At 45.6% G+C, this 144,179-nt stretch overlaps 2 protein-coding genes across 5 annotated transcripts; one reads left to right on the top strand and one right to left on the bottom strand.

The window, feature by feature from the left end:
* Positions 1–29,844: 29,844 nt before the first annotated feature.
* fkbp1b (FKBP prolyl isomerase 1B) lies at positions 29,845–90,211 on the bottom strand. Its single transcript, XM_038800203.1, has 5 exons — positions 90,025–90,211; positions 89,383–89,430; positions 35,665–35,777; positions 32,586–32,744; positions 29,845–30,352 (listed from the first exon to the last, which is right to left on the bottom strand). Exons 1-4 carry the CDS (start codon positions 90,059–90,061, stop codon positions 32,616–32,618), a joined length of 327 nt encoding a protein of 108 aa, XP_038656131.1. The 5' UTR covers positions 90,062–90,211; the 3' UTR covers positions 29,845–30,352; positions 32,586–32,615.
* Positions 90,212–113,471: 23,260 nt separating this feature from the next.
* On the top strand, positions 113,472–143,698 carry LOC119967528 (WD repeat and coiled coil containing). Of its 4 annotated transcripts, XM_038800200.1 has the most exons (5): positions 113,554–113,945; positions 118,435–118,503; positions 118,660–120,565; positions 124,186–124,306; positions 142,677–143,698. In XM_038800200.1, the coding sequence occupies exons 3-5, from the start codon at positions 118,679–118,681 to the stop codon at positions 142,844–142,846; spliced, it is 2,178 nt and encodes a 725-aa protein (XP_038656128.1). In that variant the 5' UTR covers positions 113,554–113,945; positions 118,435–118,503; positions 118,660–118,678; the 3' UTR covers positions 142,847–143,698. The 4 variants fall into 4 exon arrangements, with proteins under 4 accessions (XP_038656130.1, XP_038656128.1, XP_038656129.1 ...); XM_038800202.1 differs by lacking the exons at positions 113,554–113,945; positions 118,435–118,503 and adding an exon at positions 113,472–113,543; XM_038800201.1 differs by lacking the exon at positions 118,435–118,503.
* The last annotated feature ends 481 nt before the right edge of the window (positions 143,699–144,179 follow it).

Raw genomic sequence — 144,179 nt, 5'->3', positions numbered from 1 at the left:
CAGTGTTTGCATCATTAGATGGCATTGAAAGCTCGAGCCTTGTCTTATATTTCTGTTGTTTCTCAGTGGACTTAAAGTCCACAAAGTGAGCGCATTAGTTAAGATCTTGTCCTAGTGAGTCATGAGTTCAGAACGTGCCAGTCAAAAGACAGGACTTGTCTCTCAGTGATGATTTGACTATCCCCTGCAATGGCAGGGAAGCACTTGGAGGGCTAGAGCAGATGTGACCAGATGACCTATCTCACTTAACTTTACTCTTTCTGGAACCTGTCAGCTATTTAAATGTCAAGGGTACATCTCTCATGTCTTCCTTCCCAAAGGCATCAGCATGCTCATACTGTCCTTTAGCAGCCCCTTGAGTCTCCTGGACTTCCACATCTTCTGATAAGTTCTCATCCTCCTCCAGTTCACCCTCTGGCAAGGGCTCACCTCTTTGCACAGCCAGATTGTGAAGGGCCTAGCACACTACGGCAAACCCTCTCTAGTGTGTATTGCAGTGAGCCACCTGAGTGGTCCAGGCATCGGAAGCGCATCTTCAGAAGCCTTATGGTCTGCTCTATAAGGGAGTGTGTTGGGCTGTGAGTAGCGTTACTCCTCTCCTCGGCACATGTTTGAGGGTGACGGACCAGTGTTTAACAGAGCAGCCATTATCTCCCAGCAATAATCCCTGCAGACGTTCCGAACATTCGAACGTTCCAGGCATTTGAGAATGACTGAGGGGAGTCAGGGGTTGGCGAAGGGGTTTAGAGGAGGGACTATTTGGCAGGCCGGGTCCACGTGCGGCTGATGCCATGTGGTACGGCACGGCCGTCGCAGGTCGCCGCGATGCGCATGCGCGGCCATGGACCTGGCAATTCTCTATCTGTATCTGCAGGTAAAGCCATTACATGGCGTGGCTGCTAGCCGTCCACCGGCGGAGCATTGGTGCGGGGTCGGCACCGACTTTTTCATTGTAAAACTGGACACTTCCTCCAGACATAGCCTCAAAATTGGAGAATCCAGCCCTACGAATTGATGCTGGGACTGAATCGGTGGACTTCAGCAAAATTGGTGCTGCTCCCGGAGCAATTCATTAACCGTCAATGGGCTAGCACAGACGCCACATGGAACACAATCGATTCCAATGAAAAACAGTGTCCGATTCGCTGGACTCTGGATTAACATTCAGGAGGCTAACAAGCTGCAATCACATGTAAGCACTCCACACCGCCCCCCCCCCCCCCCCCGCCCCCCCCCCCCCCCCCCCCCCCCCCCCACACACACACACACACACTCATCCCAGCCACCAAGATGGCAGTAAGAAGAGAGGCACCCCTGTTCACATGCTGAACTCGGGACACTTTTGGACGCTGTGGAGGTGATGTGGTCCACCCTGTACTCCAGGCTGGGAAGGGGGTTGCCACCCCCCACTGTTTACAGGGCCTGGGCACAGGTGGCAGAGGCCATAAGTGCTATGGGCTACACCGGCCAGCAGTGCAGGAAAAAAACTGCATGACCTCCTCAGCGCAGCCAGGTTGAGTAGGCAGCACTGTGCCCCTAGCACTAACCCCCGACAAAAAATTCATACCACCACCACCCCACTGGAGATCCACCAAACCCCAACCTTGCATCACAGCACCCATACCTGACACCTTGACCGGGTGCCCTTGCCACGAAGGCCACCAGCTACCAACCCCGACCCTCCGCTCGCATGCATCCAACTAACACTGTGCATTTTCTGTCTCCCCCTTCCCTGGGGAAAGCAGCCCATAGCCGCCAGAAGAGGGAAAAGACTGGAGTGGAACCGCCAGACCTACGGCACCACACCGCAGCAGAGCAGCAGACAGTCGATCTGATCGGTGGGCCTGGAGAGAGGGCAGTCACCGAGGCGGAGGTCAGCATTGGGCGAGCAAGTGAGACCACCCTGAGTTGCGGCTCCCCATTGCACGTGTGTCACCATCACCCCCGAGGGGGAAATTGGTCGACCTGACTCCAAGAACTAGCTGTCGTCCAGACAATTTCGGGCTTCTGGAAAGGACGGTCCCATCTATAGTGGAGATGCAGTTCCAGAGCCAGGAAATGCATGAAGGGGCCATCCAGTGCCTGCAGGTGCAGTTGGAGGTCCAAACAGCTGCAGGAGCAGAAGGTGGGTTTGACCATGCCTGCTACACTGCACAACACATCATGGGTGTCTGCGTGGATGGCTTGGGGGGCTAAGGTTTCAGCCATGGGTCAGGATGCCCTCTGTGCGGGCGGTGATCGAGGCCCAGGACAGGGCTGCCCTATCAGGGCGGCCTGTAGCATTGTGGATAGCACAATGGCTTCACAGCTCCAGGGTCTCAGGTTCGATTCCGGCTTGGGTCACTGTCTGTGCGGAGTCTGCACATCCTCCCCTTGTGGGCGTGGGTTTCCTCCAGGTGCTCCGGTTTCCTCCCACAGTCCAAAGATGTGCAGGTTAGGTGGATTGACCATGATAAATTGCCCTTAGTGTTGGATGGGGTTACTGGGTTATTGGGATGGGGGGAAGTGTTGGCCTTGGGCGGGGTGCTCTTTCCAAGAGCCGGTGCAGACTCGATGGGCCGAATGGCCTCCTTCTGCACTGTAGATTCTATGATTCTATGATCACAGCCAGCCATGTACTAGGGGCACCTGGGCATTGCAGAGGCACTCCAGAGTGTGGCCCAGTCATAGTGGGCCATGGCTGAGGAAGTGGGCGGCATTGCCCAGGTGCTTGCTGACGTGGTGAAGATCCAGAAGGTTGTGGTACAGTCCCAGCGTGAAATGGCGCAGCCCCAGAGGCTGTACTCCATGGCTGCAAGTTGCAACTATTGAGACCCTGGTCGAGACCAGAGCGTGCTTCCAGAGCTTCATGGGTAATCTCCGCTCACACCTCTTTCTAACAGAGTAGCCCGGGAGCCATTGGGCACCCTGAGAGCGGAGGAGGTGATGGGGCCCGTGCTGGTGATACCCGTAGGGGAGGTGCTGGAACAGCACATCGACATGGACACTCCACCCACCCCCCATCCCCGTCCCTGCCGCATCTGATGGGCAGCAGGCAGAACAGGGCGGCACAATGCTACCTGGGACACCCGAGAAACAGCTGGGACCATCCAGGCCCGGTTGCCCCAGAAGATGACCTCCAAAGAGGACCCAGGTCACAGGGCTGGAATCACAAGAGGCTGCCTGCAGTCCTGATGTACTACCTGGGGATCCACATAGGCATAGTGTTAGGGCCCGTAAGGCCAGAAAAGTAGACACCAGTTTTTGGCACCGAAAGCAATAGGGGCTAGGGCACAAATCTGTATATATATATATATATATATATATATATATTCAGTTGCTTGATAAACAGAAGGGTGTGAGTTGTGGGCTGGGCTGGCTGCATAGGCGGCACTGGGCACGGGGGTGGGGGGGGTGTGGGGGGTGAGAGATGGGCAGACGTTGGGGTGAGCATGAGCCAGGGACCCCGGTTCAGCCAGAACCAACTGCTCTGTTGCCCCCCCCCCCCCCCCCCCCCCCCCCGCCGCCCCATCGAACCCACCGCCACCCCAAGGGAGAGCTGAGACGAGCAAGGAGGGGACATGAGAAGTCTTTGGCAGGTAGGATCAAGGAAAACCCAAAAGCTTTCTATAGGTATGTCAGGAATAAAAGAATGACTAGGGTAAGAGTAGGGCCAGTCAAGGACAGTGGTGGGAAGTTGTGTGTGGAGGCTGAGGAGATAAGCGAGATACTAAATTAATACTTTTTGTCAGTATTCACTCAAGAAAAAGATAATATTGTGGAGGAGAATGCTGAGACCCAGGCTATTAGAATAGATGGCATTGAGGTGCGTAGGGAAGAAGTGTTGGCAATTCTGGACAAGGTGAAAATAGATAAGTCCCCGGGGCCGGATGGGATTTATCCTAGGATTCTCTGGGAAGCCAGGGAAGAGATTGCTGAGCCTTTGGCTTTGATTTTTAGGTCATCATTGGCTACAGGAATAGTGCCAGAGGACTGGAGGATAGCAAATGTGGTCCCTTTGTTCAAGAAGGGGAGTAGAGATAACCCCGGTAACTATAGGCCGGTGAGCCTAACGTCTGTGGTGGGTAAAGTCTTGGAGAGGATTATAAAAGATACGATTTATAATCATCTAGATAGGAATAATATGATTAGGGACAGTCAGCATGGTTTTGTGAAGGGTAGGTCATGCCTCACAAACCTTATCGAGTTCTTTGAGAAGGTGACTGAACAGGTAGACGAGGGTAGAGCAGTTGATGTGGTGTATATGGATTTCAGTAAAGCGTTTGATAAGGTTCCCCACGGTCGGCTATTGCAGAAAATACGGAGGCTGGGGATTGAGGGTGATTTAGAGATGTGGATCAGAAATTGGCTAGTTGAAAGAAGACAGAGCGTGGTAGTTGATGGGAAATGTTCAGAATGGAGTTCAGTTACGAGTGGCGTACCACAAGGATCTGTTCTGGGGCCGTTGCTGTTTGTCATTTTTATAAATGACCTAGAGGAGGGCGCAGAAGGATGGGTGAGTAAATTTGCAGACGACACTAAAGTCGGTGGAGTTGTAGACAGTGCGGAAGGATGTTGCAGGTTACAGAGGGACATAGATAAGCTGCAGAGCTGGGCTGAGAGGTGGCAAATGGAGTTTAATGTGGAGAAGTGTGAGGTGATTCACTTTGGAAAGAATAACAGAAATGCGGAATATTTGGCTAATGGTAAAATTCTTGGTAGTGTGGATGAGCAGAGGGATCTCGGTGTCCATGTACATAGATCCCTGAAAGTTGCAACCAAGGTTGATAGGGTTGTGAAGCAGGCCTATGGTGTGTTGGCCTTTATTGGTAGAGGGATTGAGTTCCGGAGCCATGAGGTCATGTTGCAGTTGTACAAAACTCTAGTACGGCCGCATTTGGAGTATTGCGTACAGTTCTGGTCGCCTCATTATAGGAAGGACGTGGAAGCGTTGGAACGGGTGCAGAGGAGATTTACCAGGATGTTGCCTGGTATGGAGGGAAAATCTTATGAGGAAAGGCTGATGGACTTGAGGTTGTTTTCGTTAGAGAGAAGAAGGTTAAGAGGTGACTTAATAGAGGCATACAAAATGATCAGAGGGTTAGATAGGGTGGACAGCGAGAGCCTTCTCCCGCGGATGGAGGTGGCTAGCACGAGGGGACATAGCCTTAAATTGAGGGGTAATAGATATAGGACAGACGTCAGAGGTGGGTTTTTTACGCAAAGAGTGGTGAGGCCGTGGAATGCCCTACCTGCAACAGTAGTGAACACGCTAACATTGAGGGCATTAAAAAATTTATTGGATAAGCATATGGATGATAAGGGCATAGTGTAGGTTAGATGGCCTTTAGATTTTTTCCATGTCGGTGCAACATCGAGGGCCGAAGGGCCTGTACTGCGCTGTATCGTTCTATGTTCTATGTTCTAAGGGTTCGGTGAGATCGTGTGATGGAATGGCTAGCTCGCATGAAGGGATCACCCAGGTGGATGGTGGAAAGTGCTAACGTGGACAGGAGGCAAACAGCACCAGAGCTCATCCAGAGTGTGTCATCATCATCCTCCATTCCGTGCACCAGACCCGCTGTTTCTGCCAACTCACGGACCGTTCCCCGTAAAGACGCAGGTAGGAATCACTGCGGGGTTTGCAAGGGGGGAGGCGCAGAGAGGGTGTTCATAGGAGGAGGTGAGGGAGGGGGGGATGTTTATGCCACCGTCGGCCAGGCCCCCTATTCACTGAACCGGGAGGCGATTAGAGCGTCCCTTGCACGTCAGCCCTGGCGCATGTGTTGTGCAGCATCCTGTGCCTGCTCGGGTCCCTGCTCATGCTGGCCCTCCTCCGTATCCTCCTTGTCAGACGAGGCTGGGCGTTCATCCTCCTCCTCCAGCATGTTTCCTCTTTGCTGCGCGATTTTGTGGAGGAAGCCACCACAATGTGGGACACTCTCCTAGAGCTATACTGGAGAGTCCCTCCAGAGCAGTCCAGACACCTGAACCGCATCATCAGGATGCCAATGCACTGCTCGATCATGCCCCTGGTCATGGCATGGGCATTGTTGCAACACTAAGCGTCATCAGCCACGACCTGTCACCCAGGGGCCAATCTCTCAACCATAGGCTGCATCTCATAGAGGTCCAGAGCAGTGAAGTGTGCCAGGATGAAGGCGTTGTGCACACAGCCTGGAGATTGGGCGCAAACGTGCATGATGTGCATATGATGGTCACATATCAGTTGCGTGTTCGTCGAGTGGAATCCCTTTCAGTTTGTGACGACCGACCTGTCATGGGCCGGTGCTCATCAGGCAACATGCATCCCATCGATCACCCATTGGACCTGGGCCATCTCGGCGATGACGGTGAACCCCGCTGCCCAGGCATCCAGGTGGCTTTGTTCCACATTGAATTTGATATACTCTGCCCACTGGGCATATAGGACCTCCATCATGGCGCAGATACACCTATACACCGAGGTCTGTGAGATTCCGAACAGGTCCCCACAGGCTGCCTTGAACGACTTTGTGACATAAAAGTTTAGGGCGACTGTCACCTTGACGGCCACTGAGAGCGGGTGTCCTCCCCCATATACCCGCGGTGCCAGGTGCGCCATGATCAGGCAAATATGTCACACTCTCCCCCTGGTGAGCCAAAGTCTTCGACGGCATATCCGGTCCGGCAGATCCTCTAATGACGATGTCGATATACTCGAGGCCTCATGGGATGCGTCCTTCCCACTTACTCCTCCTCAGCCTGTTGGGTGGTAGGTTCTCCATCCTCACTGGCTGCCTCCTGTTCCTCTTGGGCAGGCTGCTGCAGGGTGCCCCTCAAGCAGCTCCAGCTCATATAGCCTCACAGTCGATCGCCCTGGCACTCAGCCCTCTGCACCCCTGGCCCCATCAGTGCTCTACAGCGTGGGGAACTCTAGCCCTGGTGCTCATCCCTGCTGCCAGGGGTACCAGTGACTGGCGCTAGCCATGCCAGCAGTATGCTCCATGGTGCAGGAAGTACTGGGAGTGCTCCCCTTGGGTGGGCCATGTGCTGCCGAGGCTGCGGGTGGCAACCGTTTGGTGGGGGGCAAGGAGTTGGTGGGGTGGAAGGTGGAGGCTGGTGTGTGGCAGTGGGGGCATCTATACAGCCAGTGTCATTCTGCACAACCACAGGCCACGATGGGCAGCACGGTAGCATTGTGGATAGCACAAATGCTTCACAGCTCCAGGGTCCCAGGTTCGAATCCCGGCTTGGGTCACTGTCTGTGTGGAGTCTGCACGTTTCCCCGTGTGTGCCTGGGTTTCCTCCGGGTGCTCCGGTTTCCTTCCACAGTCCAAAGATGTGCAGGTTAGGTGGATTGGCCATGATAAATTGCCGTTAGGGTCCAAATTGCCCTTAGTGTTAGGTGGGGTTACTGGGTTATGGGGATAGGGTGGAGGTATGGGCTTGGGTAGGGTGCTCGTTCCAAGAGCTGGTGCAGACTCGATGGGCCGAATGGCCTCCTTCTGCACTGTAAATTCTATGAATTCTATGTAAGTGGGGTGCGCATCAAAATGGCTGCCTTACGACCGGTCCCATGGCTCATCCTCTGCTCACCATCCATCACCCTTGCAGCTCCCCTGGGCCTGACAGAGGACTCCCCCCAGCCAGCCCTGCCAATGGCAGGACCGGCAGCCCACGGTCTTACCTCTGCATGTCCTACCTCCTCGCTCCCTCATCGGCCACGGCACCTGTTTCTTGATATTTGAAACCACAAGTAAAACACACCATCGGCAATTCCTCCAGGCAGAGGCGGAGCATTGTGGAGGCCCCGGAGAATACCTGCTCAGGCCCATCAATGATATGCAGACGGTGTTTACTGCGGAATTGATGCCGCTGTCGAGGCACCGGAAATTGGCATGGGCACCTGCAATGATTTTGGCTTCACAAATTGCCTTTCCTAAAAAGGTGTCAGCCGGTGAAGAATCCACCCATTGAGTGCTGCCATCAATTTTGAGGCCACTGGTAGGTGGACGCCTCCAATCCCATGTGGCATCACGTCTTCATGAGGTATGTGGCACATGTAATCAATGAGGACCATGGGCAATCGCAGCTGTGCCCAGCACTGCCTCTCAGTCATTGTACATGAGATACTCGTCAACAATAATCCCTCGGTCTGGTGATGCCTCCATTGTCTGGGTCTCTCATTCTCAACCTAACCCTCCTGTTCATGCTAAATCTCCCATTGGCCATGTCCAGCAGGCAGTGCCTCCTGCTGGGACTGGGCTTGGTGATGCCTATCCCTCCATCAACTCCTCCATTGAATAAGAACTTTGAGATATGCATAACTGAGACCTAGATCCATTATTCCTTATGCCTTCATTCTGAAATTAAACATTGAAGGCAACAATGGTTAAAGGGTGCAGAAAGGGAAGCTCTGAATCAGAGACCTATGGGATACATCCTTTGGGTAGCTTGATTACATTGTACCTGGTACAGCCTCAGCCCTGGGGGGTGTGATGTGAGAGTATCTTTAAGAAATGGGTGTTTAATAAATGTACCTTTAAGAAATGGGTGTTTATCAGTGATGTCAGAGAGTGGGTGGAGCTGGGCTGTTGGTCAGCTTTTTACTTTCGTTTTAGGCTGTTTGCTGCAGGGTGTATTTTAGTTTCTTTTTCAGAGCTGGATAGCTGCAGGCACAGCCAGAAGGTGTCTTAGTCTCTCTCTCTCTGTAATCTAAAGACTGTAAAACAATCCATTGGTGATTTAAAACTACTGCTCTCAGTAGTGACTTTAACCTGATGTGCTTCTGCTAAACGTTTTTTTAAGTCTTATATATGTTAAAAGGACAGCTTAAGGATTACTTAGTGTTGTATTCTTTGGGGGTTATATTTGAATTGATGGCTGCTAAGATGTTCACTGTGTGTTTTAAAAAGGTTAACTTGACTTCATAGAATAAACATTGTTTTGCTTTAAAAAATACTTTTCCATTTCTGCTGCACTACACCTGTAGAGTGGGTCGTGTGCTCCCCATTAGCACAATCTATTAAAAGTTGTGGATCAGGTGAACTCCATGATACACTTTGGGGTTTTCTAAACCCTGGCCCATAACAGGGGTAGGCACACACATCAAGGTGAGCAACATTCCATTCCACAGATGTGACATCTGAAGACCTCTGGGATGATAAGTGTGAATTAAATAATTAAGTCAAAGTAGCTCTGCGCTCCATTCTTTGAAGTGGCTTACCAATGAACTTTCAGTTGCTCATGGTTAATGAGTGGAATTCGTTTGGTCACTGAAGAATGGCATTAATTTGTAACCCGTGACTGCCCTTCACTGATGGGATAGCAGATATGATGCACCTGTTCCACCTTGATTATTGCCTTCATTCTCCAAGGCTTCATTCCCATGTATACTCTGATGCTGAGACCTTGATGTGAGACTACTGAGTTCTATCTATCCTTTTCTTGGCTTTCTGTTGCTTCCTGGGCAACGTGATCTCTCGCCTTTGTAACCGACCTGGATCATGTCTATTGCAGCAGCACCAACATGTGAGTGTGTACCAAGAAGGTGCGTCATAGCAGCTTAGCGGTCTTCCCACATTTCTGCATACCCCTCCCAGAAAAAACTGATTTTAATTAAGATTTTGCACGACGCTATGGTTCTGGGTCCTCGAGATGGTGTTGCTACACCTGTACTTCAGGATCAAGTTCAACCCTCCCTCCTTCTCTCATTGTCCGCAGGCTTCTGATTTACCCGGAGCCTCACTGTGTGCAGGTAGAGCAGCCTATTATTCTCCAGCCTCCCCACTAAAAATGGATCCCACATTGTTGTGGTGGGCATTTCAACCCTCCCCTCCCACCTCTGGAGCCTATCACCTGTAAGGCCCTCTCTCCCACCCGCCCACCCAGAGCCCATCAGGCTCTCATGCCCCATGAGGACATCTACCACACCATTTAGAGGTTGTATGCACCGATACATAGAGAGGTGAAAGCCCACCTTCATCCTGAGAGCTTCACATTGCCCTCCCCGTCCTGTATTATGTCTTTCCTATCTATAGGCTCCAGATACTCCCAATGGCCATCACCTTTCTCTCTGCATTCCAGAGGCAACCACTCTAGGTCAGCGCTGCTGTGCTTTCTTCCTTTGAAGCACATAGGCCGTACCTCTCCCTGCAGCTGAGATACACCATGCTTCCAATGATTGCTCCTGCTGCATGGCCACTGTACTTCTGCACCATCTCCTATCTCTGACCTCTGAAACTGAGGTTCACATACAACCTGGACTGCTTGTCATCTGTGCCTCTTTGCCATTTCACACGAGGAATCTCTGCATTCGGTGACTGCCAGCCCCATAACTAAAACTGGAACCTTGACATAGTTCCCCTTTCCAAAGAGGACTAGGGAAAACAGTGACCCTCCCAAACCACATCAATTATAATCATAATCTTTATTGTCACAAGTCGGCTTACATTAACACTGCAATTAAGTTACTATGAAAAGCGTTCCGGTGGCGGCGATGATGTAGGAAGCCGCATATTTGGGAGCTCCCGTTTCAAACGGACTTTTCGGCTCTTTTTAGAGCCCAAAACGGAAATTTTTCGACGTCTCCCAGTGGGAGAAGGTGTGCTGATCGACTTTCCCCGCAGTTCATGACTCGAACTCGGAGTGAAAAGGGGGAAAAAGCGGCAGCAGCTCCCCAGACAAAACAGGGGAAGGAATCCAAGATGGCGGCCGGCAGAGCTCCAGAGGAGTGGAAGCAGTGGGCCCTGGAGCAACAAGCTGCTCTCCTGCGCTGTTTTGCAGACTTCAAGGCTGAGGTACTGAGCTCTCTGCAGGAAACGAACAAAAGGCTCTCGGAGATTCAGACGACCCAGGGTGCTGCCATCAAGGAGCTGCAGACGCAGGCCACTGAACGAGAGGAAGAGGCCGGGATCCTCGTGAGTAAGGTGGAGGGACACGAGGCGCTCCACAAGAAGTGGCAGGACCGCTTCGAGGAGCTTGATCACTGCATGAGGCGGAAAAATCTGCGGATCTTAGGCCTTGCGGAGGGGCTGGAGGGGTCGGACCTGACAACCTACGTGGCTGCGATGCTGAACTCGCTAGTGGGGGCCGGGTCTTTCCATCTGCCCTTGGAGCTGGAGGGGGCACACAGAGTACTGGCCAGGAGGCCTAAGGAGAATGAACCCCCGCGTGCGGGGCTGGTGAGGTTCCACTGGTTCAGTGATCGGGAGTGTGTGCTGCGCTGGGCCAAGAAGGTGAAGAGCAGCAACTGGGAGAATGGGGTAGTACAGATCTACCAGGATTGGAGTGCGGAGGTGGCTAAGCGGCGGTCCGGGTTTAATCGGACGAAAGCGGTGCTTTACAAGAAGAAGATTAAGTTTGGAATGTGCGCCTGTGCGTAACTTATTCGGACCGGCATTATTATTTCGATTCCCCGGAGGAGGCGTGGGCCTTCGTGCGGACGGAGAAACTGGATTTGAACTAGGGGTTGGGGGTTGCGGGGTCGGTTGTAATACTTTATTGCTGGATTCTGCTGTTGCTGTGTTCTCTTTTTCTGTACTTTTACAATTTTGATATAGTTATTTATGGGGGTGTTGTTCTGTTATGTTTTTTGCTGTGGGGCATTGTTTGAGTTTTGTATCTTGCGGGGAGGGTTGGGGGGGGTTTGTTGTATTCTATGTCGGGTTGGGGGTATGGAGTGGGGCTGGTATTTGGGAGCTGCGTCAGAAGGGTGTGGTGGGGCAGTGCGAAAGCGTGCGCTTTCCTCCGATTTCCCGCCCTGCGGGGCTGGGGGGAGGAGACGATGATGGGGGGGGAGGCGGGGCCTTAACTGGTTCTTCCCCGCACTGGAGCGGTGCCTGGAGGACGGATAGGATGGGGGATGATCCCACTTTGGGAGGGGTCGGGTTATTGGCGGGAGTTTCCGGGGTCAGCAGAAGTTAGCTGACACATGGAAGTACAATGGAGGATGGTTCGCGGCTAGGAGGGTTCCTAGCCTTTTGGGGGGGGGGGGGGGGGGGGGATACCGGGTTGCTGCTGGCAGGGTCAGGAAGGAGCTGGTGGGGGCCGGGGGGACAGAGGTGAGGTGTTGTCGCCGTGGGGACTGGGGCGGGCAGGGGTGCTGGCCTGGGGCGGGCAGTCGACGGGCTATGGCTAGTCGACGGGGGAGGGGGGGCAGGACGCCCTCTGATCCGGTTGGTCACCTGGAATGCGAGAGGATTGAATGGGCCGGTGAAGCGGTCGAGGGTACTTACTCATCTGAGGGGGCTAAAGGCAGATGTGGCAATGCTTCAGGAGACCCACCTGACGGTGGCGGACCAGGTCCGTCTGAGGAAGGGATGGGTGGGCCAGGTTTTCCATTCTGGGTTGGATGTGAAGAACTGGGGAGTGGCGATTCTGGTGGGGAAAAATGTGTTGTTTGAGGCATCTGAGGTGGTGGCGGATGAGGGGGGGGTAGGTATGTTATGGTTAGGGGCAGGCTACAAGGAGAGAAGGTGGTACTTGCTAGTGTGTATGGCCCAAATTGGGACGACGCGGGCTTTATGAGGCGTATGTTGGGACGGGTCCTGGATCTGCAGGCGGGAGGTCTGATCATGCGGGGGGGGGGGACTTCAATACGGTGTTGGATCCTTCACTGGATTGGTCCAGCTCTAGGACGGGTAGGAGGCCGGCGGCGGCCAAGGTACTGAGAGGGTTTATGGACCAGATGGGTGGGGTGGATCGAGGGAGGTTTGTGAGGCCGAGGGCACGGGAGTACTCTTTCTTCTCCCACGTACATGGGGTCTACTCTCGGATAGACTTCTTCGTGGTGAGTAGGGGACTGATTCCGAGAGTGGAGGAGGCCAAGTATTCGGCCATTGCAATCTCCGACCACACTCCGCATTGGATGGTGTTGGAGATGGGGGAGGTGCGGGACCAGCGCCCGTTGTGGCGGTTGGATGTGGGTTGTTGGCGGAGGAGGAGGTGTGTAGGAGGGTCCGGGCAAGTATTGAGGGGAATGATATGGGGGAGGTTCAGGTGGTGGTGGTCTGGGAAGCCCTGAAAGCAGTGATTCGTGGGGAGCTGATATCCATCCTGGCACACAGGGAGAGGAGCGAGAAGAGTGAGAGGGATAGACTGGTGGGAAGGATGCTGGAGGTAGACAGGAGTTACGCAGAGCACCAGAGGAGGGACTGTTGGGGGAGAGGCGCAGCCTGCAGGCTAAATTTGATTTGCTGACCACTAGAAAGGCAGAGGCACAGTGGAGGAAGGCACAAGGGGCAGTGTACGAACATGGTGAAAAGGCGAGTAGGATGCTGGCTCATCAGCTCCGCAAGCGGGATGCGGCAAAGGAAATTGCTGGAGTGAGAGACAAGAGTGGGAATGTGGTGCGGAAGGGGGTAGAGGTGAATGAGGTCTTCATGGACTTTTACGGAGAACTGTACCGGTCGGAGCCAACGGGGGAGAGGAGGGGAATGAAGAGGTTCCTCAATGGGCTTTCTTTCCCGAAGGTGCAGGAGGAGCAGGTGGAGGGGTTGGGTGCGCCGATTGAGCTGGAGGAGCTAGTTAAGGGGATCGGGCAGATGCAGTCAGGGAAGGCACCCGGGCCGGATGGGTTCCCGGTGGAATTTTATAAGAAGTTTGTGGACCTAGTGGGCCTCTTACTGGTGCGGACACTTAATGAAGCGTGGGAAGGGGGGACTTTGCCCCCGACGATGTCGCGGGCGCTGATCTCGTTAATCTTAAAGAGGGACAAGGACCCCCAGCAGTGCGGTTCATACAGGCCCATATCTCACCTCAACGTAGATGCCAAGGTGCTGGCAAAAATCCTGGCCACCAGGATAGAGGACTGTGTGCCAGGGGTTGTACACGAGGACCAGACAGGTTTTGTGAAGGGAAGGCAGCTGAACACGAATGTGCGGAGATTGTTGAATGTCATCATGATGCCGGCGATTGAGGGGGAGGCAGAGATAGTGGTGGTGCTGGATGCGGAGAAGGCCTTCGATAGAGTGGAGTGGGGGTACTTATGGTAGGTGTTGGGGAGGTTTGGATTTGGTGAAGGGTTTATTAGATGGGTGAGGCTGCTATATGAGGCCCCGATGGCGTGCGTGGCCACGAATGGGAGGAGGTCGGAATACTTACGGCTTTACCGAGGGACCAGGCAGGGTTGCCCCCTGTCCCCCTTGTTGTTTGCATTGGCAATCGAGACGCTGGCGATAGCGTTGAGGGATTCAGAGAGGTGGAGAGGTTTAGTGCGAGGCGGGGAGGAACATAAGGTGTAGTTGTATGGCGATGACCTGTTACTGTATGTGGCGGACACAGTGGGAAGGATGCTTGGGGTGATGGAGCTGCTCGCTGAGTTTGGGACCTTTTCAGTTTATAAACTAAATTTAGGCAAGAGTGAGGTGTTTGTGGTGCACCCTGCAGACCAGGAGGAAGGAATTGGTAGGCTCCCGCATAGGCGGGCAGGGGAGAGTTTTAGGTACCTGGGGGTGCAGGTGGCCAGGGACTGGGGGACTCTTCACAAGCATAATTTCACCAGACTTGTAAATCAAATGGAGGAGGAATTGAAGAGGTGGGACATGTTGCCATTGTCATTGGCGGGGAGGGTGCAGTCCGTCAAAATGATGGTGCTTCCAAGGTTCTTGTTCCTCTTTCAGTGCCTGCCCATCTTTATCCCCAGGGCCTTCTTTAGGAGAGTGACTAGCAGTATCTTGAGCTTTGTGTGGGCACATGGGACTCCGAGGGTTTTCCTGGAGCGAGGGAGGGATTGAGGCGGGCTGGCGCTGCCCAACCTTTTGGGGTACTATTGGGCCCCAAAATGTGTCAATGATGTGTAAATGGGTGATGGAGGAGGGTGAGGCGGCGTGGAAAAGAATGGAGATGGCGTCATGTAGAGGTACGAGCCTGGGTGCCATGGTAACGGCACCGTTGCCACTCTCCCCTAAGAGGTATACCACGAGCCCGGTGGTGGCGGAGACCCTAAGAATCTGGGGACAGTGGAGACGGCATAGGGGGGAAACAGGGGGCTCGATGGAGGCTCCATTAGGTGGAAATCATCGGTTCATCCCGGGGAACACTGATGGGGGATTTAGGGGGTGGCAAAGGGTGGGCATCAGTAAATTGAGGGACCTGTTTATTGACGGGAGGTTTGTGGGCCTGGGGGAACTGGAAGATAAATTTGAGCTCCCCCAAGGGAACATGTTCAGATACTTGCAGGTAAAGGCGTTTGCTAGGCGACAGGTAGAGGGATTCCCTTTGCTGCCCTCGCGGGGGACGATGGACAGAGTGCTTTCGGGGGTGTGGGTCGGAGAGGGGAAGGTGTCTGACATTTATAAGGTAATGCAGGAGGTGGAGGAGTCATCAGTGGAGGAGCTGAAGGCTAAATGGGAGGGGGAACTTGGGGAGCAGATAGAGGACGGGACTTGGGCGGATGCCTTGGAGAGAGTCAACTTTTCCTCTTCATGTGCGAGGCTTAGCCTCATTCAATTTAAGGTGCTGCACCGGGCCCACATGTCCGGGACTAGGATGAGTAGGTTCTTTGGGGGTGAGGACAGGTGCACCAGGTGTTCGGGGAGCCCAGCGAATCATGCCCATATGTTCTGGGCATGTCCGGCACTGGAAGAATTCTGGAAGTGGGTGGCGGGGACGGTGTCGAGGGTGGTTGGATCCAGGGTCAAACCAGGGTGGGGACTCGCGATTTTTGGAGTTGCGGTGGAGCCGGGAGTGCAGGAGGCGAAAGAGGCCGGTGTTCTGGCCTTTGCGTCCCTAGTAGCCCGGCGGAGGATCTTGCTACAGTGGAAAGATGCGAGGCCCTCAAGTGTGGAGACCTGGGTCAATGACCTGGCGGGATTTATAAAGTTGGAAAGGGTTAAATTTGCCATGAGAGGATCAGTACAAGGGTTCTATAAACGGTGGCAGCCTTTTCTGGACTTCCTGGCTCAAAGATAGGTATCTTGGTCAATAGCAGCAGCAACCCGGGGGGGGGGGGGGGGGGGTGTGTGTGTGTGTGTGTGTGTGTGTGTGTGTTCCTAACTATAGTTTCTATATTGTTTTTTTTGCTCCGGTTGTGTAACTTTACACTGGGTTAACTTAAGTTGTTGTTAATATGTTGGGTTGTTCATGGAGGAGGGGCGAAGGTTTATGATTGTTGTTATTACTGTTATCGTTGATATTTTAGTGTGGTTTGATGTTGTTGTATAAATTTAAAAATTTTCAATAAAAATTATTTTAAAAAAAAAGTTACTATGAAAAGCCCCTAGTCGTCACATTCCAGTGCCAGAGGGAAAATGCAGAACGTCCAATTCACCTAACAGCATGTCTTTCTGAACTTGTGAGAGGAAACCGAAGCACCCTGAGGAAACCCACGCAGACATGGGGAGAACGTGCAGACTCCGCACAGACAGTGACCCAAGCCGGGAATCGAACCTGGGAACCTGGCGCTGTGAAGCAACAATGCTAACCACTGTGCTACCGTGCCGCCCAACCTTTTTTAACTCCCATGTGGGGAACTTTTTTCTTATCTCAGAATGGTCATTCTGGTGGAGTTGGAAACACATCCTGGGACCCAGGTGCTGTGAAGCCATAGTGCTAACTACTATGCGACCGTGCTGCCCCAATTCTGAGTGCTAGTACAAACCGTCCCTAATGTGCCATACTAACGAGCCGCCACTCCCTATCCTGGAGTCCGTATGATGTAGCATTCCTTTGACCCCCTTGTTTGTCAGAGTCCAGATTCCTTGCCCTCAGTCTTCCCTCTGATTTCCTTAATTTGACAATTTAATCCACCTCCTTTTCCCTCTTCCTGCCATCATGCCCCCTCATTCTTCCCCTCCAGTCATACACAGCCCTTCTTCCCTGTTGTCCCCCCCCCCCCCCCTTGTGTTTGCCCTTCTACCTTTCCTTTCACAGCCCTCATTCTCATTGCTCCTCTTGCCTTTGTCAACCCTACCCTCACCTCACAATCTACTTCAGTAGGTCGAAATGGAGGCTGCATGAGTCCCACAGCACTGCGCTTCCATACAGACAAGAATGTCAGGCACCAGGAGCAGACGACTCCTGCACTCCCCAACCCTGAGAACAGCACTGATGCGAGTCAGGAAGAGGGATGGTCCATGAGTTCAGCAGCACATTGCTGACCATAAAGGCAAGCTCAGCATAGAGCTGAAAGTCATGAACCAGTCTGCACCAGCAGAATGGCATTCAGTGCAAAAGGAGCAGCACAATGCTATGACAGATATGTTACGTACTTCTAAAAATTAATTTCTGGGATGTTGACATCACAGCCTAGGCCAGCATTACTGTCCATTCATAGTTATCCTTGAGATGGTGGTGGTGAGCTGCCTTCTTGAAATGCTGCAATCCCTGAGGTGTAGGTACACCCACAGTGCTGTTAAGGAGGAAAATCCAGGATTTTTGTCCCAGTGACAGTAAAGGAACAGTGTTACAATTCCAAGTCAGGATGGTGAGTGACTTGGAGGGGAACATCCAGGTGGTGGGGTTCCCAAATATATGCTGCCCTTTTCCTTTAGTGGTCATGAGTTTGGAAGGTGCTGCCTAAGGAACCTTAGTCAGTTTCTTCAGTGCATGTGGATGGTACACACGGCTGCCAGTGTTCATCGGTGGTGGAGGGATTGAATGTTTCTGGAAGGGGTAGTAATCAAACGGCTACTTTGTCCTGGATGGTGATGAGTATCTTGAGTGTTGTTGGAGCTGCACTCACACAGGCAAGTGGAAAGTATTCCATTATACTCCTGAGTTGTGCTTTGCAGATGATGGACAGGCTTTGGGGAGTCAGGAAGTCAGTTACTTGTAACAGGGCTCCTCGCCTTTGACATGCTCTTGTATTGCACTCACCTCAAAGTCTCGAGTGAACAGAGGTCCATCTTGTGCACATCACTTATTTTCAAATGTGTTTGAGGCAGACGTAATTTCCCCGTGGCGAGATGCAAGATTGGAAGTCATGGGGTGATTCCGGTGAGCGGCTGTTTTAATGAGCATTCACGAGATGCAAATGAATGCAAATGGGGTTTAACCTTCTCGGGCAGAACAGGGTCCCGAAGTCTTTGAGTACTTGGGCAATTATCCAGTTGGTAGGTAAGCACGAGAGTCAGAAGCGCGACCCTGGCAATCAAGCAGGAAATTTAGCCCATTACAGGGCCTAAGCAACTCTGTGTGGCCCATCTGCTTTTAGCATTGGCAGGCAGATCGATTGGCCTGGTGTTCTTTATGCTTTAGCTGAAACCTCGGGCGGGATTCTCCGTCCCGCCAGCCCCAATGTTTGTCACAGCATCCCCCCTGCCGGCAGCGGGATTCTCTGGCTGGGATTCTCCGAAATCACGCTGGGTCGGAGTATCGGCGGTGACGCCGGAATTGCCCCCCACGCCACTCTGAAGGCAGGGCGTGATTCTCAGTTGACTGCGAGTTCTCGCCGAGTTCTGACGGCGTGGTTCCAACCTGGTACCACCCGGCGGGAGCTCAGAACCGCGACCACGGTGGCCATCCTGGTCGGTGTGGGGGGGGGGGGGGGGTCAGACTTCGTGGGGGGCCTGCACAATGGCCAGGCCCACGATTGGGGGCTAGCGATCGGCGAGCGCATGCGATTTGGAGGGGGCCTACCTCCATCCACGCAGGCCTGCTGTGTGGCTCTGCCATGTTACGCGACACCGGCGCATGTGCCGGTGGGGAAACGACCACCACGCACATGCGCGGACCCACACCGATAGTGCAGGGCTGCGTATCAGCGCCGAAGCAGCATACAGCACTCCGGCACCATGCTGGCCCCCTGTGGCCCAATGAATCAATCGCTGGGCCAAGAGGACTGTTGATGCCGGTATGGAACACTCCGGTGTTTACACCGGTGTCAATACTGGGCTGAGAGTTTGGAGAATCCCAGCCTCTGTTTCCACAGCCTGCCAATGGGATTTTCCATTGTGGCCACCCTACGCCGTCGGGAAACCCCTGTGATGCAGTGCCGGAGAATCCCATTGCTGGTCTGGGTTGATAATGTTTGTAAAAAGATGTTTGGTTACTGAGACCTATGTTTGATTTTGCTGCTTAGATACCCCTTGCACAGTTTTACTATCACAATATATTTTCACAGGTTTGCAATTCCCTGAAACAGCTTCACAGCGGCTGTCCTGAAGGAACACATTAGAAGCTCAGAGCCACCCTCCATTTTCTTGGAGCCCACCTTCTTCCCACCCTCTCCGGCAATGGTGAACCGTTCCCTGCACGCATTTTACTCAGTCTACCCATTAATTGGCTGGCCATTTTGAAATCATGTTATGGGGCCAATCGCAGCCTTTGCACTGCTTCCAGGCCCGCCAAGTGCATGCGCACAACGGCTGAAAAATTCCAGCCAATATGTTTTTACACCGGTGGACTTCTGACTTTTTTGAGGGAGGAACGGGAACATTCTTCCCTTAACCTCTAATTATCAGATCTGCGCCTTTACTGCCTTCCTTCTAAACTTATAAAACGTATCCATTTTCACACTTGACACCAACCTTGTTACTAAGTTGTGCACCTTTTTTTAACTAGTTCCTATTGCTTAAGGTTTGTTCATTTACACTTTTGTTCCCTAAATCTGCACTCTCAACCCATGTTAAATAACTACCTTGTGTAGGTAAGTATATAAAACTGAACATTGTATGTTATCATGGGCGGGAGAAAAAGCATAATGACCCCTTAAATGAATGAATTCCCACATACACCAGTTACACACACAAACACAGACACACATACACATATTAAAAATGAGTCATTTTTCAACTTCATGCTAGCAATGAGGATCTTCGCCGGTTGCTGGTGGTGGGCTGCACAAATCAGAAATGTGGTCAGTCGCAGGGCACAATTTAATGACAATAAATGGTTCGTAAATTGTTCAACCATGCACCGATTTTCGAATAAGGTCTGCTGATAAACAAGACTTCCCAAATGCAACAGAACATCAGAAAATCACTCTCCATATTGTAGATGTGCTCAATTTGCCAGCTTTGACAATATTAGCATAATTGTTTAAACATTAAAATCTGTGCCTTTTCACACTAATGCAGTACTGATGAATGTTCTCAAAGTTATATTTATAGGACTGTGAATACATAGCTTTGAGTTTATGATCGACACTTTATAAATGTCAACTATCTCTTCCTTGAATTATGTGTCTTTGAACAGCAATTTAACATAATTCAGATCTGGGTAAGAGTTGGATGGAGCAGCACAGTCACTCCTTGCCACAGAGAGCTGTAGGGGCTGAGTCCTTGTGTATAATTAAGGCTGAGATAGATACATTCTTGATCAGTAAGGGACTCAAGGGTTATGAGGAAAGGGCAGGAAAGTGGACGTGAGGAATGTTGGATCAGCCATGATTCTATTGAATGGCGGAAGAGCCTCATGAGGCTGAACGGCCTACTTCTGTTCCTCTTTCTTATGGTCTTAAGAGACACACAAGGTTTATTCCATCTCTATAAGATGGTTTTTACCTGGGGGTTAATATTTTCTCTCTAATACCAGCTTGCGCCCCCATCTGCAGAGCTGCATTGTCCAGTTTGTGAAGCAAAAGCTAATGTAGTTTTCCATTAACGAGGTCAAAACTGCTCAGTATTCTTACCCAGATTATTTATGCTTATATGTTTAACGCTTTTCGCTATGTTCTGACCAGTTTATGTATTATTTGATCTAAGTTTTGATTCAGTCCTTATGCAAGTGCATTAATGTGAATATTTAGTAATAAAAGTGTGTTTTGTCACCTCCATCAACCGACTGAGCATCTTATTTTTGGGAGAAAAATAAGAGATCCTACACATCTGTGCAGAGGCTTTTTGATACAAATATGCAACAGGTACTGCGACTGGGAGCACTGGTCTATACTAATCGCGATGGGCAGATATTGCAACCAGAAGCTCAAATTAATATCCAAAATAGGATCTAACTGGCGACTGTCTGACTGAGAAATATGGGCAGGACTGCATGATATATAGCAGTGAACCCAGAGACTGGGACACAATGATAAGTTCAGCGCATGAGCTGACTTGAAAGGCAGTGACTGGGACTGGGGCCAGGTCATGATATGTGATCACCCTACTACCCATCAGCTAAATAGAAAATAGCTCACGATATTTCATATCTGTGCTGCCAATTCCCCCCATGTATTTCCATGGGCTTCAACTTAGCTAAGAACACTCTGGAAAAGGTAATATTCCAGCTTGCAGGATTTATGACACTTAGCATTAAAGCAGAAATATCACATCTTAATCTGCACGCAAGTAATTTAGTTCACAAACTGTCCTTCATGGCCTGCTCTATCCCAATTATAATAGAAACAGTAAAGAAAGAAATGGAATTCAGCATCAGACAATGCAAAATTTTGCGAAATACAAATTATTTCAAACAGTTCACAAAGTGCTGTCCCTGCCTTTGATATACAGCCAGCCCTAATCACTCCACAATGTCACAGATGGATCATAATCTTGAAAGGACAATAGCCGACACTAACCCTGACCTACACTAAATTTAATGAAGGTGATTGATCTGGAAAATAACATGCAATAATCTTAAAATTATGACGTGAACTGGTCAGTTTCAATGCTCAATATCCAAAGCACCCCAAAGTGGCTTATTGGCTCATAAGAACATAAGAGGTAGGAGCAGGATCAAATTCAATTGGATCCTGGCTGTTCTTGATCCTTCCCAGAGTTATATCAAGAGTAAGTGGCCTCAATTCATATTTTCCCCAATCAAAATGGTTCAAAACAATAAGAAATGAGAGTTGCAGAACCAGGACAAAGTGACAGTGTATTCAGCTGCTGATAAGGTTTAGTACAAATGCGAGCACCAGAGGTTAGCACCTAAATCCAGATTTACACTGAGTGCATAAAGCAAATGTGGGTTACATTCCTAGAGGAAAGTGACTGGGTGAGTGGAAGAAATGCTTCACTGGAACAGTATTAAAACAGCAGTGTTTATTTTTAAAAATTGCCTAAAATATGACATTCTTTTATTTAATGGTTTCGCATTAATTCTCTCAGGCAACATCTAAAAATAGATTAATTATTTTCTTTTCTTTTGATTTTTTTTGTTCAATAAAAGTAGTTACCTCACTGAAGTCCATTACAGGATAGGACAAGAGGTCAAGGCTTATAAACAATTCTTGGCAGTTGCTAATGGCGAGACTAGCCAATCGTAAGAAAGAAATCCTGTTCTGGGACATAATGTCCCCCCCAAAAAATATAAGTATATTTAAATACTTCATTGTTTCTTAGGGGTCGATTTGCAGGACTGAAGGAGCTGGAAGCGAAGTATGGGCTGGAGCACGGGGTTTTAATGTGTGTTTTAATGGTGACTATGGGTTGTTGATCTGTTTACTTGCTATAAATTTAGCAGTCAATATGGTCACCTTCCTCAATCCTAATTATGTTTACACTTAGAGTCGCCATGTATCTCTCGAATACTGATCAAAGAGCCAATATACCAGTTAGTAAGTTCAAAATCAATACTATTTATTTACACACAGTAATATCTACTCATGCACAAGTACTACAAACTAAACTATCTCTAACGCTATCGCCTATACTTAGCTTCGGGTGCCCACTCAGTCAGAGGAACAATAGCTATTGTTCGGATCTGAGGTTGTTGGGTTCGAAGAGGTACAGGAGAACAGCTAAGGTCACCCGTCTGGTAGCGAGCGTTGACTTTGAACTTACTTGCTTCTGGTGATGCCGGTGGACAGGTCTCTCCGCTTTGAGAGCCAAGTCCAAGAGAGCGAATCTCTCGTGGGGGGTTCCTTCTTATACCTGGAGCGGCTTTGTGCGCTTTTAGGCGGGCCTTAAACTTGGCCCCAATTAATTGGGCTGCTTCTCGATCACTGGTATTGATCTTGACCAATAAAGGGGTGGGTGCCCTGATGGCTGGGCATGTCTTAGGTGGCCGTTGGCCTTGCTTTATTTGTGTCTTTCTGGCACCGGGATGTCTGCAACAGTATCAACTACCCGAGTGTTAGTCCTTTGTTTCCCGGAGATGGACCATCAATATGCTAATCGACCCAAAAGTTTCGATTCTGTCTGGTAACTGCTTCCCGAATATACATTCAGGCACTGTGCCTGCTTGTTTTCCGAACACTGTCCACAGTTCCCTACATTCTTTGCGAGCGTCCATTTTGTTTTCTGGAAGTGGCCATCCCAGATGGCTACAGGGTGATTCCTGATTCCTTTTTGTCATTTGTTTATGGGAACATGCGGGCTAATGTTTGGGGTTTGGTGGGAGAATGGGATCGTTGTTATTGATATGGGGATTGACATATTTGTTACTAATTATTGTTTATTGTTGGTGGGTGTAAATTTGGGAGAAAATGTGAAAAAGGAGAATAAAAAATATATTTTTTTAAATGCAAATACTTCATTAGGCTCAGGATGGTGATCATCTGCATTCCAAAACCAAAACGAGGAGGCAAGAATCTTAAAATGATTACAATAGATTTCAAGCAACCTAAACATTTGCAGAAGAGGTTGGAAAAATTGAAGACAATATCCAAGCTCCAGTTAAGAACTCCAAGGTCCAGTTAAGAACTCCTCACACGGTGGCTCTCTCTGAGAAAATGTCTTTCAGTTATTTATAGGGACATATTGGAAATGAATGTCTTATAGATTTGTGTGTTATTCCGCTTGGGATGAGGAACTAGTTGACCTTAAACGCCTCGAGGCCTGTTCCACCTTTCAATTAGAGCTAATCGGTTTCTCTACTCAATTTGATTTCCTCCCACAGTCCAAAGATGTACGGGTTAGGTGGACTGGCCATGCTAAATTGCCCTTAGTGTCCAAAATTGCCCTTAGTGTTGGGTGGGGTTGTGGGCTTGGGTAGGGTGCTCTTTTCAAGAGCCAGTGCAGACTCGATGGGCCAAATAGCCTCCTTCTGCACTGTAAATTCTATGAATTGTATGAATTTATTTTATAGCCTTTAGATACTCTTCCGCAATAAAAAATTTATGTGGTCCCAAATTTAGTCTCTTTTGGGGGGGGGGGGGGCATTCAGATTACTGCTATCTTGTGTACGTGAACAGATGCCGGAAGGTGGGGACGAGGGGCTTTTCACAGTAACTTCATTGCAGTGCTAATGTAAGCCTACTTGTGACAATAAAGATTATTAAAATTAAATTTAAAAGTGCTCCTTGATTTTCTCCGATATGTACTAACTTTAATTTTAATACTATGGAATGATGGAGCGTAGTCTCTCTGAATCAGTTTAAAAGAAATGGACAATTTTATACACAGTGCTTCAGCATGGATAGGGCAGGGATTTCCTTAGAGCAGAGTAGGCTGAGGGAGAACCTGATTGACGTGTAAAAAATTATGAGGGTACAGATAGAAGACAGTTTTTCCCTTAATAGAGGTGGTCAATAACCATGGGGCATAGAATTAACGCAAGGGACAGGAGATTGAGAAGGGATTTGAGGAAAAACTTTTAAACCCAGAGGATGAAAAAAAAAATGGTGGGAATCTGGAACCCCCTATCTGAAAGGATGGTAGAGGCAGGGACTCTCACATTTAAGAAGCATTTAGGTGAACACTTAAAATGCCACAGCACAAAAGGCGACTGACCAAGTGTGGGAAAATGGGATTAGAATAGCTAAGTGCTTGATGGCCGACACAGACACTGAAGGGCAGCTAGTCCACCTGGGAGGTCTGTGCAGTCGAAGTTCATGGGCGCGATCTAATGGAAATGTTTCTAGGTGTCCTTTCAGGTGGTTTTGGCAGGACGTTTCGGTCTTTTTTCGGGCCCTGGAGAGCTTCTCCCCAGGCTAGTCAAACTTAGGGATAGTCCGTTGGAGTGTGGGAGAGGCCAAAATGAAGAACTGCGCCGGACACCGATCAGTTTGCGGTCTAACTGGTCTGCCCGTTGCCGAAATAAAGATCCTACCGTGGCGGGAAACCAATAATCACTAATTAAGGCCAATCTCAGGAACTATCCCCTTTCTAACGGCCTCTCTTGATCGAACCCCAGCAAGTGGTCACTGATTAATACACCTTTTTAAAAACATGAAGCTGGCAGAATGGCTGCTGTGGGGATCAGAGGAGGGGAATAGCCAACTTCACCCAGGCAATGAACCCAGGGCACTGGAGAGGGAGTCAAGGGGAGTATGGGGGGGGGGGGGGGGGGGGTGCGCGGCATGGGCAGCACTGCTGCTGGACATAGGGTGGGCAAAGGTACGGTGTGGTGCGGAGGTGGTGCCAGGTGCATGATCGGGGAGGGGGGCGGTGCTAACCCACCCGTGCAGCTTGATGGACGTCGATGGAGATCTTCCTACGGCACTAGGTGCCAGTCCTCCTCGTGAAGGTCCCCGAGCTGACAGCCACTGCCACTTCCTCCCAAGTAGATTGGCTGCCCTGTGGCTGACCCTCTGAGCTCCTCTGGCATCCAATCTAGACTCGATTGTGTCCAACAATCTGGACACATTGGCATCCCCAAATCGTGGTGCTGGTCTCCTAGGTTGCATGACTGTGTTCTGTGTGGGGTTTGCTTTGCGCCTTGTTGGTAGCCATCTAAGATAGCTGCCTACAAAGGACAATGGGAATTATGGCCAACCCAGGACTCAGACAGATACAGAGCCTATGTGCATCTGAAACACTGGTAACCAGGCCAATCAAAACCCCCGCTCGTTTACATTTTAATGGCCCATTTTCCCAGGACAATAGAACTTCAATCAAGCAACCGGTACAGCCACAGTCTGATCAGCACCACTCCACTTACTCAGAAACTGCCAAGGTCAATGACCACTAAGGACCCACCCAGCTACCAAGGCACCCATCCCTTTATTGGCCGAAATCCAAGACAGTGATCAGAGCCCTGTCGAACTATTGGGTCCAAGGTTAAGGACCGCCCCAAAGAGCACGAAATCCCAGAGGGATAAAAGAGAGCACAGCTATGTGCTCTGTCTCTTTTGGATCCGGCCTGTGCCAATCCAATCATAGCAGGAACAGCCAGCCAAGTTCAAGACCAAGGATCGCTACCTGATGGATGAGTCTAGCAGAGACACAGCCACTTTCTTCAAACCAGCCAAGTGAAATGTGCGCTGAACATATACACAAAAAATGCATGTAAATACACAAGAAAGTACATTAGTTACAATTTTTAAAAAAGAAGAGTTTGAGAGCATCTGTCTCACTTTGTATAAAATCTCAATAAATCAGCAATGAACAATCTTTAAAAAAAATACCAAAGAGCAAGTTGTTTCCTGCTGTGTTTTGAGAGTTTTGGATTACCAGGGCAGCAGCAGGGGGGCAGTAGTCAATCCAGAAGTACGTTGAACAATAATTAGCCTTCAACTAATCTCACGATTGATTTAGAAAGCTTCCCTGTAGTGTACCTGAGATGTTGCCTTAAACAAGCAAGGCAAGATTTTTAGAGCTGTGCTTTATATCCAAGACTGCTCCTGAATAGTGTCACAGAAAATCAGCAAGTGTAGTAGATTAGCTTCCATTATATAGAGACTGTTGTAGATTAAAGCCTGCTCAAAATGGGTCTCAACTAAACTCAGGCATACCATAGCCTTAGTTTCACTGTAAAATAATAATCTAATCTGCTACTCTTGTTGCTTTAATGCCATATCCACAAAGAAATACAAAGCAAATCAGACTTTGAAAACAGCTGTAAATACTACCCAAACATAACCTAATACCGGGCTGATCACCACGACTGAACCTTTACCTCTAGGTGGGAAGTGACCTCATGCTCACCAGAATATTATTTTAGCAGTTCCATCAATTGCACAGCCGTCATGAAACTATCCAAAATTTCATGTATTAATTTAAAGGGATATGAAATAATTTGCTCCATTCCTAACTTGACATCGGCTTCAACAGATTTTCCACTTTGTGCTACATTCATGCAGTCGATTACACCCAGGCATAGAAACAGAAACATCTGCCCCATAGTTTTATTTCAATTTCTTTCTTTCTGATTTCCTGACCTGTCTCCTCCTCAACTGCCAGGTTAATTCACTTCCTACTTAACATACGTCTTTCCCTTCAAGGAACCTCCTATGTCATTTCCCTCCTATTTCCTTCTACATCAGCAATGTTATGTAAATTATGTTATAGAATCATAGACTTTACAGTGCAGAAGGTCATTGGGCCCATTAGGTTTGCAGCGGTCCTTGGAATGAGCACCCTCCACCTTATCCTCATAACCAGAGCACCAAGTGGAAACCCGCACAGACACGGGGAGAACGCGCAGGCTCCGCACAGACAGTGACCCAAGTCAGGAATCGAACCAGGGACCATGGAGCTGTGAAGCAACCGTGCTAACCACGGTGCTACCATGCTGTATACAAACTCCTATTTATTAAGCTGAAGGTCATTAGTAAACCATTCTTTTTTGGAAATTAATTGATAAAGCATGGGAGTGAAGAATTAAACATTAGCAAATTCGGTAAATATTTCTGATGGGTAGCGACTTAATGTACATGTTGAAAAATTGGGACCAGAGGCAGATTGTTCATTGAAAATAAACCTGTGCCCTTCTATGTGCCAGGAGTGAGAGAGTAACAATAATCTTTTACTAATTGAATATCTCACCTGATACCATAAGGAATGCTCTCCATATTTTGCTGTCACTCTGAAAAGTGGTGCATTTCACACTATTGGAGCACGACATTTCGGCTAAAACTAATATTCAGATGTTTTTATTGCAAGAGATATACAGAAACAATAAGATACATAAGTTACTGATGGCACAAATGTTTAGGAAACAAAGATAAAATCAACCCATAAAACATTACTATATCTTTACTAGAATTTATTTTTTTAATACAGCTTTATAGGCAAAGCAATTAAAGATCTTTATTTCGTGATGATTATAAAAACTCCCATCAACAAGAGTCCAGCAGTCCATTAGCTCAAATTAGCATTAGAAATAAGATAAAATCTTCAGCAATTTTTCTAGTCTGGGAGCTTATGCATAAAGGATTTTCAATTGAATTAATACGTAGAATTATTGATAGGAATACACTCAGAACTTCAACAGGTCTCACATATCTATAAATGTAATTCTTAAGAATTCTTTACCCCAAAGAGCTGTGGATACTGTGGTTGAGTACATTGAAGATAGTGGTCGATATGTAGGCAGTGCAGGAAGGTGGAGTTTGAAATAGATCATCAGTCATGGACTTATTAAATGGTGGAGCAGGCCCAAAAGGGCCAAATAGCCTTCTCCAGCTCCTACTTCATAGAAACACAAACAGAAAATGCAGGAAAAACTCAGCAGATTTTGTAGCATCTGTAGAGAGAGACAGAGTTGATGACTCTTCTTTAGAGCCTTAAGTTCTTGTGGAATCCTTTGACAGTGCCTAATTTGATTAGCTTAGAGGGTCAAGTTTCTGATCGGTCATATAACCGAAAGGCAATCAACATGGCTTGTTAAAACAAACCGTAGAAAATTCAACTCAATTCACAGATTATTTCCTAAAGTCCAGAGAGCGACATCAGTTCAGCTTTCTGCCTTTTCTATTCCTTGACGGAGGAAATGGGTCTCTGTTTCAACTCAAGCTAACTAGAACCAGCTATAAAATCACATTTATCTAGTTCATATAAAGCCATTAGAAACAAAAAAATTAAGTGTCTTAAGAAAAGTGCTACTGACCAATCAAAGTGACTGTTTGATTCAGGTGATAATACTCTTATCTCAGTTTGAATGCATGTGGCTCAACCCAAACCCCAACAGTTAATAACCAAAGCTTTCATTCCAGTGCAGTGCTAGGAAGTGCAGCATTATCAGTGGTGTTTTTTTTTTAAGTGTGATGTTAAGGGTGTCTATGTGTTTGACAGGTTGAAGACAAATCCTAAACCAGCATTCAAAGAGCAGGGATGGTTTCCTGACCAACATTGCCAAAGATAAATTAATTTATTTTGTCGTTTTTGAGATTTTGCAACGTGCAACTTTGCATTAGCTTTAATTGCAACTCTGTAATTAGGTTGTGAAGGACATTGGGATTTCCTGAGGAGATGATACACTGGTAATCAAGTATTTTCTTATTTGACTAGACTGAAGCAACCCTACTTCCATTACAAAATGGGAATTTCCATTAAGTTTTATTTGTCCACATATTAACATCCAAAGTCAATAATTCAAAGTTAATAAAATAGTTTATTTTTCAAGGAACATTTGATTATGCTGTCTTGTGGCATCAAATATTTTCAGTCACTATTCTCTAAGGTTTTGGTGAATGTCATTTGATATATGTATTTAATGTTTCAAAATAATTCACTCATTATCACATTTAAAACATATTTTGCAAACACCAAACTGCTGAAATTGTTAATCATTTTCATTATTTACATGCTTTGAAATATTAGAAGTATAATCCAGTTATTGTTTATCTGTAACATAATTTAAAACATGTAAAACTGCAAAGTGATACAAACTACCTTAAGTAACATTTGTTTCCCCACTTCTCGTGTTCCTCTCCACCTTCCGATGTGTTACCATGCAATTCCCTTGGGTCAGGAGAGTGAATTGGTTGAGGGTATCAATTGCTCTGGTTTCCAGAGATACAGGTCCTACTATAAACTTTGCTTATACGAAGTAGAGCAAGTCTTTGCCTGCATTTCAGACTCGTCACAGTGTGATACATCAGTATCACATGGCATTCCAGTCAACTGCCTAAATGAGAACACACAATACACTAAAGCGCAAGATTCTGGGCCGTATGTTTCTCGCACGTTTAAACTTACCCAGATCTGGTTGATAGTGGTGTACTTGATTATTTGAGTTTTTCAGAATCAGTTTGAAATGCTACATATTTCTGTTTTGTCCTGAGGTGGTTGTGCATCACAAAGCTGACAGCTCATGGAGTTTTGCCAGAATTCAAGATTTAAATCAGTAATAACGATAACAGACCCAACAGATAAAAAAGAAAACCATACAATTAGCTGGGACTATTTTTTTTTTTTTTTTTAAAAGGTGAACTTATTTTTTATTTCAACAAGCAATTAAGTTTTACATCAGTTCTTGCTTCAGTGTAAGACTGGCAAATACACGTCCTGCAGTTTCTTATGAAAGCCCATTTATTTCAATTCCATAAAATCTTTGTATGCCTTTAAGGTCTTTGCTATTTAAAAATTAGGACCCCAGTCAGGTTAACTTTATCAAATGATCTGAGAAATTATTTAAATTCATTAAATATTGCATGCAATCAAAACAGACCAGAAATGAAAAAGAATGAAATATGAATCCTATTAGCACAGGATATACAAATTAACAACACTGGTAGTCAAAACTAACAATTCCAAGTATCAAGAGCAAAATAAACAGGATGTAGGTAGCTAGGTAGGATTGTTTTTTTAAAAAATCAATATCACAAAAGGTCTTCTAACTGGCTTCTGTGAGCCACTGAAGATCTATTCCACTGTATTGAAACCCAGGACTCCCTATGTCATCCCTTTAAAAAGAGAAAAATAAAATTACAATTTAATTACATATCAATGAACTCCTGTTCTTTTTTTTAAAAACAAGATTTTTAGCATCAGGATACCAATGTTTCATTCAAAGTGGAATCATTGCTATCTAACAGATAAACAATTGGTTAAATGAGCAACCAAGATCGAATAGCATGCTATCTAGTGCCTATGCACTTCCACCTGAAAAAAATCAGGGATTTTATGTGCTCATTAATCAGAACGTGCAATTTTTTTCCTCCAAAAGCTTTTCCTGTAAACTCCAAATCCTCAATGAAATGTGCCAAGTGTTCTCTTTTGCTAATGAAGCCAAATATCCATGATTGCATGGGAGAGTAGGCCAGCAATGACCATCATCTCAGTATGATGCACAATGAAAGTGGACAGGGGAAGTAATGTAGCTATTAATTAAGACAACAGATTAAAGAATGAACTACAGGCCAGTATTAAATTCCTCATTAGTTTGAGGCTTTAGTGTGCATTTTTAGCCTCACCAAATATGCTCACAATGGTCAACAGTCGACGTGGATTGAATTTATTGGGACATTAATAAGTAATAGAGCAAAGTATTCATTACACTTTACTCATTTATTTTACGAGTCTATAATATTGCTTGCCTAAAGGGCAAGAACAGATTTGTACCAACATTTTTACCCAAACCAATAGGTGTGAATCATTGTGCACAAATTGTACATTTTACACTTATCGTGAAACTTTGTTCTGGTTCTGTATTACTACAATGAAACTTTGATCTAGGCAAGATCCTCTTTCAAACAATGCACTAATTTTTTGCAGAAATTCAGCAGGCTAATAGTGCATGTTTTATCACAGAAATGATGTAATAGGATTTCATCCATGAGGCGTATTCTATCCCGAGCAGCTGCTGTTACTCAAGATAAGGAAAAAAAGCGAAAAATAGGAAACTTTAAGCATATGGGATCCACCGATAGCTCTAATGGTATCTTTGAGGGCCATGAAATTAATTACAACATCAAAATTACCTTAGTTCCCAAGCCAGGTTCAGATGAAGTTGACTCTTCAGCCTACTTGACCTCTTCCTCCCAAAGTACCAATCTTAATCCTTTCCCATTAAAGAAGCTAACTGCAGCATAAACAAATCCAATACCCTAACTACCAGTGTTCTTCCTAGCAAGTTATCGTAGCTTTTGATTAGTCTTGGTTTAAATGCTTACTGGCACTTGTACTAAATCTGTGCTTTGTCACAATGATCCTATCCTTTAAGTTTTTGCCTCAGAATATGTTTTAAAGTTCATTCACGGGACGGGGACATTGCTGACCAGGCCAGCAATTAATGCCCATGATAATTGCCCTCGATAAGATGGTGGTGAGCTGCCTTCTTGAACCGCTGACGTCCATGAGCGTAGCTACACCCACAGAGCTGTTAGGGAGGGAGTTCCAGGATTTTGACCCAGCAACAGTGAAGGAACAGTTCCAAGTCACAATGGTGTGTGGCTTAGAGGGGAACCTCTAGTTAGTGATGCTTCCTGTCTTTCTAGATGGTAGCGAACATGGGTTTGGAAGATGCTGTCTAAGGAGGATTGGCGAGTTCCTGCAGTACATCTTGTAGATGGTGCACACGGCTGCCACTGTTCTCGTCAGTGGTGAATGGAATGAATGTTTGTGGATGAGATGTCAATCAAGTGGGCTGCTTTGTGCTGGATGGTTATCAAGCTTCTTGGAACTGCACTCATCCAGGCAAGTGCCTTGTAGTTGGTAAACAGGCTTCAAGCAGTCAGGAGTTAAGGAGTTGAATTTCTCGCTGCAGGTTTCCCAGTCATTGACCTGCTCTTGTAGCCACAGTATTTATACAGCTGTTACAGTTCAGTTTCTGTCAATGATAACCCACAGGATGTTGATGGTGAGAGATTGAGCAATGGTAATGCCATTGAATGTATGGTCTGATGGATAGATTCTCTCTTGTTGATGGTCATTGCCTGGCACTTATGGCAGCAATGTTACTTGCTATTTGTTAGCCCAAGCCTGGATATCGTCCAGATCTTGCTACTTTTCGACATGGGTTTCTTCAGTATCTGAGGAATCTTGAATAGTGCTGAATATTGTACAATCAACATTTAAAGTATTGAAGTATTCTGATGCTGGATTGAGATTATAACTCCTTAGAAGTTTCAGATGAAATCTTTCAAAGACAACTCTTAACAATAAAAAATTGCAGTGATCTTAAGCAAGCTTCTGTACCTTGCAACCAAATTTGAATTAAGGACTTCATCACTCCAACTTCAGCAGCTCTACATCAAAGATAAGGGTGGCATTGGCTGGGATGACTCCGGGATGGCCTGTTGCACCATATGCCATGTCAGGGGTACAGGTCAGTTTTGCCCTTTGCCCCAAACTCATCTGTTATTGGAAAAAAATTCACTTTTTGGTTATGATTGTATTAGTTTCCATTCATTTTAAATAAAATGTTTTCCTTCTACTTTATATTAATGGTAAAATATAGTAACACATTTTCCACAGAAATAGAAAATTTGATTCTGTCATTGCACTGTACAGCTACTAAAGTTAGACACCTTGACATTTAATTTTTCAGTTCATTATTCCGTACCGTCAACACTTTTATTGCCCACAGAAAACTGCATCTACTATTTCATCATCCTCTGAAAGAACAAGATCAAACCACACTTTTAACTGTGCTGGTCACTCACAAAAAGCCCCTTTGACTAGTAAACCTTCTGACTACACACTTGGCCTCACTGCGCCATTAAATGTTTTAAAAATAAATTTAGAGTATCCAATTTTTTTCCCCTATTGAGAGGCAATTTATAATAATAATCTTCATTGTCACAAGTCGGCTTACATTAACATAATGACGTTACTGTGAAAAGCCCCTAATGTCCAAATTACCGAACAGCACATCTTTCGGGACTTGTGGGAAGAAACTGGAGCACCCAGAGGAAACCCATGTTAGACACGGGAGAAAATGCAGACTCCGCACAGACAGTAACACAAGACGGGAAACGAACTTGGGACCCTGGAGCTGTGACGCAACAGTACTAACCACTGTGCTACCGTGCCGCCCACATTTAGCATGGCCAATTCACCTAACCTGCACATCTTTTTGGGTTTTGAGGGTACCCACACAGACACGGGGAAAATGTGTAAATTCCACATAGACAGTGACCCAGGGTTAGAATCGAACCCGGGTCCTCGGCACCGTGAAACAGCAGTGCTAACCACTGTGTCAATGCGCTGCCCCCAACTGTTCCCTTAAATGAGATGTTTATGTTTAAGACTATTATTTGATAGCTAGCAATATACATAATCATAACTGTTGCCATGTGAAGTTGAACTTGTATCACACAAATGGCATAATTGATTTTTTAAAATTTGCTTTAATTTACCGAATTTACCAATGGGCTTGTTGAGTACGTATGCCAACGAAAGGAGTAGATGGAGGGAACAATGAAACATCGAACCCAACCATCATCAGCAAGCAAAAACAAAATACATGGCGTCACGCCAATCACACAAGAACAGAAAATAGGAGCTGAAGAGGAAAGTGGGCATGCCGGATGACCAGAAGGGATCCATGGGAGGCCTAGGCCTCTCAAATCTGCAATATTACTACTCGGCAGCAATCGCAGAGAGGGTAAAGGGGCGGATAAAAGAGCCAGTAGCCAACTGGGTACTTATGGAGTATGGCTCCTGCAGGGGGACCTCCCTCCAGGCCCTAACCACGGCAGCACGCCCATCCTCACCAACAAATACTCAACAGGCCCAGTGGTGATAGCAACACTACAATTGTGGAACCAACTGCGACAACATTTTGGGCTAACTGAAATGTCCGTTAAGGCTCCATCTGCAATAACCACAGATTCATGCTCGCGACAATGGACGGCACTTTCAAAAGGTGGAGACAGGATGGAGGGATGCTGACAGTTAGGGACTTCTACACAGACAACAGACTGACAACACTCGAGGAACTAACAGAGAAATTCCAGCTGATGGGGGAAACGAACTAGATACATGCAGCTCAAAAACATCCTGCATAGGGAAACGAGGACATACCCATGACCACTGCAACAGTTGTTGTTAGAGGACCTATTAGACGTGGACATCTTAGGGAAGGGGAACTGTGGTGACATATGTGGATGACTACTGGGGAGGGCTAACACACAGCTGAACGAGACAAGAAAAAAGTGGAAGGAGCAAAGCATTACATCGGGTCAACTCCATCTCCACTTGTGCAAAGCTAAGCCTAATGCAGTTGAAAGTGATACAGAGGTCACTTAACCAGAACCCAAATGAGCAGGTTTTTCCCAGAGGTGGAAGACAAATGCGATCGGTGCCAAGGAGGCCAGGCCAACCATGCCCACATTTTCTGGTCTTACCCTAGACTTGTTGGGTTTTGGACAGCCTTCTTTGAGGCAATGTCCAAGGTGGTGGAGATGAGGGTGGAGCCTTGCTCAAGAGTGGCAGTCTTCAGGGTATCATAACAGCCAGATCTCTTCATGGGGAAGACAGCTAATGCCTTACATTTGCCTCCCTAATCGCCGGCTGGAGAATCCTGCTCGGCTGGCGATCAGCAGCACTACCCAAAGCTGCGGACTGGCTGTCCGACCTATCAGAATTTCTCCAGATGAAGAAAATCAAATTTGCCATCCGGTGATCGGAAGAAGGCTTTCACAAAATGTGGAGGTCATTCCCTCAGCTGGTCCAAGACCTGTTTGCAGCCAACAGCCAGTAAACTAGAGGGAACTGAAAGGCACAACACAATAACGTATGCCAATGAAAGGAGTAATGGGAGGGTGGGGAAGGAACAATGAAATTTAAAACCCAACCAGGATCCTGAAGCAAAAAACAAATACACGTTGTCACGCCAATCACAACAGACAACAGAAGCTGAAGAGGAAAGAGGGCACAGCAGACGACCAGAAGAGGAAGGGGGGTCAGGAAGAAAGGCAGGGACAGAGGTGGAGGAAAATGAGTGACCCAGTCAGGAATAAACATCCACTGGCGAGCGCAAAAAAAGAAGCCGCAACCGATGCAAATAGCTAAATACAACAATGGACATACAATTCTTCCTTTTCTATTTTTTCTTTACTGTGTATTATTATTACTTTATTATTTTACTCCTGTTATCTTCCAATGTATGTTCACAATTGCCTTTGTCTTGTATAGCTTAAAAACCCTCAATAAAAATACCTTATTGTATCATAATGTTATCAGCTGTACCTAATATAACATTCCATAATGTGTCTTTTAAAAGCATTTGGTGAAATATATATCTTTAAATATATAACCATACAATAAATACCTGTGCCATGCCTTCTTCCCAGCCTTTAATTACTTCCTGTCTGCCAATTACGAACTTGAAAGGCTTGTTTCTGTCTCTGGAGGAATCAAACTTCTTTCCATTCTGCAGCATTCCTGCAAATACCACAAAATCCTCTTTGAAACCATGATGGACATAAAGACAAAAACGATAGGATGTCTTGAACTTTCACTAAATTAGGATTCACACCTTAGGCAATATAAAATGCTGTTCAATTACTGAAGCCAAAATTATTTTGGGAAACAGGAAACTTTACAACAAGCTTGCTTTACACAGCCAGTTGATAGCCTAAACTTCTGAATGGTGCAATGATATAAATAAAATAATTACCCATGAATACACATCACACAACTTTAGATATCCCAGGTTAAGGTCATTTTCTTTTTTAATAAATCTCTGCTGAAAACTATTATTCTATATTTCAGGTTCAACGCTTTCACCGCCAAAATAATTTTGAAACAGTAGATGTATAAGAATTTGAACAGAATAAAGTATTTGTGCCATTCAAGATGGCTGTTATTTGCTTTAATGTGCACACGAGTACTGCAGATGAGGTGGAGCCAGACTAGTTTTTTTTAAGGTGGGTTAGCCAAGTCCGTAAAAAATGACAAGATGACATAAACACAAACTTAAAAGTAAAACAAATGAGAAACAAATCTTTATTCAAAAAGTTGTTAAATGCTTGGAACAATTATTAATTAGGTATACAGTCAAAGAAACGGAGAACATTTAAACCAGTTAGATGCTGGCCTAGTTGATTTGGCATTCTCACCTTTGACTCAATTTTACTCAAAATACATCTGATTGTGGTTATGTCAAAATAAGGCTGCCAATCTCTACTATTTTAAGGAAAAGATGAATCCAGCTTTTTTAACCAGGTTAATGGTCTCAAAAGAAAAGCTGGCAATTAATGTAAGCCTATTTGTGACAATAAAGGTTATTATAATGTATATTTGGAATGGCACAACTGAGGACCCAATGGGCATCTACATTTTTAAAAGTTTAATTGTGCAAAAAAATGTAGGGTTGTCATTAGTGATTTACATAATGCAAATATTTTCAAAGCACATCTCATTAAAATGTGACTTATTTCACATTCCCCCACCCATAGGGAAGGCAATTTATCAGTTTTATATATGCGGGATATAATTACAGAACTTAGAAACTTTGCCAAAAACAGCGCCCGAACTACAATCACAAACAAATCTCAACTGTTGGGAATTAAATATTAAAGGGTATGTGACTGTGGTGGTGGGGTAGCTTTGTGTGTACGTGATGGAATAAGTACAACAGTAAGAAGTGACCTTGGATCGGAAGATGTAGAATCCATATGGGGGGTGGTAATAAATTACAAGGGAAGAAGAAACTGATGGGAGTAGTCTGAAGGCCCCAAACAATAGCTATACTATTGGACAGAAAATAAATCAAGACATCATAAAGGCATGTAAAAAAGGCAGTACTTTAATTGTGAGGGACTTCAATCTTCATGTAGTTTGGGAAAATAAAATTGGTAGAGGTCGCCATGAGAAGAATTCATAGAGTATATTCAGGACAGTTTCCTAGAACAATATGATGTGGGTCCAACCAGGGTCAGGCTATTTTGGATTTGGTATTGAGGCAGGTTTAATAAACAATCTCAGAGTAAAAGGTCCCCTTGGAAGCAGTGACCATAACACAACAGAATTTATCATTCAATGTGAGAGTGAGAAACTTCGGTCAGATACAACTGTGCTGCACTTAAATAAGGATAATTAGGAAGGAATGAGGGCAGAGTTGGTTGGAGTGGACTGGGAGAGGAGTTTAGCAGGGAAAAACGGTTGAACACCAATGTCAGATTTTTCAGAAAATAGTTCATGACTCACAACAAAGATATATCCCAATGAAGAAGAACGATTCTTGGAAGGGGATAAATCAACCATGGTTAACCAAGGAAGTTAAGGATAGTATTAAACTGAAAGAACATATAGGGTGGGATTTACTGACTAACCCATCGCGTGTTTGTTGGTGGCAAAGGCAGCTTGCAAGCGGGATTTTCTGGTCCTGCCGTTGTCAACAGGATTTCTCATTGACTGTACTTACGTAGTGTCTCCCACCCATCCTCCTCCTCTAACCAAAAAAAAAGTTCTGTCCGTCGGATTGCTAAACTAACAAGTTTTTTTTCAGTAGTTGGGAAGTTAGTTCAGTGGGAATGGAGGTTAGGACAGTTGAATGTTCCTCCTGCAGAATGTGGGAGGAAAGGGTCACCTCGAGTGTCCCTGCTGGCTACATCTGCAGGAAGTGCGCCCAACTCCAGCTCCTCGAGAACCGTGTTAGGGACCTGGAGCTGGATGAACTTCGGATCATTCGGGAGGCAGTGGGGGTTATTGAGAGGAGTTATAGGGAGGTAGTCACACCTCAGGTAAAAGAAGAAGGTAGATGGGTTACCGTCAGGGGAGGGAGAGGGAACTGGCAGGCAGTGCAGGGATCCCCTGTGGTAGTTCCCCTCAATAACAAGTATACCGTTTTGGATCCTGTCGTGGGGGACGACTTACCAGGGGTAAGCAATGGGGCACCATTGGTCTCTGGCACAGAGTCTGTCCCTGTTGCTCAGTAGGGAAGGGAGAAGAGGAACAGAGCACTTGTCATTGGGGACTCTATAGTTAGAGGAACAGACAGGAGGTTCTGTGGGAACGAAAGAGACTCACGGTTGGTGTGTTGCCTCCCAGGTGCCAGGGTTCGTGATGTCTCTGATCATGTTTTTGGGATCCTTAAGGGGGAGGGGGAGCAGCCCCAAGTCGTGGTCCACATAGGTACCAACGACATAGGTAGGAAGAGAGATGGGGATTTGAGACAGAAATTCAGGGAGCTAGGGTGGAAGCTGAGAGCTAGAACAAACAGAGTTGTTATCTCTGGGTTGTTACCCGTGCCACGTGCTAGCGAAGTGAGAAATAAGGAGAGAGAGGAGTTGAACACGTGGCTACAGGGATGGTGCAGGAGGGAGGGTTTTGGTTTCCTGGATAATTGGGGCTCATTCTGGGGTAGGTGGGACCTCTACAAACAGGATGGTCTTCACCTGAACCAAAATCCTGGGGGGGAGATTTGCTAGTGCTCTTCGGGGGGGGGGGGGGGGGGGGGGGGTTTAAACTAATTCAGCAGGGGGATGGGAACCTAAATTGTAGTCCCAGTGTACAGGATGTTGAGAGTAGTGAGGTCAGGGATAGGGTTAAAGTTCGAAAGAGGGCACTGGCAAGCAAGACGCTGGTTTGAAGGGTGTCTACTTCAACGCCAGGAGCATCCGGAATAAGGTGGGTGAGCTTGCAGCATGGGTTGGTACCTGGGATCTCGATGTTGTGGCGATTTCGGAGACATGGGTAGAGCAGGTACAGGAATGGTTGTTGCAGGTTCCAGGATTTAGATGTTTCTGTAAGAACAGAGAAGATGGTAAAAGAGGGGGGGGGGGGGGGGGGGGGGGGGTGGCATTGTTAATCAAGGAAAGTATTACGGCGGTAGAAAGGACGTTTGAGGACTCGTCTACGGAGGTAGTATGGGCCGAGGTTAGGAACAGGAGAGGAGAGGTCACCCTGTTGGAAGTTGTCTATAGACCTCCGAATAGTTCCAGAGATGTAGAGGAAAGGATAGCAAAGATGATTCTCGACAGGAGCGAGAGTAACAGGGTAGTTGTTATGGGGGACTTTAACTTTCCAAATATTGACTGGAAATACTATAGTTCGTGTACTATAGATGGGTCAGTTTTTGTGCAGTGTGCGCAGGAAGGCTTTCTGACACAGTATGTAGACAGGCCAACTTGCGAAGCCACATTGGATTTGGTACTGGGTAATGAACCCGGCCAAATGTTAGATTTAGATGTAGGTGAGCGCTTTGGTGATAGTGATCAAAATTCGGTTATGTTTACTTTAGCGATGGGCAGGGATAGGTATATACGGCAAGGCAAGAATTATAGCTGGGGGAAAGGCAATTATGATGCTATTCGGCAAGATTTAGGATGTATAGGATGGGGAAGGAAACTACAGGGGATGGATACAATCGAAATGTCGAGCTTTTTTGAGGAACAGCTACTGCGTGTCCTTGATAAGTATGTACCTGTCAGGCAGGGAGGAGGTTGTCGAGGAAGGGAACCGTGGTTTACTAAGGAATTTGAAGCACTTGTCAAGAGGAAGAAGAAGGTTGGTTTACACAGAAAGTTTACAAGTGCAACAGGTGATTAAGAAGGAAGTAAGAAGGCAAATGGAATTTTGTCCTTAATTGCTAGAGGGATGGAGTTTAAGACTAGGGAGGTTATGTTGCAATTGTATAAGGTGTTAGTGCGGCCACACCTGGAGTATTGTGTTCAGTTTTGGTCTCCTTACTTGAGAAAGGACGTACTGGCGCTGGAGGGTGTGCAGAGGAGATTCAATAGGTTAATCCCAGAGCTGAAGGGGTTGGATTATGAGGAGAGGTTGAGTAGACTGGGACTGTACTCGTTGGAATTTAGAAGGATGAGGGGGGATCTTATAGAAACATTTAAAATTATGAAGGGAATAGATAGGATAGATGCGGGCAGGTTGTTTCCACTGGCGGGTGACAGCAGAACTAGGGGGCATAGCCTCAAAATAAGGGGAAGTAGATTTAGGACTGAGTTTAGGAGGAACTTCTTCACCCAAAGGGTTGTGAATCTATGGAATTCCTTGCCCAGTGAAGCAGTTGAGGCTCCTTCATTACATGTTTTTAAGGTAAAGATAGATAGTTTTTTGAAGAATAAAGGGATTAAGGGTTATGGTGTTCGGGCCGGAAAGTGGAGCTGAGTCCACAAAAGATCAGCCATGATCTAATTGAATGGCGGAGCAGGCTCGAGGGGCCAGATAGCCTACTCCTGCTCCTAGTTCTTATGTTCTTATGTTAGGATGAGACATGAAGGCTCAGTTAGGGCACTTGAGAGTTACAGGTTAGCCAGGAAGGACCTAAAGGGAGAGTTCAGAAGAGCGAGGAGAGGACACGAAAAGTCATTGGCGGATAGGATCAAGGAAAACCCTAAGGCTTTCTATAGGTATATCAGGAACAAAAGAATGACTAGAGTAAGATTAGGGCCAATCAAGGATAGTAGTGGAAAGTTGTGTGTGGAATCAGAGGAGATAGGGGAAGTGTTAAATGGATATTTTTCGTCAGTGTTTACACTGGAGAAAGACAATGTTGTCAAGGAGAATACTCAGGTACAGTCGACCTGGCTAGATGGGATTGAGGTTCACAAGGAGGAGGTGTTAGCAATTTTGGAAAGTGTAAAAATAGATAAGTCCCCTGGGCCAGATGGGATTTATCCTAGGATTCTCTGGAAAGCCAGGGAGGAGATTGCAGAGCCTTTGTCCTTGATCTTTATGTCGTCTTTGTCGACAGGAATAGTGCCGGAAGACTGGAGAATAGCAAATGTTGTCCCCTTGTTCAAGAAGGGGAGTAGAGACAACCCTGGTAATTATAGACCTGCGAGCCTTACTTCGGTTGTGGGTAAAATGTTGGAAAAGGTTATAAGAGATAGGGTTTATAATCATCTTGAAAAGAACAAGTTGATTAGCGATAGTCAACACGGTTTTGTGAAGGGTAGGTCATGCCTCACAAACCTTATTGAGTTTTTTGAGAAGGTGACCAAACGGGTGGATGAGGGTAAAGCGGTTGATGCGGTGTATATGGATTTCAGTAAGGCGTTTGATAAGGTTCCCCACGGTAGGCTATTGCAGAAAATACGGAAGTATGGGATTGAAGGTGATTTAGCGGTTTGGATCAGTAATTGGCTAGCTGAGAGAAGACAGAGGGTAGTGGTTGATGGCAAATGTTCATCCTGGAGTTCAGTTACTAGTGGTGTACCACAATGATCTGTTTTGGGGCCACTGCTGTTTGTCATTTTTATAAATGACCTGGAAGAGGGTGTAGAAGGATGGGTTAGTATATTTGCAGATGACACGAAGGTCGGTGGAGTTTTGGATAGTGCTGAAGGATGTTATAGGTTACAGAGGGACATAGATAAGCTGCAGAGCTGGGCTGAGAGGTGGCAGATGGAGTTTAATGCGGAAAAGTGTGAGGTGGTTCACTTTGGAAGGAGTAACAGGAATGCAGAGTACTGGGCTAATGGCAAGATTCTTGGTAGTGTAGATGAACAGAGAGATCTCGGCATCCAGGTACATAAATCCCTGAAAGTTGCCACCCAGGTTAATAGGGCTGTTAAGAAGGATATGGTGTGCTAGCCTTTATCAGTAGGGGGATTGAGTTTCGGAGCCACGAGGTCATGCTGCAGCTGTACAAAACTCTGGTGCGGCCGCACCTGGAGTATTGTGTGCAGTTCTGGTCACCACATTATAGGAAGGATGTGGAAGCTTTGGAAAGGGTTCAGAGGAGATTTACTAGGATGTTGCCTGGTATGGAGGGAAGGTCTTACGAGGAAAGGCTCAGGGACTTGAGGTTGTTTTCGTTAGAGAGGAGAAGGCTGAGAGGTGACTTAATAGAGACATATAAGATAGTCAGAGGGTTAGATGGGGTGGACAGTGAGAGTCTTTTTCCTCGGATGGTGATGACCTACATGAGGGGACATAGCTTTAAATTGAGGGGTGGTAGATATAGGACAGCTGTCAGAGGCAGTTTCTTTACTCAGAGGGTAGTAGGGGTGTGGATCACCCTGCCTGCAACAGTAGTAGACTCGCCAACTTTAAGGGCATTTAAGTGGTCACTGGATAGACATATAGATGAAAATGGAATAGTGTAGGTCAGATAGGCTTCAGATGGTTTCACAGGTCAGCGCAACATCGAGGGCCGAAGGGCCCGTACTGCGCTGTAATGTTCTATGTACCCCACGTCACCAGGTAACCCATGCACCGTTGGTGGGACCAGAATATCCTGCCGGCGTGAACTGTTGAAACCAACAACGATAATCACAAAAAGAGAGAGAAGATGAACTATGATGGTAAACTAGCAAGTAATATAACAAACAGACAGCAAGAACTTCTTCAAATATATGAAAAGGAAGAGAGAGGCCAAGTGAATATAGGCTCCTTAGAGAATGAGACTGGGGAAATAATAATTAGGAACCAGGAAATGGCAGAGGAGTTAAACAAATACTCTGTATCAGTCTTCACGGTGGAAGACACTAATAACATTCCAAAAATACTAAATAATCAAGGGGCAGGGGTGGAAGGAAATGAATACAACAACAACCATGAAAGAAAAAGTATTGGGGAAACTAATAGAGATAAAATGTTAATAAATCCCCTGGACTTGATAGGTTGCATCCCAGGATATTAAACAAAGTAGTTACAAAGATAGTGGATGCATCTTCCAAGGATCCTTGAATTCTGGAAAAGTCCCAGAGAATTGGAAAACTGCCAATGTAACATCTTTATTCCAAAAAGGAGAGAGACAAAAAACAAGTAATTATATGCAAGTTAGCTTAATATCTGTCATTGGGAAAATGTTGAGTCCTTTATAAAGGATTTAATAACACAGCATTTAGAAATGCATTATATAATCAAGTAGTCAGCACAGCATCATAAAGGGAAAATCAAGGGCGGGATTCTCTAATCCTGCGGCAGCGTGTCCATACCGTCATAAACACTGTGACGTTTTATGACGGCGTAAACGGGTCGCTTCCACGACTAATTTTGGCCCCTACAGGACAGCACGGCGCTGGGGTGGTTCGTGTCGCTCGAGTTGCAGATCCCGGTGCGAACTGTGCGCCGTGGGATCCACGCATGTGCAGTTGCACCAGCGCCAACGAAGACATGCGCAGTGGCCTCCTTCAACGCGCCGGCCCCGGTGCAATATGGCGCAGGACTACAGGGGTTGGCGCGTAGGAAAGGAGGCCCCCAGCCACAGAGACTGGCCCACCGATTGGTGGGCCCCGATCACGGGCCAGGCCACATCAGAACCCCCCCCCCCCCCCCCAGGGTCGGACTCCCCCTTCCCCCACCCCCAAAGGCCGCCACCCGACCCTTGCACGCTGAGGTCCCGCCGGCCCAGAGCAGGTTAGAACGGTCCCGGTGGGACTTGGCTCTTTTCTCGCAGCTGCTCGGTCCATCTGGGCTGGAGAATTGGTGGGCCGGCCGCGTAGAGCGGCCCGCGACCGCGCCAATTCTCCGCTCTGCGGAGCATCGTGTGCCAGCGTCAGGGCCTGTTCGGGGGGATTCTCCTGCCCAGCCCAGGGCTGGGAGAACCCTGCCCCAAATCTGACAAATGTATTAAAATTCATTGAGGTGGGAACAAGCAGGATAGATGAAGGGGAACCAGTAAACATAATATACTTGGATTTCCAAAAAATATTCGATAAGGTATCACACAAATTACTTATTAAGAGCCCATCGTGTTGGGGGTTGTATATTAGAATGGATAGAGGATTGGCTAACTAGCAGGAGAGAGAGAGTTGGGAGAGGAGCATTTTCAGGATGGCAACCTGTATCTAGAGTACGACAGGAATCCGTGCTGGGGCCAGAATTATTTACCATATAAATGACTTGGATGAGGGAAGTGAATGCCAAGTTTGTGGGTGACACAAAAATATGTCAGAAGGCATGTGGTGAGGATGACAAAGTCTGCAGAGAAATACAAACAGGTTAGGTGAATGGGCAAAAACTTGGCAGATGGAGTATAATGTAGGAAAATGTGAAGTTATGTACTTTGATAGGAAGAATAAAAGGATTATTATTGAAATTGAGAAAGACTGCAGAAAACTGCAGCACAGAGGGATTGGGGTCCTCGTGCATAAATCACAAAAGGCTAGTATGCAAGTTCAATAGGGAACTGGGAAGGCAAATGGAATGTTGGCCTTTATTTCAAAGGGAATTGCATATAAAAATAAGCAAGTCCTGCTAAAACTATGGAAGGCAATAGTTAGACCACACTTGGAATATTGTGAACAGTTTTGGTTCCCTGGCATTGGAAGCAGTCCAGAGAGGATTCACTAGGTTGATCCTGGGTATGGAGGGATTTTCTTATGAGGAGCGGTGAAGTAGGTTGGGCCTGTATTCATAAGAACATAAGAACTAGGAGCAGGAGTAGGCCATCTTGCCCCTCGGGCCTGCTCCACCATTCAATGAGATCATGGCTGATCTTTGTTGGACTCAGCTCCACTTTGCAGCCCAAACACCATAACCCTTAATCCCTTTATTCTTCAAAAAACTATCTTTATCTTAAAAACATTTAATGAAGGAGCCTCAACTGCTTCACTGGGCAAGGAATTCCATAGATTCACAACCCTTTGGGAGAAGAAGTTCCTCCTAAACTCAGTCCTAAATCTACTTCCCCTTCTTTTGAGGCTATGCCCCATGTTCTGCTTTCACCAGCCAGTGGAAACAACCTGCCCGCATCTATCCTATCTATTCCCTTCATAATTTTATACGTTTCTACAAGATCCCCCCACATCCTTCGAAATTCCAACGAGTACAGTACCAGTCTACTCAACCGCTCCTCGTAATCCAACCCCTTCAGCTCTGGGATTAACCTAGTGAATCTCCTCTGCACACCCTCCAGCGCCAATACTCCTTCTCAGGTAAGGAGATCAAAATGGAACATAATACTCCAGGTGTGGCCTCACTAACACCTTATACAATTGCAGCATAACCTCCCTAGTCTTAAACTCCATCCCTCTAGCAATGAAGGACAAAATTCCATTTGCCTTCTTAATCACCTGTAAACCAACTTTTTGAGACTCGTGCACTAGCACGCCCAGTTCTCTCTGCACAGCAGCATGTTTTCATATTTTATCATTTAAATAATAATCCCTTTTGCTATTATTCCTACCAAAATGGATAAGCTCACATTTGTCAACATTGTATTCCATCTCCCAGACCCTAGCCCATTCACTTAACCTATCCAAATCCCTCTGCAGACTTCCGGTATCCTCTGCACTATTCATTGGAGTTAGAGGTGACCTTATTAGAGGCGACATATAGGATTCTCAGGGGGTTGACACAGTAGATGCTGAGAGGATGTTTCATTTTGTGGGAGTGTCCAGGATCAGAGGGAATAATCAGAGTAAAGGGTGGCCTGTTTCAGACAGAGATGAGGAGGAAATGATTCTGTGGAATTCTTTAACTGCAGAGTGCTGTACAGGCTGGGTCGTTAAATATGTTAAAGGAACAGATCGACAGATTTTTAATCAGCAAGGGAATCAAGGGTTGAGGATTACATCAGATCAACCATGATCTCATTGAATGGTGAAGCCGACTCGACGGGCCGAATAGCCTAATTCTGCTCCTCGGTCTTATGCAATCACATTCTGCCAGTAAGTTGTTTTTGTACCATCATTCAACACTTTCATCACTATTGTGCCAAACAGACTTTTTCAAACTCAGAATATAGTATGAACTTGCTATTCATACTATATTACTAAGTTAGAAAGTTAGCATATTCATCAACTAATTTCTGAAGTATCATACAAAAACACATTTCTGAGGAGCTGCAAAATGCTGACCTATTTCTGCAGAATTGGTTATAAAATCCAGGTCAAAGTTTTGCCTTTGGTTGTCTTGACAGCATGTATTGGATGCCTCTCAAAGCAATAAGTGGCTCCATAAATTCACAGAAAATAAATGTCACCAAGAATCCTGTATTTTAAAAACATTAATTTGACAGTGGGCTCTGAATATGTTTTGGGGGGGGGAAAGAAATCTTTCAAAGGAATTTGATGACTATCCATTTAATGTTGCAAGTCATTTAGATCATCAGATAAGCAAAATAGTTTCACAGATTACATTAATACAACAAAATGCATTATTTACCAATGAAAAATAAATTCATAATTAGTAACTGGATCTGGATTTAACCTGTTGATGTTGATATTAATTCACTTCACACATTTCACTGAAATGGTAACACTCAGGAAAAAAAAGACAAAATATCTTCTGCAGAGCAAAATATTTATAACCTGAAACCACGAGTGTCTTTGAATATTAAGAAACTAATGAATCATTTAGCTTTGTGTAACAGCAAAGTATATTGATACATATTGTATTATATGTCTACAGGATTCTTCCAACACTTCAGATTAGACAAAAACTTTATTCGAATGATATTCCCAATTTGCCACATAAGACCATAAGACATGGGAGCAGAATTAGGCCACTCAGCCCATAGAGTCTGCTCCGCCATTCAATCATGGCTGATATTTTTCTCACCCCCATTCTCCTGCCTTCTCCCCATAACCCCTGAACCCCTTATTGATCAAAAACCTATCTATCTCTGTCTTAAAGACACTCAGTGATTTGGCCTCCACAGCCTTCTGTGGGAAAGAGTTCCACAGATTCACCACCCTCTGGCTGAATTAATTATCATAGAATTTACAGTGCAGGAAGCCATACGGCCATCGAGTCTGCACCGGCTCTTTGAAAGAGCACCCTACCCAAGCACACACATCCACCCTATCCCCATAACCCAGTAACCGCACCCAACACTAAGGGAAATTTTGGACACGAAGGGCAATTTAGCATGGCCAATCCACCTAACCTGCACATCTTTGGACTGTGGGAGGAAACCGGAGCTCCCGGAGGAAATCCACGCACACACTGTGAGAACGTGCAGACTCCGCACAGACAGTGAACCAAGCCGGGAATCAAACCTGGGACCCTGGAGCTGTGAAGCAATTGTGCTAACCACCATGCTACCGTGCTGCCCAATTACTCCTCTTCTCTGTTTTAAAGGAGCGTCCCTTTAGTCGGAGATTGTGTCCTCTGCTTCTAGTTTTTCCTACAAGTAGAAACATCCTCTATCCAGGCCACGCAGTATCCCGTAAATTTCAATAAGATCCCCCCTCATCCTTCTAAACTCCAACGAGTACAGACCCAGAGTTCTGAACCATTCCTCATACAAGCTCTTCATTCCAGGGATCCTCCTAGTGTACTTCCACTGGACCCTTCCAAGACCAGCACATCCTTCCTTAGATAAGGGGTCCAAAACTGCTCACAGTACTCCAAATTGGGTCTGACCAGAGCCTTATATAGCCTCAGAAATACATCCCAGGTCTTGTATTCTAGCCCTCTCGACATGAATGCTAACATTGCATTTGCCTTCCTAACTGCCAACTGAACCTGCACGTTAACCTTAAGAGAATCGTGAATAAGGACTCCCAAGTCCCTTCGTGCTTCTGATTTCCTAAGCATCTTCCCATTTAGAAAATAGTCTATGCCTCCATTTCTCCTTCCAAAGTGCACAACCTCACACTTATCTACATTGTATTTCATCTGCCACTTCATTGCCCACTCTCCAAGCCTATCCAAGTCCTTCTGCAGCCCGCCTGCTTCCTCAATACTACCTGCACCTCTACAGATCTTTGTATCATCTGCAAACTTAGCAACAATGCCTTCAGTTCCTTCCTCCAGATCATTAATGTATATTGTGAAAGGTTTTAGTCCCAGCACTGGCCCCTGAGGTACACCACTAGTCACTGGCTGCCATCCTGAAAAAGACCCCTTTATCCCCACTCTCTGCCTTCTGCCAGTCAGCCAAACCTCTATCCGTGCCAGGGTCTTACCCTGAACACCATGGGCTCTTAACTTATTTAACAGTCTCACAATGCTCTGAAAAAACCCGAAAAGATTTATGCTTAATTTTAATATTCTTTAAAATACAAGAACTCTGTTACAACATGCACAATTTCACTGCTGGGCAAGAGGTCACAAATAAGGCTACATTTTAAAATGTTTCATTTCCCACTTTTTATTCTTTCATCCTCAGTTGTCCTTGAACTGAAACTTGCTAGGCCATTTCAGAGGGGGTAAGCTCACCGCATTGATTTGGTCTGGGATCACATGTAGACCAGGCCAGGTTGGGTTGGCATTAGCGAACCAGATGGGTTTTTACAACAAGTGGTGATAGTTGCCATAGGTCGCCATTGCTGTGACTAGCTTTACATTCCACACTTATTAATTGAATTTAAATTCCACCAGCTGCCGTGGTGGGATTGGAACCGATGTGCCCCGAGCATTAGACTCGGCTTCTAGATTTGTCCAGTGACATTACCAATACACCACCATTTCCATTGTGAGAACTGGTTTTGCCACCATAAATGGAGAGCCTTTCATGCGGTGAAAATCCAGCACAGACATTATATATGGCATTCTGTGGGGCAACATCTGCCATTTTAGATTTTGATACTATGTTACAAAGAATGAATCTGACATTTTTTGGATTCATTTCCACAGATACAAATAGGAAAGTGTGGAGGCACTAGAGAGGATTCAGAAAAGATTGATCAGGATGGTTCCAGGCACTAGGAACTTTGAGTTGTCTGGGTAAATTGGAGTAGTTTGGCTGTTTTCCTTGGGGGAAAGAAGATACGAGTAAACTTGATAGAGAGGTTCAAAATCATGAGGTGTATGGGCACAGGTAGGTAGCAACTGTTCCTGTTGGTGGAAGGTTTGAGAACCAGAAGAGACAGATTTAAGGCGACTGGCAAAAGAAGCAATGGTGACACAAGGAAAAAACCCTCCTTCCTCCCCATAGCAAATGGTTAGCATCGGATTGGACAACTTGAGAATGAGGTGACGGCAGATTGAATAGAGGCCTTCAGAAGAGAATTGGTTATGATCACAGAAAAATTTGCAGACCTAAGGGGAAAAAGACTGGGAAGTGGGACAGTAGGGTTGCTCTTGCCAAGAGCTAACATGAACACGGCAGACCAAATGGCCTCTGTTGTGCTGTAACTACTCAATGGATTCTGTAAACACAAATTGGATAAAATAATTATCATGGCAAGCCAACACTGCTGCAGTGATATTTGTCTTGCTGACACAAACGTTTTTCCAACCCCTTTTCAAATATTTTAGTAAAATGTATTCATTTTACTTTTGACAAGTCACAGCTGAATTGCACAACATGTTTTTCCCCCAAGCTAATAATAGAAACCTTCACCCGTTTTCCTTTTATTCAGCAGAAGTCTGATGCAAACTGCCAGTACTTATCAATTTTCACATTTCAGGAGAAAATCTGAATATATTAAATGGTTATAGCCAAGAGACTGGAAAGAACAATTCCTGCAGTTCCACTGAAAGATAAATACTTTTCATTATATTTCAAATTCTTCTAATTTAAAACAACCAATCCAACTTTACTAGAATTTTACATCGAATAGATGTAATTTCTTTCTCTGAAAAAATATCGTTGGCACCCAAATTTATCTGAAGGATATGTACAGCTGGTAAGTATAAACAGAGATACTTTGTAAATAGTATTTTTCAGCTCAACCTCCACAAGGAGTTCCAGTTAAAGATGAATTCTAGATACAATAAGTACAAAGAAAAAGGTGAAAGGGGGTCGATACACGAAAGAAACATAAAAATACGGGATTAAATTACTTGGGATTAAAAGTATTAGGAAATGTTTCTGCAGTAAGACCTTGTATTGAACGAAAGGGGAAGGTAAAAGCCACATCGTCTGAGGTAAAATAGAAGTCAACAACTCAATGACCTCAGTGCTATCAGTGTCAATGATCTAAAGCAAATCGGATTCCTTCGTAAATGGTACCAGCTCCTTACGATGGCATCTTCAATCAAATTATTAACCCGTTAGAGAGAATGGTATTCATTAATTTTACATTACACAAGTCGGAGAATCCTGGATATGAAATAGACTGTACTCGGTCAAGATAAATAGCGTCCTCACCTGAAAGAACTGTCCAGCCCAGGAAGGAACATGAATAAATATTTTGAAAAATTTTGTGCTCAAATCAAATGTATATAGAGTATTTTTTGTTACTTTTACATCTGTAATTTTAACTTCAGGATTAAAATCATAGCAGAAATGACAATATTCAATCAGAACTTCTTTCCAGTTGTGTTGCACGTTTTAGTGTTTCTGTCAGAAGATAGCATATTTTATATCAAAGTTACTATGTCTCCTAATGTAAAATGTTTCAAGTTACAGTGACTTAGTGATTACCGAAGTCAAATTTCATTTTATAAAATGGGATTTTATTTTTTTTTATTCATTAATGGGACGTGGGCTTTGCAGGCTGTGTCAGCATTTATTGTCCATCCCTAATAGCCGGGGGGGGGGGGGGGGGGGTTGGCGGCGGCAGTTAAGAGTCAGCCACATTGCTGTGGGTCTGGAGTCACATGTAGGCCAGACCCGGTAAGGACGGCAGATTTCCTTCCCTAAAAGGACATCAGTGAACCAGATGGGGTTTTACAACAATCGATAATGGTTTCACGGTCACCATTAGACTCTTAATTCCAGCTTTTTATTGAATTCAAATGTCACCATCTGCAGTGGTGGGTCCCCAGACCATTATTCTGGGTCTGTGGTTTACTAATCCAGTGGCAAGACCATTACGCCACCGCCACCCCATATGAAGTGTCAGATTTCTTACATGATAAATGCAAACAAGCATTTTTTGATTGGTGCTGTAGTTAATTATTAATTTTATCTCTTACTTCAATGAAGGATTAAGAGGAAGATAACAGTAACGTACCAGTTTTTAAAAATAAATTTAGAGTACCCAATTAATTTTATCCAATTAAGGGGTAATTTAGCCTGCCCAATCCACCTAGCCTGCACAGTCCAAAGATGTGCGGGTTAGGTGGATTGGCCATGCTAAATTGCCCGTAGTGTCCTTAAAAGTAAGGTTGGGGGGGGGGGGCGTTGTTGGGTTACGGGTATAGGGTGGATACGTGGGTTTGAGTAGGGTGATCATTGCTCGGCACAACATCGAGGGCCGAAGGGCCTGTTCTGTGCTGTACTGTTCTATCTATCTATCTTTGGGTTGTGGGGGTGAAACCCACGCAAACACGGGGAGAATGTACAAACTCCACACGGACAGTGACCCAGAGCCGAGATCGAACCTGGGACCTCGGCGCTGTGAGACAGCAGTGCTAAGCACTGCACCACCGTGCTGCCCCTAACGTACCAGTTTTCTGACCAATTTGTGGCCTGAACTTGCACTGGTGGGATGGCGGGTGAGTGTAATAGGGTTCAACAGCACTGAAAGTGTGGGGGAGAGGCAAGTCCCAGGTTTAGGTACCACTGGGGCAAGGCTTAAGCTTGCTAAATATATTTATAAACTCGAGTGTTGGAGTGTCAGCATCATGGTAGTACTGCATCACATGGGAAAATTGGGGAGGCAGGTAACAGGGAGTTTCCAGTATCAGAGTACTGGAGGAGAGTTTTCCAGATTTGGGAACTTAGGATCAAATTCTGGGGAGTTGGTGACGTGAGATGCCAATGAGGAATCATAGAATCACTACAGTGCAAAAGGAAGCCATTTGGCACAGTGGTTAGCACTGCTGCCTCTTTGCTCCAGGGACCTGGGTTCAATTTCTGCCTCGAGTGACTGTCTGTGTGGAGTTAGAATAGTGGTTGGCACTATGGCTTCACAGCGCCAGGATCCCAGGTTCGATTCCTGGCTTGGGCCACTTACTGTGCAGTTTCTTCCCGTGTCTGCGTGCGTTTCCTCCAGGTACTCAGGTTTCCTTCCATAGTCCAAAGATTTGCATGTTAGGTGAATTAGCCATGCTAAATTGCCCCTTGGTGTCCAAAAGGTTAGGTGGGGTTATTGGGTTACGGTGATAGGGTGGGGGCCGAGGTTAGTTGCTCTTAACAAGGGCCGGTTGCAGGCGAAATGGGCCGAATGGTCTCCTGCACTGTATATTCTATGATTCTACAAGACTTTATCGATACTATTTATATTGGGTGCAATTCTCCCAAAGAATTTCTAAGTGGGATTTCCCCCCTTTCATGGGCATGGTTGGTGGGTCGGCACTATCCAGATCACAATTCACCTCGCCTAAAAATATCTTTGGAGGTAGGTAGGTTTTGCACTGGCAATGAGGGGCAGGGCTTAAACATGCCAGTAAACCCAGTTTCAAAGAGATTGGGTGCTCTTTTTAAAAGGGCACTCGATCTCGCAGTTTTTTAATATTTGTTCATGGGAAGTGGGCGTCACAGGCTGTGCCCATCCGTAATTGCCTTTGAGGGGGCAGTTAAAAGTTAACTACATTGTTATGGGTCTGGAGTCACATATAGGCCAGACCACGGATGACAGATTTCCTTCCCTGAAGGACATTAGTGAACCAGATGGATTCTTACGACAATAGTTTTATGGTCATCAGTATACTTCTGTCAGCTGGATCACCGGAAGCATCACACACCATTTTGTGCCCAGCGCAGATCCCGTTCCGGGCCTCTACCACTATTCTCCCGACATAGTAGAATTTAAGCTGGCCGCAATGGGGCCGGAGAATTGCCCCCTCATTTTTTTCAAATGATTATTTCATCTGTAGTAGAAATGCCAGCCAATTTTATTTTGGTAGGTTACTGTTTTTCCATTAATGAATCAAAACACATCTCCAGTAATGTTAAAATAGAAGTTATTCAAAGTCAAGGTTTCTATCTCTCAATGGCACTATTGCTTGCCCTTCCCATTTTGTGAAGTAAACTGCATGGTGGGTGTTGGCTATTTACTATTGCACATTTGTACAAAATATCCAGTAAAGTATAAGCAGATTTTATGTTTACTATACACTGCAATTATGAGCGCCAGTTTAAAATGTCAAATAAACATGCAGTGTTTCGTCGACTATTCTTTTTCTATGTACTCGTTTCAGTTATTTGTTTTTAAGATATGACATGGTTATGTGCTACGATAGATGTGTACCTATACACTGGTTAGGCGACACATCTTCAATGAAGCTGGGAACAAGCAGATGACCACACAAAAGTATGTCCCACGTTCTGCAAGTGAGTTGCATTGATCTTGGAGATGACAGCAAACCTTCGCCACAGATTCAAGGCTGAATTTGATTGTTGTACTCTGAATAAACTTTCATTAAATAGTTTTACCCCAAAATACCTTGCAACGGGTATAAAGGGAAACAAACACCAAAGAGACAGGAGAGTGGAATTCTCTTGCACGCTCTGTACCAGATTATGAAACGAAATAGCAAAGAAGCAGTAACCATAAGGCAGGCATCTTCAAACAGTCCCTGGAAACACTGTATGACACATGGATGATTCATCTCTCTCATAATCTAATCTCTTCCACACAAACAGCAGCAATACATATATCGCTAATTTTCCATCAAATGAAACAAAAGTGAACCCTGTGGGATAAAAAAATTCCTCAGGTATGACTTAATGAATCAAGATGACTTTTTAAAATAATTGACTGCTCTGCCTCTGTTCATCTCTCAGCGTAAAGAGCCACATTCTGGGCAGGTAACCCACATTTCCTGCTGTCAAGCTTGGAATAAGTAGGTTGTCCACAATTCCACTGGGATTTAGGTGTTATGGGGATCCGCTGGAAATTATGAATTGACACACAGAATTATTTCACCGTGTCTACAGATTATATGAGCATTTATGAAGAGAGGTGTTATTCTTTTGTCGAACATACAGGGGTTGAGCAGATTTTGCCATGAACCCTGGGTATGCTGCATCATTTCAAAAAGAAAACGCATACTTGCCTCCTTTTCCCACCTTATTCCCATACTCACCTTATTAAAGCGACAATCTCTTCCATTACAATAGATGACTACATTTCAAAAGGCACTCAACAAGTTATGAAAGCCATGAAAAGGTATCAAATAAATGCAAGTATTTTCTTTACAGAGTTGAAAGTGGGAATCATTAGTTCTAGTTAAGCAACAAGCCATAAACGTACTGAAATAAAACAGAAAATGTGGAAAATACTCAACAGGTCAGGCAGCATCTGTGGAGAGAGATACAGAGGTAAAGGGCAGGACTTCTCCCATCCCACAGCACGGTTTATGGCAGTGGAGGGCCCTCCATTGGCCGGAGGTGTGTGTGTGGGGGGGGGGGGGTTTCCCCATTGATCAGGAAACCGGGGGGGGGGGGGGGGGGGGGGGGGGGTCGCCGTCGGCAGGACAGATTCCGCTGGCGTAAACGGCTGGAAAATCCCACCCAATGTTTCAGATCATGACCTTTCAGATCTGATCTCTATTACTGATGAGTACTTGCAGCGCTTTATGCTTTTATTTCAATTTCCCAGAATCTGCAGTGTTTGCATATGTCATAAACTAACTGTGCCTGTTGTTGCCTTGGTAATAATGTTGAGTGTTTTATTTTCACCACTACAGTTAATAGCTCCATCGTTGCGGCTCAGCTTTCAAGAGGTGGCATCATCATAAATAGCTTCAGAGAGATGTAAAGCTTTTCAACAAGATGGGGGTATATCTGCTGCCTACATGTGAACATGCTGATGGCTGCAGTGTAGGCTTTCTAGTGCATCTGATTGTCCTTCAACTAAGCTTTGTACTTTCTTGAGCTTCCCCTCAGGCACAGCTCCATACTCAACCTATGCTGGCTCACTCCCAACATTCATGCTAATCACATTTACAGATGGCGTTTTAAACTGATACAAGTTGGAAAGCAAGCATTAGCAGATTTGCACATTTATTTTATATCGGTGTTCCACAGGCTATAGGCCATGGGTTAAGGTGCGTTAAACCAAATTGCTCCCCAGTGGAACTTACGGGCTGAAAATCCATTAATATTAACTCACTAAATTACTACATTAACTCACATTCAATGTGCGTTAGCTCTATCCCAGAAGAATGCCACCCTGCAGGACTCAGTTTATTTCGGTCCAACCACTCAGGACCCAGGAGACTTAGCAATGGGAAATTCCAACTGATCCTTATCCTAATGAAGCAGTTTAATCCTGATATTCAGTTTACTAAGCAATAAATGTTTGTGCCCAACATTCTGCAGACCATTTGTAATATTGTATTTTGCCACAACCCGGTAATCAAGTAATGGTCTGATAATATTTACATTCAAAATAACATGAAAAAACAGGCAGAAAAAATAAGTAGTAGCATATCCAACACACTTGGCATTGGGAGAGGAGAAGATAACGTTATCCATCCAATTTCCAATCAGATATTTATTCAGTCGCAGGTCGGACATCCTTCCTGGGGACCAGAAAAGCAGCTTGTGATCTAATTAATTGATGCCAGTAAGTGAGCCGTGGAGCACATCTTTTAGTTTGAATGACAAACTAAATCTAGCAGTTTTTATTTTTTTTTTAAACTTTCACTTTGTCTCAACGAAAGTATTTCTGTGAACCGGAATGGGCAAAAAAAAACAGAGGAGCTATAAGTGGCCAAAGGCAGGAATTATGTACAATTGCTGGAAGAGGGTGGTCACGTGTCATTCATCAAGCCACGTAAATAACAGAAAGAAAATGTCCCTTATGATATTCTCCTGCTCATAGCTTTACTTTGGTATGTGTATGTAGGACACCAAATGAATTAGAACACATTGTACTTTTGCACCCTTTTGCCATAATTACTGACTGAACACCTTTACATGTGTCTGCCAAGAAATTGAATGCTTGTATCAAGCATTCAATAAGCTCCATCGTAAACAGTGCTGTTTTGCTTTATAGTATTTGTGCCTCAACTCAGTTGATCAGCAATACTTAAATATTTCAATAGAGGTTTACAAAATATTCTAGGCATTTAAGAAATATAAATGCAGAGCCCTCCATTATCCAAAAGAACCCAAGGCAGTATAGGAAGGTTTATTTTTCTAAAGCGAGTTATGAGCCTGAAAAAGTGGTGGAAGCAGATTCAACTATAAAAAAAAAACTTTCAAAAAATGAGTTGGATGAATACATATTCAAAGCTATAGGGAAAGAGACCAATAGTATTGCTCTTTCAAAGAGCTGACACAGGCACAAATCACCTCCTTCTGTACTTGTATCATTCGACTAATCAATCGAGTAGATGCATGTACAGTAATGTTTTGATCAGGTGATGTCCACTGAACCTATTCTACCAAGCTTTGTTTTCTCATCATAATTATGGAATTAATAACCGTGCAAATCCTAGCAGGAAATCAACTCACCAGTTTTTCAAACTTCCCATGGCTGAGTGTTCCATTACCTACACAATTCTATCACATTTCTGCTGTTCAAACATTCTGCCATCTTCTCTTTATGCCATTATTAGCACCTTCATTCTTTAACACTCCCTTTGTCTTAATACTGATGCTCGGCTGGGGAGATGGTCCATGTGCCTGTTGGACGGTCGATCTCAGACGCGAACCCGGTACAATACAGTCTGTCGGACAACAGTGCCCCTCCCATATCGCCCCACCGCTAAAGTTTCGTACGTGGACCATGTCCCCTGGTGCAAAGTCCCGAGGTGGCGGATCTCCGCCAGGACCATGTCCTGCTTGTGGCGGATCTTCCCGCCTAAATCGGGTAGCACGGGGCTGAGACGAGTCCGGAGTCGATGAACCATAAGTAGCGTTGCCGGTGCCACGCCAGTGGTAGCGTGGGGCATGATGCGGTAACTAGAGAGCCACGTGTGTGTCGAGGGACCCCCGCGGCCTGTTTGCGCATCCCACGCTTAAATGTTTCGGCCGCCCGCTCGGCCAAACCGTTGGAGGTGGAGTGATACAGCGCAGATGTGGTGAACCTCATTCATTCGCAGGAATGTCCAGAATTCCGCTCTGGTGTAAAATGTCCCCCTTTCCAAAACCAAGACTTTTCAGGATGGGGTGGACACCGAACAAACAGCCAAAGTTTTTCGACTATCACTTTAGAATCGCTGACGGCAATGCGTGTACGTCCAGCCACTTGAAGAGGATGCTAATGAGAAGAACATCGACCCCTGGAAGAGTCCGGCAATGTTGGCGTGGAGCCCTGCCCTGGGGCGACCCAGTCATTCCCACGGGCGGAGGCCCACCGCAAGCAGGGGTTTCTGCTGCTCCTGACATATTCTGCAGTGAACATAGAACATAGAACAGTACAGCACAGAACAGGCCCTTCGGCCCTCGATGTTGTGCCGAGCAATGATCACCCTACTTTAAACCCACGTAACCCAACAATCCCCCCATTAACCTTACACTACGGGCAATTTAGCATGGCCAATCCACCTAACCCGCACATCTTTGGACTGTGGGAGGAAACCGGAGCACCCGGAGGAAACCCACGCACACACAGGGAGGACGTGCAGACTCCACACAGACAGTGACCCAGCCGGGAATCGAACCTGGGACCCTGGAGCTGTGAAGCATTGATGCTAACCACCATGCTACCGTGAGGTTTGCTGGGCAAACCGCTCCATCTTCACATCCATTTTCCAGCCATCACACGTAACTGCAAGCATCATCATCCCCAGGGTGCCCTTTGTGGAGGTCTGTCAGGATGGGACCTTACCCATTTTGTGTAACGACCAGGCGTGTCCCTCACAGGAGGACCCAAAGGCCTTCAGCTCACAAGGAAGCACGCAATGCTGGGACCGGTAAAAGACGATGAGGCAAACCCGGGGCAGTCCTCTTTAAACAATCCCAACAACGGTTTGTGATCAGTGAGCACCGTGGATCGACGCCCATAGACGTACTGATGGAATTTCTTGACAGCAAGGCCAAACCCTCCTTTTCGATTTGGGCATAGTTTCACTCCTCCATGGCAAGCGTCTGTGAGGCAAGCACGATTGTGCGCTCCTTTCCATCTTGCATTTGGTGGGACAGAACTGCCCTGATGCCATACCGTGAGGTGTTACAAGTGACCAGTATTGGCCCGTGTGGTTGAAATGGGCGAGCAGCCAGGAGGAGGGCTGCTTCTTCACCTCCGCGAATGCCATCTACTGAGCTGGACCCCATGTCCGCATCTTGCCCTCTTGAAACATTTTTCACCAAGCTTAGGACAAACTTGCCGCAATAATTAATGTGTCCCAGGAACAAACTGAGTACCGTCACCCCATCAGGGACGTGAGCCTGCCGGATGGTCCGAACCTGATCTTCAACCGGGTGAAGTCCATCCTGGCCCACACGGTAGCCCAAGTTGAAAACACAGCTCTCTCTACGGCGGTCAACACCAGAGGTCGCCAAGCGGCGGAGTACCTCGCTGAGGTTATCCAGGTTTTCTTAGTCCCACATCCTCCTGACCAGTACATCATCCAGATAAACCGCCTCGCGCAGTAGACCCCGCAATATGTTCTCATTACATGCTGGAAAATTGCGCAGGCTGACAAAACCCCGAATGCCAACCTGGTGTATTCGCACAACCTCCGGTGAGTATTAACCATTGTATACTTCCGCAATTCTGGATTGAGTTACACATCGCTCATGTCGAGCTTTGTGAACGAATGTTCTCCACTGAGCTTTGTATAAAGGTCCTCAATCCTCAGCATGGGGGAAACAGTTTAGCTTGGAGGCCCGCTTCACGGTCATCTTAATGGTGCATGGTGCCATCGGGCTTCAAGATGGGGACGACCAGGGCCACCCAATACACGAACTGCACGGGTTGGTTTATGCCCAAGCCTTTGAAGCAATCAAGTTCCGCATCCACTTTAGGCCACAGTGCATACGGTACATTGGCTGCATTTTCAGGGTCCATGTAAATCCTTGCTGAGCCCCCACAGATAGGACCCAGTCCGGCTTTGAAAATCGCAAGGTTTTTTCCAGCACTGCGTGCGAGATCCCGGAACTCATCCAAAACACCTGCTGCCAATCGAGACGGAGGCGCCGCAAGCAATCCCGGCCGAGCAAACTGGGGCCATTGCCCAGTACCACGACCAGGAAGAGGCAAACTGACTGTTGCCCGTAGACAACCGGGACCATCGTAGTTCCTGCAATCACCAGCGGCTCCCACGGTGTAGGTACTGAACCTCTATCCGGATTCGTTTGAAAGTCCCTTTACCAACAACTGAGACGGCTGCACCCATGCCCAAATCCATCTGGATAAGATGATCGTTGACATCTGATCTGATCTGACCTTGGCTGAGGAAACAGTTAATCTGTTGGCAATCGTCCTCTGATTCCTCTACGAAGGTGTGAGACCGGGGTGGGCAGCCAGGCCTGGCAAGCAGAAGAGCCATCATTAGAACAGCGCTCTGTGTGCCCACACTGATCACATGCCTTGCAATAAACAGGTCTGCGTCATCAGGATTGGGAGCGAGGTCCCGTGCAGCTCCCGGGGTCTGGGTGGATGGTCTGACTCCCGGGGGTGGGGGGGGGGGGGAGCCATCAAGGGCTGTGCAGCCTTTCGGTCGGGCGATCCCGGCCCCAACGATGACGTTTACTCGAAAAAAATAGTGCAGGGGTTCAATGTACAGCGACCAGTCGTTGGGTTCACAGAGCAGTCTTCTCGAAGGTCAACCTTCGGAAAGCCACTGGCCTGGATAGGGTACCCGGACGGGCACTCGGGTCTTGCGCGGAGCAGCAGGCGGGGGTATCCACGGATATCTTCAACCTCTCTTTACAACAATCTGAGGTCCTTATGTGCTTCAAGAAGATGACCATCATCCATGTACCAAAAAAAAAGCAAAGCAGCGTGCCTTAATGACTATCGTCCAGTAGCTCTGACATCCACCATCATGAAGTACTTCAAAGTCATTGCAGGAATCAACTCCAGTCTTCCGGATTGCCTTGATTCACTACAGTTCGCCTACCACTGAAACAGATCCACAGCAGATGCCATCTCCATGGCCTTGCACTCTACCCTGGAACAGCTAGATAACAACGACACCAATGTCAGACTCCTTATTATCGACTACAGCTCAGCCGTCAACACCATCATTCCTACGAAACCCATCTCCAAACTCCGTGGCCTTGGCCTCGGCTCCTCCCTCTGTGAATGGATCCTGAACTTTCTAACCCACAGGCCACAACCAGTAAGGATAGGCAATAACACCTCCTCCACGATCACCCTCAACACCGGTTCCCCACAAGGCTGTGTCCTCAGCCCCCTACTATACTCCTTGTACACCTATGACTATGGCCAAATTCCCCATCAACTCGATTTTCAAATTTGCCGATGACACCACAGTAGTGGGTCGGATTTCAAACAATGACGAGACAGAGTACAGGAATGAGATAGAGAATCTTTCTGGTTGTCTCACAGCCTGGTATGGATCCTGCTCTGCCCAAGACCGTGGGAAATTAAAAAAGGTCGTGAATGTAGCCCAATCCATCACGCAAACCAGCCTCATCCATTGACTCTATCTATAATTCCCGCTGCCTCAGAAAGGCAGCCAGAATAATTAAGGACCCCACGCACCCAGGACATTATCTCTTCCACCTTCTTTCGTCAGGGAAAAGATACCAAAGTTTGAGGTCACGTACCAACCGACTCAAGAACAGCTTCTTCCCTACTGCCATCAGACTTTTGAATGGACCTACCTTGTATTAAGTTGATCTTTTCTCTACACCTTAGCTATAACTGTAACATTATATTCTGCAGTCTCTCCTTCCTTCCCTATGTACGTATGCATTGTAAAATCAAATGGTACCCGCATTGAACACCTCAAAGTGTGTCATGTCGGCGACTGTTGAAACAACATCCTACATTGTTGAAAAAACAAGGCCTACGGAGAGTAATCCGAGTACTGCGGAAATAGTGCAATCTGCAACTCCACTTGACCCTCGTCACCAGTGTTGGATCCAAGGAAGTGACCACACGGGAGCATTAAGGTTACAAAGATTTATTTAAACGTTGAACAAAAACTCTATACACCACCACTCCCCGAAGGGACTTCCGCAAGGGCCCACACCCAGGCCGGGGTTTTTATGTCCAGGTTTGTGCTCCACTAATGAGGGAGCTCTGACCCCCACCCCTCATAACCCATATTCCTTGAAAGTCACGGGGAAACTAATTGGCGCAGTCCCATGGCTCTCATGTGGTTATGACAGCATAAAATTCACTTTCTGCATTGATAAAGTAGTCAGTTCAATTTAAAGTAGTTAGTTCAATTTATAGATAAGCTATCTACCAAAAGTCTCAGATCTATTTCTACTGTCACCTCAAGCATCATTATTTAATATATATATTCCATATTCTCACTTACTGACCTATTCTCATTACTTGTAGTTGCAATCATATGAAAACATGGTCTTCAGTGCATGCAGAATTTCAATAGCTCACAGGGTTTCAAAGTTAATAATGGACCCCAATAGTAATGAAGACTCCTACACTTCCTATTTTAGACAGCAACTATTATCAACAGATCATTTTTGTACATTGTAATACATTTTGAATGTGTCTGTTGTCTCCCACATTTGAATTAACCTCTTGATCATTATTTTCCACCTTTTAGGTTCAATGCTTTTCATTTATGAACAAGACCTGTGTATCAAACTGGGAGGTTAATTTGAGCTTTCTAGTCACGTTTGTGCCTCACTAGTTTGATAATCTTGCCCAACCTCCACTGAAGATTACTTTTATATTTCCAAAACTATTAATGACCAGTTTGATTTTTGAGCAGATAAGATAAATAAGATACAATGCACCTGGAAACATTGATTTTCAGACCAAGATTGCATCTCCTTTGCTACATGCATGACACTGGGGAATATATTTTTAGGATCTTCTCTCTGAGGTGCACCACAAGCGGAGTTCAAGCCATGGCTATCTTGCTCAGAAACCCATACAGCATGAAAGGACTCAAAAGAAAACCCCACAACTTTGGCAGCGTTGCCTGGCACTGAGTTGATGATTGTTTGATCCCCATGCTCCTGTTTCAGCCAGATCAATTGTACATCTCACGGGATTTGCTGCGCTAGTGCTGACATTTTGAAATGAAATGCTTAGACTATTCCATAGTCATCAAAAGTTGGACATAGTCCTGTACTGGCATCACAATGCTTTTACATTGATCTGTGTTGCTGAACCTTTCAGTCCAACCAATCCATGCTGACACTATCCTCCATTTGAGCCTTCCCCCTATCCTTCCTCAGCTATTAGTTGGTTTAGCTCAATTGGCTGGACAGTTGCAGAGTGAGGTCAGCAGTGTGGGTTCAATTCCTGTATCGACTCAAGTTATTCATGAAAACCCCACCTTCTCAACCTTGCCCTTTGCCTGACGTGTGGTGATCCTCAGGCTAAATCTCCACCAGTCAGCTCTCCCCCACAAAGAGACAGCAGCCTATGTTTTCTGGAACTATTGTAACTTTACTTACTTTTATCAACACAACCCTCTATTCTGTTCTTTTAACATGCCAACTCTCATCAATTAATCACAAGAGGTGCAATTTCTCAATCAAATTCAGCTACTTTCTCTTTTGGGCTCTGAAAATGCAAGGAATTTTAAACTGCCCGTCTCCATATGCGAGCTCATGTATATCTGATCACATTCACTTCAGCAGGTGGAGTGGACTGGACAGGAAACTCAAAGTGGGCCTACCAAGAATACAATGTATGTAATCGCTTTAGGCTCGACAAAACAATGAGGTACTTTGAGCAATGCTCTGGAATTCTGCTTGAACTACAGGGTGACACAGCACGTGGTCCCAAAGTTTGGAACACTTAACTCCTGAGCACAAAGCAGTTAAGAAGCTCTGAAGAAGAGATGGAATCCCAAGCTTGTTCATACAATGAGCCAGGGAAAACCGAGCAGCCAGGTGCAGATCTTCAAGGGCCAGGATTGGATGAGAGGGGTTTATGGATAAAGGTAAAGGGGTAAGAGATGGAAAGACCGGGGGGGGTGAAGGAGACTGTAGAATGTTTTCACGTAGATTTCTCATAGACCCTCACTGGAGAATACTCCCACAAAGGAAAGAGATTAAGCCTTCCAAGCGAGACCCCATTGAGCAGCCTGATATCTCCACATCCCAGTTCCCAAAGAGGTCCTAAACTGGATTCTTCATTCACAAGGAAGAGCCTTTTTCCCATGAAGCCTAATTTGGTGACCAACATCCTGGTTCGCAAAGATGTCCGAATAATATCCAACTGGAAATTGGATGTTAGAAAAATAGCCTGGTTTGGCATTCTCCTTTCAACAGAAAAAATACCAATTCCTGATAGGTATAACTTTGCAAATCTTTGGAAAGTGGTAGCCACCTAGGAACAATTCTCCAATAGGTTGTAATCCACAGTTGACTTTGCTGCTAGACAATATGTACAGGAAACAAAAATATAAGTATATGATGGATAAAATACACAACTGGTGGTGATGGTATTATTCTTTATGATCAGAAGTGAATCACGTTGCTTTGAAGTAGATGTGGCTATGCTGCCAAAATGATTGAGACAGCGTAAAGTGAAGTGTCACAGATTAAAGCTTCACCCAATAACGTGATGGTTTAATATATTTTTCCCCTCCGTCTTACAGCAAGGAGGACAAATACCTCAGAAAGCTGAGCCTCCATTTGAAAATTGTTGTAGGGTCTGGCAAGATTTGAATTGTTTGAAAGATCCATTTGTGGAAAGTACAAACTGTTTCAATGCAAAACAAAAAACAACACATTACTGGCCCAACAACACCTTGCAGAATTTATTTTGCTTCTACATTTATTACTTGCATATCAGTATTTATCAAACAGAAAGAAATCACTTCAGGGGATGACACAGCAAGGGAATTTATGAAAGTGAACAGATTTAGTTTACAGAGTGAGAAATATGGGCCTATGCTGCTCCAAGTTAAAATGCAACATACTGTTCAGTATTTGGTTCTCACATTACAGCAGACGCAAAATTAATGATACTAGAAGAAACCAATTTTGTCTAATTACGTTAGCAAACAGCAGCTTCTGTAGGCAAACTGGCTTGCCTCTCAAACTAGTGGAAGCTGAATAATTAAACGTATATAGCAACAAGTTAAAATTGCACTTGAATTATATCACATATCACAAAGACCACCTCCGTACAAGTATCGATTGTCTACAATTAATTTCTAATTATTTGAATAAAACAAATAGTTCTTATACTTGGAATAAAGATATCTTCACCACACTAAATATGCATTTTAAAAAATCTTCCCAAATACCCACAAATACGAAGCATAAACCTTATGTTGAGAACTGTAAAAGATAACGACACTTCACAGTGCGTTGTACATCAGGATTAGCATACCTATACAGTATGAATTCTTGAATGTTCCCAAGGAACTGCCATAAACGTAATTGGTTTTATTTTGCTTCGAATCAATCTTACCGTAAAACAGTGGGTGAGCTGCAAAAAGATAAATGCAAACCCAGGTGGCCCAATGCGAGTCATTTCCTTCCACCTGCTAATAGTCTTGGGGTTAATAGCATGCAGCACCATTTTCAAAAGGCAACTGCGGATGAATGGCTGAAGTCACTAAAATCTGATAATGGGTTCATTTTTAAACCAAATTATGTGAGCTGGTTGAGTGTAATTATTTTGGTATCTGGCTATTTAACATACTAGCTTTATATTTCCTTTATGCACAAATTTGGCATTTTATTTTACATGGGTTAATGACTACATTTAAATAGTCACAAGGGAATATTTTATAAAATGCCTTCACCCATACACTTTCAACGCATGTCATTTGCACACAAATTATACCCACTTTTTTTTTTAAAATCGGCTGAAATTCTGAAACAGAGGAAACAGCTTCTAAAAAAAGACCATGAAAACCTGCAACTATGAAAATTAGATGTGTGTCTCCGAAGTAACATGGAAGGGGACAACAACTGAACACAAGTGATCAAATCAGATGAATAACTGCTTAACTAATTGGTTACTGACCATATTACCTGATCAAGATATGTTTAAAAGACATGTAGAATTTCCAATATTTCAGTTTCAAAAGGAAGCTAGAATCTGATGACAGAAAGTCAATGATCAGGTTGGTGAAAATCCGATAAGTGATTGAGATCACAGTTATCTACTGAATTATTCTAGGATTCTAATCTAAGGTCAGGCGTATATCTGAAAGACAAACAAAGATTTATTTTTATGAATTGCATACTGCATGTCAAAGTCTGGTAAAGTATTCAAACATTATAGCAGGGAATGATTAATTTAGACTATTTTTGATTCTAGTCAGGCAGAGAACAAAACATACTTCTTGAATCCAAAGACAGAAAAAAGTATATCTAAAATGTACATTAAGCAGCATCCTGATGGTCTTGTGATTAAAAAGCGCTCTTCATTATAGCATGAAGTCACGCAGAATAGAAGTCAAAACTTTGATCCCCAGTCTATCAAAGGTTTGCGATCGAGCCACAGCTGCCTTTAGGAGGCAACACTGGGCCCCTTGGGAGAGGTAGAATGTGCCATTCCCGATTGCTTTCCACAGAATCCTGCTTAAAGTCGTATGTCCAAAGCCTTCTGAGGACCACACGAGGTATGACAGTTTCAGTTGAAGCACAATATTGCTATCAGCAATGCGTTACCAAAACCTGTGCTTTCAAAATTTGAATGTTGTACAAAAGTACATTGAAAACAGGGATAGCTACAAAAATGTGCATTTCTGCTTTGCATAATTTTATGAAAATTTTCAAAAAGATTTGTGTTAACAACTATATTTAAGGGTAGCACAGTGGTTATGTCACCAGTTATCCAGAAAGGCCCCCTGCCTTCTCAACCTTGGGCAGAATTCTCCAACCCCCGGGGGGTCGGAGAATCGCCCGGGGCCGGTGTCAATCCCGCCCCCGCCGTGGCCCGAATTCTCCGCCATCTGGGAATTGGCGGGGGCGGGAATCGCGCCGGTCGGCAGGCCCCCCACGCCGATTCTCCGGCCCACGATGGGCCGAAGTCCCGCCACTGACAGGCCGTTCCCGCCGGCGGGAATCAAAGCACGTCTGGTGCCGGTGGGATTGGCGGGGGGCGATCTGGCCCCGGGAAGTGCCGCCACGGTGCCCTGGCTCGCGATCGGGGCCCACCGATCGGCGGGCGGGCGGGCCTGTGCCGGGGGGCACTCTTTTTCTTCCGCCCCGCCATGGCCTTCACCATGGCGGGGGCAGAAGAGACCCCCTCCCCTGCGCATGCGCCGGTATGACGTCAGCAGCCGCTGATGCACCGGCACATGCGCGAACTTCCGCCGGCTGGCGAAGGCCTTCCGGCCCCGCCTGGCGGGGCGCCAAAGGCCGTTCGCGCCGGCCGGTGGAGCGGGAGCCACTCTGGCGCGGGCCTAGCCCCTAAAGGTGCGGAGAATTCCGCACCTTTGGGGAGGCCCAACGCTGGAGTGGTTCATGCCACTCCGTCCCGCCGGGACCCCCCGCCCCGCCGGGTAGGGGAGAATCCCGGCCCTTGTTTCTCGCCCCGTGGTTCAATCTCTCTCTCTGAAATGGCGAGCAGCCTACGGTCCTCTAGGACTATGGTGACTTTCATTTTCATTTTGGCTACAATTCCAAGACAAGAGCTCAAATACCATCACAGGGAAATTTTGTTTCAATTAATTAAAATAAAATTCTTGTATCAGTAATAGTGACCAGGGAACCACCATATTTGGGTAAAAGTTAATCTGGTACTTTAGGAAAGGAAAGCTGCCATCCTTAACCCTCAACTTGATCTGGCCAATAGGGCCCCAGATCCACAACAACGTAGTTAACAACTGAAATGGGTCAGCAAGCCACTCAGTTGTATTAAAGAAGGTGGATCACCACCCCATCTTCTCAATGGCAATTAATGATGATGATTGGTAATAAATGCTTTCCTTTTCAGAGATGCCCACATCCATTATTGAATAAATTGGAGCGATTCTGTGCAAGTACAAAGATGTTTTGCAAAATGGGCTGGGCCGGATACAAGCGGTCAAGGCCAAATGCTACGTAAACCCTGAATCCACACCAAACTTCTTTAGAGCTCAGCCTGTTCCATATGCTCTACATCAGAAAATCAAGGTAGAATTGAGATGGTTTGGAGGAATTAGGTCATGGTGAAACCTGACCGCACCATCAGGATCGGTGCAGATTACAAACTCACCATAATCCAAGCGGCCCAACTTGACAGGTACATTGTCTCTAGGATGGATCATCTTTACACAAAGCTGGCAGGGGGCCTCACATATACAAAACTCAACTTGAGCCATGCTTATCTACAACTTAATGGCACAGTGCTTAGCACTTCTGCCTCTCAGCACGAGGGACCTGGGTTCTATTCCGGCCTTGGATGACTGTGTCGTGTTTGCATGTTCTCCCAGTGTCTGCATGGGCTTCCTCCCACAATCCAAAGATGTGCAGGTTAGATGGATTGACCGTGCTAAACTGCTCCTCAAAGATGTGCAGTTAAGGGGGTTAGGGCAGGTTCTCTTTCAGAGGGTCTGTGCAGACTCGATGGGCCGAATGACCTCATTCTGCACGGTAAGAATTCTACAGTAGACACCAGAAAGTATGCAACAATCAAACAACACAAGGTACTGTTCCAGTATAGAACCTTAGTTAGGCCACACTTGGAAAATAATTAATTTTTCTGCCCCCCTCACCCATTCCAACCTCTCTCCTTCTGAACTTTCTGCTCTTCACTCTGTCAGGTCTAACCCCGACTTTGTCATCAAACCTGCCGACAAAGGCAGGCGCACTGACCTCTACCTCGCAGAGGCTGAGCGCCAACTCTCTGATACTTCCTCTTACCTCCCCCTGGACCATGACCAGACCACTGAACATGAAACCATTATCTCTAACACCGTTAGTGTCCTCATTTCCTCCGGATGCCTTCCTCCTACGGCTTCCAACCTCATAGATTAGATCATAGAATTTACAGTGCAGAAGGAGGCCATTCGGCCCATCGAGTCTGCACCGGCTCCTGGAAAGAGCACCCTACCCAAGGTTAACACCTCCACCCTATCCCCATAACCCAGTAACCCCACCCAACACTAAGGGAAATTTTGGACACTAAGGGCAATTTATCATGGCCAATCCACCCAACCTGCACATCTTTGGACTGTGGGAGGAAACCGGAGCACCCGGAGGAAACCCACGCACACACAGGGAGGATGTGCAGACTCCACACAGACAGTGGCCCAAGCCAGAATCGAACCTGGGACCCTGGAGCTGTGAAGCGATTGTGCTATCCACAATGCTACCGTGCTAGTCATAGTCCCCCAACCCCGGACAGCCCGCTTTTACCTACTACCCAAAATCCACAGAAAGGACTGTCCCGGCAGGCCCATTGTGTCAGCATGCTCCTGCCCCACCAAACTTAATTCCTCTTATCTTGACTCCATCCTCACTCCTCTGGTCCATTCCCTCCCCACCTACATCCGGGATTCCTCTGATGCCCTGCATCATATTGACAGCTTCCAGTTCGTGGGCCCTAACCGCATTCTATTCACCATGGATGTGCAATCCCTCTACACCTCCATCCCACACCAGAATGGCCTGAGAGCCCTTCGCTTCTTTCTCGAAAAGAGACCCGGACAATTTCCATCCACCAACAATTTCCTCCGCCTGGTTGAACTCGTTCTGTCTCTCAACAACTTGTCCTTTAACTCATCTCACTTTCTCAAAATCAAAGGTGTAGCAATGGGTACCCGCATGGGTCCTAGCTACGCCTGCCTTTTTATGGGGTATGTGGAACATTCCTTGTTCCAGGCCTATCCGGGCCCCCTGCCACAACTCCTTTACCAATACATTGATGACTATTTTGGTGCCGCGTCATGCTCTCGCCCGGATCTGGAAAAATTGATCAACTTCACTTCCAGTTTCCACCCCTCCATCACTTTCACCTGGACAATCTCAGACACTTCCCTTCCTTTCCTTGATCTGTCTGTCTCCATTTCCGGCAATAGACTATCCACTAATATCCACTACAAGCCCACTGACTCCCACAGCTATCTGGACTACTGCTCTTCGCACCCTACACCCTGTAAGGACTCCATCCCTTTCTCTCAACTCCTTTGCCTCCGTCGCATTTGTTCCGATGATGCCACTTTCCAAAATGGTGCTTTGAAAATGTGTTCCTTCTTCCTCGACCGTGATTTCCCGCCTACAGTTGTGGACAGGGCCCTCAACATTGTGCGGTCCATCTCTCGCGCCACTACCCTTGCCCCCTCCACTCCCTCCCAGAACAAGGATAGAGTCCCCCTCGTTCTCACATTTCATCCCACCAGCCTCTGTATGCAAAGCATAATCCTCCGCCATTTTCGACAACTCCAGCGTGATGCCAGAACCAAACACATCTTCCCTTCACTCCATCTGTCAGCATTCCGCAGAGACCGTTCCCTCCGAGACAATCTAGTCCACTCCTCCACCATACCCAGTACCTCTCCCACCACCCATGGCACCTTCCCATGCAATCGCAGAAGGTGTAACACCTGTCCCTTTACCTCTTCCATGCTTAACATTCCAGGCCCAAAACACTCATTCCAGGTTAAGCAGCTTTTCACTTGCACCTCTTTCAATCTGGTCTATTGCATTCGCTGCTCCCAATGTGGTCTCCTCTATATCGGAGAGACCAAACGCAGACTAGGTGATCGCTTTGCTGAGCATCTTCGGTCTGTGCGCATTCAGGATCCTGATCTTCCTGTTGCTTGCCATTTTAACAAAAGACCCTGCTCCCATGCCTACATGTCTGTTCTTGGCCTGCTGCAATGTTCCAGTGAAGTGCAACGCAAACTGGAGAAACAATATCTCATCTTCCGGTTAGGCACGCTACAGCCTTCCGGCCTGAACATCGAATTCAACAACTTCAGATGATTAGCCCCACCTCGACCCATTTATTTTCATTTTATTTTCACTGTCTTTTACCATTTCTTTCTTTCCTGCACCTTTCCCGTCTTTGCCTCCCCCTTCCCCATCCCCCACACCTACTGTTCATCCTCTGATGTTAGTTTCTCTGCTGTTTGACCTTTCACATCTTTTGTCCTCTCTGGGGACTGCCATTAGCACTTTTTCCCCTTGGTAGCTGGGCCATTAGCACCCAGTTTCCCTGGGTTTCTGTGGCTATGACCTATGACTCATCTTTCATTCTCACTCCACAGTATAAATATTTCCCACTCCCTCTGTCTGTTAGCTTTGACAAAGAGTCATCGGACTCGAAACGTTAGCTCTTTTCTCTCCCTTCAGATACTGCCAGACTTGCTGAGATTTTCCAGCATTTTCCCTTTCGCCTTGGAAAATAATGTTCAATTCTGGTCACCACACTACCAGAAGAATGTGGAAGCTTCGGAGAGGGTGCAGAAGAGGTTTACCAGGATGTTGCCTGGTATGGAAGGCATTAGCTAGGAGGAGAGTTTGGATAAACTAGGTTTGTTCTCACCGGAATGACAGAGGTCGGTGGGGCGACCTGCTAGAAGTCAACAAACGTTAGAGGGGCAGGTGCAGGGTGGACGGTCAGAAGCTTTTTCCCAGGGTGGAAAAGTCGATTACTCAGGTCCATAGGTTTCAAATGCAAGGAGAAAAGTTTAGAGGAGGATATGTGCAGAGGAAGTTTTTTTTAATATAAAGAGGGTAGTGGTTGCCTGGAACTTGCTGCTGGAGGAGGTGGTAGAAGCAGGTATAATAGTGACGTTTAAGGGGGTCTTGACAAATACATGAATAGAATGGGAATAGAGGGATACAGACCCTGGAAGTGCAGAAGGTTTTAGGTTAGACGGGCAGCATGGTCGGCACGGGCTTGGATGGCTAACGGGTCTGTTCCTGTGCTGTACTTTTCTTTGTTTTTTGTGCAAGGTTGTCCTTTGGCATATCGGCCGCATGCACAATCTTCCAATGAACGATGGAGAATATGTTACAGTGAATTCCAAAAGTCGTGATGTACTTGGATGACATCCTGGTTACAGGGACTTCACAGGAAAAACATCTGGTCAGCCTGGAGGAAATCCTTAAGAGGTATAGCGATGCAGGTATATAGAACTGAAAACGGATAAATGCACAATTAAGGCCAGAAGTTAGATATTTGGGGTTTAAGGTTGACGCCAAAGGCCTACACCCATTAGAAGAAGATAATGCAAATGCAATCAGAGATGCATAGAGAACGTCAAGGAATTAAAATACTTTCTGGAGAGGATGGCACGGTGGCGCAGTGGCTAGCACTGCTTTCTCACGCTGCCAAGGATCTGGATTCAATCCCGGCCCCTCTGTCCGTGTGGAGTTTGCATATTCTCACTGTGTCTGCGTGAGTCCCACCCAAACTCAAAAGATGTGCAGGCTAGGTGGATTGGCCATGCTAAATTGCCCCTTAATTGGAAAAATTAAAAAATAATGATAATTTCTGGGTATGGTCAATTAATACAGCAGATTTATACCAAACCTAACAACAGCATTGGCACCCTTGCACAATCTCCTAAAAAAAAAATCAGCCTTTGGACAGATAGCTTTTGTCAGTTCCTTCCTGAGGAAAATGTTCTTAATAGTGGTGGATGTCCACTCTGTGGTTAGATGTCCAAGGAACGCATAAAACAACTTCTGCAGCCATCGAAAGCTGGCATAGGAAAAATTTGTCTTCAAACAGGTTTTACAATTGTTAAATGACCCAGTAAAACAAATAATCTTAAAATTACCGTATGGAATAGGAGATATCTTAGCCACAAAATGGAAGACGACACCATTTGACCTATCGCTTTCGCTTCCCCGGAAATTGACCGATGCAGGAGGAAGTTATTCGCAAATTGAGAACGAGTGACAGTAGTACACACGGTGAATAAGTTTCTTCAAAATGTTTATGGTCACAGTTTTACCATCATCACTGATGACAAACCGTTATGGGGATTACTCTGCGAGAATAAGCCGATTCCACCCATTACATTGGCTAGGCGGAGAGGTAGGCTCTGCTTTTGACTGCCTATAGTTACATTTTTCAAAACAGTTTTACAGATTTCCAATGCTGATGCTCTGAGTCAACTCCCACTCAGAGTATGGCTCTGCTCCTGGTGCCGTGGGAAATTGTCCTAGCTTTAATTTTTTGGGATACCTTACCTGTATAGTTGTATCATGTTAAGAGGACTCAGAGGGACATGGTCCTGCTTAAAGTGAAGCGGATGGTTTAATGTGGCTGACATTATGAGAAGTTGTGGCAGCTCAGATGCTGCCAATTGAGGAAAGACAAACTCAGTTGCGAGATGGAGTTTTGGAGGTCCTGGGGTGGTAATACCACCCTGAGCAAGAGAGCCATTATTACAAGAACTGGACATTCTGCACAAGCTATGTCTGGTGGCTGGGCATTGAAAACTTGGTTCACCATTGTGACTTTTGCCAATCATAACAGATCCTGCTGCCTGCATCTAAACTGCATCCCTGGGAATGGCCAGGTTGCCCTTGGACAAGGTTGCATATAGATTTTGCCAGTCTCTTCCTAGGGAAAATGTTCCTTCGTAGTGTTGGACACCCACTGTAAGTGGTTAGACATCCAAGAAATGCATACAACAACTTCAGCAGCCACCATCAAAAGATCAAGACAAATATTTGCGATACACAGCCTCCCAGAAGTTACTGTTTCAGACAATTGCACCAACTTTACATGTGTAGAATTCAAGTGAATTGTGCATATCCAGCACATCCGCACAGCCCACTATCACCTGGTGTCATTCGGCCTGGCAGAAAAGGCAGTGCAAACCTCCAAATCCATGATGAGAAAGCAACCACTGGGACTCAAGCTAGCCAATTTCCTCCTTTCTTACAACACCACTGCCTACGTTACCACTGGGGTAACACCAGTGGAACTGTTGACGTGGTGACGTCTCCAAAGGTGGCTGGGCCTAGTGTTCCTCATTTTGGCGGAGAGGGTGGAGGTGAGGCAAGCTATAGCAAATAAATATGTAACACAACCACAGAGAACAGGTCTTTCAAAGCAGATGATCTAGTTTTTATTAGAAACTTTGGGTTGGACCAACATGGTAGCTGGGAGAATTGCAGCAAGGTCTGGACCTGTAACTTATTTGGTGGTCCTACAAGGGAGAGAGATGCAAAAGCATGTGGACCACATAAGAAGGAGAGATATGACAGAAACACAAGTGGATCCAGTAATGTTTCTTCATCAGAGCCAGAAATGAGGGAACTGGTTGTTTCAGAAACCCTTCTTGCAACTTCAGAGGGAACTGGAGAGGGTGGGCACCAACGTCCCATCTAAAACCTTTAAATAACTATCTACTGCTAATAACACCACTAACTCTCTGGTGGAAGAACCGGCCAGTGGCCCGAGGCATTCCACCAGACCTTGGAAGTCACCTTATATATTGACCTTATGAAAGACTGTACCCCATTGCTCCCATTTGTGGTTTTGCCCTTGTTGTAAATAGTTACCTGTTATTATCCTCTTACTTATGTAGTATTGAAGGACTGGAGAGGGGAGGGATGTGGTAGCGTGGCCCCTTTAAGAGGTGATGATTCGCAGATCATGTGACCCGCCCAGGGCTTATGGCTCGGGAGCGCAAGGACCTTGGAAAATAGCAAGAAGCACATGGGCCCAGGCAGCAAGGGGCTTGGACTGTGTGCCCAGGAGTCAAGGTATGAAGACCTGTATTGTAACTTCTGTATCTGCATATAGTTTTACCTTGTTGTTATTTGAATAAATCACTGTGATTTAAGTAGCCTCCTCCTTGATACCTTGCGCTATTACACCATATCTCAGAATTTTACCTTATGTGGGCTGGAGTGAAGGGTGGTGTTACTGCCCGTACTGCTTGCTTTACTGCAGTGTATCTATAATGCCACGTATGACTGTTGGTCATGGAGGATCAATGGTATGGTACTAACTATCCTGTACTTGATTCTAAATCATTGCAATTTGAGTCTGAACACTCTAAAATCAGAACAAGTAGTGGAGCCCCATGTATCAATGCACTTTGCTATTTTGCACTGATTCAGATTCTCCATAAAATTCAGCACGAGGAGTTTATCTTAGATAGATGCCTGGAACAATGAGGTAGGGCAGGAGGAAAGGTTGCCTTCAGAGGAAGAGAACATTGGAGTGCAATGCAATTTGGCCTCATAGCTGCACTTAGCTTATTGCATTTTGGAAATTGTTGCCCATTGTCTCAAAAACAATCCAATGTTATATATTTTTTTTAAGTACTGAATAAGCACATAAGTATAGTGTTCTAAATTATGCAGCCAATAAAGGGCTGGAATTGGCAAGAGATCCTTCAGTGCATATTTTCCAATATTAATGCCTGACCCCTGCTATCTTAATGAATAAATTTAATTAGAAATACAAGAAAAAAGAGAAAAAAAAATCATTTAGTCACGAGATGTGGGTGCCACAGGCAAAGGACAGCATGTATTGCCCGAGTCTAATTGCCCTTGAGAGAGTGGTGGTGACCTACATTCTTCAACTGGTGCAGGCAATCTGATGAAGATACACCCTTCGAGCTGTCAGGAAGAGGACGCTAGGATTTTGGCCCAGAGTATATTAGGCATCTGGTAGGAAACACAACTTTCAGGTAAAAACTCAACAAGATCTGTGTGGGGTGGGGGGGGGGGGGGGGGGGGGGGGGTGAAACACTAAAGGCAGAAAGTATATAAAAAAGGGACGTAAAGGAACAATGAAAAATAAAGTGAAATAAAACACTGTGGACTCTGCATAAAATAAACTTGTGAAAAATGCACAGGAAACATAAGAGTAAGAAAAAAGTGAATTAAACAAAAAGGAATTGAAACATATGGAAAAGGCAGAATAAGTAAAATAATTTTCAAATTCAAGGCACTTAGACTATGTCTTAGGTCAGGGTAGCTTTCAAAAATATTAATTTAAAGCACAGCAAGTTTCTAAATTTTGAACGTGCCAGTTCAAGATGTGCAGAATTGCAGCCGAAGCACTTCCCTTTAGGGAAAAGACTTGGGCCCATAATAGCAACGGGTTCAGGAATAGCACTGGCTAAAGTTTGAGAACAGGACACCTGCCAATCCTCCTGGTTAAGACTACTTTATAAGTGTTAGGCTAAGACATCAAAAGATCACAACAATCAATCATATATTGCTGATGTTGGAATGGTCCATGAACATGTGTTAAACATACACCAAAGGGGTGCTAACTCAATCCTGAGTCAAGTGTTTCAAGAGGGCAATGCTTTGAGTATGCCACAGTTTTCAAGTGATAACTTTTGGTTGAAATGGTTTGTTTTCTTCTCCTTAATCTCTGAAACTGGTGATACACGATAGGCATAATTCCACAATCACCAACCGACCAGCATGATCTTATCAAAATATCCATTCCATATGTGTAATCCTAGATGTACTATTTAACTGTGGAGCAATCACAGCAGAGCTTTGGCCTACTCTCATACTCTTCTATTAGACACTGTTAAGCAAGTGCCAGTCAAAAAGAACTAAATCTCGGATTTTTCTCTCCCAGCCCAGAATGCTGAGGTTAAAAGACTTTTTTTATGTTAAAATCTTGTCTTTCAGCGAGTAATGTCAAAAAATCCTCCCTGTACTGCAAGCTATCGTGTGACTTTAGCCAGGTGCACACCGCTTTACAAAGCAGGTCCAGTCTGTTGGACAAAAGACTTAGGGCAGGTTTCAGCATTTGGGAGACTATTTTCTCTCACCGTAGATGAATTAGAACTGATCTGCGCTCCCACAGTATCCCTTGCCATGCAAATTATGCATGCCGAGGAATATGAAGGATTTCCAAAGGAATCCCGCTGTCATGCCACCCAATAGCAAGGACCTGCAGCTGGCCACCTCACCCGAACATCACAAAGCAGCACCGTCCCATCGCGATTCAGCCCCCACGCCCAAATTTTCTGGGTTTGCGTCCCGACCCCCAGTATGGGGTTGACCCGACTGGACCCCCACCCGCCTCCCAAGACCCCAGAATAGGGGACCCCTTCCAACCCGATACCGTCCGAATAGGAGGATGCCCATCTTCCCCCCGCAAAGACCCCCTGAATTGAGGGATTCCCCCTCTGAAACCCTTTGAATATGGGGACCCCAAGTGGTTATCCCCTTGGCCCACAGCAAGGTCCACCACCAGGAGGACAGGAGAATCATGAGGGCCTGTTCATGAGAGCAGAGACTCTGTTGTCGGGCCCACTAAGTGGATGCAAATTGGGCCAGTTTGGGGCCCGGCAGAACCTCTATTTTGGCCAGACACCCAATTCTCCATCTGGCATTACAGAGAATCCAGATCCTAGTTTCCATTTTCTGAATTTTCCAGTGGCACCTTGATGGCAGATTGATGCTGAGCCCAGCCAGTGTGTCAGTGCGGCCATGCTATTTTGTATTGTACCCCAAGCAAGATATCATACTGCACTGATCGGTGAATGTATTTGGCTGGCTAATGGAGGAGGAGGTTGCTGTGATAGAAAATATGGAGTCGAGGGAAAATGAGTCTCTGTTGTCATTGCTTAGCAGAATTCTGACAGGTTACTTTTAAGAGCACAATTGACTGCAGGAAAATTTCTGGCCAAGATCTGCAACTAGGATGAAAATATGGAAACATGTCTGATCTTTGCAGCTCACTATCATACCATTTTTCCCGTGAATCTACTAAATTAACCGAGAAAATTAAGTTTTAGAAGGATTGGTTGACAATCGGCAGCACAGTGGTACTGCTGCCTCAGCGCCAGGGACGCGTGTTCAATTCCAGCCTTGGGTGATTGTGCGGAGTTTGCATGTTCTCTCCATGTTCATGTGGTTTGCCTCCGGGTCCTCCGGTTTCCTCCCACAGTCAATAAATGTGCAGGTTAGGTGGATTGGCCATGCTAAATTGCCCCTTGGAGGGGTTGCAGGAATAGGATAGGGTGGTCTTTTGAAGGTTTGGTGCAGACTCGATGGGCCAAATGACCTTCTTCTACACTTTAAGGATTCTATGAATTATCCAGACCATTTACTGGAGCTTAATAATGCAAATCAGGCAACAGATAAAATGGTTTGATGTTATATAACAGCATCGTCATACATGACAAGTAGAGGAATTGCTTTGAGCTATAAAACAAAGGAGACAATAGCAAAGAGGTCAAAAAGGTGTGTTACTGTTTTTCCTTACCAATTTTCTGTCTGCCACACCAACCTCCTCACCCCAGGACCCAAAGCTTCTACAGACATTGGAACTCTCTCGGTCTCACATGGCTATTACTCAATTGAGACTTGGTGACAAATGCCAGACAGCGACACAATCAATCCCAAGTAGTATTAGAGCCAAGGCAGGTCCTGCCTTTATTAGATGTTCTCACACCCTGCAGCAAAGATTTCAGAACTACTCCTCGTCAAGAAGACTGACAACATCACAAAAGAAAAGCAACAAAAGGAAAGAAATACAAGGAAAGCAACAAAAGAAAGAAAAAGACGATGTGCAATATGACTAATTTAAGCCGTACAAAAACAAAATATTGTGAATGTTGAAAATTTGAAAATACAACAAGACGTGATGGAAATAGTTAGCAGCTCTGACAGCATCTGTGGAAAAAGAAACAGTTAACATTTCAAGCCGTGACCTTTCCTGAGGTACTGCCAGACCTGCTGCCAATTTACTCCAACATTGGCTGATATAAGTTGTACGTGCACCTTAGTGAAAAATTTTCAGTACAAAATGTCATCACAATACTGAGGTAGGAATATAGGAATTAGGAGAAGTAGACAATTCAGCCCTTCGGGCCTGCTCCGCCATTCAATCAGATCATGGCTGATCTCTTTCTGGTCTCACATCCAGCTCCCCACCCTTTAACAAGTTTTTAAAAAAATTCGAAATACATCTATCTCCCTCTCGAAACCAGTTAATGACTCAGATTCCACCACACTATGGGGCAGCGAGTTCCACAAATTCACCACCCTCTGTGAGAAGTAGTGCCTCCTCATCTCAGTTTTAAATCTACTGCCTCTCAATATATATCTGTAACCTCTTCTTCTAGATTGGCCCACAAGGGGGAACATTTGGTCTACATTTAATTTATCCACTAATTTTAGTATTTTATAAACCTCGATCAGATCCTCTCACCCTTCTAAAACTCCAGTGAGTATAAGCTCAAACCATTTAATTTCTCCTCATACATCAACCCTTTAATCACCAGAATCTATCTGGTGAATCTCCTCTGAACTGCCTCCAATGCCACCACACCCTTCCTCAAATAAGGAGACCAAAACTGGACACAATACTCCAGATGTAGTCTCATCAACACCCTGTACATTTGCAACAATACTTCTATACTCCAGTACTTTTGCAATAAATGCTAACATTCCATTTGCCTTTCTTATTACATTTTGCACCTGTATATCAACTTTCTGCAAAACATGAACAAAGACACCCAGATCCCTCTGCCCAGACACATTTTGAATCTGCTTTCCATTTAGATAATTTGCCTGAGTATTTTTTCAGCCAAAATGGACAACCTCACACTTATCCACATTAAACTCCATCTGCCAAACCTATCTATATCCATCTGTAAAATCTGTATCTCCTCTTCATTGCCTGCCTACGCACCAATTTTAGCGTCATGGGCAAATTTTGCCTCGTTATACTCCCTGCTTGCAGATCTCTTGTCCAGATTGTAAACAGTTGAGGCCCAAGGACTGAACCTTGCGGCACCCCATTAGTTACAGTTTGCCAGCCAGAGACGGACCCATTTAATCCGACCCTCTGCTTTCTATCAGTCAGCCAATCCTCCATCCAATCTAGTATTCTACCCCTAACCCCCTGTGATCTCATATTCTGGATCAGTGTTTTATGCAGCACGTTGTCAAAAGCCTTCTGGAAGTCGAGATATACCACATCAACAGATTCCCCATTATCCACCTTGTTTTGCGATACCAGAGATGATATCTTTTGGACGATTGTGTTAAACCTAGGTACTTGTCTGCCTGATTGGGTAGAAATAAAGATCCCGGGCACGATTTCACCACCGTGTTTTGCCCTGTACGGATCTGGTTAAATAGTGGGAAAGACCATGATCAAGTTTCGTGTCAGGCGTGAATCAGTTTGCCATCTAACCAGCCCGCTCCTGATGAAGTGTTACAGATCTCACCCAAATATGGTGAGCATATCATACCCTCAATCTCATTAGCAAGATTGAAGTCAAATGTAACAGCCTCCCTGGAATTATCTGGGTCTCTAGCGAGAATTCATGTGGCCGTTGTTCAGTATACCTTTTTAAAAATGTGAAGATGGCGCAATGGCTGGGGGAAACGGAGGTGAGTAGCCATTTTCATTTTCAAGCATGCAGCTCAAGGGCACTGGAGCTGCTACCCGTGCTTGGGAGGAGACGGGACCCCTCAGGAGGATTGGGCTTAGTCAGGGAGCTGAAGTTGGGGGGGGGGGGGGGGGGTGTTGAGGGACTTTTCTTCTATGAGGCCTTCAGGCCACCTTTACATTTGTGGATACCCATAATCCCATAACAGGGACAACTAGCTGCAGCTGCTGCTCGTCTGTCCTACCAAAAACTTCCAGGACAGAGCCGTGTTCTCAGCTGATGGTCACTTTAACTCCCTTTGACTGTGTCCAGCCGTAATAAGGAATTGGTATTGTTAGTTGAGAGAGCTGTAGGCCGTGTCTGCTGCTTGCGGTTACAGATGCCTGGACGCTGCTGTTGCTGTTTCTTTCTTTTTCTGTAGCCGGAAAGAAGGACAATTTTTTTCTAAGATACCTGGGTCCTGGAATACCGGGCTCCAGGGAACACAAGAGAATCAGAAGGCAATCCGATTTGAAGCAAGAAGACGCTGCAGGAGCTGTTGCGTGACATCGTTCCAAATGGGCCACCTGATGACACCATTGAAGAAATGCTTTTGCAGATTGCTGATGCTTTTTTGCTGGTTTGACGAGTGCTGCAAGTAACTGGCACGTCACCACGGGTTAAACACGCTGGAAGTCAAGGATGTTCAACTGCAAGCTGAGCGCCAGTGGAATATGTGGATGTCAGGATTTGGTTCCGGTGGGATTGGGCCGTGTGGGAGGGCCTGCACAGTTGTGACTCCTGGATGGGGAATGGCACGGATACAAGTCACACATTGATGGACAGATAATTTCTATGACAAAGTTCCAGACATGATAACATATGCTCAGGCTTATCCTGTTTCTGTTGAGGAACCTACGAGGGGCCACCTTGTGTTTGATTTTTCTTTTGTGAAAAAGAGCTGATATAACTTTGTATTGGTACTAATACGGAAGGGTGACATGTCCTTGTTGTTTAATGGTTAGTGAGATATGTGGAATGTTACATCGTTGCTTTTCAAATCTTTGTTACTGTTGACCATTTAATAAACAAAATATTCTCGTGTGGTGCTGTAGGCTGTGGTTTCATTCTTTTTCTATAGCCTGGAGTAAGGAAAGGGAGGATGGGAAGATGACCTGCTGCTTGGGCTGAGGAAGGGGGAAGGGGAGCTCTTTCTCTCTTCTGGCATACTCTGGGTCGGTGCACCTTTCCACTGCTGAGGAGTCTACTGCTGGGAGCTTAGCTACAAGAGGGGGAGAGAGAGGGGCAGATTGATCCAAATGAGTGGTACTTGCTGCTCATTGCTGCTTGCAGCTGCCGCGAGACTGTGCTTGTTTGCTGCCAGCTCTTTGCTTTTGTGACCCGGAGTAACAAACGTGTATAATCGTACAGGAAACCCATGGATCTGCACTCTCAGAGTCCCTGTGACCCGAATGATTAACTCAGTTGTGGGGGTGGGGCTAACCCCCTTTTCCTAGGACTGCTGGGAAATAAATACCCAGCCTACGGTGTGGGAGACCCTTTGGGGGAGTAGGTGTAAATAGCAAGGGGAATAAATCAAAACCTTTCTACAGTCATGGCTTCCAAGTGGTCGCTTGCCGGAGACTTTACAGAACGGGAGAATGGTAAGTTGATCTGCTGCCTGGGCTGGTGAAGGAAACAGGTAACATTTTCTCTCCTCTGTCATGCTCTGGGTCAGTGTGATTGTCCACTGCTGGGAACTGCAAGGAGAGGGAGGCGGATTGATCTGAATGAGCAACTTGATGAAGGCGTTAAATAAATGCTTTTGTGGATTGCTGGTGATTTTATTGATAGTGTAGTTAAGTGCAGCATGTCGATTAACACACGTGGGGAGGCGGTGGCATAGTGGTATTGCCACTGAAATGAAATGAAAATCACTTATTGTCACGAGTAGGCTTCAATGAAGTTACTGTGAAAAGCCCCTAGTCGCCACATTCCGGCACCTGTTCGGGGAGGCTGGTACGGGAATCGAACCGTGCTGCTGGCCTGCTTTCAAAGCCAGCGATTTAGCCCAGTGTGCTAAACAGCCCCTGGAGGGACCAATAACCCAGACACCCAGGGTAATGCTTTGGGGACCCAGGTTCAAATCCTGCCACTGTAGATGGTGAAATTTGAATTCAATAAAAATCTGGAATTAAAAGTCTAATGATGACTATAAAACTATTGTCGATTGTCGTAAAACCCCATCTGGCTCACTAATGTCCTTTAGGGAAGGAAAGCAGCCATCCTTACCTGGTCTGGCCTACACGTGACTCCAATTCCACAGCAATGTGGCTGACTCGTAAATGGCCCCTCAAGGGCAATTAGTGACGGGCAATAAGTGCTGGCACAGCCTGCGACACCAACATCCAATGAACGGATGAAAAAAAAATTGAGGCTGTTTACTGCATCTTGAACGCCAGTGGAACACGTGAATACAGAGCTTTGGTTTCAATGAAATTAGGCAATATGAGAAGACTTGTACAACAGAGGCTCATGGACATTGTATTTCTATCAAACTTTGAACCCTGAACACTTTGCCTGATCTCAAGTGTCAGCACCATAGAGGCAGCAGCCAACGATCAAGCACTTTGAGTTGGGCTTCAGCAGTGAGGCTATGCTCGGTGTGTGTGTGTGTGTGTGTGTGTGTGTGTGTGTCTGTCTGTGTCGGGGAGGGCACCTGAGCACGGTCTCCCTCATGTTCCCAGCAGAGGTCTGGGTCTAGGGGCTCCTGTTGTGGCTTGGGTGAGTGTGCAGAGCACGGGTTGTCCAGCACAGCTGGCCCACTGTATGGAACTGATAAAGGAGTGGGGGATTTGAGGGTCCTGGGGTGGAAGCCCTAACTGATTGTCTGTTTATTTCCTTCTCCAATTCCTTAGGATACCAAAATGCATGATTATTATTGGTTTCCCCTCGCTGATGGCAACCCAGACGGTCAGATGCCGGAGAAGGCAGCAGCAGCAACGATGCAGGCTGGAGGCGTCATCCCATCCTGAAGACCCGGTCGTCCATCAGGCGGAGGAGAAACCCAGCAGGTATACAGGTCTGCTCGTCTTTCGAAGAGATGATGGACAGTATGTGCCACGGGAGTCACTGTCTCAACAAAGAGACGGTGCGGCACCTGTGCCATGTCCTCGCCGACTTGGCACCCCATTTAAGACAACACCCGCTCCCGGTGGCCAAGAAGCTTACCGCCACCCTGCACTTTTATGCAACTAGTTCATTCCAGGGCTCAAACAGGGACTTGGGAAGCATTTCACACACTACAGCCCACAAGTGCATCCGTGAGGTGATGGATCACCTGTATGCCAGGGCAGCAGACTTTATTAACAAGATGCCCGGGCAACAATATTCTCTGCCATCGCTGGGATGCCACATGGAATAATTGATGGCATCAATGAGTGCCTTTCATTAACAGAAAGGGATTGCACTCTCTGGATGTTCAAATCATGCGCGGCTGTCACCTCTGGATCAGGCACGTGTATGCACGCTTCTCAGAGAGCGTGCATGACAGCTACATCCTGGGACACTGTGATCCCCAGCGTCTTCGAGGACCACCCCAGGATGATGGGTTAGCTCTTGGGGAATAAGGGGTACTCGCTGACGACCTGGCTGATGGCGCCACTGTGGAGGCCAGAGACAGAGGTGGAGACCCTATATAAAGAGGCTCATGTTGCCATCCGCGCTGTCATTGAGCGCGGATGGCAACTGTAGCTAAAGTTGGCAACACTAGCTAAAACTGTACAATGTACTTCGAGAAGTGGCTTACAATATTGCTAACCTCTAGTAACAATGTCATTCAGATCCCATAAAAGAATAAGGCCAGCGTATGTCAGAACTGCTTGGCTCAGCTGAGAGAGGACCAAAACTCTCCCAGAGAAATAAATTGGTTCAAATAACACATTATGAGCTGTCACCTAGAGGAGAGCATGAGAGTAGGACACTGGCACAGATAGTCAGCAGCAGAGGAAAGTGTAAGAGGAAATTGAACACAGTGCATGAGTGCAGGGAGATGGCAGAGTGCTCACTGGGAGTGGAGCTCCTGAGGTTACATATGGCTTCAAAAGTGACACAGGGCAAGTGGAAGTGGAAGCAGCTGATTGGGCGAGTGCGGTCGGGTGAGTATTTGAAACTTTATCACTTATAGTTTTTACAGTCTTTATTTTGTGACAGCTATATTCTGTAGTATCGTGGACTAGGGAAGAAAAGTCCAAGAGAAATTGATATTATTTGATTAGATATCTTCAAAAAATATTAATTTAAAGGGGTAAGTCATGGCAGGAGAGCTCATAGCCGTGACGTGCTCCTCCTGCTCTATGTGGGAATCAGGGAGCTTTTCCATTGACTGGTGTCAGCATGTGCTCCAATCGCAGCTTGGAAGCCCGGCTTTCCGATCTGGAGTGGCAGCTAGGGACACTATGGAGCATCCACCAGGTGGGAGGTATCAAGCATTGTATGGACAGAGGTGGTCACATCGCAGGCAAAGAATCCACAGCCTGGAACGGAATGGGTGACCACCAGACAAAGCAAGAGAACCAGGCATGCAGTTCAGGAATCGCCTGTGGCCATTCCCCTGAAAAACAGATTTAAACGCTTTCAATACTGTTGGGGAGAATGGCCTCTCAGGACGCCAAATTTAATACATCACAGTTGGCTCTGCTGCATGGTAGAGGAGTAAGTGCGGGAATGCAACAGTTGTAGGGGATTCAATTGTAAGGGCAATAGATAGGTGTTTCTGTGACCGCAAATAAAACTCCAGGATGGTATGTTGCCTCCCTGGTGCTCGAGTCACGGATTTCTCAGAGTGACATTCTGGAGGGGGCGGGTGAACAGCCAGTTGTCATGACACACATTGGTTCAAACGACATAGGTAAATGAAGGGATGAATGAGGTCCTGAAAGTGGGATATAGGAGTTAGGAAGTTGAAAAGTCGGACCTCAAATGGTAGTGATCTCAGGATTACAAGTACCTCTTGCTACTCAGTGTAGAAATAGAAGGATATATCAGATGAAGACATGGCTGAAGAGATGGTGGAACAGCGAGGGTTTCAAATTCCTGGGATATTGGGATCAGTTCTGGGGGAGGTGGGACCTGTACAAACTGGACAGGATGCACTTGGGCTGGACTAGGACTGATGTCCCAGGGGAATATTTGCTTGGGTGATTGAGGAGGGTTTAAACTAAAATGGCAGGGGGAGGGAACCTTATGCAAAGAATCAGAGCGGGGGGGGGGGGGAAGAGAGAGAGAGAGAGAGAGAGAGAGAGAGAGAGAGAGAAACAAGGATAAGAACAAAAGACAGAATGGGAAAGAAAGCAAGGGCCAGAATCAAATAGGGCAAACACAGGGTTTAGTGAGAGGGAGAAACTGAAGGAAATTAGTATTAGTATGGAAATGATGTTAGGGAAATTGATGGGATTGAAGGCATAAATTTGCAGGTTCTGATAATCTGTACCCCACAGCACTTCAGGAAATGACCACAGAAATAGTGGATGCATTGGTGGTCATCTTCCAAGATTCTATCGACTCTGGAACAGTTTCTATGTATTGGATGGTAGCTAATGTAAGCCCACTATTTAAAAGGGGCTAGAGTGAAAACAGGGAATTATAGACCAGCCAGCCTGACGTTAGTAGTGAAGAAAATGCTCGCGTGCATTATGAAAGATATAATAACAGAGCAGTTGGAAAAAAGTGGCAGGATCTAACAGTATCAACATAGATTTACGAAAGGGAAATCATGCTTGACAAATCTACTGGAATTCTTCGAGTATGTAACTATGAGAGCTGATAAGGGGAAGCCAGTGGATGTGGTTTCTTTGGACTTTCAGAAGGCTTTCGATAAGGTCCCACATAAAAAATTAGCATTTAAAATTAAAGTGCGTTGGAATTTCGATAAATGTATGGAGATTAATAGAAATTTGGGTGGCAGACAGGAAACAAAGAGTAGGTTAAACGGGTCTTTTCCAAACAGCAGCAGGCAGTGACTAGTGGGATCAGTGGGACTAGAGATCAGTGCTCGGACTCCAGCTATTCATAATGTATTTGATGTTTTAGATGAGGGAACTAAATGCAATATCTCTGAACTTGCAGATGACACAAAGCTGGGTGGGTGAGTTGTGTGGGAAGATGCAGAGATCTGTGATTTGGGCAAGTTGAGTTATTGGCAAATGCAGTATAATATGGATAAATGTGAGGTTATCCGTTTTGGTAGCAAAAACAGGGAGGCAGATTATCTGAATGTCGATAGATTGAGAGAGGCGAATGTGCCTCGTGCACCAGTCGCCGAAAATAAGCACGCAAGTGCAGCAGGCGGTAAAGAAGGCAATTGGTATGTTGACCTTCATAGTGAGAGGATTCGAGTCTAGGAACAAGAAAGTCTTGCTACAGTCACAGCGGGCCTTGGTATGGTGGCATAGTGGTTAGCGCCTCACAGCTCCAGAGACCGGGTTCAGTTCCAGCCTTCTGGTGACTGTCTGTGTGGAGTTTCCACATTCTCCCCATGTCTGCGTGGGTTTCCTCCAGGCAGGGGCGGATCTACTATGAAACTAATGAAGCTTAAGCTTCAGGGCCCCTAATCCTGGAGGGGCCCCAGAAGCGACTTTAGTCCATATTGCTTAAACATTTTGGGTTTACTGTATGAGAAGGGGTTTTAAAAAAATATTAATAATAGTGCAATTCAATACAAAATAATAGTTAAAATGAAAATTAAAAGGTTATTAAAGTATCGTGTAGGCTAGCCGTAAACGGACAAGTATTTATGAAAAAGTAATAAAAGGGTGAATTTGTGTTAAATTACAGGTGTTTATTATGAAAAAAGTGTTCAAATAATGGTAAAATTGTGTTACATAACCTTAGCCTAGGTGTTTTGGTGGCCTATTCTTGCCTAACTTAGTCTAGCGTGAACATAGCCTAGTTTAGCCTATTTAGCTTATTTATTATAAATCTTTAAAAATGGCGCTTTACTTTCTCAGAAAGTAGACTTAAAATTTTATATCAACTCTATGACTGCTTGATAATTCAGTTACACAAGAGGATTGACCCATATGAGCAGATTGCGAAAAGGTTCAAGTTCCTCTCAGAATTGGTGAACAATTCTGAAATTGATGAGGACAGTATTAAACTTATAATATATTACAAAGATGATATTGACCACAAATTAGTAAATGAGTGTTATCAGTTCAAAGAATATTTGCACCTTAGGAAATCCCAGAACACAGAAGAAAACATGCCATCTAAAATGCAATGCACAGAAGTTCTTCAGCTTATTTGTGAGCAACACCTAATTGAAGTGTTCCCCAATATTACTACTGCGCCTAAGCTGTACTTGACAATGCCTATCACGAGCTGTGAAGCAGAAAGGAATTTTTCAAAGCTATGCATTATAAAGAACAAATTTCGGTCTACCATGACTGAAAAGCGCTTAAATTCTTTATGCATATGGTCTCTATAAAATGATATTGGAAGGAAGCTCTCATATGACAAAACTGTAGGTGAATATGTTGCTAGAAAAAACAGTATTTTGTAAAATGTGCTTCATGTAGTATGTATTCTCATAGGTGTCTAAAATAAAAGATTATATTGACTGTGGTCTTTTCTATGTTTTATTTCATCATTCTATGATGCATCATGCACAGATATAACATTTCCCTAATTTTTATCCCCCATAACTCGAAAACTATAAGGCACAGGAATTTTTTATTCACACCAGTGACTTTGGCATGTGAGATAATCCAGTACAGAAATTTTAATCAAAATCTGATATGTAGTGGTTACATTTTTTAAAAATTTGTGGTGATCTGTCGTGGAACAACCCCATTGAAGGAGATAACAGTGGTTACCCAGACCTCGTTGCTGGTTGCAAAGGGGCCCCCATAACAGTTCAAGCTTTAGGGCCCCAAAAATGTAGATCCGCCACTGCCTCCAGGTGCTCTGGTTTCCTCCCACAGTCCAAAGTTGTGCAGATTAGGTGACTTGGCCATGCTAAATTGTCCCTTAGTGTCCAAAAGGTTAGGTGGGTGTACTGGGTTATGGGGATAGAGTGGAGGCATGGGCTTAAGTAGGGTGCTCTTTCCAAGTTCATAAATGCTATGATTCTATGTCCACACCTGGAATATTGTATGCAGTTTTGGGCTCCTTATCTAAGGAGGGATGTTTTTACTATAGAGGGAGTCGAAAGAAGGTTTACCAGACTGATTCCTGGGATGGTGGGACTGAATTGTAACAAGAGATTGAGTCAATTAGGATTATATTTGCTGGAGTTTAGAAGAATGAGGGGGGGGGGGGGGGAAGAGATATCATTAAAAACCTATAAAATTTTAACAGGACAGACGCAGAGAGGATGTTCCCAGCGGTAGGGGTTCCAGAACCAGTGGTCACAGTCTGAGGATATGGGGTAGACCAATTAGGACTGAGATTAGGAGAAATTAATTTACCCAGAGAGCAGTGAGCCTGTGGTATTGGCTACCACAGAAAGTAGTTAAGGCCAAAACATTGCATGTTTTCAAGGAGTTAGATATAGCTCTTGGGGCTAAAGGGATCAAAGGATATTGGGGAGGGGGGGAGAAGCTGGAACAGGTTACTGGGTTAGATAATCATAATAAATGGTGGACAGGCTAAAAAGGGCCAAATAGCCCACTCCTGTTCCTATTTTATACTTTATGTCATCTTGGAGCTAACCTGATTGGAGATTAATGTACAAATGAAATGCTGGGAAATTCTTCTGGCACTCTACCGAAGGTGCAGACTTGTTTGTCCTTTTGCTTCATATCCATTTTTCAATTCTAGAGAAAGGAACTTGATGAAGGGACGAAGCTTTTGACAGAAGTCTTCTAAGACTTAAGATCAGATGGCAAAACAGAGTAGAGAAAGAAGAGAGCCAGGCAAGACTGCAATCATTAATTTTACAGCTGATCAGAAAGCAGTAGCTTACCTGGTGAGACTACTTTCTAAAATGGATGAAGACAGCACGGTAGCACAGGGGCAGCACAAGTGGATAGCACTGTGGCTTCACAGCGCCAGGGTCCCAGGTTCAATTCCCTGCTGGGTCACTGTCTGTGCAGAGTCTGCACGTTCTCCCCGTGTCTGCGTGGGTTTTCTCCGGGTGCACCGGTTTCCTCCCACAGTCCAAAGATGGGCAGGTTAGGTGGATTGGCCTTAATAAATTGCCCTTAATGACCAAAAAGGTTAGGAGGGGTTATTAGATTACGGGGATAGGATGGAAGTGAGGGCTTAAGTGTGTCGGTGCAGACTTGATGGGCCGAATAGCCTCCTTCTGCACTGTATATTCTGTCCATTCTATGTAAACACGCTTCCACGATTATTAGTAACTTAATTGTTCTTCGATTGTATACTGTTAATTTATTTGTTTTATCAATTATTTCATTTAGATAGCTATTTTGTCTATTAAAAAGTGGCACATGTTATGTGCAACAGAAAGGAATCAGCACTAATATATATATATTTTTTTTTAAAAAGAGGTCACCCCAATCTGTAACCTATTTTTCCTCGAGACATTGAGCTCTGCTTACCACCACAATTGCATTGAGACACACAAAAATGAATATTTTTTTAGAATTTTAATTCTATACGATACTCTTTCACAGAACAAAATGCAATACCTGTAGCATTAATAGTTTGCTCAGTCATGTTGCCTGTACATATTTAACAAGATTCCCTCTCCCTGAAGGCATTTTTCTCCTTTGTTGCATTGCCTCATGCCATGCACTATCTCCGGCTGGATGAGTGAACTGCTCCTGGGACCATGCCAGCCATTCTAAAATCAGCAGCCAAGAGGTACACAAGAGCAGCTGAGAGCAACTCTTCCTACAATCCTCCCGGAGAGAAAGCACCTGGCCACCTCTTAGTATTTTGCCATGATGACCAAAAATCAAGAACTGTGCACTGAAATAGACTCCAAGAACACCACCACAGACACTACCTTCAGAAAGCCGCAATGCCCATTACCTCCCAATGGTGACATTCTTTTCAGATCAAACTGAAAATGATTCATTTTATACATTACCTATGTAGTGAACAACACATGTCTGCCCCTTCTTTGGAAATGTCCTGCCTGAAAAATAATACATTAAATTAATGCATTTGATGTTTACGAGTATGCATGCCACAATTCTTTGTAATAGATTGACCAACTAGATGTTATAATGGTTTTAGGAGGACTGCACAAAACCACGCTAACTTTCGAGAAAATGGTGTCAAATTAGTTGCCCAAATGTTGGAATGCCTTTTACATTAGATCTACGATGTTACATTTTATGAGTAATTCACAATGAGCGCTTAGCTTCAGGCTTTAAGCCTTTGAGGATTTGATTTCTGCTGCCGGAACTAAAGTTCAAATGCCTTTTTCAGGCACAGCCTTTGTAGAATCAGGAAAATATGAACACGCCTAATCATTTCCCTTCAGCACGGATACTTATGGAAGCAACAATGCGACTAATAAAAATCCAGACAGAGTGAAATCGTACGGTCGTTATCTCTCCATTATAGTACAGTACTAGCCTTTACGCAGCTGTCAGCAAATGCCATTTAAAAATCCACACACACTGCATTGCTACCAAATTTGTCTAGACTACTAAGACAAGGCTGCTTGCTACAATGCAAAACCTAGTTAAAGCACAATAAATGTGCTTTGAGATTGTAGAATTACCGTCTCCTGGAGATATTGTCTCGATTTCAACGCCCATTCTTAAACAATAATAATTTCAACTATATATATTATATATATCTCTATATTTCGCCAAGGAAATTGCCACGATCCCCAGTGCAGTCTGCAGCAGCGTCTCCTCTACCCGCACACCCAGCGTGGCTGCAACCCACGCAAGACCCGAGCCCAGCCTGTCAATGAGCGCGTGACGTCCAAAACGCCCGTCAATCATTCGGAGCCCCGCCCTTCCCCAGACTCAATTGGAATGTTGGTGTTTGCTGAGCGCCAATCGATAGCGAGGGAGAAGGGGCCTAATCCCTCCCCCCTCACTCTCTCTAGCAAGTAGCTCTGCTGCCTGAAGTGCGCGAAGAGAGCAGAGATTTATAAATTATTATAAATTTATTGCACGCTTGGAATCCAGTCTGTCCGGGTGTGTGAGGCTCTTGATGAGCACATAGGTGGGATCCTGCCGCCAGCAGGATAACGGCCTGTCTCCAACGATTCCGTTTGACCCAAAAAAAAATTCACCTGCTCTATGTACTGGGTCCAGTTATCAGTATCCGCATCAAGTTACTCGAGCTTCCCAATGTGCGGCATCTCGCCGTTCGGAGTGGAGGTTTCTGTGGGCCTGAACAAAGCAGGTCGGCGGTATAACGTCCCGAGCTGCGGCAGCTCCACTTCACCCTCGTTGCCAGTGTAGAACCTGAATGGGAGAGACAACAAGAACACACGGGAGTGTAAAAATGAACAGCTGGTTTATTACGGTATACACAAAATCACAAAAACTACTACTACTCTCCCCTCCCTGATCCTCACTCAGGTCAGGGTGTTTATACAGTGTGGTTTCCTCTTGTTATGGGGAAACCCCACCCCCAAATACCGGGGAAGTTCATACTCAGCTGTGTTAGGGGAAAATCGAATGGAGCACAGTCCTTGGCCCCCAAGGGGGTCATAACAAAGTGTTCAACAGAAGCCCCATTGGTCTGGTAGGCTTAAAATATTCCATGTGGCACTATTTCAAAGGAAAATGTGGGGAGATTTGGTGATTTGGGAGCTGGTTAGAAGCGAATCTTAGCTTTCTGGCTGTTTAGCAGAAGTCCCAGCTTCTCATATGCTTCAGACAAAGAGTCAACTGGAGCTCAGTTTCTGAGTGAGTGCACACACAAGCTCTGGAGCTCTCTGCAAGATCCTCCAAACAAGGAAGGCAGTTCAGCAGTAACATTGTTTCCCAAGCCAACATGCCCTGCCTCCTGGCACTCAAAACCAGCTCAGCTGGGAAAGATCTACTTTGCATTAGACCGGCACCATCTCCAAAAGCCACATGTCTACTCACAATTCAGGGCAGCACGGTAGCATTGTGGATAGCACAATCGCTTCACAGCTCCAGGGTCCCAGGTTCGATTCCGGCTTGGGTCACTGTCTGTGCGGAGTCTGCACATCCTCCCCGTGTGTGCGTGGGTTTCCTCAGGGGTGCTCCAGTTTCCTCCCAATGTCCAAAGATGTGCAGGTTAGGTGGATTGGCCATGATAAATTGCCCTTAGTGTCCAAAATTGCCCTTGGTGTTGGGTAGAGTTACTGGGTTATGGGGATAGGGTGGAGTTGTTGACCTTGGGTAGGGTGCTCTTTCCAAGAGCTGGTGCAGACTCGATGGGCTGAATGGCCTCCTTCTGCACTGTAAATTCTATGATTCTTTGAACACTCCCAGAAGCAAAACAGAAATGTTTGAGAGATGTCCTGAAAGCATCCCTGAGGAGGGCAAACTTCCCAACAGAACCTGGGAGTCCCTGGCCTGTGACTGACTAAACTGGAGAAGGTTCAATCAGGAAGGAGCCAAACACATTAAGAGACTTCATCAGCAAAATGCAGAGTCAAACTCTGGACATCAGAGAGCATGCACAAACCTCCAAATAACTAATCTAGCCAACCCTTCAAGCGCCACCTGTGCCGCGTGAAGAAAGTCATCCTGAATCCTAAGGGACTGCCGAAGAAGAAGAATGCTGCTGCTTTTGCTTCATTACAACAATGATTATACTTCAGAAGTACTTCACAGGTTGTAAGGTGCATTGAAAAATTTGATCATTGTGAATATAAATGCTAGTCGGTTTTCTTTTTCATTCTGAAAATCATAGGTTCTTGGTCATTCCAGCAATTGCAGGGTGATTGGATCTCCAACACAGGTAAAAAATTTCAATTGCATCTATAATGGTATCTTCTATCCAAGATGCATTTAAACATATGGGTTTTTTCTTTTAAGTGCCACTTTTATTTTTGATTTACAAAAAGTATACAACTTCCATTGATATATCTGATAATTAGTTCAATCTAACCCTGCATCTAGGTAATTGCTCAAGGACTGACAGTGATATTATTCATTGTGGGTTAAAGGATCTGCGGGTTTATCAGGACATGAGCACTATACCAAGTACAGCACAGAGCACTGTATAAAGATAATACCTCAAATGAGATAGTCCAGTTTTGTCCAATAGTAATTGCTGCTGTGACACTCTTTTGACCACATGCATTAATTTAGTGTTAAAGACTTGAGGGTGGATTCTTCGTCCAGCGACGCCAGAATCGCAAATCACAATCGGGCAGAGAATCAGGCATCAGCTGAAAATTGAGATCTCTGCCGGGCGTCCAACGGACCCCGTGCTCTGCTGCTTCGATGGCGACGTGAATGCATTCCACGCCCTGTGCCTGCATGGGCATGCAAAACGTACAGTAGCATTCATTAACATATCATTAATGGGTCTGACCCGGTCGTCTCTGGCCTCCCGTGATGCTCCGACTCCGCCAGGCAGACGTGACGCCTGGTCAAAGTTTCCAAAGGTGCAACAGTGGGCTGACAGTTGTGTCGGTGGCTGGGGGGGATGGAGCATCTGCCAGAGCCGATTGTGAGGGGGGGGGGGGGAGGGGGATGGGAGTGGTGAGGGAGGGGGGAACCAGGTGACTGGCCGTGGGTCGGGGGTGTCATGGCATGGACCACTATTGCCGCAACCTGCAAGGTAGACATCTGGCTGCACATTCCACTGACTACCCACTGTGACCTGTAAATGTGCAGAGCACCACGCACGTATGGGTGCCCCACCCCCACAACTAGGCCACCTCCCAGGAAACCTCAGAACTCAGCCACTCCACCTATCAGAAGGGTATGGTTGAGTGTAGCCAGTGGCCTACCAGGTGATCGCACTCCTCAGTGCACCCATCCGAGATGCTGCCCCACTGTAGAGGAAGAGCTGAGCGCACCCTGAACAGCGGGCGCATGCAGTGTGCTCTTTGCCACCCACCATGGTATATGCCCCACCAGTGGCATTATCAGCTACCCCAACCCCTGACCACTGGCCGTCAGCAAGCTCCGCCTGCCCACTGTGCCCCGGTCATTTCCATCTTGCCCCAGGACAGGTAAACACAACCACTGCATCACAGACAGGGCCCATGGCACCCCGCAGCTACAATCCCAAAAGGTGCTCACCACCCTCATTCAGCCCAGCCCGCACATGCCACCAAGCAGTTCCTGTTTGTGCAGCTTCATTGCGTCTGCAAGGGCTGCTGTGGCCAGGCAGATGCCAACGACACATGGTGCCTCCCCAATACCCACCCGACAACCAGGTGCCACCCTGCTGGGTAACCCACGACTGCCCCAAGGAGGACACCCTCAGTAGACCCCACTGGAGGGTGCAGGACAGGGGCCACAGAACCTATAACTGGCATGGGTAGTGCCAGCCATCAGTATCCCTGCCAGTAAGGATGGGTGGTGGGGTTACGTCCCCACCTTCCCCCCCTGGTGCCAGGCACCGAATGGCCACGGGTGGGGGGGGGGGGGGGGGCATGCAGGGGCAGGTGCTGCAGTGTAGGCCAGGGCCACCGCATAGCCCATTGGACCTGGATTGGCACGGAAGTGCACACCATGCTAACATGTCTTCCCCTTACCCCCTGCAGACAATGGATTTTGAAGTCCAGCTAGGAATCGTTGGCATCTGCCTGGCCGCAGCAGCCCTTGCAGACGTAATGAGGCTGCACAAACAGGAGCTGCTCAAGAAGGACTCTGCAGAACATGAGCCTGCCCAGAGGTAAGTAGCCATCCAGAGTGCCTGGAAAACTGGCCCTCCGACAGGCCGAGGAGGAGGTGAGAAGGCGGCAGTGTATCAGGCACAGTGTACATCAGCAACGTCTGTCCTTCAAGGACCTGCCAGACTGAGCATGTTACCAACGACTACAGCTGAGTAAGAAGACTATGCAACATCTCTGCCAGATGATGGTGGACACCCGCCCCCGGTGGCTGTCAATGTGATAATCGCCATGAACCTTTACACCAGGAATCCCTCCAGGTGTCAAGTGGGGATACTTGACCCTGGCGGCACACAATATCAACTTCAATGTGGACCGAGTCCTCCAGGTTGTTTGGGTAGCAGGATTTGTCGCCATCACAGGCATGCCCTAGGTCTAGGGGAAGATAAATGGAACACAGCTACATGAAGGGTGCCATTCATCAATTGGAAGGACTTCCACCCCATGAATCTGCAATTGGTGTATGACCACCAGCTGCACATCTTGCACGTCTGCGCCCAGTATCTAGGCAGCGTGCATGACACATTTGTCTTGACACAACCGTTAGTGCCTGACACTTTCAAGGCTCCCTCAGGTGAGATGTTGGAGCTTGGGCGACAGGAGTTATCTGTTGTGGTCGCGCTAATGACACCTGTCTAGAGGCCCCAGAACGACACGTAGAACCATTACAACGACGCCCATGCAACAATCAAGGGCATCATCGAGGATGATCGGCATCCTTAAGGTGCGTTTCAGGTGCCTGGATCACTCTGGAGGGGCCCTCCAATATATCCTTAGGAGGGTCTCCCACATTGTGGTTACCTACTGCATCCTCCACAACATCGCACAGCAGAGGGAAGTCTTGCTCGAGGAGGAGGCTGAACGCCAGGCCTCGGTGATGAGGAGGATGAGGAGGAGGGCCAAGATGGACAGGGCATGGGGCCCGGGCAGGCACAGGAGGTCACACATGTGCACCTGGGCCGTAGAGCACGGGACAACCTAATCACTTCCAGGTACATCTTCAAACAAGTCTGGCCACCGGCAGACTAGCCACCCCACCCCAACCTTTCATACCCCTCTGCCATGGCCACCCACCCCCTCCTCTATACTGCCTCCCTGCGCTCCATTCCCCCCCAACCCAGAACCTCCATCCCCCTCTGAGCTCCCCACCAGCTTCACAACAGGGTGTTGGCACTGTGTTGGCAGTGTCAGCGGGTTTGATCCGTGGGATGGTGATGTCACCTCACAGTGCGATGAGCTGTTGTGCTCTGCATCATTTGACAGAGTCTGACTCCTGCCCCCGGTGTCACAGTCTACTATCCCCTGTGATCCCTGCACGCGTGCTGGCCATTCCATCAAACGGACCCACAGACGTTTAGGCGGGGTGGGAGTTGTGGGTTGGCAGGGTGGGAGTATCCTGGGGGTGATGAGTCATTCACCGGTAGTAGGCCCTATAACATGGCGCCCCCACATCTCTGGCCCAGTCCCCTGCCACTTCCGAAGGCGACCCAGTGACGTACACTCAATTGTCCTGGGGCCCTAGTCTGTGCCATGCTCCAACACCTGCATCCCACATCACTGGTCTCCCATATGCTCCCCCCCCCCGCTCCCGCCCCACCCCCACAGGCCAGCACACCCTCTGCAGACCCTTCGGATAGAGGACCAAGTCAGTTCAGAACATAAGTAAACACGTGTTTATTGGTGATATTGCTACTTAAAATATATGTTAGGGGCTCCAGCCCCTATTGTGTGCAGTTTTGGTCTCCTAGTTTGAGGAAGGACATTCTTGCTACTGAGGGTGTCCAGCGAAGGTTCACCAGACTATTTCCCAGTATGGCAGGACTGACATATGAAGAAAGACTGGATCGACTGGGCTTACTTACTGGAGCTGTATTACAAGTGCTGGATGGTTCCTCACATCCCCTCATGTAGACCACTGCTCTGCTAAGAGGTCGTGGAGTGCTGGTCTGAGGAAACAGAAGAGCTCCTACGTGACTTTGGAGACAGTAGACTTGTCCATATTTAAGAACAGCGACCAACTTAAATGAGTACGCCAACAACGTCACAGACTTCATCAGCAAATGTGTGGACGACTGCGTGCCAAAGAAAGCAGTACGTACGTTCCCCAACCTAAAACCATGGCTCAATCGTGAGATTGACTCCCTACTGAAGGACAGGTTTGAGACATTCACGTCAGGCGACCCTGACCTATACAAGAAATCCAGGTACGACCTCCGCAAAGCCAGCCGAGATGCCAAGAGAGAATATGAGACCAAGCTCGAGTCAGAGACTGGCGTCACAGACTCTCAGGGGTTGTGGCAATGCCTAAACAACATAATTGGCTACAAAGCGAAGCCGAGCAGTATCTCCAGCAGAAGCACACCGTTCATTGCATTCTGTGCTCGGTTCGAACAGGAAACCAACGATCCGCTGTCAAGTGGCCCAGCAGCCCATAACACACCCATACCCACCATCACAGCTTCCGAAGTCAGATCAGCTTTCCTGAAAGTGAACCCTCGGAAGGCGACGGTTCCGGACAGGATCCCTGGTCGTGCACTCAGAGCCTGCGCGGACCAGCTGGCAGAGGTATTCGCGGACATCTTTAACCTGTCCCTACTCCGCTCCAAGATCCCCACCTGCTTCAAGAAGAGCACCATCATACCGGTACCAAAAAAGAACCAGGCAACATGCCTCAATGACTACCGTCCAGTGACCCTGATTTCAGTCGTAATGAAGTGCTTCGAGAAGTTGGCCATGAAGTGCATCACCTCCATACTCCCAGAATGCCTTGATCCACTGTAATTCGCATACCGCCGCAACCGGTCCACAGCAGACGCCATCTCCCTGGCCCTACACTCATCCCTAGAGCATCTCGAAAACAAGGACTCCTACATCAGACTCCTATTTATTGACTACAGCTCCGCCTTCAACACCATAACCCCAGCCAAGCTCATATCAAAACTCCAAAACCTAGGACTTGGCTCCTCACTCTGCAACTGGATCCATGACTTTCTAACACACAGACCACAATCAGTAAGAAAAAACAACAATACCTCCTCCGCAATAGCCCTCAATACCGGGGCACCGCAAGGCTGTGTACTTAGCCCCCTACTATACTCCATGTACACACACGACTGATAGCAAAATTTGGTTCCAACTCCATCTACAAGTTTGCTGATGATAAGACCATAGTGGGCCGGATCTCGAATAACAACGAGTCAGAATACAGGAGGGAGATTCAGAACCTAGTGGAGTGGTGCAGTGACAACAATCTATCCTTCAATGCCAGCAAAACTAAAGAGCTGGTCATTGACTTCAGAAAGCAAAGTACTCTACACACCCCTGTCAGCATCAACGGGGCCGAGGTGCAGATTGTTAGCAGCTTCAAATTCCTAGGGGTACACATCACCAAAAATCTGTCCTGGTCCACGCACGTCTACACTACCACCAAGAAAGCACAACAGCGCCTATACTTCCACAGGAAACTAAGGAAATTTGGCATGTCCGCATTAACTCTCACCAACTTTTACAGATGTGCCATAGAAAGCATCCAATCTGGCTGCATCACAGCCTGGTATGGCAACTGCTCGGCCAAGACTGCAAGAAACTTCAGAGAGTCGTGAACACTGCCCAGTTGATCACAAGAACCTGCATCCAATCCACTGACTCCATCTACACCTCCCGCTGCCTTTAGAAAGCGGGCAGCATAATAAAAGACCCCTCCCACCCAGCTTACTCACTCTTCCAACTTCTTCCATCGGGCAGGAGATACAAAAGTCTGAGAACACGCACGAACAGACTCAAAAACAGCTTCTTCCCCACTGTTATCAGACTCCTAAACGACTCTCTTTTGGACTGACCTCATTAACACTACGCCCCTGTATGCTTCACCCGATGCCGGTGTTATGTAGTTACATTGTGTACATTGTGTTGCCCTATTATGTATTTTCTTTCATTTCCTTTTCTTTTCATGTACTTAATGATCTGTTGAGCTGCTCACAGAAAAATACTTTTCACTGTACCTTGATACACGTGACAATAAACAAAATCTAAATCCAATCCAACATTTATGGTTCCACCCTTTCCAGAAGCCCGAGGCCTGTCCAGATAGCAGCCAGTGCCTGGGGTCAGGCCGCCCTCTGACTGTCCTCCTGCTCGGGGGTTCCTATCTCCACCTGATGTAACGCAGCATGTGTGTCCTGCGCACCAGATAGTGTCCCAGGTGCCTCTTTACTAAAGTGCCCAACCGAGGAGAGTGTGTCTGGGATGGTGGAGGGTGTTGGTGTCAGCAGTGACGAGAAGTCGATGTCGCCCTGGACTGGTGCTCTGGGGCGAGGTACACGGCCGGTCTCATCTCGTCGGAACCTGATCCTGAAAGACACAAGAAAAGACGCATGGTGAGATCGTGGGTAGGCATGGTTTGGGGGGGAAGGGATGACTCATGTGCCTTAGGGACATTGCAACGCACTGGGGCTCACTTGGTGGTCCAATGCTGACATCCATCTTAGCTACAGCCTGCTCTCCCACTCCACCAACCAGATCCATCACTCTCTGCTCCACGATGGTGAGGGGCTGCAGGTCTGGCAGGCCCACTCCATTCTTCTCCCACTCCCGCTGTTGTGGGATGCATTCTCCTGGGGGACAGACAATGCAAGTGTGAGACAATTGAACAATGGCAGCACAGGGGGTCCAGAGCTTGTAGCCCTTTTGCAGGACACTCAGCCATGACCGGCAGTATGGGTGTTGACATGTTGGGCAGGTTGGGATGTGCACCGACTGCCAGCTGGTGGGTTTTGGTCACCCTCTCGGGGGGTTGTGGGTTACAGGAATGTGCGATGGAGAGTGGTGCCAAGGGCATGGAGCTGGTGACTCACCCTGGCTGGCCTGAGGGGTTCCCATCCTCTCCCAGCACTGCCTCCCTGTCCGCCTGATGAGGGTTACAGGAGTGTGAGGCAGGGGCGTTGTCAGTGGCACAGAGCTAGTGACTTACCTGGGTCGCACTGAGAATAAGAAGCAGTTTCTTATGGCATTGCTGTCCGGTCCTTGTGGTTGGGCCCACAGCGCTCACAGGCTCTGCCACCTCCACCCAGGCCCGGTTGTCATCGGCGGGTGGCAGCCTCCTTCCCATCTGGGATAACAGGGTGTCCTGCCTTTCCTCTACGGTACCCCGCAAATTCTCGGGCTCTGTGTCCATGAGCCTCCGGCCACTCTCCGGGGTGCCACCTGCTTGGCTGGAATGACAGTGTTTGAAGAGGAGTGTTTATATGCAGCTGCAGCTTGCCAAGCTCTCGAGTGCCATTCCCGACCGCTGCAAATCACATGCCAGCATGCGTTGGAATCGCACCATTTCCTTCTGGCATGAGTGCTGGCCCATTAGCATGTCTTGAATGGCTGCGGCAGTTGCACCCCCATCGGGACTATGGAACACCCGCCATTCAGTCCCGGAGTCAGTACTTAGTCTGTCAAAAGGAGAATCCCACCAAAGGTGCAAGAGTGTGATGTGTGTTTACCTTTTCTACTGGATTCTCAGAAGGCTTGCTGTTTGTAACATGAAGGTAATTTTAAGAATTTGCATTCCTGACACGGTGCTTTTTTTCTACTGGCAAATTGGGAACTTTTAATACAATACCCAAATGTTTAACTTGTAGTTTCTGTGGATGAATCTCAATAACAACTGCAAGTTCATACATGTATACCATTTATATATACAAATAAATATACAGTAAGGAAAAAAATCTGGAAATGACGAACAGTTATCTTAGAACACACCAGGAAACAGGAACAGAATTTAATAGAATTTAACTGCAGCGCTGTTGAACATCAGGCATGTGTTTAACAGGATTCCATAATCCAGTTTTTCCAAAATTGAGCTTTGCTCATAGGAGATTTCCTGTGGCCAGTGTCATTCCCTCCTGGAGATACTGGATTGTGGACTCAGGCCACAAATGATCCTAAATCAACATGTCGGATTGTGGAATTGCACCATAAATTATCCTAAGTTAACAGCTACAAAAAAAATTTGCTCTGATATTGCGGTGACTGCAACAGTCTTATTAATCATTTCACTTGAAGGGGTAATTTTACAACATCGTGCCTCTAACTGGCAGTACTAATTAGTAATTTAGGTTCATGCTGCTCATGATTTTTTGACCATTCAGATGAGGAAATGTTAGTTCATTGTATTTTATTTATTTCTAGCTCATGAGTAAAGTTGTTAGGAAATGCAAACTGACATAGGGAGTGAAATTACAGTTTATGATTGTTATCTCATGGCTGAATCATAAATTCCAAGTTTAAGTAGGAGTTGCAATGCATATATCTCTGTGAGCAGGTACGGCATGACATTTTACAGTTTGAATAAAGGTTACAAATGACTCATTCTGAGTGAGCTGTAGTTCCACTATACTTGACTTGCATGTTTTTAACAGGATTGCTCACAATTTTTTTAAACAAATACCTTATACAAGTAAGAAGTATTCAATCAATCCTATTCAGCACAGTCCAATGGTTTATTAACTGACAGATCGATTGCTGGATTTGCTGAGATCTTTAGTGGGAATCCTGGGTGAAAAGAAGTTTCCAGATATTATGTGTTTATAATCTTTAACAGAGCAATGTTTTGTGTAAGCCACACAATTGATGAACAGTTTCCAGTCTGCAGCAGTGTGATACCTAACCGTGGGAAGTTGAGTTACTCAATTAGAGCTCGTCCATGGCAAATTGTAATTTAGTACTTAAAAAGGCAGGTATGACCCTTCTGACCCTCTATAATACATAATTTGCCTACTGATTCACATATCATAGATCATAGAATTTACAATGCAGAAGGAGGCCATTCGGCCCATCAAGTCTGCACCGGCTCTTGGAAAGAGCACCCTAACCAAGGTCAACACCTCCAACCTATCCCCATAACCCAGTAACCCCACCCAACACTAAGGGCAATTTTGGACACTAAGGGCAATTTATCATGGCCAATCCACCTAACCTGCACATCTTTGGACTGTGGGAGGAAACCGGAGCACCCGGAGGAAACCCACGCACACACGGGGAGGATGTGTAGACTCTGCACAGACAGTGATCCAGCGGGGAATCGAACCTGGGACCCTGGAACTGTGAAGCAATTGCGCTATCCACAATGCTACCGTGCTGCTGTTGATTAGAAAGCTGAGATGTGAAATGGATGGCAAATGTTTTGAACACCAAGGGTGGGATTTTAGATATCGAGGTGGATAGCTTGAATCGGGAGGTTTCCCAACTCATCGGGCCTGCCTCAGTAAAAAGTACCCCTAATTGTTTGATTTTTACTCTAGGTGTGCAGGTGTGGGATAGAGTCGGGCCTACCGATCAAGCAGAGCATATATGCCTATGGGGATGGTGTGGTAGTCACCACTGATGTATATACTGCATATATATGTGTTTTACGGTAAGGCCCCTGTACTACAGGTACGGGGGTAGATCCCTGCCTGCTGGCTCCGCCCAGTAGGCAGAGTATAAATATGTGTGCTCCCCGTATAGCAGCCATTTCGTCAGCTGCTGTAGGAGGCCACACATCTCAGTGTAATAAAGCCTCGATTACATTCTACTCTTGTCTTGTCATAATTGATAGTGCATCAGACAGTACTGAGGTAGGCTGGTGAGAAGGACTGTCTTACTTCTCTGGAACTTCATTTTAGCTGTTGTTAGGTCCTCTCTCCCTCATCCCCCCCATGGCCCCTCATATCTTTCAGGTATGTTAATTCATACCTTCATCCATGCCCATGGTTCCTCATACCCTCCAGCTAACTCAATGCCAACTCAAGCCCTCTTATGGCATCTCATACCATACCAACTCCATAGGCACTCACCCTGCAGTCCCTATTGGATAGACCTCAGGAGGGATACAGAGATGATACAATAACTTCTACCAACCTCATACAGCTCTCCTCCTATCACACATGCTTGATAGTGAAAACGATCCAATTCATAGAACCCATTCAAAGCTCTAAATCCCCTAAAATGGTTAATCTCCTGTTAAAAACAAACAACCTTCTATTCAGATCGTATGTAAAAAAACAGCTAATTGTTTAACAGTCTCTTCAGACTGTCAAACGGCTAACTCAGGCCCCCGGAGGAGATACCTGTGGCTTTTGAAACTCAGACAATCATTCATAATGACATAATGATAGCTATTGGGAAAATGTTAACAAAGGGTTCTATTGAAACTGTGTGACCAGGTGCTACTTTTTTTCTAACCTATTCGTTTGAATTGAAGCAGTCCAGTAGGAATTTTTGTCTTAGCTCTCATTGACAGTTGTAGGCTGTTTTTTGTAAAGTTTTAAAGATTGGAGCATTTAAAAAAACTTCATATCATGACAATTATACAGACACTATCCACCCTTCAAGAGTGTTTATATCGACTTCATTTACTTGTGACTCCCACATTGTGGGTTAAAGTCCTTTCAATGGCTAAAATGGGGTCAGTTTGAGCTCAGCACTGAGTTTTTTAAAGTCTTTGGAGTTATCCTGACAATTATTATGAAATCCTTTTATATTGCAGCTGTCTGAAAGATCCATGCTCCTCTTCTTCATTCCGGTTTTAATTGCTCCACCATTGTTGCCAAGCCCAAATTGTTTTTCCTATCGCAAGGTAGTATCTGGGTAGCTGAGTGGTAATTGTCAGGTCAGGATTGCAGCTCCCAGTAGCTCTGTGAAGAAGTACTTCTCTTAAGAAATGGCTGCTGGTTCAGTATCATCTCCAACACTCAAACAATTTGGTTGCGGGAGGAAAATAGTTTCATCACATTATGACAAACAAAGAAAATCATTATTTTCAAGTGCCAGGCCATGAGCACCATCAGTGGGCGTTCATGGAAATTTAAATTGCAAAGAGCTCCACAGAAGCTGGTGGTGCATCTCATTGGATTTATGGATTCTGGAGTGGTGGCTGAGGCTAAAGCATTTGTGAAGCAGAAGGGGCGAGGGAAGGCAGGGAGAGACGAAGAAAACAAAATGTTTTTGTAATAAAATATAATTTGTATTTGCAACATATAGTCAAATCCCTCAGGAGTCCAAGCAGCACAGAGACCGGCTGCTACTTTAACTTTACTTTGGATTTAAAAAAATCAGAAACTAATGGATGTGAACATAGGTGATACATTTTTTGAATTCTGAAGTGACGATTACAGTCCTTAGCACATATGAAATGAAATGAAATGAAAATCACTTATTGTCACGAGTAGGCTTCAAATGAAGTTACTGTGAAAAGCCCCTAGTCGCCACATTCCGGCACCTGTTCGGGGAGGCTGTTACGGGAATCGAACCGTGCTGCTGGCCTGCTTGGTCTGCTTTCAAAGCCAGCGATTTAGTCTTGTGCTAAACAGCCCCTCTCAGAAAAGTGATCAGAGAATCAGAAAAGTGGGAACGCAAGTAAAGACAACAGAGGATAAGTTCAACCCATTTACAACCAAAGTTAGAACTTATGGGAGGAAGTTGTTCTTTTCTTAAACAAAAGATTGATTAATACATAGAATAGATTTCATGCAGGATGGTGGGTGCAGACTCGATGGGCTGAATGACCTCCTTCTGCATTGTGGGGATTCTATGACATGGGGGATGGGCATATCACAACTGAGGGGTTTGAAAGGGAGGATAATAATGTCCACTGCAACCATTATAGGATCCAGAATTATTGGGGGGTCTGGAGAACAACTGGAAGAAGTTGTTTTGAGGAGAGGTACAATGCTACTCACAGCTCCACATGCTCCCTTATAGAGAAGACCAAAGAACCTCTGAATATGCACTTCAAATGCTTGGATCTCTCAGCTGGTTCACTACAATACAATCCAACCAGGATTTCCTGCATGATTGCTGTGTTTTGCACCCTTCACAATCTGGCACTGCAAAGTGTTGCTCGCTTGCCACACGATGAATTGGAAGAGGATTAGAACTAATCGGAGGATGAAGATCGAAGACCCAGAAACCTCAGGAGGCTGCTGAGGATCAGTATGAGTGGGATTATGCCACGAAGGAAGGAAGATCATGGGGATGCGCCCATGCTACTTTAATTGCTAACAGATTCCAGAGTAAAGTTAAGTGAGGGCATATATCCGCATCTCTCCTGGCCCTCAATGCCATTCCCTATCATCTCAGGGGATGTCCAACAACTTGCGGCGAGAACTAGTTCTACATTCACACTTGAACATTCTGGCCACCTGGATTGCCAGGCCATCGTCTCTCTTTTGGTCCGCGGTGCGCTCTGAATGTGCTCACTCACAACTGAGAGTCCACTGAGAAGCAAGAGTGATGTGAGAGTAGACTTGAAGCTTTTGCTGCCATCTAATGCTGCAAACACTGCTGCCTCTGATATAAGGACATGCCCAGGGGTTCCCTTCGCCTGTGTCTGTCTTGTTTTCTGTCACTGCCACTGAGCACACACAAATGCTGCTAGAAAATCAATGCTGATGAGCCGCCCTCACTCAATGGTGTTCCTTGTGGAAGAAGGGTCGGAAACATTTAAAACACACACGTCAAACAAATGTGCAAACCTATTTCCCTGACATCACATAAGAGTATGGAGACTAGTTCAATTGAGGTTGACATCACATGCATGTTAGGACACGATTCAGCAACAACGCTGCACCCTGCACGGATCTGGGTGCAATGGGTGAATCATGCAGAACCCCAAATCGGGCTCTGCCGGGCCGATCGTGAGGCACCCACAACATAGAAAATAGGAGCAGGATTGGCCATTTGTCCCTTCAAGCCGGCTCCACCATTCATTATGATCATGGTTGATCATCCAATTCAGCAACCTGTTCCCGTTTTTTTCCCCATATCCTTTTGCCCTTTTAACCCCAAGAGCCATATCTAAGTCCTTCTTGAAATTATAGGACTGGATTCTCCGATTTTGAGGCTATGTCCGGAGGAAGCATCTAGTTTTACAATTGCTGGGTCCATCGTCACACATGTGCATGGCGGTGACCTGTGGCAAGCGCGCTGTATAACATGGCGCTGGCCGCTTGCGGACCTGGCCTGCCAGATAGTGCCCCCCTGTAAGCCCCCCTCACCAGTCCTGGACCACCATCCCCGGCTTCCCAGTCCCCGCCAAAGCCCCTCCCCCCAAGCCAGCTCCCCCCCCCCCCCCCCTCATCCGACTGTGGCAGCACTGGACACAGTCCGCAGCCGCCACGCGAGGTCCCCGAAAACTGAGAGCACACGCGACCGACGCTGCTGGTAAGTCAGCCCATTGGCGGGCCTCACGTGACGTCCTGAGGCCGTCCCAACGGCGTGCGACGTACTCAGCAATGACACCATTTTTGAGGGAGGAAGCATCTGAAAAACGGCACCGCCCCCCGATTTCTGGCCAGTAGCCGAACTAGATTTCGGAGTCGGCAAACTGAGGATGCCGCCTATAGTGTTTTAGCCAGTAATAGACACTTGGTTGAAACAAGGAGAGGAATTGGAACGTAACATCCCTGGTGTAAATATATTCAGGAGAAAAAGGGAAGCAATAAAACAAGGGATAGCAATATTGATCAAAGGCATGGAAAAGAATGATGTTATTAAGAACTGAAAGGCAGAACCTCGCTGGTTAAGTTAAGGAGCAGAAGAGGAGTTGTCATGCTCCATGGTGCAACACCAAATAGTGGGACGGAGATGGAGAAGCGATGCTGGATTTCACACTGGGGAATGAGATGAGGCAAGCGGAGGATGTTTCAGTGGGAGAGCATTTAGTGAACAGTGATCGCAACATCTTTATATTTAGAGTATTGACAGAAAAGAACAAGTTACTCAACTGGAAGCAATCCAATTTCGGTGATTTTAAAAGGGATCAGACACAGGGGCAATGGAAACAAGGGCTGGATTCTCCGATTCTGAGGCTAAGTGCTGATTCTGGCGTGGGAATGGTGGCATTTTATGACCGAAGAAACGGCACAAAACGGCCACCGACCCCCATTTGGTGGGGGGGGCTAGCAGGCACAAAGCGTAGAGCACCCGGCTCTAGCTATGGATATGGCTGGAGAATTGCTGGGTCTGAAGCCACACGTGTGCATGGCGGCAGCCTGTAGCGGCCGTGCAGTGCAACATGGCGCCGGCCGCACGCGGACCCAGTCTGCCAAATAGTGGTCCCCCTTTGGCAAGGCTCACTACCCCCGACCACCCCACATCAGAGCCCCCAACCCCCGCTAATCCCCCCCTGCCCGCAGATTGGCACCGCCCCCGACTGTGGCGACGCTGGACTCACTCCACAGTCACCACGCCGGGTTCACGGAAATAAATACCATACGCGACCAACATTGTCAGGAACTTGGCCCATCGGGGAGCAGAGCATTGGGGGGGGGGGGCCACAGGTAATGTCCTGAGGCTGTCCCGACGGTGTGCGGCATACTCCTCGATGATGCGCTATCAATTGCACTTAAAGACTCGAATCGGTACAAGAGAGGCTTTATTACAGTTAGATGTTTATCCTCCAACTGCAGCTGGTAGAATGGCAGCTCAGGAGAACTCATACATATTTATACGGCTCCCTGTGGGCGGAGCTAGCCGGCAGGGGCAACTGGCGAACCTGTCGTACAGGCACTGCTGTACATCCCCTAATACAGGCACACACACAATTACACAGTGGTGGATCACCACATTCACCCCCTGTTAAAAATGAGTCCGGCGAGGGTGATGTGGAGCTATATACAGGATCCGTGAATTATTTACAGAGGGGAGGGGGAAAAAAATTAAGTGTCCATCTTGCAACCCGGTGCCTGTCAGAGGTTAAGTCTGTCCGGTGGTCTGACTGTTCGTTGGGAGCGATGCAACAGTGGTGGTGACGTCTGTACAGGCGGTGTCGGCGTCGACGGCACCGGTGTTGGTGCTGGCTGTGTTGGTGCTGGCCAGTGGCTGGATGACTCCGGGAGCGTGCCAAAATCTTCCTTGTCCTCTAGCGATGGCAGGGGAAGGAGGGATGGACCTGGTGAGGCTGATGCTGGGAGTGCCGGGGGAGGGAAGGGTGGTGCGTGAGTGGGGAGGTGTGTGGGAGTGGGATCGGCACCCGAGGGAGCCAGGTCCCTGAGCGAGACCGTATCCTGGCGGCCATCGGGGAACTCCACGTAGGCATACTGGGGGTTTGCGTGGAGCAGGCGTACCCTGTCCACCTAGGGGTCCGTCTTTTGGAGTCGGACATGCCTACGCAGTAGAACCGGCCCTGGAGCTGCGAGCCAAGTCGGGAGCGACACCCCGGATGTAGACTTCCTAGAGAAGGTGAAAACACGTTCATGGGGCGTGTTATTCGTGGCAGTGCACAGTAGAGACTGGATGGAGTGCAATGCATCCGGGATGACCTGCTGCCAGCGAGCGGTTGGGAGGTTTCTGGACCGTAGGACCAGCTGGACGGCCCTCCAAACCGTCCCGTTCTCCCTCTCTACCTGCCCGTTTCCCCGGGGGTTATAGCTGATCGTCCTGCTGGAGGCGATACCCCTGCTGAGCAGGAACTGATGCAGCTCATCACTCATGAATGAGGATCCCCTGTCACTGTGGATATAGTCGGGGAAACCGAACAGAGCGAAGATGGAGTTGAGGCCCTTGATGACGGTGGCAGACGTCATATCCGGGCATGGGATGGCGAAGGGGAACCTAGAAAATTCATCGACCACACTAAGAATATACGTGTTGCGGTCGGTGGAGGGGAGGGGCCCTTTGAAATCCACACTGAGGCGTTCAAAGGGGCGGGACGCTTTCACCAGGCGCGCGCGGTCTGGCCGGTAGAAGTGCGGCTTGCACTCCGCACAGACCTGGCAGTCTCTGGTGACTATCCGTACTTCCTCGACGGAGTAGGGCAGATTGCGGGCTTTGACTAGGTGGTACAACCGAGTGACCCCCAGATGGCAAAGGCTGTCGTGCAGGGCACGGAGCTGGTCCACATGTGCGCTGGCACATGTACCTCGGGAGAGGGCGTCTGGGGTCGATTTTCCACCTCAAGATTTTATCGTTTTTGATCTTGCCCCGCTGCGTGTTGTTAAACATGAAAGCTACCGACCATTGGTCAGTGAGGAGAGTGAATCTCCTGCTGGCCAGGTAATGCCTCCAGTGCCGCACCGCTTCAACGTTTGCCTGGGCCTCCTTTTCAACAGACGAATGTCGAATTTTGGAGGCATGGAGGATGCGGGAAAAGAATGCCACGGGTCTGCCTGCCTGGTTTAGAGTGGCGGCAATGGCGACATCTGAAGTGTCACTCTCTACTTGAAAGGGCAGTGTCTCGTCTACTTCACGCATCCCGGCCTTGGCTATGTCTGAGCGAATACGGGCGAAGGCATGTTGTGCCTCGGCCGTGAGGGGAAATTGAGTGGACTGTATCAGTGGGCGGGCCTTGTCTGCGTATTGTGGGACCCACTGGGCATAGTAGGAGAAGAACCCCAGGCAGCGTTTGAGGGCCTTAGGGCAGTGGGGAAGGGGGAGCTCCATGAGGGGGCGCATGCGGTCGGGATCGGGCCCCAGGAGTCCATTTTGGACTACGTAGCCAAGGATGGCCAAGCGGTTAGTGGTGAACACGCACTTCTCCTTGTTGTAAGTGAGGTTGAGGAGAGATGCGGTGTGGAGAAATTTGGCAAGGTTGGCGTCGTGGTCCTGCTGGTCGTGGCCGCAGATGGTGACATTATCTAAGTATGGAAACGTGGCCCGCAGTCCATACCGGTCAACCATTCGGTCCATTTCTCTTTGGAATACCGAGACCCCATTAATGACGCCGAAGGGAACCCTAAGAAATTGATAGAGGCGACCGTCCGTCTCGAAGGCAATGTAGGGACGGTTCAATTTGCGGATGGGGAGCTGGTGGTAAGTGGATTTAAGGTCAATCGTTGAGAAGACCCGATACTGTGCAATTTGATTGACCATATCAGATATGCGAGGGAGGGGGTACACGTCGAGCTGCGTGTACCGATTGATAGTCTGGCTGTGGTCCATGACCATCCTGTGTTTCTCCCCAGTTTTAACCACCACCACTTGGGCTCTCCAGGGGCTGTTGCTGGGCTCGATAATACCCTCCCGCAGCAGCCGCTGGACTTCGGATCTGATGAAGGTCTTGTCCTGGGTGCTGTACCGTCTGCTCCTGGTGGCGACGGGCTTGCAATCTGCAGTCAGATTGGAAAAGAGGGAGGGAGGGTCAACCTTGAGGGTCGTGAGGCCGCAAACGGTGAGTGGAGGTAGGGGCCCGCCGAATTTGAGGGTGAGACTCTGGAGGTTACATTGAAAATCCAGGCCCAGTAATAGTGTAGCACAGAGATTGGGGAGAACGTACAGGTGGAAACCACTGAATTCAACGTCTTGTACGGTGAGGTTGACCATACAGAAACCCCGGATCGGGACAGAGTGGGATCCGGAAGCCAGGAAGATGCGCTGGTTGGCGGGATGGACCGCGAGGGAGCAGCGTCTTACTGTGTCCGGGTGGATGAAGCTATCAATGCTCCCGGAGTCTAGTAGGCAGGAGGTCGCGTGGCCGTTGATGAGCACCGTCATCGAAGCGGTAGCCAGATTGTGAGGACAGGACTGGCCCAGCGTCGTGGAGGCGAGCAGCGGGCGATGGTCCGAGGGGTCCGACGAGGAGCGGCAGTGACCCGGGTCTAGCCCCAAGGGGAGGACAAAATGGCGGCGTCCGAAGTACCTGTGGGGGAAAAGATGGCGGAGCCCATGGTGTGCACGTTGTAGGGGTGGCGCAAGATGGTGGCACCCATGGGGGGAGAAGATGGTGGCACCCGCTGGTCGCACGTGACCCCGGGAGCGGACGATGGCGGCGCCCATTATGCGATCGGCTGAGGGAAGGGAGAGAAGCCAGGCGCGATAGCGGCAACCGCGCGGGCCTGACACCGCCGCAAAGTGGCCCTTCTTGCCACAGGATTTACAGGTAGCGGTGCGGGCCGGGCAGTGCTGGTGGGGGTGCTTCTGTTGGCCGCAGAAGTAGCAGCGGGGACCCCCGAAGTGCTCGGTGTGGCGAGCAGCGCAAGCATATTGTGCGTGAGCGGCCCCAGTCGGGGGGGGGGTCGGTGCTTGGTCCACGAGGGGTAGGATGGGTGGGCCGTGCGGCGACCGGGGTAGGACTGTACATTACGAGAAGCGACCATCATGGAGAGCGCTAAAGTTTTTGTTGCCGTTAGGTCGAGCGCAGCCCATTCCAGCAGTCGTTGCCGGATGGGGTCCGATGCAATCCCCGTCACGAATGCATCACGCATGAGGAGATTGGAATGTTCCGTGGACGTGACGGCCTGACAGTCACAGTCCCGTACTAGAGGGATAAGGGCCCGCCAGAAGTCTTCAATCGATTCACCAGGTAGTTGTATGTGAGTGGCGAGTTCATGCCTTGCAAACAGAGTGTTAGTCTTCTGGACGTAATTTTCTTTAAGGAGTTCCATGGCGCCTATGTAGCCACCTAAGATGGACACTGGGCTAACAAAATGGAGAACTGCTAAGACTGCAGGGAGAAAGCAGTTTAGCCAAGACAAGCAGTCTGCAAAGACTGATTAGCATTCTGCACGTAGCAAAACTAGTTTCTGGCCAGGTGGAAGATCTCAACCAAAGGTGTTAATAGCAAAACGCTTTGCATATTAATGAGGCAATCCAGATCTGGGCACACACAATAGCAACATTTGGTTTTGAATAGATACTTTAAGTGGAGGCCCAGACAAAACAGCACCAGAAGTATCCATCTCAAAAGACCCTAGAGACCGCCCCACACATCGAGAAGGGACCCTCAGATTGGGGGATTAGTGAGACATCGATTGGGAATTGATCCAATCAATGCATGGAAGGTAAAGCCCGCCCCGAAAAGGCACGGACATTGGGGGCCACTATAAAGATAGACCCCCACACATGGTTCTGTCTGTTTTGTGCTCCGGCTTGGACTGCTGTTTTGACTTCGACCCAGATCTGCTGTTGTATCCTGACTCCGACTCCAGCCGTTGATCCTGTCTTCCATCACCAGCCGTTGAGCACCAGCCATCGTTCAGTAAGTCCCAAAACGACGCTCGCTACGTGAACTTATACAGTACTCGTCTAATAACGAACAGAAGGTGCAGCCCAAAAAGGAACAAAGGCCTTGTCCCCTGACCTTGCTGGTTCCCACTTAGATAAGTATTTAGTCGTTTAATAGTAGAAATAGGTATTAGTCTTTAGCGTGTGCATGCGTATTTATTATATTTGTATAATAAATATTGATCGTTGGAACTTACTAATCGGTGTATAGTTTTATTACTTTGAACCTGACCTTGGCATACTTGTGAGGTGTTTAATACAACACCTGGCAACTCCGAGCTGAAATTACACATACAGAGCCTAGCAGTGTTAAGCACACGGCCTTTAAACGGAGGCGTGTTAATACACTCCAATAAACGCGTATTACACTCAAGTAAAACGTGCAACACCTGCGTAATTTGGCGTGTCCTGTATCAGCGGGAACACGAGAGGCTTTATTACAGTTAGATGTTTATCCTCTGACTGCAGCTGGTAGAATGGCATCTCAGGAGAACTCATACATATTGATACGGCTCCCTGTGGGCGGAGCTAGCCGGCAGGGGCTACTGGCGAACCTGTCGTACAGGTACTGCTGTACATCCCCTAATACAAGCACACACACAATTACACAGTGGTGGATCACCACACTTGAGTAATCCGTTTTGGAGGGGGTGGAGCATTGCAAAAGCAACGCTGCCCCCGGTTTCGGCTGCAACGTGGATTCTCCGGACGATCGCCGAACGCGATTTCGGCGTTGGAGACCGGAGAATCCCGCCCAAAGATTCGCAGCTTAAATAATAAATGAGAAGTGGGTGGTGGGCTTTAAAAGAGGAGATAGTTCAGGTACAAACTAAATACATTTCTATGAGAGGGAAAGGTACGGCATACAAAGGTACCACTTCCTGAATAACTGATACTTTAAATTTGTCTTCTTAAAAAAAGAAAATTGTACCAATCTAAACTTTAGAAATGAAAACACCATTTTTAAATTTGAGAATAACACAAAGTGTCAGTACAAGATAATCAAGATGTGGAGATGCCGGCATTGGACTGTGGTGAGCACAGTAAGAAGTCTTACAACACCAGGTTAAAGTCCAACAGGTTTGTTTTGAATCACTCGCTTTCGGCGCACTGCTCCTTCAATCAGGAAGGAGCAGTGCTCCGAAAGCTAGTGATTTGAAACAAACCTGTTGTTCTGAGAGGGCCAAGTTATGAAATAATGATTTTCATTTACATAGACTATAGTTTTGGGCTCCACTTTGCATGAATGATGCTAAAAGGGTATAAAAGTTTACTAAGTCCTGAATTTGGAAGATTGTTGCAGTCTCATTCCCAATCTATAAATCCAAGATAGACAGCCAAGGGCATGGGATCACTCTGGCTGCTTATTTCTCTTTCACAGCTATGTCCATGCCACAGTGCAAAGCTCACTCAGCACTGCACTGGAGTGTCAGCTTGGTTTTTCTCTTAAGGTTCTTCATTTACATCCCAAGTTTCCTTAAATTAGACATTTCATTTTTTTTGAACATACTGTAATATTCGTGACCACAGGTAGCAACATAGTTATTGCGAACAGAAAAGTTTCTTGGATTTAGAATTACAGTAACAGATCTTTAACATGTCACAACTGAACATTGCATATAGCTACAATGTATATAGCGCTTTTCACATAATAAATCATCCCATGGCACTTCACAGGAGCATTATAAAACAAGGTACAACATCAAGGCACATAAGGAGAGACTGTCAAGACGACCAAAACCTTGGTGAAAATGGTAGGCTTTAAGAAGTGTCTTGAAGCAGATTAAGTGAGATAGAGCAAGGCAGAGGAATGTAGGCCGATATTCCAGAGCTTGGGGCCAAAGCAGTGGAAAGCATGGTCACCATTGGTGGAATGATTTCAACCAAAAGTAAGCTGGTTTGTCCTCAGAGATGCAGAGAGCACGTGAAGGCACAAGTTATTTTAATGGTTTTTCGTGTACCCAAAGTGGATGCATGTGGTCTCAACTTGTATGATTCTGGTCAGTGTGCTTTCTTTTTAGAGATATCCACCGGATCAACGATGTTCTCAGTTTCTACTGGTGTTCCAGTTTAAGGTATACAAGACCAATTTGGAGCAGTCTTCCAATTTTTCCCAACTTTTTTGTATTCGTTCTGGGAATTGTCATACAATCACAGAGTGTAACGTATAAAAGCAGTAATTTTCTTTACTATTAAACGTTTTCTTTGTTTGTTTCATTGTTGGGGAGACAAGTTCTGTTTATTAGTTCTGTGCGTGCGGGGAGAGGGAAGCTGCGGGGGCGTTGGTGCACAGCACCAGTGTTTTCCACTGCATTAAACAGGGTGCCTCCCCTCTTCCTCTTCCACTTTGACTCCACCTAGCCGCCTGTTTTCGCGCATGCGCACCGCGCCTGGCGGCTCCCGCCCGGCTGACCGGAAGCGCGGCCGTAACCGGGGCAGTGCATCCGGTGAGAACTCTGCGCAGGCGGCTCAGCTTCGCGGAGGGGGTGAGTCGGGGGAAAGAGCTGCAGCTTGAACACGGCGTCCACCGCAGGGGCTCATTGCAAACAACACACAGGTTAACCCGCCCAGAGACAACATACTCCTCCTTCACATCCATCCATCTGCATCCACAGCACTAACTGTACTTGAACTGTAGGTCACCCTTCCCAGCATTTATTCGCTTCGCCAACATCACTCAACACATCATCTGGTCACTTATCTCATTGCTGTTTGTGGGACCTTGTGCATAAATTCCCTGCCCTGTTTCTCTCCGCCACAACAGTGAATTTGCTTTTCCATTAGCTTTGAAATGCTTTGGGACTTCGCGAGATGCTCCACAAATGCAGGTTACTTCTTAGGTTTGCGACTAGGAACCTAGGTGAAGTCGTGCCGTGACAAATCTTTAGGTCAGTACCCCTGAACTTTAGAGTACAGTTTGCCTTTGTGAATTGTGAGTTGTCGAAGGCCATTTCCTTTTAAAAGGTGGTGGAGTGATTGTTGAGATAGTCTTTGGGGAAGTGATAGAATGGATGTTATATTTAATGATGTGGAGAAGCTGGCGTCGAACTGGGTGGGATGGGCATAGTAAGAAGTCTTCCAACACCAGGTTAAAGTCCAACAGGTTTGTTTTGAATAACAGTGCTAGCAGAGGAAGAGTTTTTACATTGATGCCCCCTCCTCTTCCCACCCCTGAGTTTAAAATTATATTTGGTTATATTAATTAGAGCAAACAGTTTTTATTATATTAAGTTAATTTATGTTGCATTATATTCAGTTCTATTTATATGGCATTTTCCATATAGTTGAACATTCCAAGGTGATTCACAAGAGAGTTATCAAACTGAATTTGACACTGAGCCACAAAGCGTTATTAGAACAGATGGCCAAAAGCTTGGTTAAAGAGCTTAGCTTTAAGGAGTATCTTAACGGAGGACAGAGACATAGGAACGCTCAGGGAGGGAATTCCTAAGCTTAGAGCCCAGGCTGCTGAAGGCATGACCACTAATCGTGCAACAAGTAAAATCAGGAATGTGCAAAAGGCCAAAATTGGAGAAGTTAGGGTTGTGGGCTGAAGGAGATTACAGCGATAAGGAGAGGAAAAGATGAAAACCATGTGGAAAATTGCAAAATCAAGGTACTGTTTACCTGCAGCCAATGTAGGTTAGCGAGCATAGGGTTGATGGATCAATATGACTGAGAGTGGAAGATGAAAGGCTGGGCAGGAGAGCATTGGAACAGTCAAGCCTTGAGGGGACAGAGGCATATATGATGGTTTCAGTGACATGAACTGAGGCAAGAACAGAATTGGATAATGTTATTGCAATAGAAGTAGGCGGTCTTGGTAATGGAAAGGATCTGTATTTGTAAACTTAACTCATTTAAGTCAAATATGACACTCAGATTGTGAATAGTCTGGTCAGCCTCAGACTGTTGCTTGGTCCAGGGATGGAGTCAGTGGTTAGGGGAGTGTAACAGGGACTATAGACAATGGTTTTGGTCTTCTAAACATTTAATTAAAGGAAATCTGCTCATCTAGTATAGGGTGTTGGACAAGTTGTTTAAGTAGTGATTGGTGATGTTCGATGCGAGAAGGAATGCAAAATCAATGTTGAATATGAAGATTTCTATAAAACATGGATGAAAGATTGAGCTACAGAAGTTGTTCACAGTTTAATTAAAATATTCTTTACTTTTGAATAAAACAAATAGACAAAGTTATTCAGTTCAGTTATGAAAATTAGTACTATGGTTATGATACTGGGCTAGAAGTCTTTAGTTTGTCAATTGGAATCCCATCAAGGAAAGTGAGGTTGAATTTAAAAAGCCATATTTGTGTCAGTTTGTATCCGAATGATCATGAAAGCCACATTATTGTCTTTTTAAAAGAAATACTTTACTAAGCTTTACTAAGAGAGAGAAACCTCCTTACCTGATGGCAGTGAACTAGTTACAGCCCACACACCCTCAAGAAGGATAGGCTACAAAACTACCTTGACATCCCAATAATTAAAAACAAATGATTATTAAAGTGCTGCTGTCTGTTTCCGAGGTACCACTTACCGGTGAGGTTGAAAAAAAAAATCTTTTATATAAGTTACTTTTTTTGCCTTTTGAGGTCTTTATTTAAGGTCCATGATCTGACTCTTCAGGTGGATATAAATGATTCTACAGTACTATTTGTCAAACAACAGGAATTTCTCTTGTTTTGTAATCTAACTTCTCATACCAGATTATGTCATCTCCTGTTATGACTGATGCCCTGTGCCAAAGGACATGGGTATTTGGCTGCACCAACTGAATTTTAAAAGTAAGGAATGTGAAGTGCATCAGCTATCCCAAGGGTGTGATAGTATGGTGTGATATTTGTGCTCTGCTTTAAGGCAGATCCTTGCTCCGTCGTCTGCTAGTGCTTCATCCTGAGCTGATTTTCTTGGCTGTTTTTGTCAATGGTGCTTTGCCTTTGCCTTCCACTCTCAGGCAGGGTGAGTAAACAGATTCCGTGTCTACCTAAACCAGAATGGGAATCAAATTTGTGCTGTTGATATTTTACCAAACCCCACACTAACAATCTAGCCAAACACAGATGTAACATCTGACCTTTTACATTCTCAGTCCTCACTGGCCAAGGCTTCAAATGCTCTTTCCAGGTGAAGAGGTGATTTACACTTCTTTCGATCTTGCCTAATGTATTCACTGATCTCAATGTGTTTTTGTTACACTGGTGAGATCAGATGCAGATTGGGGACTGCTTTGTGGAACATCTGTGTTCAGTCCTCAAGAATGGTGACCTCTGGTGACCTGTCATTTTAATTCTCCACCTTGCTCTCATGCTGACATCTCTGTCCTCTGCCTACTGCACTGTTCCAGTGAAGCTCAACGTAAGCTTGACAAATGGTATCTTATATTTCAATTCGGCACTTTACAGCCTTCCAGGCTCAACATAGAGTGCAACAATTTTGGAGTATAATTTGCCCCATTTTGTTAACTTTTCTTTGCTTCTTTGTTTTTTATTTCTTATTTGGGCTTTCAGCCAACAGTATACCTGCTCCGGGCACATTTTTTTCTCTGTTTATTTTCTTGACCCATCACCATTCCCTTTTCACTATGTTATCCTTGGCCAGACTTTCAAATTGTTGGTAGGATCTGGTTAGGGCCCAATACAATCGTTTTTGAAGTTAGACAAAATTTGAGATTTCAGACACTTGCTCAGTGAAAAAAGCCACACGATGCCATGGTTTTTGAACAAGCAAAAATAAATGTAATTGTACAACGTCAAAAAGTAAAAACAATCTATAATAACTATCTTCTACTCTTGAAATTCAGGGTAAGTATGAATTGTATGTGAATTAACAGGCAACTGTAGTTGAACACACCACACAGCATAATAAATGGCAGGTGAGACCAAGAGTCCATGGATTTCTCAATAACCTACCCAGATATCAATAACACGGAGTCAACCAATCTCACTGAAACTCTGTCTGTTTGTGAGAGATTCCAGCCTTTAGGGAATTCTCCCCAAACACTACTCCAACTCAGATGGCATAAACTACCTCGGGAGGGTTTCAATCTCGCCTCTGCGATTCTGTTGACCTGGAGTATCGATTATGCATCAATGCACAAGTACAACTTCAGACCTTCAGCTACATCAAGCTGAACACTCGTGTTTTGAAGGGGTGCCTTTACCCCAATGGACTGCATCATGGAGTTAACAACTTTTACCTGCCTTCTTCACTTAAAGTTTCCCCCGCACCCCAGCCCTTTTCCTGTTTGGAGACATTTCCTTGCTCCTTTTTTAAAAACTGAACTTAGACCTCTTCCTGACTCTGTCCCCTCTCTGAGACTCTTTTAGGATCTCTTCTTGTCCACTGCCTTCCTGATGTTGCTCTGCTTCTGGTCAACTGATCTGGTTTTATTTTCTTGCGCAGGCATGCTGAGTCCAAAGAACACAGTAGCATTGTAGGGCAGCACGGTAGCATTGTGGATAGCACAATCGCTTCACAGCTCCAGAGTCCCAGGTTCAATTCCGGCTTGGGTCACTGTCTGTGCGGAGTCTGCACATCCTCCCCGTGTGTGCGTGGGTTTCCTCCGGGTGCTCCGGTTTCCTCCCACAGTCCAAAGATGTGCAAGTTAGGTGGATTGGCCATGATAAATTGCCCTTAGTGTCCAAAATTGCCCTTGGTGTCCAGGATTGCCCTTAGTGTTGAGTTGGGTTGTGGGGATAGGGTGGGGGTGTTGACCTTGGGTAGGGGGTAGGGTGTCTTTCCAAGAGCCGGTGCAGACTTGATGGGCCGAATGGCCTCCTTCTGCACTGTAAATTCTATCTATGACTGAGTGCTTGGTTGTTCAATCACACTACTCGCCAGAATGCTGACTCTTGGTTTGATAGCTGCCATGTAAACCATTATGGTTTTGTCACCCTCCGATTTATTAAGTATTTCGTTACTGAGATAATTTGGGATTCCACTATATGACTGACTTTGAGACCTGCTCTATGTTGTCACATGATTTGTACCAACAGGGCTGTGACTTGAGATAACTAAAAATTACAACCACTGGCAGCAATTGGTAAATGGTTGGGCAATTTTTTGTCTTAACAATTTCAGTGCTCGGTGTTGGGCCCATGAACATTGAAGTTGAAAATTTACGCCAGATAGCTTTTATGTCATCTTTTCCCCTGAATCTTCAGGAAAAAGCCAGAATTATTTAATTCCCGATGTACTTAATACAGTGGAAAAACATCTTCCTTATCCGTATGATTCATTTGTGCTATTCCTATTGAATGTTTCAATTATCTGTCATTTCTAACTTGGGAATGGCAGTTATGCTTGGACTGCTAACAAGAATAATCAGCTCAGGTCTCATTATGGATTAAGTGCAGCAGCTTTCCTCTTTTAGACAGCTGTATTGAAGAAGCCTTGAATAAGTGACTGACTGCTGTAAGAAGAGGTTGTGCCTATCATCTCGGTGAGACAATCTTTCATTTGTACTTCAGTCATTAACAGGCGTAGTTGCTTTGACTCTGTTAGATGTATACAATAAGGTCTACACGTGCACAATGTATTGGAGAAAACATGCTGCTAGTTCAGGTAGGATTCTAAATTTAATTTTTGTTGCCTCCAGGATTCTGCAGAGGATCAGCATGGAGCTTGGGAAAGCAAAATTGCTGCGAACTGGAATTAATGTATTACATCAAGCTGTTCACCCAATTCATGGGATTGCCTGGACAGATGGAAAGCAAATTGCTCTCACTGCCATATACCTAGTCAATGGTGAGGTAAAGTTCGGTGACAGCAATGTCATTGGAAGTTTTGATCATGTCAATGGTCTTCACTGGGGCCCCGTTTGTTATACAGGGGCTCTGGCATTGCTCGCCGTTCAGCATAAAAAGCATATAACTGTCTGGCAGTTACAAAACAGTACCTTGGAGCACAACAAACTTTTGGTTTCACAAACTTGTGAACTGGGAGAGATATTTCCAATATTGCAACAAGGCTGTGTGTGGCACCCAAAACATGATGCCTTAGCTGTACTAACGAAGAGAGATGCCTCTGTGTTGTTTGCAGTGCAGGTTGACAATCGCAGAGTTAAAGCAGATATCAAAGGTAGTGGTTTGATTCATTGTGCTTGTTGGACTACAGATGGGAATCGTTTAGTAATTGCTGTAGGCAGTGCCCTTCATTCGTACATTTGGAATAATACCCAAAAGACTCTTCATGCATGTAAATTCTGCCCCATATTTGATGTTGGAGGATACATCTGTGCAATCGAGGCTTGTTTGGATTTGCAAGTGGTTGTGACAACTGAATTACCCCTTGATAGAATCTGTGGTCTCAATGCTGGTATTACTTTTGATGTTGCACCAATGTCAGAAACTGGATCTTTGATCTCACGACCCACAATGCTCTCAGTTGATGAAAACCATTCGATGGATATGAGAAGAAAATCAATAGATTCCTCAAGGTCTTTGATAGAAGGCCCAACATTTTCATCATCTGGTCCTTTAGATCTGACCCATCTTCTTGCAAATCATCGTAAATCTGATCCCAGCCCCCTTATTCATCTGAAACGTAGGGATTGCCTTACTGGAAGTGGTCAAGACTCATCACATCTGATTCTAGTAAAATTTGAGAGAAAAGTAACAACAACTAGAAAAGTAAACATCCCTGGGATTCTGGTCCCCGATATTGTAAGTTTTGACCCTCGTCGATGTACAATCGCTGTATCATCCAATACTTGTAACATGATATTAGTGTATTCAGTGACCCCTTCAAGTATGCCAAACATCCAGCAAATACAGTTGTACAAAAATGAACGGCCAAAGGGCTTGTGCTTCCTGACTGAAAAACTACTATTGCTTTTAGTTGGGAGACAAAAATCAAATGATCTTGCTTTTCTGCCATCTTCAAATTCAGATCGTTATTTAATCAGACTTATGACTAAAAATCTAGCCTTGGATGATGCTTCTGTATTACCAGAGACCCGTGGGCAGCCTGGTATTAATATCTCTGGAATGAAGAAGTATTTTGAAAATCTGTCCCAAGAGGAGCCAATTACAGGAAAAGAACTACTGTTGCCAGGAAATACCTCAATTCAATTTCCAAACAGTAGAAAAGGATTGATAGAAGAAGTGAAGAACAGCAGTAGTGAGCAGAGCTCAGAAGCAAGTACTCCAAAACCAACAGAAGGAATCTCACCCAGCACGTCTGCTGCGATTTTTAACTATGCTGCAGAACCTGTTAATAGTCCCAAAACTAATCATGGACTTGGGATACCAAATAGAAATTTGACTAGTCCAATCTTGGTTAGCGGAGATCAAAATACACAATTCCATACCAGTACTTCACTGAATATTGGTGACAATGCAAATGAAAAAATTGAACAACTGACTAGAAAAATGGAGAAGTTATATGAAAGCTTCACAGAGATGAAGCAGTCGCTTTCTCAAATTTCAGATTATATAAAAACTGGAAAGAAGTCTTCAATGGCCTATCCACCTGATCCATCCTTTCTTTATATCATCTGTCAGGTATTTCTTTCTACATTGTTAGCTATGCTGTTGAGAAGTAGATGTTTAGTTTATACTCTTGGTTAAGAAGTCAGAATTGTGCTTTATTTGATTTTGCATGCAATTAATCGTTGCTACATGAAGGCTTCCAAATTTTTAGCGTTGTACTTGAAAGGAGTTAGACTTAACCCAGGAACAAAGGCAAATGTGTCAAGTGAGCAGCTTAAAAAAAGTTCACAGTTTTGTCATTCCAATTATTTGGCTGGATACTAATTCATTATTTGCTATTTGTTTCACCCTGCACCCTCTTTACCCCACACCCTGCACTGATAGATGGCAAGCAGCCTCCTTGCAAGTTTCTGCCCTCTAGCTCTTCACCTTCTGTTTCATTTCTTTCCTCACTCCGCCCATTTAATTTCTTCCCTTACCCCATCCCCATTTAATTTCTTCCCTCACTCCACTCCCCCCATTTAATTTCTTCCCTAACCCCCTTCCCCCGAAAGTTAGGAAGAAACATTCCTGTCCCTAGCCTACCTCTCGTAATTACATTCAATGAATGGGATTTTTTGCACTCCAAGCGGCATTTTTCATGGCGGTGGAGGTGACCTGCCATTGGTCGAAAGATCATGCCGCTGTCAACGGGGTTTCTCATTTTATGCACCACTTTCCCGGAAACCCATGACGGAGCTTCGCTATTGGCAGGTCTGGAAGAACCTGCCTGTGAGAACACCTGGAAAATTCCGGCCAATTTGTCTTATTCGTTAATAACCTTATTTGTCTGGGCAGCACGGCGGCGCAGTGGTTAGCACCGCTGTCTCAGCGCTGAGGTCCCAGGTTCGAATCTGGCTCTGGGTCACTGTCCGAGTAGAGTTTGCACATTCTCCCTATGTTTGCGTGGGTTTCGCCCCCACAACCCAAAGATGTGCATGGTAGATGGATTGGCCTCTGGGGCTGGTTGAGCACAGGGCAAAAGAGCTGGCTTCTAAGGCAGGCCAGCAGCACAGTTCAATTCCCGTACCAGCCTCCCTAAACAGGTGCCAGAATGTGGTGACTAGGGGCTTTTCACAGCAACTTCATTTGAAGCCTACTTGTGACAAGCAATTTTCATTTTGCATTCATGCTAAATTGCCCCTTAATTGGAAAAAATTAATTGGGTACTCTAAATTGGGTACTCTAAATTTATTTTTAAAAAACTTATTTTTTTTTCAATGTGTTTCTCTCGCTCTGATGTAAGCAATAATTATATCTCTCTTTTCTATAAGCAGAACTTAAATGAGTTGGTTTCAAATTTGGTATTAGCATGAAATCTCAGTCCCTAACACCTGTCTGACGATTGCTGCTCTCATCTCTTAATACACACTAAAGCTACAATAGATGTGTCAGCAGATCATTTCCTGTCTCACATGCACAAGCTCCTTTTGGAAAGAGAAGTACTTGCATACTTTGCTTCATAAAAGCTTTTGAAAATTGTATTATTTTCAAAGCTATTTAATGAGAAAGGCTACTCAGTATAAAGTCCTAGAAGCTAACAAAGAATATGCCAACAGTACAGTTGACGTGAACGTTTCTAACAAAGTCTGGAAATTTAGGTGCACATTCTATTTTCAGTGTCAATATAATCAAAATTCAAATGAAATGGGGACACTTTTAACCAAGTGGATGTATTTTGAGCGGTTGAAATCTTGCCCCGTATGAAATCACAGCTCTGGCCAAAAATATCAAGCCCAAACCTAAGCATTGAAAACTAATGCAGCATGTATACTTAATCTATTTTTTGAAAAAAATATTCTTAATGTGAACTTTTGACATTTAAATTACTGATAAAATAATGGCTAATTATTGTTAGGAATTTGAAGGTATCTGGTAGTCCGATTGCACAGCAAGTGTTGGATTTATGTAGGCAAATCCCATTCTAAATGTTCACATAACTTTTCAATGTAGGAAAAGTAGACACAACAATATTATTATAATAGGAAGTTATGTGTAGAAAGGTAATCAAACATCAATATATTATGCATAGATTATGCAGTGTGAATACATTTGCTATACCATACTTCTTTGAAGACAGCTCTATCCACAGTGATTAATGTGGTAGTCACAAGTGCATGGGGCTGTTTAGCACACTGGGCTAAATCGCTGGCTTTGAAAGCAGACCAAGCAGGCCAGCAGCACGGTTCGATTCCCGTAACAGCCTCCTCGAACAGGTGCCGGAATGTGGCGACTAGGGGCTTTTCACAGTAACTTCATTGAAGTCTACTCGTGACAATGAGCGATTTTCATTTCATTTCATTTTTCATCAAATACTGGAAAAAATGTACCTAAACTTATTATATAAGCTGTTTGCAGTAGTAATAGCTGATTTTAAATGTGGCTTGTGGTGTACATTATTTTCAGGATTTTTTGCAATAGTAGTGAAACTTAATTGTATCCTGCTGGCTATTGATGCGATTTGTATTTTTAGTTCGGGCATTAAAGCATTTACAATTATGTTAAGCCAATGTTCAATGCACAAATTCGAATCAGTGATACGAAGATCCATTAACATCTGAAACAGCTAGTGGTGCAAGGTGTTGTAAATATAAATATTGCTGAGGCTTGGATATTTGCTGTGAAGTGTTTTATGCTTCAAAATGAATTCTGTCATCGATGTTCTAAATGTAGTTTAACATTGGGGTTTTCAACCATGTGCTTTAGTGGTGCTGTGTATAGACTTGTCTCTGTGGTTTCCAGCATGATAAATCCAGCTGTCACTTGGGAGGGAATGCTCACCAGACATTTTTGCCAGACAATGATGGAAACCATCAAAAACCAGACCATTTGCAGTCCACTGCAGTAAGTTGAGGAAGACGCAGAAGCTATGACAATTCACCTTTCATTCAGAGATTGATGGGGGAAACTCCAAAGTTATTTGAAATTAGAAAGAAAAACTTTCTTTCATTCAACTAGAATAGCTATCAATGCATCTATCTACAATTGAATTGCTTTTGAAATACCTCACTTTCAAATCTAAAAGTTTTCACATTAAATATCTTCTGGGACATATTCAATTTATTTAACTTTTTGTTATATATATGTGCTCATTAAAGTGATATGCCAGTGATTAGAAAATGGCACATTCCTTCCAATTTGTAATCCAGTTTCCGCATTGCATACATTCCAGTCAGTTACAGCATAAATTGTATGAAGGATTAAGTAATAACAGTATACTTTAAATATTCAGTCTAATCATTTGAGCGGTTGCATGATATTTCCATTCACCACACCGACTATCTTTCTTGACTAGTTGAGTGAGCTTGTTCTTTAGCTGGGATTATCAACAGCTATATTTATACACGTGCATTCACCGAGAACTGTGTACAAGTGGTTGAAAATAATTTTGCTTAGAGTCACTGTCGGCATTGGAGAAATTTTTTTGTCATCAGTCTGGGTGGCATTCTATCTCGGGTACCTGTAGTCCAGGAACAGCATTACAACTCATTTTATCATCTGGTTCTCTTGAGGCAAATGTCCACATTTCAATGAATCTCATGAAACACAAGAGTTGTAAAATTAGGCATTTTATTAAATTACTATTGGTTAAATTAATTTATATTAATTACATTTGCAATACCTAACATGTATTTTAATCCAAATTATTGAAGAAAATGCTGCAAGAAAATACAGTTGTGGATGAAAAACGAGCTTTTACCCTTTGTGAAGGCAGGCTTCGTCTGAGTACAGTGCAAGAAGTTTTTAATCTCTTCGTTGTTGAAATGTTTCATGGTAAGTAGTTTTGGTTCATAAATAAGAAATCTATTATGTCTTTTGTAGTACCATTTTGGCATTAGAAAGTTTTGTGAGTGCCACGAAGAATCCAGCAGAAGTTTGTAGAGTCAAACAGAAAGTAACTTTATTCACAGAATATGTACACCGGGCCAGTAGTTCACCACTGGTTCCCTCTCTAGCCGGTACCACTGGCCAGCTCTATTTATACAGCTGTACTGCTAATGATTTCCCTATCTCTCTCTCAATGGGGGAGTTCATACTCTTCACGTACCATGGGGTAACCCATTGTCCACAGCCAATAGGATCCGGGCAGGTTACAACAGAAATATTGAGCAAATACTGGGTCTGAGATTTTCAGTCCTGAAATAGACACACATCTGAAATATCACTGCATGCTGAAAAAGTAGTTATAGGAAAAATCGCATCTATTACCCGGATTACACTGGACTATATCTTTCTGCTTCCATCTGAGATTGCCATCCTGTTACAACTGATATAACTGCAGTCACCTATTTCTCCAATTGGAGACTGGGTTACCTCTCATTGCTAAAGTGGAAAAGGAGCACTGTCAGTATTCTGCTAGTGAATAGCATTCCCTGTTTATTTCACCTGTTTCAGTAAATTGTTGGCAAATTGAAAATTCTTAGCTTGAGGGTGAAGGAAACTCAAGTGTTGATAAAAATGTGAAGGTTTGTATTTGTAATGGCCCATATTGCATCAGCTACTTTCAGAATTTTTATCTGCATTTGTATGGCAGAAATCCCCATGGCAATAACCAAACCAAAGTTTTCTCAGATTGGCCATTAGCATCAAGGAAATCAAGGAAAGTATTACGGCGGTAGAAAGGACGCTTGAGGACTCGTCTACTGAGGCAGTATGGGCCGAGGTTAGGAACAGTAGAGGAGAGGTCACCCTGTTGGGAGTTGTCTATAGACCTCCGAATAGTTCCAGAGATGTAGAGGAAAGGATTGCAAAGATGATCCTTGACAGGAGCGAGAGTAACAGGGTAGTTGTTATGGTGGACTTTAACTTTCCAAATATTGACTGGAAATACTATAGTTCGAGTACTATAGATGGGTCAGTTTTTGTGCAGTGTGTGCAGGAGGGTTTTCTGACACAGTATGTAGACAGGCCAACAAGGGGCGAGGCCACATTGGATTTGGTACTGGGTAATGAACCCGGCCAGGTGTTAGATTTAGATGTAGGTGAGCACTTTGGTGATAGTGATCACAACTCGGTTATGTTTACTTTAGCAATGGGCAGGGATAGGTATATACCGCAAGGCAAGAATTATAGCTGGGGGAAAGGCAATTATGATGCTATTCGGCAAGATTTAGGATGTATAGGATGGGGAAGGAAACTGCAGGGGATGGGTACAATCGAAATGTGGAGCTTTTTCAAGGAACAGCTACTGCGTGTCCTTGATAAGTATGTACCTGTCAGGCAGGGAGGAAGTTGTCGAGGAAGGGAACCGTGGTTTACTAAGGAAGTTGAAGCACTTGTCAAGAGGAAGAAGAAGGCTTACGTTAGGATGAGACATGAAGGCTCAGTTAGGGCACTTGAGAGTTACAAGTTAGCCAGGAAGGACCTAAAGGGAGAGTTAAGAAGAGTGAGGAGAGGACACGAAAAGTCGTTGGCAGATAGGATCAAGGAAAACCCTAAGGCTTTCTATAGGTATATCAGGAACAAAAGAATCAAGGATAGTAGTGGAAAGTTGTGTGTGGAATGAGAGGAGATAGGGGAAGCGTTAAATGGATATTTTTCGTCAGTGTTTACACTGGAGAAAGACAATGTTGTCGAGGAGAACACTCAGGTTCAGTCGACCAGGCTAGATGGAATTGAGGTTCAAAAGGAGGAGGTGTTAGCAATTTTGGAAAATGTCAAAATAGATAAGTCCCCTGGGCCAGATGGGATTTATCCTAGGATTCTCTGGGAAGCCAGGGAGGAGATTGCAGAGCCTTTGTCCTTGATCTTTATGTCGTCTTTGTCGACAGGAATAGTGCCGGAAGACTGGAGGATAGCAAATGTTGTCCCCTTGTTCAAGAAGGGGAGTAGAGACAACCCTGGTAATTATAGACCTGTGAGCCTTACTTCGGTTGTGGGTAAAATGTTGGAAAAGGTTATAAGAGATAGGGTTTATAATCACCTTGAAAAGAACAAGTTGATTAGCGATAGTCAACACGGTTTTGTGAAGGGTAGGTCATGCCTCACAAACCTTATTGAGTTTTTTGAGAAGGTGACCAAACAGGTGGATCAGGGTAAAGCTGTTGATGTGGTGTATATGGATTTCAGTAAGGCGTTTGATAAGGTTCCCCACGGTAGGCTATTGCAGAAAATAAGGGAGTATGGAATTGAAGGTGATTTAGCGGTTTGGATCAGTAATTGGCTAGCTGAAAGAAGACAGAGGGTGGTGGTTGATGGCAAATGTTCATCCTGGAGTTCAGTTACTAGTGGTGTACCGCAAGGATCTGTTTTGGGGCCACTGCTGTTTGTCATTTTTATAAATGACCTGGAAGAGGGTGTAGAAGGATGGGTTAGTAAATTTGCAGATGACACGAAGATCGGTGGAGTTGTGGATAGTGCTGAAGGATGTTATAGGATACAGAGGGACATAGATAAGCTGCAGAGCTGGGCTGAGAGGTGGCAGATGGAGTTTAATGCGGAAAAGTGTGAGGTGGTTCACTTTGGAAGGAGTAACAGGAATGCAGAGTACTGGGCTAATGGCAAGATTCTTGGTAGTGTAGATGGACAGAGATATCTCGGCATCCAGGTACATAAATCCCTGAAAGTTGCCACCCAGGTTAATAGGGCTGTTAAGAAGGCATATGGTGTGCTATCCTTTATAAGCAGGGGGATTGAGTTTCGGAACCACAAGGTCATGCTGCAGCTGTACATAACTCTGGTGCGGCCGCACCTGGAGTACTGCGTGCAGTTCTGGTCACCACATTATAGGAAGGATGTGGAAGCTTTGGAAAGGGTTCAGAGGAGATTTACTAGGATGTTGCCTGGTATGGAGGGAAGGTCTTACGAGGAAAGGCTCAGGGACTTGAGGTTGTTTTCGTTAGAGAGGAGAAGGCTGAGAGGTGACTTAATAGAGACATATAAGATAGTCAGAGGGTTAGATAGGGTGGACAGTGAAGAGTCTTTTTCCTCGGATGGTGATGACCAACACGAGGGGACATAGCTTTAAATTGAGGGGTGATAGATATAGGACAGATATCAGAGGCAGTTTCTTTACTCAGAGAGTAGTAGGGGTGTGGAACGCCCTGCCTGCAACAGTAGTAGACTCGCCAACTTTAAGGGCATTTAAGTGGTCACTGGATAGACATATGGATGAAAATGGAATAGTGTAGGTCAGATAGGCTTCAGATGGTTTCACAGGTCGGCGCAACATCGAGGGCCGAAGGGCCCGTACTGCGCTGTAGTGTTCTATGTTCTATGTTAGCATCGTGTTGTATCACCCAATGAGCTGGAAGTGGGGAATGACTTACAATAGGACCTGCAAGCAAAGAATCTATTCGTTACCAGACATGATAAACAGGGAATTGCCTGGTCATTTCCATTCTGGCTGGGATTAGTGGTATCATTATGTGCACTTTGGTGACAGTGCTTTTTTATACCACTTCACCTATGATTTGGACCTTTCAGGTAGGGAGATTGTAGAATGAGTAGATATGCTTGAAAACTCAAAATCATCAACCACAGAGCAGCCTTGCTCAAGCATTTGGTGTGCTATTCCATAGAGTATTAAACCTTTGCAGAACAAGGATTCAAGTGGTCTATACCAACTGTAAAACTTCCAATTTCCTACTCTAAGAAACCTAGGGTTTCCAACCTTAATTGGGTATATTCAGCCATTTAAAGAAATTCATGTAATTTCAATTTTCAGATAGATTTTTTCCAAATTTCTAGCTAGCCATTTTGTTCAATTTGTTCAATAGTTATACTTTGAGCTTAAAAGGCATACGTTGTGATATTGAAACTTTCCCCATTTTATACTGGAAAAATATATTTACCAAAATCTTGTTTGGTTTTTTATTATTTAGAAACTGCCTTGCCCAGGAAACCATGTTACAGGCTGGGTAACCTGCATTATTAATATTAGGAGATTCTATTCATTTGTATTCCTTGTATCCAATAACAAAGCTAAAATTGGTTCTATTTGTAATGATTCAGTACCCTGTAAGTTTAAAGAGTGAAATGTAGGCTAGTCTTTTTATGTTTAAAATTGTAACATTTACAGCATCAGAAAAAAGAGCAAGGTGGCTTTTACAGCAATCTCACTTTAATGTTTTATAATGCATCAAATTGTAATTTTATGTTCAAACAATATGTGCCCGTTCTGAACAGAAATAGAATATTTTTGAGATTATCATTGGGCTAAGGTGCTAAACTGAAATCCGATTATGTCTTACTGTATGACGTTTGTATTCATTCCTGTACACTCAACAAGTAGGACAGTCAGTTGATCATTTGCTAGTTAGCACTTTTCAGCTTCTGGATTGCAATAAGAAGCCTTACAACACCAGGTTAAACTCCAACAGGTTTGTTTCAAACACTAGCTTTCGGTGCACTGCTCCTTCCTCAGGTGAATGAAGAGGTATGTTCCAGAAACATATATAGATGCCAGACAATGCTTAGAATGTGAGCATTTGCAAGTAACCAAGTCTTTACAGATCCAGAGATAGGGGTAACCCCAGGTTAAAGAGGTCTGAATTGTCTCAAGCCAGGACAGTTGGTAGGATTTCGCAAGCCCAGGCCAGATGGTGGGGGATGAATGTAATGCGACATGAGTCCCAGGTCCCGGTTGAGGCTGCACTCGTGTGTGGAACTTGGCTATAAGGTTCTGCTCAGCGATTCTGCGTTTTCGCGTGTCCTGAAGGCCACGTTGGAGAATGCTTACCCGGAGATCAGAGGCTGAATGCCCTCGACTGCTGAAGTGTTCGCCGACTGGAACGGAACATTCCTGCCTGGTGATTGTCGCGCGATGTCCGTTCTTTCGTTGTCGCAGCGTCTGCATGGTCTCGCCAATGTACCACGCTTCGGGACATCCTTCCTGCAGCGTATGAGGTATACTACGTTGGCCGAGTCGCACGAATATGTACCGCGTACCTGGTGGGTGGTGTTCTCAAATGTAATGGTGGTATCCATGTCGATGATCTGACACGTCTTGCAGAGATTGCCATAGCAGGGTTGTGTGATGTCGTGGTCGCTGTTCTGAAGGCTGGGTAGTTTGCTGCAAACAATGGTTTGTTTGAGGTTGTGCGGTTATTTGAAGGCAAGTAGTGGGGGTGTGGGGATGACCTTGGCTAGATGTTCATCTTCATCGGTGATGTGTTGAAGGCTGCGAAGAAGATGTCGTAGTTTCTCTGCTCCGGGAAAGTACTGGACGACGAAGTGTACTCTGTCGGCTGTGTCCCGTGTTTGTCTTCTGAGGAGGTCGGTGCGGTTTTTCGCTGTGGTGCGTTGGAACTGTCGATCAGTGAGTCAAGCGCCATATCCCGTTCGTACGAGGGCATCTTTCAGTGTCTGTAGATATGTGTTACGCTCCTCCTCGTCTGAACAGATCCTGTGTATACGGAGGGCTTGTCCATACGGGATGGCTTCTTTAATGTGTTTAGGGTGGAAGCTGGAGAAGTGGAGCATCGTGAGGTTATCCGTGGGCCCACGGATTTTACCGCATGCTCACGGATAACCTCACGATGCTCCACTTCTGAGAAGTGTCTGAGAGTTGGTGTTTGGCCATTGCAAAGTAGAGGTAATTATAATTAACTTGAGTTATTTGTAAAAATAAATGGAATACAATAAAATTCCTTCATCAACTTGTTAAAATATACTACAGGTACTGTGTGATCTTGTAGCTGCCAAGTCATTAAAAAAAAAAATATTTTTATACTCATTTTCAACATTTCCATCAGATAAACACCAAAAGAAAAAACAAATAAAAACAAGTACTGTAACAATCCCCTAAACGAAAAGAGCACCCCGCTCGATATAAGACCAAAACATCCACCCATACATTCCAGGTTAAAAAAATCAACAGTCAATCAGTAAACAGTGTACGCAAAAACAGCAATACACCCCCCCACCCCCCCCCCCCCCCCAATGTTCGATGGCAGCCAATTCTTGAAAGTGCATAACAAACAGTCCCCTTGAATTTTAGAACCCCTCCTTCATCCCCCTCAGCTTAAACTTTGCCTTCTCGAGAGTCAGAAATTCCAGTAGATCTGCACGCCAAGCCAAGGCACAGGGCGGAGAAGCTGACCTCCAGTCCAACAGGACTCGCCTCCGGGCAATCAGCGAGGTGAAGGCCAAAACATCTTCCCCTGCACCCGCCTGCAGCTCGGGCCGGTCCGACACCCCAAGAATGGCTTCGAGAGGCCCTGGTTCCAAATTCACGTGCACTACTTTTCCAGCTTCTGACAGGATCAAAAACATGTACATAGTTTGCGGGGCTTCTCCCACAATGCTCACATACGTCCTCCACTGCCTCAAAGAGTCAGCTCATCCTCGCCCTCGTGAGGTGCACCCTATACATTCAGCAGTATCAGCCCAACCTTGTGCATGAGGGTGAGGTGTTCACCCTCTGGAGTACCTCACACCACAAACCATCTTCCATAGCCTCCTCCAACTCTTACTCCCACTTGGCTTTGATTCTCTGCATGGACACCCTGTCCACCCCCAAAATCCTCCCCTAGATCGCCGTCACCACCCCCTTCTCTATTCCCCCTGCCGTCAATACATCTTCCAACAATGCGCGCTATCGGGAAGCTCTGAACATCCTTCCTAGCAAAGGCTTGGAGCTGCAGGTACCTAAACCCTTCCCCCAGTCCATATTTCTCCCCCAACTCTTCCAACCTCGTAAAATGTCCCCCCAGAACATATCTTGTAATACTCTGATCCCCCTCTCCCATCTCTGAAACCTTCCGTCCAGCCACCCCTGCTCAAACCTATGGTTCCCCCTAAACGGCATCTCCCCTGTCCCAGCCCCCAGCTTAAAATGCTGCCTCAACTGCATCCAAATCTTCGGTGTTGCTACCACCACTGGACTCCCAGAGTACTTGCCCGGGGCCATTGGGAGCGGTGCTGTTACCAACGCCCCAAACCCCTGCACAGACCCTCCTCCATTCTAACCCACCGGGACTCCCCCCTTCCAACTCAACCCCTCACCTTTGAATAAAGCTCAGTCATGTTTGCTGTTTTACAGGTGCAAAATTCGATACCATCTTCAGGAGTAATATTGATCAATGTCACTGAAATATTTCAGTTTTATCATATTTCCTTTTCTGCAATTGCTTCAGTTTAAATTATTCAGTTCGGAAATGGGGAACCTTCTGTTAGTGGCAAAAATTTGCAGTATATTAGCTGCAGTAAAGAAAGATTGAACACGGAAAATTCTTCAGGATCGAAAGTTAGCAAACATTAGAGAATGACATAAATAGTTTGCATTTATATAGCACCTTATTGTGCCAATTATTCCAACAGGCTCATTTAACTTTCTTCCGAACTACTTTTCCTTTAGCACAAAAAAAACAGCTTTTGCTTGTTTCTTCAGTGCTCTTTATACACTTAATCATTTTAATCAGGTTGTATATGCTATATGCTGCTAAAGTTATCTTCCTTGTCGACTATTTATAATATATTCTTATTACTTATCTTAATTTTAATTTCTCTTAGTTTATACTTATTTCTCTGACATGCTTTTGTCTTGTATATCTAATAAAGTTTTTTTTTAAATTATATTTTTCTTCATTAATGCCTCTCTCAACAGCATATACGTACTAATTTATTTAGTTTATTCCTCATTCTATTTAAGTTTATTTTCTTCTAATCAAATATACCTGCTCAATCCTTGATGATGCCAATTGCCGGATCTGAAATTTGATAAAATAATAGTCACTAATCCCAAGAAATTTCATAACTTTTAACTCTCTAGCTATTAGCATGGGGTCGACAAAAACTATTGAGTTTCCTCTAGTATGATCCATTACATATCAGCTTGAACATTGTTGCTCGTGGTGTTAAGGATGAACACATGTATGTATAATGTTTATCTGTTTTCCCCAAAAGCATTAATCCATTTGTTTTATTTCCATGAACATTCCTAGTTATTCTCACATTATGAGAACATTGTGTATTGTACAAAATCATATAATTGCATCATAAAAATACTGTTATGTCCTTTACTATATCCTTTACTTGCCCCAGGAGTTGAGTATCAGAACCAGTTTGCTAGTACTACACTTCTTTTGGAGGTCCATCCAAAAAATCACGTTATCTTCTCTTGAGATATATTTCACATTTCTTTGCCATCCTTATTAACCTGCACATTTAAATTTAATCCTCATTTGTCTGTCCTGAACAAGGTATACCTCTGAATGTAGAATTAACTGCTATGTTTTGGGGTGCACCTTGTCTGGACAGGTCACAAAATACCACTTTTTACTTCTGCTACTGTTGCTTCGAGTTCCAGAATTTTATTCATAATGTTTCCAGTGTTTAGGTAAAATCTCTTTACGGATTCCATACTTTAGTGTCTAATTTATTTGTAGCCTCTACCTTAAAAATTGTCCCTAAATGTATTTGGGGTTTACCTTGGCTTCTTAATCTCAATTTCTCAATCTTCTCATGCGCCACATCAATTTAGCTTTTTCTGACCCCCATACCCTTTCCCAATTTAGTTTGTAATGTAACTTGTTGAAAAGAAAATTGATTTGTTTTGCTTAATCAACTATTGTCGTGATTTTAATATCCTAGCAACCCACTGCAATTCAAAGAGATGCTCTTTCACCTTATCGATGTAGCAGCGAAAAGCAATCTCACTAATTGTTATATGATGGTCAGGACAACCTTGTAGTTAAAATAGAACAGGATTTTTGCATAAGCTGTTTTGAGCTCTTAAGAATTCAATCTTTTTGTCAAGTAGCATCTGCGCATTTAACACACTTGATATACTTTATCTAGTAAAGGAATTGAGCAGACAAAAATCATATCTAACATTTAATGTGGAAATGGTTAGTTATTGGAAATTGTCATACAATATGATTGATCACTAATGATGGCTTAAATTAATTATCTCCCTCCCTCAGCCCCCTCCCCTCACCCCCACCCTATTCCCACTCCTCTAAGGCTGATCTTGTCTGGTACAGAAGATAACTTCAAAGGTTTGTATTAAATTAACACTATATCCACAGGTTTAAAAAAATTAAAACCGAATCATAAATGGCTTCGGCCTTAATTGAGAATGCTCATTAAGTACAATTATTAGTCAATCTTTTTTTCTGATGAAATACACAAAAGATATACTTGGGTCATAGTAATTTGACTTGATAACTGATGTTTGACTACCTATTGTTTTAGCTATTGTTTTTATAAACTAGGAAGGTCCCAAATTCAATCCCAATTTGTGTTATGTTAGCTCATTAAAAAAAAAAAGTTTTGTGATTTGTGGGTGTCACTGGGAAGGCCAGCATTTGTTACTCATCTGTAATTGCCCTTGAACTGAGTGCCTTGCATGGCCATTCCAGAGTAGGTTAAGAGTTAACCACATTGACTTCTGGTGGCGGCCATGGAGTGAGTGGTCCCACATTTGATGGCCCGACGTGGATTTTTTCGATCCTTTCCCACCCGAATTGTGTGCTGTTAGATGGCAAGAGGTGCATGAGCATTGAGGAATGTAATACTCCTTTGGTAGGACTGGTTTATGGCTCATCAGATGAGGAGTGCAATGAGAAAGAGACAACAGCTTGAGCAAGAGGTTAGTGGTGCGACACAGGAGAAGGTGGTGGAGAGTAGGGGGGCAGCGCTGCCCGCCCAGTGTTCTACGCAGCAGCTGTTGGAATTCCTCAACAGCAAGTTCCGACAGCAAAGGAAGGAAATTTAGAGGACCTGGCTAAGGTGGTGGAGCTGCTCAGGGCAGCGATTGAGCGTATGGAGCAGAGGCAGAAGATGCAGAGCCTGGCCCAAAAGGTAGAGGAGTCATTGGGGGAACATGAGGACCAGTTGGCCTTGCTGAAGGCAGAGATGGGGATGGTGACGAGCAGTCAGAAAAGGCTGAGGAAGAAACTGGAAAATCTCGGGAACCGCTCCGGGAGGCAAAACCTTTGAATTGTGGGGATGCGTGAGGACATTTAAGGTGCGAAGCTGCCAAACATGTGGCAAACATGCTGGAGAAGCTGATGGGGTGGGGGGGTTTTGACCGTCCTCCTGAGGTGGATCAAGCAAACAGGTAGCTGAGGAACAGGCCACAGATGGGGGAGCCGCCGAGGACGATGGTGGCGTGGCTGCATCATTTTCTCGGCAAGGAGAAGATTTTGAGGTGGCTGAAGCAAATAAAGAAGTGCAATGGGAGAAGACTGAGCTGCAAATCTACCAGGACCTGGGAGCGGAGTTGACCAAGCAGAGCGCCGGGTACAACTGGATCCAGGCTGTCCTCTGGGGCAGAGAGGGGATGAAGATTGGAGTTCTGTATCCTGCACGTCTGTGGATTATGCACCAGAAGCAAGAGTTTTATTTTGAGTTTGCGTTCACATATTCTGGGCATGTCCAAAGTTGAGGGGGTTCTGGCAGGGGTTCTCGGATGGCCCAGAGTCCAGAGGTAGCGAAATTTGGAGTGTTGGAAGATCCGGGAGTCCAAGTGGGAGAGAGGCTGATGTCTTTGCCTCCCTGATAGCCCGAAGATGGATTTTGCTAAACCGGTGGAACTCGGAGCTGCCAAAGGCGGGGGTATGGGTGAGTGACCTGGCAAATTCCTGGACTTGGAGAAGGGTAAGTTCGCCTTAGGGGGAGCGGAGAAGGGGTTCACCCCGAGGTGGAAGTTGTTTCTTAATTCCTTTAAGGTGATTTAAGGCGTCAGCTGTGGAGGAGGAGGGGCTTTGGGGATTTGTTTCTGGTTTCTTCGATGTTTTGATGAGGGACGGGATAAGTGGGGGGGGGGGGAGGGGGGGAGAGTTGTGTGGTTGGAATCAGGGTTGTTATGGGCCTGTGTTCTTGTTTCTGTGAATTTCTGGTTTTCTGATATTTCTATGTATATATGCAAAATGCCTTTAATAAAAATATATTTTTTAAAAAGTTAACCACAACACTGTTTGTCTGGAGTCACATGTAGACCAGACAAGGTAAAGATGGCAGACTTCCTTCCCTAAAGGACATTAGTGAATGAGGTGGGCTTTTACAACAATCAACAATAGTTTCATGGTCACCATTACTGAGGCCAGCTTTTAGTTCCAGAATTGAATTTAATTCCCATTCCACCAGCTGCCTTGATGGAATTTGAACCAAAGTCCTCAGAGCATCAGTCTGGGTCTCTAGATTACTAGCCCAATGATATCACTACACCATAATTTACCTCCCCGTGACTGCGTGGGTTTCCTCCGGGTACTCCGGTTTCCTCCCACAGTCCAAAGATGTGCAGGTTGGGTGGATTGGCCATGAAAAACTGTCCAAAATTCTATGATTAACCTAGGACAAAAGTTCGGCGCAACATCGTGGGCCGAAGGGCCTGCTCTGTGCTGTATTTCTCTATCTATCTATCTATCTATCTCGATTTCAGCTGTGTCATCAAAAGTAATGCAATGGCCATGGTGCATATCCTACACCCTGCGGTCAACCTTCAATGGAAGAGACTTCATCTTTCTAGCTTCTATTTTCCTCCTTCAATTTTATGTTATCTTTCCTCACTTGTCCAGTAATATTGGTGTCAATTCACCTCTTTCAAACTTCTGTAAATGGTGCAATATAAATGAAAATTGTTGAACTTTGATTAATACAATTTTTGAACAATTACAATGAATAGTGGGATGGTATGTTTTTTCACAATGCTGGTTCTCAGAAACCTACTGTATAATATTTTTATGCTTTTCTCTAGTTCTGATTCACTTACAGTTTTGCAACATGACAGTAGTGGTTTTCTTTTTCCAGGTGGCTATTCTAGAAATTAACTCTTAAGGAAGGGTGGGAAGGGGACAGAACAGATTAATAGATGATCATGATATACATGTATCTGACAACCTCAGGAGAATTAGCCGTAGTTAAGTTTCTGTCTTAACTGATATAATGTATTTAATTTTTGAAATGAGTATTATCAGACTGTTACAGTTGATTTTTTTGGTTGACTAAACGTGTAGGCTTCAATATGTGATGGAGTATTTCAGTCTTTGAGTTCCCCACTACATAAGCACGGTGCAGATACTTGTTTCTCATGCGCAAAGCAAAAGATCTGCTTTCATAGGTTAGTAAGCATCAGCATGCGTGAATTAGTTGGAAACATAACGAGTCTTGATGAACATGTTTTAAATATGCCTTTAACGGAGTATGCAATATTATTACAAACTCCAGATCCCCCCAAATGATGGACAGATAATATTCCAATATATTGTATGGTGGCAGCCTTCGGTCTTCAATCGTGGTCAATTCTGTGTTAAGCAAGGCCTAGTGTGGCTCAGGAGCCCTATTCTAGCCTGGCAGTCTCTGCTGCATTTGCTGCCTCGAAAGACAGTGGCAGAGAAGTTGCATGATTCACTAATCTCTGGGCCTGCTTCTCTGACAGCTGAGCTTTTAATTTCTGCTCGCTTCTTCCTTTGCCTTTCTAAATAATCAGCCTCCAGAGGCAATGGCTGTCGTCGACGGTCTTCAAATTATGAGTGTCAATGTCCACCTTCTTTATATCTCGTATTTAGGTATCCTTGTAATGGAAATATGGACACCCAGGAGGTTATGACCCAATGACCAATTCCATGCACAGAAGGTATTTGGGTGCATGGCTGTCATTCATCTGATGAACCTGGTCAAATCATTACAGACACAGTTGGCTTAGCAATGAGTGTATGCTGATAAAATCAGCACACTACAGGACATCTGAGTTAGAGATCTTGCCCTGCCAAGAATTTTGAGACAGCGCAGGTGGAATCTATTCATCCATTTCTCCTGCTTGGCTATGTTGTCCAGGTATCACCACTTTAGAATAATACACCGAAGACATAATCTTGGTAGACTCACAGTTTGGTATTCTCAGTCAATTTGCTGTTGTCCCACAAGCTCTTGATGAGCTTGGATATAACAGTAGAAACTTTTGTGATGCATGTATTGATTTCAGCATCAAGTGACGGATTGCTGGCAAAGACTGGAGATAGATGGGTAACTGTAAGAGGGACTGGGAAGAAGCAGTCAGTGCAGGGACCCCCTGCGGTCGTTCCCCTGAGTAACAAGTATACCGTTTTGGATACTTGTGGGGGGGACGACTTACCAGGGGTAAGCCATGGGGTACAGGCCTCTGGCACAGAGTCTGTCCCTGTTGCTCAGAAGGGAAGGGGGGAAAGGAGTAGAACATTAGTAATTGGGGACTCAATAGTCAGGGGCACAGATAGGAGATTTTGTGGGAGCGAGAGAGACTCACGTTTGGTATGTTGCCTCCCAGGTGCAAGGGTACGTGATGTCTCGGATCGTGTTTTCCGGGTCCTTAAGGGAGAGGGGGAGCAGCCCCAAGTCGTAGTCCACATTGGCACTAACGACATAGGTAGGAAAGGGGACAAGGATGTCAGGCAGGCCTTTAGGGAGCTAGGATGGAAGCTCAGAGCGAGAACAAACAGAGTTGTTATCTCTGGGTTGTTGCCCGTGCCACGTGATAGTGAGATGAGGAATAGGGAGAGAGAGCAATTAAACACGTGGCTACAGGGATGGTGCAGGCGGGAGGGATTCAGATTTCTGGATAACTGGGGCTCTTTCTGGGGAAGGTGGGACCTCTATAGACAGGATGGTCTACATCTGAACCTGAGGGGCACCAATATCCTGGGGGGGAGATTTGTTAGTGCTCTTTGGGGGGGTTTAAACTAATTCAGCAGGGGCATGGGAACCTAGATTGTAGTTTTAGGGTACGGGAGATTGAGAGTATAGAGGTCAGGAGCACAGATTTGACTTCGCAGGAGGGTGCCAGTGTTCAGGTAGGTGGTTTGAAGTGTGTCTACTTCAATGCCAGGAGTATACGAAATAAGGTAGGGGAACTGGCAGCATGGGTTGGTACCTGGGACTTCGATGTTGTGGCCATTTCAGAGACATGGATAGAGCAGGGACAGGAATGGTTGTTGCAGGTTCCGGGGTTTAGGTGTTTTAGTAAGTTCAGAGAAGAGGGCAAAAGAGGGGGAGGTGTGGCGCTGCTAGTCAAGGACAGTATTACGGTGGCGGAAAGGATGCTAGATGGGGACTCTTCTTCTGAGGTAGTATGGGCTGAGGTTAGAAACAGGAAAGGAGAGGTCACCCTGTTGGGAGTTTTCTATAGGCCACCTAATAGTTCTAGGGATGTGGAGGAAAGGATGGCGAAGATGATTCTGGAAAAGAGCGAAAGTAACAGGGTAGTTGTTATGGGAGACTTTAACTTTCCAAATATTGACTGGAAAAGATATAGTTCGAGTACATTAGATGGGGCATTCTTTGTACAATGTGTGCAGGAGGGTTTCCTGACACAATATGTTGACAGGCCAACAAGAGGCGAGGCCACATTGGATTTGGTTTTGGGTAATGAACCAGGCCAGGTGCTAGATCTGGAGGTAGGTGAGCACTTTGGAAACAGTGACCACAATTCGGTGACCTTTACGTTAGTGATGGAAAGGGATAAGTATACCCCGCAGGGCAAGAGTTATAGCTGGGGGAAGGGCAATTATGATGCCATTAGACATGACTTAGGATGTGTTGGTTGGAGAAGTAGGCTGCAAGGGTTGGGCACACTGGATATGTGGAGCTTGTTCAAGGAACAGCTATTGCATGTTCTTGATAAGTACGTACCAGTCAGGCAGGGAGGAAGGGGTCGAGCGAGGGAACCGTGGTTTACCAAAGAAGTGGAATCTCTTGTTAAGAGGAAGAAGGAGGCCTATGTGAAGATGAGGCGTGAAGTTTCAGTTGGGGCGCTTGATATTTACAAGGAAGCGAGGAAGGATCTAAAGAGAGAGCTGAGACGAGCAAGGAGGGGACATGAGAAGTCTTTGGCAGGTAGGATCAAGGAAAACCCAAAAGCTTTCTATAGGTATGTCAGGAATAAAAGAATGACTAGGGTAAGAGTAGGGCCAGTCAAGGACAGTGGTGGGAAGTTGTGTGTGGAGGCTGAGGAGATAAGCGAGATACTAAATGAATACTTTTCGTCAGTATTCACTCAAGAAAAAGATAATATTGTGGAGGAGAATGCTGAGACCCAGGCTATTAGAATAGATGGCATTGAGGTGCGTAGGGAAGAAGTGTTGGCAATTCTGGACAAGGTGAAAATAGATAAGTCCCCGGGGCCGGATGGGATTTATCCTAGGATTCTCTGGGAAGCCAGGGAAGAGATTGCTGAGCCTTTGGCTTTGATTTTTAGGTCATCATTGGCTACAGGAATAGTGCCAGAGGACTGGAGGATAGCAAATGTGGTCCCTTTGTTCAAGAAGGGGAGTAGAGATAACCCCGGTAACTATAGGCCGGTGAGCCTAACGTCTGTGGTGGGTAAAGTCTTGGAGAGGATTATAAAAGATACGATTTATAATCATCTAGATAGGAATAATATGATTAGGGATAGTCAGCATGGTTTTGTGAAGGGTAGGTCATGCCTCACAAACCTTATCGAGTTCTTTGAGAAGGTGACTGAACAGGTAGACGAGGGTAGAGCAGTTGATGTGGTGTATATGGATTTCAGTAAAGCGTTTGATAAGGTTCCCCACGGTCGTCTATTGCAGAAAATACGGAGGCTGGGGATTGAGGGTGATTTAGAGATGTGGATCAGAAATTGGCTAGTTGAAAGAAGACAGAGAGTGGTAGTTGATGGGAAATGTTCAGAATGGAGTTCAGTTACGAGTGGCGTACCACAAGGATCTGTTCTGGGGCCGTTGCTGTTTGTCATTTTTATAAATGACCTAGAGGAGGGCGCAGAAGGATGGGTGAGTAAATTTGCAGACGACACTAAAGTCGGTGGAGTTGTAGACAGTGCGGAAGGATGTTGCAGGTTACAGAGGGACATAGATAAGCTGCAGAGCTGGGCTGAGAGGTGGCAAATGGAGTTTAATGTGGAGAAGTGTGAGGTGATTCACTTTGGAAAGAATAACAGAAATGCGGAATATTTGGCTAATGGTAAAATTCTTGGTAGTGTGGATGAGCAGAGGGATCTCGGTGTCCATGTGCATAGATCCCTGAAAGTTGCCACCCAGGTTGATAGGGTTGTGAAGAAGGCCTATGGTGTGTTGGCCTTTATTGGTAGAGGGATTGAGTTCCGGAGCCATGAGGTCATGTTGCAGTTGTACAAAACTCTAGTACGGCCGCATTTGGAGTATTGCGTACAGTTCTGGTCGCCTCATTATAGGAAGGACGTGGAAGCTTTGGAACGGGTGCAGAGGAGATTTACCAGGATGTTGCCTGGTATGGAGGGAAAATCTTATGAGGAAAGGCTGATGGACTTGAGGTTGTTTTCGTTAGAGAGAAGAAGGTTAAGAGGTGACTTAATAGAGGCATACAAAATGATCAGAGGGTTAGATAGGGTGGACAGCGAGAGCCTTCTCCCGCGGATGGAGGTGGCTAGCACGAGGGGACATAGCCTTAAATTGAGGGGTAATAGATATAGGACAGAGGTCAGAGGTGGGTTTTTTACGCAAAGAGTGGTGAGGCCGTGGAATGCCCTACCTGCAACAGTAGTGAACATGCCAACATTGAGGGCATTTAAAAATTTATTGGATAAGCATATGGATGATAAGGGCATAGTGTAGGTTAGATGGCCTTTAGATTTTTTCCATGTCGGTGCAACATCGAGGGCCGAAGGGCCTGTACTGCGCTGTATCGTTCTATGTTCTAATTGTAGAGCCTAAATATGTGAAGCAGGCGATACTGGAAAGGTTATATATTTCGACATCAGTCTGCCTTTGGGATGCACTCCACATTTTTAATCAGGGTTTAATACCTTCGCCTTCAACTCTCCCAAGTTATTCACAAGGCAGAGGAGCTATTTTCCATAGCTGGGAGTTTGAGTGCCAGAGTATGCCCACATGCCAGTGGGCCTGCACACTGCATATCTGGAGGCCAACCTCCGAGTTTCTGCAGTATAAACTTGGACCACACACACACGTTGTTGTTGTTGAAACGATTTTCGCTGGGAAATTAAATTACTGTTATTATTCCTTAGTTTTTATCCTTATCATGCATTGATCCCACTTTGGGATAATAACTGTGCCAGAACTGGAGAGCGATAACTCTACTATCCTGCGGCTGATGCTTCATGAATATATAAAGGGTAAATCAAGAAGGAAACTGAAAACATATTTGTATCCTTATTTATGTATGCATCAGTTTCTTTTGGTTGGTGTGATAACTGTAGGTGTTGTGATACACTGGCGTCACACCATTTACTTTGGTGATTATTGCTGCAAGGTGCTTATGTGCAGCAGGTTCGGATTGAGCATCATTATACACAAGGCACAGAATCCGTGGCAATTTTGTGAATTCATTGTGGCATAGGTAATGTTAGGACACCATAAATCAACTGTATTTAATGTTGGGTTTGCAATTTTTTGCATCAGAGTACCTAGGAAAATACTGGAAGTTGAGATTTCTGAAGAAAATTAATGTTATTTTACAGAAACTAAGATCATTAAAGATGCATATTTCTGACATTCAGTTTTTTGTTGTGTTATGGGCCAGGGTTTAGAGAACCCCAAAGTTTATCATGGCGTTCACCTGACCCACAGCTTTTACTAGATTGTGGTATGGGGAACATACGGCCCATTCTACAGGTGTGGTACAGCAGAAATCGAAAAGTATTTTTTAAAGCAAAACAATGTTTATTCTATGAACTCAAGTTACCCTTTTTAAAACACACAGTGAACATCTTAGCAACCATTAATTCAAATACAACTCCCAAAGAATACAACACTAAGTAATCTTTTAAGCTTTCCTTTTAAAATCCATAAGATTTAAAACACCTTTTACCAGAAGTACATCAGGTTAAAGTCACTACTGTTACTAGTTTTAAATCACCAGGATTGATTTACAGTCTTTAGATTACAGAGAGAGACTCTAATACACCTTCTGGCTGTGACTGCAGCTACCCCGCTCTGAAAATGAAACTAAAACACCCTGCAGCAAACAGCCTAAAATGAAAGTAATAAGCTGACAGACAGCCCAGCTCCACCCACTCTCTGACATCACTGCAGTAATAAACACCCATTTCTTAAAGGTACTCTCACTACAGATACTTATATACACACCCATTTATAAACACCCATTTCTTAAATGTACTCTCACATGACAGTTGTCAGAATTACTTGCCCAATAAACATTAATTCTTTAAGATAGTTTCTTTGGTAGGACATTGTGTTTTGAATACCATCTTTCAGTAAGCTTTTTACTTTATTTTCATTTGTAGGTTCGAACTGGATAGTTCTAACGGCAGATGACGAAGGATTTGTTCCATTAACATTCAAACCCAAACAGGAAATTATTATTCGTGATGGGAGGCAAACTACAGGACCTAAAGATTTCCCTCCACCTCCATCTCCAACCGACAGTATCAATTTGGATCAGAAGATTGCATGATAACGCGCACAGAATGTTGTGAAATGTGTTTTTTAACCTGGTTATTAGTTATGGGGTTCACGTATGAGCAATAGAATAATGAAGTTGTTTGAATTTATGTGAGCAGGCTGCTGCTCAGAGTGTATGATTTTCTTTTTGCTGGGGACTGACTACATTAGGAATATAGACATTGGTGTGGGCCATTCAGCTCCTCAAGTTTGTTCTGCCATTCTGTGACTGATATGTCCCTTCACTCACCTGCTTTGGCCCCATTTCCTTTTACTTATTTTTTAATTTAGAGTACCCAATTTTTTCTCATTAAGGGGAAATTTAACGTGGCCAATTTATTTACCCTGCACATCTTTGAGGTGTGGGGGCGAAACCCACGAAAACACGGGGAGAATGTGCAAACTCCACACGGACAGTGACCCAGAGCCGGGATCGAACCTGGGACCTCGGCGCCATGAGGCAACAGCGCTAACCACTGCGCCACCATGCTGCCCCATTTCCTTTTATACCCTTGGCTAGCAAGAAATCTGTCAATCTTCGACCTAAGGTTATTAATTGAGCTAATATCTGCTTATTGTGAGAAAAACGCTTCACACTGCTACAGCCCTTTGTGTGAAGAAGTGTTTTCTAACTCCTCTTCTGGATGGACTGACGCTGATTTTAAGGTTATGTTCACTTGTCCTAAACCACCATTGCAGCAGAAAAAGTTCTCTCTGCCTATCAATTCCTTGCAAATTCTGAAAAATCTCCATCAAATCACCTTTTCCTTGTCTGTTCCAGGAATACAATTCCTGAGTCAAAGGCCAATAAAAACTTGCATTCATAAAGCAGCTTTAACATAATTAAACATTCCAAAGTACTTTACAGAAGTATTGTGTTCATAATTGTATTCAACCACAATCTGCAGCCTCATGGCCTGGCATATCCACCACTCTAATATTACCACCAAGCCAGGGGCTCAACCCTTGTTCCGTGAACAGTACAGGAGAGCATGCCAGGAACAACATCAGGCATCCCTGAAAAATGAGGTGTCAACCTGATGAAGCTACACACACAGGACTACTTGTGTGCCAAACAGAATAAGCAGCAAGTAATAGAGCTACGCGATTGCACAACAAATGCATCAGAACTAAGCTCTGTAGTTCTGCCATATCCAGCAATGAATGGTGGTGGACAATTAAATAACTTCCTGGAGGAGGAGGCTCCACAAATATCTCCATCCTCAATGATGCAGGAGCCGAGCACATGTGCAAAAGACAAGGCTGAGGCATTTGCAACAATCTTTAGCCAGAAATGCTGATCCATCTCGGTCTCCTCCGGACGTCCCCAGTCGCACAGAGATCGG

The sequence above is a fragment of the Scyliorhinus canicula genome, chromosome 6, assembly GCF_902713615.1.
Source record: "Scyliorhinus canicula chromosome 6, sScyCan1.1, whole genome shotgun sequence".
NCBI lineage: Eukaryota > Metazoa > Chordata > Chondrichthyes > Carcharhiniformes > Scyliorhinidae > Scyliorhinus > Scyliorhinus canicula.
The sequence above is the reverse complement of the archived record's forward strand: the minus strand, read 5'-3'. Positions and strand labels throughout refer to the sequence as shown.

Excerpts from the sequence above, each read along its gene's own strand:
- fkbp1b (XM_038800203.1), bottom strand. The coding sequence starts at position 90,061 with ATGGGCGTTGAAATCGAGACAATATCTCCAGGAGACG. Across the intron at positions 89,431-90,024 it reads GACAATATCTCCAGGAGACG|GCAGGACATTTCCAAAGAAG; the intron begins GTAATTCTACAA and ends ATTATTTTTCAG. Across the intron at positions 35,778-89,382 it reads ATGTGTTGTTCACTACATAG|GAATGCTGCAGAATGGAAAG; the intron begins GTAATGTATAAA and ends TGGTATTTGCAG.
- LOC119967528 (XM_038800198.1), top strand. The coding sequence starts at position 114,642 with ATGAAAACCATGTGGAAAATTGCAAAATCAAG. Across the intron at positions 114,674-118,659 it reads TGGAAAATTGCAAAATCAAG|GATTCTGCAGAGGATCAGCA; the intron begins GTACTGTTTACC and ends TGTTGCCTCCAG. Across the intron at positions 124,307-142,676 it reads CGTTGTTGAAATGTTTCATG|GTTCGAACTGGATAGTTCTA; the intron begins GTAAGTAGTTTT and ends TTTCATTTGTAG.